At 31.5% G+C, this 116,804-nt stretch overlaps 9 protein-coding genes and 1 long non-coding RNA gene across 13 annotated transcripts; 3 read left to right on the forward strand and 7 right to left on the reverse strand.

Annotated features, from left to right (window-relative positions):
- Positions 1-27,644: 27,644 nt before the first annotated feature.
- LOC109180471 (protein ODORANT1-like) lies at positions 27,645-29,118 on the reverse strand. Its single transcript, XM_019330080.1, has 3 exons — positions 28,831-29,118; positions 28,594-28,723; positions 27,645-28,518 (listed from the first exon to the last, which is right to left on the reverse strand). The coding sequence occupies exons 1-3, from the start codon at positions 28,961-28,963 to the stop codon at positions 27,822-27,824; spliced, it is 960 nt and encodes a 319-aa protein (XP_019185625.1). The 5' UTR covers positions 28,964-29,118; the 3' UTR covers positions 27,645-27,821.
- Positions 29,119-48,618: 19,500 nt separating this feature from the next.
- Positions 48,619-51,293, forward strand: LOC109180473 (ADP-ribosylation factor-like protein 8c). The gene is made up of 6 exons (XM_019330082.1): positions 48,619-48,859; positions 50,110-50,191; positions 50,288-50,320; positions 50,411-50,532; positions 50,833-50,994; positions 51,082-51,293. Exons 1-6 carry the CDS (start codon positions 48,822-48,824, stop codon positions 51,197-51,199), a joined length of 555 nt encoding a protein of 184 aa, XP_019185627.1. The 5' UTR covers positions 48,619-48,821; the 3' UTR covers positions 51,200-51,293.
- LOC109180474 lies at positions 48,871-70,230 on the reverse strand. The gene is made up of 3 exons (XR_002054078.1): positions 70,218-70,230; positions 61,698-61,700; positions 48,871-49,148 (listed from the first exon to the last, which is right to left on the reverse strand). It is a non-coding gene; the product is annotated as an uncharacterized LOC109180474 (long non-coding RNA).
- LOC109180472 (protein TIFY 10A-like) lies at positions 51,747-54,120 on the reverse strand. The gene is made up of 7 exons (XM_019330081.1): positions 54,056-54,120; positions 53,878-54,020; positions 53,655-53,752; positions 52,764-52,895; positions 52,486-52,645; positions 52,290-52,347; positions 51,747-52,152 (listed from the first exon to the last, which is right to left on the reverse strand). The coding sequence occupies exons 2-7, from the start codon at positions 53,972-53,974 to the stop codon at positions 51,975-51,977; spliced, it is 723 nt and encodes a 240-aa protein (XP_019185626.1). The 5' UTR covers positions 53,975-54,020; positions 54,056-54,120; the 3' UTR covers positions 51,747-51,974.
- LOC109180470 (probable inactive receptor kinase At1g48480) lies at positions 63,378-65,998 on the reverse strand. Of its 3 annotated transcripts, none has more exons than XM_019330079.1 (3): positions 65,685-65,998; positions 64,408-65,642; positions 63,378-64,309 (listed from the first exon to the last, which is right to left on the reverse strand). In XM_019330079.1, exons 1-3 carry the CDS (start codon positions 65,714-65,716, stop codon positions 63,705-63,707), a joined length of 1,872 nt encoding a protein of 623 aa, XP_019185624.1. In that variant the 5' UTR covers positions 65,717-65,998; the 3' UTR covers positions 63,378-63,704. The 3 variants fall into 3 exon arrangements, with proteins under 3 accessions (XP_019185624.1, XP_019185623.1, XP_019185622.1); XM_019330078.1 differs by having other exon boundaries at positions 64,408-65,647; positions 65,684-65,998; XM_019330077.1 differs by having other exon boundaries at positions 64,408-65,998.
- A 5,446-nt stretch (positions 70,231-75,676) lies between the features above and the next one.
- Positions 75,677-77,161, forward strand: LOC109180608. Of its 2 annotated transcripts, none has more exons than XM_019330283.1 (3): positions 75,677-76,024; positions 76,847-76,976; positions 77,029-77,161. In XM_019330283.1, exons 1-2 carry the CDS (start codon positions 75,780-75,782, stop codon positions 76,947-76,949), a joined length of 348 nt encoding a protein of 115 aa, XP_019185828.1. In that variant the 5' UTR covers positions 75,677-75,779; the 3' UTR covers positions 76,950-76,976; positions 77,029-77,161. The 2 variants fall into 2 exon arrangements, with proteins under 2 accessions (XP_019185828.1, XP_019185829.1); XM_019330284.1 differs by having other exon boundaries at positions 76,847-76,968; positions 77,021-77,145.
- A 2,040-nt stretch (positions 77,162-79,201) lies between these two features.
- Positions 79,202-79,949, reverse strand: LOC109180607. Its single transcript, XM_019330282.1, has one exon. The coding sequence runs from the start codon at positions 79,844-79,846 to the stop codon at positions 79,451-79,453; it is 396 nt and encodes a 131-aa protein (XP_019185827.1). The 5' UTR covers positions 79,847-79,949; the 3' UTR covers positions 79,202-79,450.
- A 9,827-nt stretch (positions 79,950-89,776) lies between these two features.
- On the reverse strand, positions 89,777-91,341 carry LOC109180274 (cysteine-rich repeat secretory protein 60). The gene is made up of 3 exons (XM_019329765.1): positions 90,569-91,341; positions 90,089-90,199; positions 89,777-89,941 (listed from the first exon to the last, which is right to left on the reverse strand). The coding sequence occupies exons 1-3, from the start codon at positions 91,311-91,313 to the stop codon at positions 89,934-89,936; spliced, it is 864 nt and encodes a 287-aa protein (XP_019185310.1). The 5' UTR covers positions 91,314-91,341; the 3' UTR covers positions 89,777-89,933.
- Positions 91,342-93,918: 2,577 nt separating this feature from the next.
- On the reverse strand, positions 93,919-102,489 carry LOC109180159 (condensin complex subunit 3). The gene is made up of 12 exons (XM_019329633.1): positions 101,979-102,489; positions 100,603-100,806; positions 100,012-100,157; positions 99,209-99,477; positions 97,969-98,057; positions 97,206-97,353; positions 96,684-97,123; positions 96,028-96,542; positions 95,896-95,956; positions 95,514-95,786; positions 94,824-95,085; positions 93,919-94,540 (listed from the first exon to the last, which is right to left on the reverse strand). Exons 1-12 carry the CDS (start codon positions 102,387-102,389, stop codon positions 94,215-94,217), a joined length of 3,144 nt encoding a protein of 1,047 aa, XP_019185178.1. The 5' UTR covers positions 102,390-102,489; the 3' UTR covers positions 93,919-94,214.
- A 9,996-nt stretch (positions 102,490-112,485) lies between these two features.
- On the forward strand, positions 112,486-115,911 carry LOC109180381 (glutamine synthetase cytosolic isozyme 2). The gene is made up of 12 exons (XM_019329908.1): positions 112,486-112,635; positions 113,039-113,078; positions 113,180-113,283; positions 113,894-113,942; positions 114,073-114,179; positions 114,293-114,380; positions 114,492-114,620; positions 114,703-114,777; positions 114,899-114,952; positions 115,044-115,081; positions 115,245-115,404; positions 115,509-115,911. The coding sequence occupies exons 1-12, from the start codon at positions 112,562-112,564 to the stop codon at positions 115,659-115,661; spliced, it is 1,071 nt and encodes a 356-aa protein (XP_019185453.1). The 5' UTR covers positions 112,486-112,561; the 3' UTR covers positions 115,662-115,911.
- The last annotated feature ends 893 nt before the right edge of the window (positions 115,912-116,804 follow it).

The raw sequence follows: 116,804 nt of genomic DNA on the forward strand, positions 1-116,804 counted from the left end.
TATGTGTTTGCAGTTAACATTATTTTGTACATGCAATTAATAATTTATATAAACAAATAACATGATGGTAATTACATACACAAAATGTTAACTGTAAATACAAAATATGTCAACTACAAATACATAATATGTTGGTTAACATGTTATGTGTCTGCTGTTAACAGTCTGTGTCAATTTGTTTATAAGTACAGAAACGATTAATTGCAGGTAATTTTTACACCAATTATACTGTGGACCATGGTTCAAAACGGCAAACACTATAGTCTATCTAAACTGACATTGTCTCACGTATTATTTTTATTATATTATCAAATAAAATTGCAATTATATTGAAATGAAACTGTAGTATATACAAAATGAAACTGAATAACAATTTCACATATTTGAGTGTATATTGTCCAGCGAAATTGTAGTTATATCAAAATGATACTGTAATTGTGTTGAAATGAAACTGCCGTGCATAATTGATATTTGGACCACAATGTATTGTAGACATCGATCCACGGTATAATTTGCCTAATTTTTAGGTTAGAGCTCACAATGCAAGGTAAATTCTGATCTTCTACTAATGGGCCGACCAATACATGTTAATATATGGGCCAAATACATTGGGCCCTGTTTCCTAATCTCAAACCAAAAAATGCATATGCAAGCATACGAGAGCATGACGTTGATTACTATTACTATTTACTATTGTTGTTCCAAAGTAAAAGTGCAATGAAATATACGTAGTTACCTGGCGATTGAGTGCGGTGTGACGTTAAGTTTATATTATCCACGACCACGAATCTTCCTTGGACCAATTCAAGAAACGGTATTACTGTGAATATTCATTAATATTATCTTCAATTCTCTTATGACTTATCTAAAAAGTTCCTGGGCGCCATCATAGGTTTGCATGAAACTTAAAATAAGCAATTAAGCTAAGGTGGCAATCATGGCATAGCGAACTTTCTCGAAATGAGCTGAGGCCTGAGGGGGTTTGTGTATTTAAAAAGTTTTTCAAAGTGTGGAGCAATGAGGTGAAACATAAGTGCGGCCACATTATATATTATTTAAGCACCCCTTAACAAAAATTCGTATTTGTCGGAGCATTTTTCATCATAGCATCACAGAATTATTCTTCTACTCAATCCCCACCAAATCATCCTCACTATCATGCCTCTGCTATCGTCTCACTTTTTCCACCAAGTTTTACTCTAGTGAAATGAAATGATACGGGAAGGTATAATGAAAAAATAATAATTAATAGATAAATAAATCAGATCTCGACAAGACATAACTAATTTGATTATAATTATTTTAAAATATAACCAAGTGAATAATAATAATAATAATAATAATAATAATAATAATAATAATAATAAACATTTAGCAATTCAATTAATAAAAATTTAAATTTAACTTGTTAAAAATGTTAATTGTATTTTTATTTTCGTATTCAATGGTTTATTTGGGGGTTATTTGAGTTTAGTGGTTTATTTGTACTTTATCCCTAAATAAAAATGTCTTACTGTGTGTATATCATTATACATAATATTTTTAAAATAATGTTATTATTAAAATATTGTTAATTTTTATTCTCTTTTTCCAACCACCTTTAACAATGGATGCTCATATTTTGCATAATTATATTATTCTTAGCATATGATTACTGGAAAATTGTCAATTTCTGTTCTGTTCCTTTTTTTTTTTTTTTTTTTTTTTTTTTTTTTTTTTTTTCAACCATGCATCCCAAAAATAGATTCAATTTTAAGATTTTTTCAACTTTTTGACCCCTTAAGCTTTAAACCCTAACCTTAACTAGTGACGAAGAATTTTCCTGATTCCTAACTGTTAGTTGGCGAAGCCATTCCCGACCCAAAAAAAAAAAAAAAAAAAAAAAAAAAAACCTAAACTTTTTGATCACATTTTAATAGTCAAAGATAAAATTTAAGGATTTTCAGCAGTGTGTATATATTGACAAAAACACAAAAACACGGGACACTCACAAAAGTAAAAATAATATATTATACTAAAATTATTCAACTGGTAGCATCATGGTTTTACCCACTTTAGTTACGTACAACTTAACACCAAGAAATCCAAAAAGCTTCCATCCTAACAAACTTCAAAAAGTGCACCAAATAAACCTAAACTGGAATGTGTAGAAAAACGATTGATCCAAGACAAGTAGCCAATTGGTCAGTTTCATGAATTCATCACTACAATGAGTACATTAGATCTGTGATAGATAGTGGTTTGGGACATATGGGTTACATCTGTCTGTGGGCTAATCAACTCAACATTCATGAGTACCCAATATGGGACAAATCATCAAAAGAACATTGCAGAAGCATTTGGATACATGGCTACTTATTATTAGTGATAAGGTTTAGCATTATATTATATTAATATGTTATGTGCACTACTGTACACACAAATTAAGAATAATATAATGTTTTGTGAATCCCCACAAAAAAAGAAAATAAAACCATCGCAATCAATCTATCTATCAGCTCAAAAAAGCTATTATTAACACATGAAAATTGGAAATACATATGCTAATCTGCAGAGTGCCCATGTTTCGTGTGGACCTCCACTATGCACATATATGTTGCCCTAATATATAGTTTCTATCTCATATTGTTTTTCTCTTGATGCGTTGGCAACATCTTTTTGTTACATTTGCTCAACTCTAAGCCAATAATATGGATATGCCACTTTTTTTTTTTTTTTTCCTTTTTATATATAACTCAATTCTTCCCATCTTTTTGTTGTCCTGTTTGGTAAATGACTATTAGCTGATAGCTGGTAGCTGTTAGCTGATTGTATTAATTATAAAGTATAACTAGTTGATAACAATAGCTGATTGTAGAAAAGTGTTTGGTAAATTAGATGTTAGCTGATAGCTGTTTGAAAAAGCTAATTGAAAAAGTTGTTTGGAGTAGCTTTTTGAATTTTAGCATTTTAGAGTTGCAAAAAGCTAATTAATCAAACACTTGTATTTTTAAATTTGACTTTGTGTGTTTAATATTATTTTTGATATGGTATATGTATGTATCTTCTAATACCTATTACTTCGTTTATAATAGCAGCATAGAATATTATAGAAAAATTGAACATGCATGCTTATGAAGTAAGCAAAGTAAGTATGATACAAAGGAATAGTCAATACAATGTAATGGATCATATGAAAATCGATAGCACAATAATTAAACATTGTTTTATATTTTGACCTTAATTACGAAGTGTTTGAAAAAAACAACCTAGAAATTAAAGCTGTCAAATTAATTACCAAACAGCATTATATTGTTAGTAAATCTCCTGTCGTTTTCGGTTTAAGGTCTCGTTTGGCACTTGCTCTCACGTCATGTCACACGCAAATTATATTTCCTTATCACCAATTATATTCACTCATAATAATTGCTTAAATAGTCACAACATTATCCTCAAGGAGTCAAGGTAATATATATACATAAAGAGAATTTTTTTTTTTTTTAAAAGCACAAATTATATCAGAATTCAGAAACATGATTACATATGATATTGTACAATTATTTTATTTTATTTTTTTTTAACAAATGTATAATGCGAACTCAATTGCATAGATACTGACAATACATTATTTATAAAATAAAAAATAAATATTGAACAATATTATATATAACGACAAAAGAAAATGTTTATTAAAATTGGTTTGCCTTCTGGTTCTTAGGTTAGTTGATGGTATATCCCTAGTGCATGTTACGTAATCCCTCAGGTCATCCATACCTAAATAGAAATATTATAAAGCGACATAGCAGGTAAAACATACTAACAAACAACAAACCTTTTCCAACTATAATTATAATTCATGGCAGTATAAAGTATGCCTACATACTTATAATCATTACTTATATATATATATATATATATATATATATATATATATATATATATATATATAGGGATGCACTCAGGTGCGAATAAGTGTTCAGGAGGAAAATGCGAACGAATCAGCGCGCGACACGTGTCCAGATCTAATAACTTAAAAGAAACGCGGTGGCATTTTCGTAAATAATTGAACATCGAAGTGCAAGTAAAATCACTTACAAGTGCACCTACTTAAACCTATAAGTGCATGTAATTTTGCCTTGTTAGCATTCATTTTCCGCAAACATTCATGCACTTGGGTGTACTTATAACTTTATGTGCAACTATTTATAACTATAGGTGCAACTACTTATAACTATAGGTGCACATACTTTCACCTATAAGTGCATGTAATTTTGCCTTGTTAACATTCATTGATCTGAGTTCAGCGGGTAGTAATACCCCTGAAAATCACTCGCAAACATTCATACACCTGGGTGCAACTATTTATAACTATATGTGCAACTACTTAGAACTATAGGTGCAACTACTTAGAACTATAGGTGCAACTAAGTATTGATGTTCAGTGTAAATTTTTACTTGCACCTATAATACATTTTACATGCACTTGTAATACATTTTACTTGCACTTCGATGTTCAATTATTTACAAAAATGCCACTGCATTTTTTTAAAAAATCAGTGTTTCTCATCCATTAGATTAGTACTATCGATTCTATTACAAGGTAGTATCTGTTTAGAGTAAATTTCATTTTTGGTCCTATTGTTATAGGGACTTTTTTAATTTTAGACCACCATAATTATTTTTTTCACATTGTGTCCACTATTATTAAAAGTGTCCAATTTTTGTCCATTTTAAGATTTTTTGAGGACTAAAATTGGAACACTTTTAATAATAGTGGACGCAATGTGACAAAAATAATTATGGTGAACTAAAATTGTAATGACCCATATAACAATAGGACCAAAAATAAAATTTACTATTTAATATGCTTTCTCTATTTGTTGTAGTTTAAAGAGTCAATACCCACCACTAGAGTTTGATCCTATGACTTTCTTTAAGGATAGCCCCAGTGACAACTGAAAGGTGTTTGACATATATGAATGTATAAAGCATGTGTTGTGTGTGTTGGGTATAATAAAGCATATTCATCATATATATTATTAATTTATTAATCAATCGGATTAAAGAACTGTACTCTCTTTTCAAAAAAAAGAACTGTATTCTCAGCCATATATAAATTATCCATGTTAAGGGCAAAAGGGTAGGGGGCCCTAAATACACAAAAGGAAGCCTATTAGATAGGTGCGCGTGGGGCGGCCGGAGCACCGCCCCACTCCGGTGGAGCCACTGCTAACGTTATTTGGTTTTTCAAGCATTATATAAAAATTAACCTCCATTTCTTGAAGAAGAATATATATATATATATATATATATATATATATATATATATATATATATATATATATATATATATATAAAAGACTATAAAAAAATGAAAAGGGGAAGTGAATTAAAGTACTACTGCGATCCCCATTTTTTTAAAACCTTTTTTTTTTCCCTCTTAATCATATGTCAAGATTCGAAACATTAATATATCTACCCGCCCCCACTAGGTATGTGTACATTTTTTGCAATAAAAAACTTGACAAAAAAAGTCATTGGACTAAATTAATTTGTTAAGACGTCAATAATATACTCATATTCGAAGATGTAAGCAAAAATCATTCAAAGGTTATTAATGATTTACATCCTCCCAAATATTCTGTCGGACCGAGGTGTAGGACTCTTATGATTGGGAATTTAGACTTTTGGGAGAAGGTTACTGATGAAGCATAGCTTGGATTGGCAGTTATAGAAGCAGCAGTTGGAAGCTTAGCAGTTAGTTCTCTAACAGTCATTAGGGGCATTTCTGTCTTTTCACCAAGTTAGTTAGCTAAGCTGTTAAGTTTGTTAATTACTGTTGAGGCTTAATACTTAAGCCTTGTTTTTTCCCGTTTCTTGTATCATCTTTTTCCTTCCTTTTCTTCCATAACTCAATGTATTCCAGAAAACAAGAGAGAACACTTTTCCTTCTTTGTGATGAATAGAATCCGATCTTCTTCCTTTCCAGTGTAATTCCAGTGTGTTCATCTTGGTATCAAAGCGGGTTAGGAGCTACGCTGCGGCAGTGGTTATGGAATCTGAGAATAATGGCAGTCCCGGGCAAACAACACACGCCGGAGCCACTTCCAGTCAAAATCCCAGCCAGATTCCTCAGAACCAACGCGTCGATGAATTCGATGACCCTTTTTACCTACATGTCACAGAAAATCCCAACCTCAGTCTTGTATCGCCCCCCCTCACTGAAATCAATTATGCCTCCTGGAGTAGAGCGATGAGAATCGCGTTGGAGGTCAAGAACAAGTTCGTCTTTGTCAATGGGGCAGCCCCAATGCCGGACGAAAGCGATCCCAGAGTTGGGACCTGGAGGAGATGCAATCGAATAGTTTGTTCCTGGATCCTGAGATCCGTAAGCCCTAGCATCGCAGAGAGTATCATGTACTTTGATAAAGCCGCGGATATCTGGGATGCTTTGCGGAAAAGGTATTCACAATCGGACCCTCACAAGATTTCGGAAATACAGAATGAAACTTTTAAGAATGTCCAGGGAAGAATGTCTGTGAACGAGTACTTCACCAAAAGTAATGCCCTATGGCAACAATTGAATGCTCTTAGACCTTTGTTGCTCTGTGAATGTGTCCCTAGTTGTTCTTGCACTCTGATGAATAGGATGCAGAAACAGAGAGATGATGATCAAATAATCAGGTTCTTGGAGGGATTAAATGAAGAGTATGAATCAATCAAATCTGGAGTTCTTGTAATGGACCCCATTCCAGATATGGAAAAAGTCCTAAACATGACCTTGAAGGTTGAGAGGAAAATCAAAGGAGCCATTATCCAAAGATACAATGATTTTATTCAATCTAATGCTATTCAAGGTACTCAAAGTCAGTCAGATGAAGAACAGTCCCAAATGGCAGCAGTGGCCTTTAACAATAAGAAGAAATTCCCTAATAATGGTGGAAGGAATGTCCCTAAATGCACTTATTGTGGGATGAATGGACATACTATAGAGAAATGCTACAAAAAGAATGGTTACCCCCCTGGATGGGTACCAGGTTTTAAGTCTAGGAATAGGCAACCTCAAGACTCCCAGCAAGCATCAAGCTCATCTGTGAATCAAGTTTCTGATACTGGGTTGTCCACTGACCAGTTTCAGAAGTTACTGGCCATATTGCAGAACCAGAATCATGGTTCAACTAATGCAGCTATAGCAGTTGCTCAATCTGGATCCACACCTGCTTTTGAGGAGAATATGGAAGCTCTCACTGAAGGTAATTCTAATCCTAGTGTTTATGTTAATACTGCCATAAACACACACACCATCTGGATTTTAGACTCAGGGGCCACAGACCATATCACATGCTCTTTACAATACTTTGATAAATGCTGCAAGATTGATGGAATTTCAGTTAAATTGCCAAATGGTGAAGTTGTGAGTGTCACACATATGTGGCAGATTAGATTTGATAAGGGACTGATTTTGGAAAATGTTCTGTACATACCCTCTTTTACCTTCAATATCATATCAGTTAGTAGATTGGCCAAACAATCAGGATGTAGGCTTGTGATGGATGCTGATTATTGTGTTATTCAGGGGCCTCTTGGAACCATGGGTGGTTTTGCTAAGGAGAGAAATGGGTTGTACCTGGTTCAGACTCCTCCTGTGAAGAAGCAGTCTCAATCCTTAGATAAGAATAGCTATCAATGTAACAGTTTGACCATACAATTGTGGCACAACAGATTGGGACATTATCCCATTAATAAAATCTCTTTTTTGAATGGCATTGAATTTGATTCTTTACAGTCACAGAAACAGTGCACTTTCATATGTGATGTTTGTCATTTAGCTAAACACAAGGGGTCAACATTTCCTGTTAGCACAACTAGAGCTCAGCAAGTCTTTGAATTAATCCATATGGATGTGTGGGGTCCCTTCCCTGTTGCTACTCTTGAGGGAGAACATTATTTTCTGAGCATTGTTGATGACTACAGTAGGTTCACCTGGTTATACATGCTGAAGAATAAGTCACAAGTCAAATCTGCTTTCCAAAGATTCTATAACTATGTCCTTACACAGTTTTCTGCCAAAATCAAAACAGTTAGGACTGATAATGGGACTGAGTTCATGATGGATGTCTTTTTTGATGAGAAAGGGATGATCCATCAAAAGTCTTGTGTATATACTCCCCAACAGAATGGGGTTGTGGAAAGAAAACACCAACATATTCTGAATATAGCCAGATCCTTGAGGTTCCAATCAGGTCTGCCCCTGGAATTTTGGGGCCATTGTGTATTACATGCCACCTATCTTATAAACAGATTGCCTACAGATGTTTTAGATGGGTGCTATCCCTTGAAATTGTTGACTGGGAAGGATATGGATTACACACAATTAAGAACCTTTGGATGTTTATGTTTTGCTACTTCAATACCTCAGGGAAGAAATAAAATGGAACCTAGAGCAAGAAAGGCCATCTTCTTGGGGTACCCAGCTGATAAGAAAGGGTACATGCTTTATGATCTTGCTGACAAACTTATTTTTGTTTCCAGAGATGTGAAGTTTTATGAGCAGGCTTTTCCCTTCAAAGACCAAGAAGGTCCACATGCAGTCACTCCTGCAAAACAGCTCTGCAATCCTACTTTACCCATTATTCCTGTTTCCATTGAGGAACAAGCAATGCCACCCTCTCTGGAACACACAAGAAGCATAAATGATGGTTTGGTGACAGAAAATGTCCATTCACCTGACTACAGAGGCAGAAATAGCCCTGAGAGAAGCATTGAGAGAGATGCAGACTCAGATGCCTTGCCTCCTAGTGGTGTGGGTGAATCCAATGATAAGGAGGCCTCAGTTTCCACCAACAACACTCAATCCCCAGAAAGCCATGATGATCAACAGCAGCCAAGATCTACAAGGTCCAGGGTTGTGCCTCACAGGCTCAATGATTACTATTGCCAGTTGATGATAGGAGAAAGAACTGGTAAAAGATGTTCCCCACATCCTATAGAGAACTTCATTACTCATGAGAATTTGTCCCCCATGCATAAGACATACATCTTGTCTGTTACATCTATTAGTGAGCCACAGTCTTATCATGAAGCCATCCAAAGTGATGAATGGAAGAAAGCTATGCAGGCAGAAATAGATGCTTTGAATCAGACAAACACTTGGGTTTTGACTGAGCTACCCAAAGGAAAAACAGCTATAGGGTGTAGGTGGGTGTACAAGGTAAAGCTTAGAGCAGATGGGACAGTGGAAAGGTTTAAAGCCAGGTTATTGGCAAAAGGCTATACACAGCAGCTGGGGGTAGACTACATGGAAACATTTTCCCCAGTGGCCAGGATGAATACCATCAAGACCTTTTTGGCCATAGCAGTTGCAAAAGGGTGGGATATTCAGCAGCTTGATATAAACAATGCCTTCTTGCATGGTGACTTGGATGAGGAAGTTTACATGAGTTTGCCTCCAGGACTCAAAGATACTAAGCCTAATCAGGTTTGTAAATTGTTGAAATCTCTGTATGGTTTAAGGCAGGCCAGTAGACAGTGGAACTCCAAACTTACAAAGTCTTTGCTAGCTGATGGTTTCAGACAATCCCTGGCTGATCCTTCACTATTTACTAAGTGCTGCAATAATACCTTCACTGCTCTACTTGTGTATGTAGATGACATACTAGTAGCAGGTACACATTCTGCAGAGATAAGAAGGATTAAGGACATGCTAAATACACTCTACAAGATAAAGGATCTTGGAAATCTTAATTACTTCTTGGGGATTGAGGCTATTAGAACTCACAGTGGGATCAACCTTTGCCAAAGAAAGTACACTTTGGAAATATTAAAAGAGAATGGCTTTCTAGATGCAAAGCCAGCAAAAACTCCATGTACACTAGGATCAAAGCTTACAAGTACTGAAGGGGATTTGATTGACAATCCAGAAACCTATAGAAGGTTAGTTGGAAAGCTGCTATACCTCACAAATACCAGACCTGATATATCTTATTCTGTGCAGCAGCTTAGTCAGTATGTGGATAAACCAAGGAACACTCATTTGATTGCAGCACATAGAGTGCTAAGATACCTGAAAGGTGCTCCTGGAAAGGGACTATATTATTCCTCTAATTCAGAACTAAAATTGCAGAGTTTCAGTGATTCAGATTGGGGCACTTGTGCTGAAACAAGAAAGTCAATTACAGGTTTCTGTGTTTTCCTTGGGGACTCCCTCATTTCTTGGAAGACAAAGAAACAGGCTACCATATCAAGGTCATCTTCAGAAGCTGAATATAGGGCCTTGGCCACAACTGTGTGTGAAATTCAGTGGTTACTCTACCTCTTAGCAGATTTGGGAGTCAAAAAGAACACAGCCATACCCTTATTTTGTGATAATAAATTTGCAGTGGCCATTGGGGAGAATCATGTCTTCCATGAACGCACCAAACATATTGAAATTGATTGCCATGTTGTTAGGCAAAAGGTACAAGAAGGAATGATTAAATTGATGCATATTCCTTCTCATAAACAGATTGCTGATGGCCTCACTAAGGCTCTTCCAGTCACTCTCTTTGAAGTTTTCCATTCTAAGCTGGGACTTCAAGACCTTCACTCTCCAGCTTAAGGGGTGGGGGGGGGGGGGGGGGGTGATGAAGCATAGCTTGGATTGGCAGTTATAGAAGCAGCAGTTGGAAGCTTAGCAGTTAGTTCTCTAACAGTCATTAGGGGCATTTCTGTCTTTTCACCAAGTTAGTTAGCTAAGCTGTTAAGTTTGTTAATTAATGTTGAGGCTTAATACTTAAGCCTTGTTTTTTCCCGTTTCTTGTATAATCTTTTTCCTTCCTTTTCTTCTATAACTCAATGTATTCCAGAAAACAAGAGAGAACACTTTTCCTTCTTTGTGATGAATAGAATCCGATCTTCTTCCTTTCCAGTGTAATTCCAGTGTGTTCATCAGTTACTAATAAGATCAAATAAGAAATATAAACAAATCTATCGGTTTAAACACTAAATATTACCTGATAAAAAAAAGTCTAAATATTATAATACACAATACACAATAGTATCATTAAATGAATTTTAATTTAGAGCAAAAACATAAATACATTTTTAGCGTCTTCATCATCATGCTTTACAATCTCTATCCGCCCATATCAGCATTCCACTATATTGTTGCGTGCGTGATTAAGTCTTTATATCATTTGTCTTTATTTGGCAAAGACATTGGAGCAGTACGTAATATTAAAATCATCAAAATCATAAAGGCATGTTTGCACAAGGAGGATTATGTATGTATATATATATATATATATATATATATATATATATATATATATATATATTGGTTGACGTGCAAATGAAGTCCTAGGTAAAAAATGGGGTGAGATTTTAGCTATAGATTAATTTTGATCGATGGATAAAAAGACGTGTGTTTTTTAATGCTAATAATGACTTTTTATCTTTTTCTTAATATCCATAAACGTTTTTGTTAACCGTCTTCTACTCTCAAGGGCGAAGCTACCCTTGGTGTAGGGGAGGGCCCCACACCCCACACCCCATTTTTAGCAAATATATATATATGTATATATTATTATAATATGGATAAATTACACTTTTGGCCCCCCTTCTCAGATGCATAAGTTTGCTCCTTAAGGTGCATAAGTTTGCTCCTTAAGGTGCATGGATTTAAAGCTTAAGGTGCATTACTTTGAATCTTGATTGCCTTACATTAAAAAGTTAAGAATTACTACTTCCAAGTCGAAGGTGCATAACTTTAAACCTTAAGGAGTACAACTTTAATCTTTAAGGTGCATGAATTTAAAGTGTAAGGTGCATTGCTTTGAATATCTATTGCCTTACATTAAAAAGTTAAGAATTACTACTTCCAAGCCGAAGTTGCATAACTTTAAACCTTAAGATGCACAACATTACTCTTTAAGGTGTATGGATTTAAAGCTTAAGGTGCATTACTTTGAATCTTGATTGCTTTACAGTAAAGTGTTAAGAATTACTACTTCCAAGTTGTAGGTGCATAACTTTAACCGTTAAGGAGCACAACTTTCCTCTTTACGATGCACAGATTTAAAGCATAAAGTGCATTACTTTGAATCTTAATTTCCTTACATTAAAAAATTAAGAATTACGACTTTGAAGCCGTAGATGCATAACTTTAAACCTTAAGGTGCACAACTTTCCTATTTAAGGTGCTTGAATTTATAAATTAAGGTGCATTACTTTGAATCTTGATTGCCTTGCAATAAAAAGTTAGAATTACTACTTCCAAGTTGAAGGTGCATAACTTTAAATCTTAAGGTGCACAACTTTACTCTTTAAGGTGCATTACTTTAAATCTTAATTGCCTTACATTAAAATGTTGAGAATTATCACTTCCAAGTCGTAGGTGCATAACTTTAAACCGTAAGAAACACAACTTTTCTCTTTAAGGTGCATGTATTTAATTGATCTGTTGAAGATGCAAAGACATCAGGAAGTAGTGGAGAAGATGTCGTAACTTTGTTTTGTTTTTTGTTTTTTTATTTTTTGTTTTTGTTTTTGTTTTTTGTTTGTTTTGTTTTGTTTTGTTTTTTTTTTTAAAAAAAAAAATTTATGTTTATACCCCTCAACGCGTGAATTCGAACATAATCAACAACCAAAATTAAGTAATGAGTGTTAGATGGGTGGCTGTAATTAATACGCACATTTCACCTAGAAGAAGTTTCACATGTGATCCTATGTGCGCGTGTGTGTGTGCGCGCGTGCGTGTGCGCGCGCTCGTGTGTGTCTTCCCGTGCAGTTGACGCACCTTAAGTATTAACATGACGTACATTCAGTTTATAACAATTGCGCACCTTAAGTGATACAAAGACACATTAAGTGTTAAAATAGCGCACCTTAAGTTTTGTTCTTAAGTGTCTGAGCTAGGGGTCTGGCAGACCCCTCAGTTCAAAAGTTTTGTTCTTAAGGGTCTGAGCAAGGGTATGGCAGACCCCTCAGTTCAAAAGTTTTGTTCTTGAGGGTCTGAGCTAGGGGTCTAGGAGACCCGCGACTTAGACCCCTTAGTTCAAAAGGGAGAAAGGTGGCGGACAAGGAGTGCCCGTTACCCTCTGCCGCCTTCTGTTCTGTTCCAGATTTGAAGAAGAAACACGACGCACCTTAAGCACAAAATCCACACACCTTAAGCACAAAAACCACGCACTTAAGTTTCAACAACTACTCACATTAAGCACACAACCCACACACCTTAAGCACAAAATTCACGCACCTTAAGAAGGAAAATCATGCACTTTTAATTTGACCTAGATGCAAAAATTACCAAATTGCCACCGCATTTTTTTAAAATTTTTTTGGTAATCTTGAACGTTGATTTAAGAAAGATCAATTGCTCAGATTTAACCGCACAACCGCGCCTGGGCGCACCAACCACATTTGAATATATATATATATATATATATATATATATATATATATATATATATATATGGGGTCAGGTTCCTGTGAGGTCAGGTCTTCCCATGCGGTCAGTGCGGCATACATCATTAGGTATGCATAAGTGCACCACACAATGTTCGTAAATACACCATTCTGTGTGGTGTATTTTTTTTTTTTTTTGTGTGGTGTATTTTTTGGCATTTCATTCTGCTGTATTTTCGAACACTGTATGGTGCATTTATGCATACCTAATGGTATATGCCGCACTGACCGCACTGGAAGACCTGACCTCACAGGAACCAATATATATATATATATATATATATATATATATATATATATATATATATATATATATATAGAAGTTTTACAGTCTCAAGCTATATTTCTTTCTAAAAGGTTGAATCCCCAACCTCAAGGCCCCTTACACACCGGCCTAATAGAGCATCTGCGTAAGTTTACCTGATTGTTCCGTATATAATCGATGTTAGTGCTAACGTAAACTTGGTACAACTTGACACCACGAAACTAATATATGTATATTTAATATTGTTTGGTCTTTTTAGTTTGAACCAGACAATTATGAGTAATTTAAGATAATTTATCTTTTAGTGGTTTCTTTTCGAATATGGTGATAAGATGGACTTCTCGCGAAATACACATTAAAAACTTTTTGAAAATCAAAGATATAATTAATATTAGTATTGACACATACCTGATATAGCTTGACACCAAAAATCCGATATATACACAATAATTAAACAAGAGGTAGTTCAAATGAATAATAATGTGTCAACAGCTGAACACCGCTATCACTTTGAAAGTGCACTCAAATTCCTTCCCATAATTTCTCTTTCCTTTTTCGGTCGTCCAATATTAGTATTCTTTTATTCCCACATCACACTCAGCTATATTGACGCCAACAAGACGTCAGCAGTGCATAATACACTATGCTATATATTAATTCTATTTCATTTTGCCTCTAATTATAAATTGGAATATTTAGAGATGATTGGTATTGCTCCGATTTTTAATTAACTAATGTTGTTCATCACTATATAAAAAATAATGTTATAAAAATCTACCTAGGCAGCTGCGCATTCTGTAACATTATGTGTGTGCATATATATATATAGATATTTTGATGTTTAGACTCTATTACATTGTAGTATCTATTTATTTATACTTTCTCAACCTTTTGAAACACAAAAAGTCAACACCGTCTAGGCTCAATCTCATAACTTTTTATATGGGAGAGTTATTATATGTCATCTGAGCACAAGGTGCTTGACTTATTCCAACAATTTTTTTCCTCAAATAATTAAATTAATATTTTAAGCAAGTTTTTTTCCATGAAATTTAAATTTAATTATTTTTGAATTTGTTTCCTTAAGAGAGTGAGTTACAGGGACAAGTGGGCCCATTAGAAGTCCATCTGGCACATGGTTTAGAAGTCGAAATTCAAAATGGGCCCTCACTAGGAACCACAATGATGGGTTTGGTAGCTCCACTAACAATCACGGTATACGCGCGTCGCATGGATAGACCGACGGAGAGGGCCCACAGGATAATGGACAGTCCAATAGGGAGGAGTGGGCCCGGAAACAGAATCACAAAAAGATCATAGTAACAGAGTATTGAGTTGGTGAGTTGTACTGTACTCAACGCTAAACCATGATTGGCTGTCAAGTTCCCAACTTCCTTGACTTTCTCAAATCTCTTTTGGGCGTTTACTACAAAACGCGTGTCTGTCGCTATGTCAATCCACTTGTCACCTCGTATTTAGCTATCGCACTAGCAACTACCAAATTCTAAGGTTGAAATTGTATATCGAAATGCATAGGACAATATAATTAGATCATTGAACTCAAAAAAGCTATAATTAGGTCTCTAAATTAACTTATTTTAAGCAATTTATTCAATTGATAGAGTTTCCTTATTTCTAACCGGTCATCCAAATTTAAAATTATTTTTAAAAATAATTAATTAAAATAAACTAAATTAAACAAAAACATCATCTCTGCTGGAGACAAAGACGGTTATCTTTCCATTAAAAGTCGCACTTAGGACCTTGTGGTTTCCAAATCAATCATTCAACCAATTTAACTGGTGTTACTCCCGCATCCCAATGATATGGTATATTATTCTTTTCAATGATATGGTATATTATTAGTAATAATATCGACGGTACTCTAAATCACTAAATATAACATATATTTTTTTCATTTTCATTTTATATGTCTAATTCAATTAATGAGTCTTGGTTCAAATGATTTACAATTTATTTTTTCATGATGTTTTGTTTGGTAATATATATCATTTATATAATTAGAAATAATATTAAAAGTTAGACAAAAAAAAAATTAAAAAAGTATATGAAAACATAAAGAATAAAGAGTTGGGTTGATAAGTAAATACTCTGTAATAAACATGACACATAAAATAAGATAGATAATACACGATTGTAAAAAATACTAATAAATCAATACCAATATATATAGATTGGCATTGTATGAAAACTTAATAATTTAATATAAATGAATCATTTTTGTATATTTGTAAATTATATGTTGATTTCATTTAATGATATGAATATAATCAAGTCAATTTTATGTAAAAGTGTATACAAATTAAAGTGTGCAAGTTAATGAAAGATATTATTTTTTGAAGACATTATATTCTCTATTTCTATGCAAGGCACAAAAATATGAGAATATTTTAATTCTAAGGTGTTATATGTCTGTCGTTAATATATTATATACCTTTAGTTAATAATTAATGTGCATGTAGTTATTATGTTAGGTGTCTGTAATTAAACTTGTTATGTATCTTCAATTTGTTTATGAGTATAACAAAAATTGAAGCAGAGATCATAATGCAATATGAACCCTAGTCTATGGTATACCACTTGTATTTTCTCATAAAAAATTGAATCCACAACCCTAAGGGCCCCACACTCCGGTCCGACAGAGCATTTGGGATGATGTAAATCACGGTGACTCAATGACTCAACAGATAGGACCAAATGCTAATGTGCACAGGAATTCTGTCTACTTTGAACCAAATCTCCACATTATCGATGCTCTGATGTTCAAACGATAACTTAGTCTTTTCTTCTAAATATTGTATACTGAATTAATGAGCTAAGCATGTGCGGGCTATAGTACTATACCAATTGTATTTTCTCAGCACTGCAGCGTAGGGCCCATTTGGGACAACTTGACCCACCAAACATTCAAATGTGTAATCCGACAACCAAACCAAAATCCAAAACCTAAGTGGAATATCATTATATCACAATTTTTTTTTTTAAAAGCTTATTTAGTATCCTAAATGATTAGACAGACTGTTTTTCACGTTATTTCATTTTTGACAAGCTTGAGGGTGATATTATTTTTATTAAAAAAATGTTATTTATACACAAAATTCTATACATATACATACACACACACATATATGTGTGGGGCTTATTTATCCACCATACTTTATATTTTATATTTATTAGTTATTTTTAAATTGATGAACATTATAACGAAACAGTTTGCATCTAATGGGTGATGAGCTATGCTGAACATAAGCTTCATGGTGAAAAAGGCATCACCCCTATTTCCTACTCGGGTAGATAAGGAAACTGCTCAAATGAAATTATGAGTAACAATTTCCTTTATTATTATTAGTTAATATATGCTCAAATTGCTCAATGTACTTGCGCATAATAGATATATTAGTTAGATTATATAAAATATATTATGCATCCTAATGTATTGGGAAATTATTTTATGTTATCTTGTAATTTAGTTACTTAATTATATTATCACATGTACTATCGATAGAGATATATGAAACACATACTATACTTTTCGATTATATATGACTCCGGTAGCATGCTTACTGACTTGGTGAGTCGGCGCAGGAAGCGGACCCTACTTGGGCGGGCAAATAACAGATGATTTATCATCTCAAACGTCGCACTCATTCAAGTATCTTCATTCTTCAATCTTAACATGTGGCGTAACCGACCTAACTAGCTTATAGGTGTGCGCCACGTGCAATTAACCAGTGAGAATTACATGTGCTCCCTAGTTTAAGCGCTACAAAAGCTAACTTGACTTGTAGAAGTGGAGGGTTTGGCCGGGAGAATATCCTCAGTATATCTCAACCTCGTCAGTGAATTCCTACCTCAACCTTTGAGAATTTTAACCTCACTTTAACTATATCTTATATACTAATTAAAATGATTATAGTATAGATTATTATATTTTTCTATATCATACAACTAAATAATTAACATTATCAAGAACAAAGGTAATTATAAGGTTAAAAATATAATAACGCTCTATCTTCGTTGTAATAATACAGTAATTACAAGCAATCTTGTGATTGTTTTGTACTTAATAAAAAAATTCATGACACTCATTTTTTCTTGTTTTATATTATTATACAAGTTTTTGTTTTATTTTATTTTACTTTTTTTTTATATATATAGTTATACTTTTTAAGTTATTAATTTATTATTGGATCATATATAAAAATAACTTTATAGTCCATTCACAACCAAAGCAGGTTGTGGATTGTGATAATTTTTCTTTGACATCACATTAACAAGAATTATTGACTATAAAATTTTACCCCCCTTTTAAAACGTAGGTGAGCAACTGACATCAATGCATCAAATTCGTTGAAAAGTAATCACTCTGAACAGTAAAAGTTAAAAATTATTATACAATTAAAAGGTCAAGATATTGCTGATCGAATTTTTTATATTTTGCATGCATGGAAAGCAAAGTAAATTTGTCTTCACGTTTACTGTTCCTCAGTACTAAAATAAGCAGAATGGTTGAAAAAACCCAACTTCTGTGACATTATTAAATTAATTGGTTCGAGACCATAACTTGTATATGATAGTGTGTGTGAACACATTGTTTTTGTCAAATATTGACGGCATTCTTATTTTTGGTACGTTCAAGTGTTCAACCATTCACATTTCACATTCAAAATGAGATTGATTGCCTTGAAATGGGTAACGGTAGAGTATATATAATTTTTGTATTAAAATGCACGAGTTTAATTCTTATCAACACTATTTTTATTTTTTTAGATTGATTTTCTTATTATGTGTAATTTACATGCTATTACACAGAAATTAGGTTTATTAGTATACATGTATTTTCTGATTTTAGATTTCTCTAGATAAAAAATAAAAAGGACTAATTTATCTTTTGATGGTACTAATTTATTATTTTGATAGTCATCAAAAACCACATATATTTTCGATTAATATAATATAATTAATATATTTCAATCTTGACTAATTTGATATTTATATTTTTGGATTGATTAAATTTTTAAGAATAAATGATAACAACATTAGTTAACAATCGTTATACTTGAGTAGTTTATTGGCGCAGTGCTGACTGACATGTCAATATATAAATAAATGTTAAATGGTTTTCAAAAAAAAAAATTAAATCAAATAATAAGTAACACAAACTATTTATTATAAATAAACAACACAAGAGTATTAGAGCAAGCCCATCAGTTGGTTCAATTTTTTAGGAGAGATGTCTGAGGTGGTGGAGAGAATGTGAAGAGAGAGAAGACTTGAGAGAAAGACGTGTGATTTTTCACATAAAAGTAGAGCCCATAAAAAAAAATTGCTACCTTACGCGTGCAAGGCAGTTGTGGAAGGAGAGGTGCCCAGTCGGCGCGTTATAAACAACATTTTATTTTATTTTTATTTTTATTTATATTTATTTATTTATTTTTGCCTCATTGCTCCTCTCCTAGTTGTGTCCTAAAAATATGTGCTAAAAATTTAAGAGATGAGGTAAGAATTCAATATTCAAAGCATATCACATTGAGTAAGAAAACTTATGAAATTGTCAATGTGCAAATCTGAACGACTTATTATTTGTAATTTTTTTATTATACATACCAGGTAACCATTTTAACATATGTGATCTATATATTCTATCTCGATCGCTATATATTGTACGTACTACATGCATGCTAAAACATATGAGAAAAGTTGATGGGCGATTGGAGTTTGATTTGAGAATTAAAGTATGGGGAAAGAAAACGCGGAACAGCGACATTGAATTGAAAGCTTATGAGACCAAATTAAACTGGCTTTTAATTTTCATATACGTACCTAGTTTGGGTTTGACGAACATATGAGAAACGAAAAATATTCCCTTTGACTAAACAAATGTACGCATATAATGTGGTCTCAATCTAAAGCCTAATAAGGTCGTCATTTTACAAGTTGCACAAACTTTCATGCACTCCTACCCTTAGCTTCTTCCTATCGCTTCCATGCATGCAAAGCCTACAATTCCGGTCCTACCCCAATGCGCGTCTAAGTATAAAACTTGGGAAAAGTTTACATTATATTGTAAGTCCAAATAGAAGTCCGCAAGTGCTTAACTCATTAATTTCTGTAGATCGTATTTGAGAGAAGAGATCAATATTCAAATTTTGACAATGACAGTATGTGGATTATGTTTAAAGTCGGCAAATTTCTTGTGCGCAACAGCATTTGGCCATGTCTGCTGAGCCATTGAGTCACCGTGATTTACATCCTCTCAAATGATCTGTCAGACCAGTGTCTGCGGTCCCTTGGGGTTGGAGAGGAGAACATAATATTGAATACAAACATAAGTAGATTTTTTAATAAGTGGTGTCATGTCTGCATGCATGATGTGTTGTGCGTGATATTTTTTTTTTTTTTTGAGTACTACTTTATTATAATATAGTATCTGTCCATATATACTATGATATGAGTTTATGCGCATAAATATAATTAAATACTATCTCTTATTATATAATGCATTTTAATATTACACATGCATTTGATGAATACATAATTAACCAAAGATTGTCAAGCACCTTGTGCTCAAATGACATGTAGTGACCTCTCCAATGCTGGAAGTCATGAAATTGAGCTTCAGTGGAGGCGTTGTGAAAAGTAAATATATATATATATATATATATATATATATATATATATATATATATATATATATATATATATATATATATTATATCCTTTAAATTTTATGAAAATATCATTTTTAGTCTTTTTTTTACATTTATCAGCTTATCGATCAAAAAGTTAATTTTATCAAACACTTTTAAGCATAATCAGCTAGTTAACAACTTTTTAGTTTTTAGCTTCTAGCTTATAGCATTTCAGCTATCTTTTCTACAAGATTTACCAAACATAGCCGAATTGCAAATTTAGTATTATGACAGTAGAGTTTACTTTTGAGAGTGAGAAAAGATTTCATAGGTGTGGGTAGCTTTAGTTACTAGTATCTGGGGCTGAGTTCATGAGATCTGTGATATAATTTAGCAAAATCAAGAAACTTGGGCAAGGCATTTTAATTGGTATTCTGATGGTAGATTGAAGGTGAGGACTTAAATTGACGCAATATGGGAGCTTCACTTAATGTGGTGGGCTTTTTGTAAGCACTAGGTATTAGTCTTCCTACCTAAAAAATCACTAAGTCATTGTAATTTAGATTCATTTATAATCCTATCACGCTAAAGTATGAGGTCCACGAGAAAAGAAGTTTGTATTTTGAGCTTGTGAAAAAAAAAAAAAAATCCCAAGTTGATCATAATCCCAATATAATGATGTGGAATGAGTTTTACTGCACGTACTCTCAAATCTTACTCTCCGATGTTACGGATTCTGATAAAGCTATTTTTTAAAGTTCTAATACAAATATCTACATCAAAATTTTATATATAAAAGTAAAAATTGGAAGTATAAAATAGGAATCCACATCGCATCTTTCATGTGAAATTATCTGCTCCGTACATAAAATCTGCTCTCAAGTCTTATTCTCAGAGTTTTAAAGAAATGGCTAACGTTTACTTTGAATATGATGCGGTAATGTAACAATATTTAAAGCTTTTACTTGGGGAAAGCGGTGCCGGGGTGGTGCAGTACTGCAGTCAATCTTCCATTTTTGTCAGTCAACGTTCTCTCTCATTTAAACTTTAAAGCAAATTTTGACGTTAAAATTTTTACTATTTTTCAATTTTTTTTTCAAACACCTAAATCTTGCTCAATAATATTAAAATATTTTACAAATTTTCATTTTATTGTATTCCCCAACAAAAAAAGGTCATTATTTTTATCATTTTCCTGAAAATATTGGAGAAAATGGATGTTTTCTTTTTATGTGAAAAATTCATAATTATATGATTTTATTTTATTTATAATAAAAAAAATTTTGGGGTGAGGGTGGGTTCAGATATTATAATATAACAGAGCAAAATATATTTTCAATGGAATGAGTCTCTCGTGGCAATTTTTTTACTTTAACAATGTCAAAATCCATTTGGTGTACTGTCATCAATTACATATATTTTTAATTAAGATGAATATAAAAAACTGAGAGTTGCTAAACCAAAACTTTGAAAAAGAAAGAAAAAACCTATGTTAATTTCATTGGTTTTTACCAAAAATAAAATATAAAATGTGAACAGGTTTACATTTCAATAATGGTAGTATGGCATCTACATTCCAGTATTTAATTCATTCACATTTGATTTTTAAGTTTAAAATCAATCATATTTGATTCTCATAGTTGAAATATCGCGCGTCGTTGTTCTCCCTCTGATCTAAAAAACAAAGGACTAAAAGTTACAGCTCAACAGTCCGAAAAGAGTTGATAAACATACTATTATTGCAATTGTAATATTGGAAGTTCGACAAGAATGCGTCATGTTAAAGAGCTTTTGGCATTTCCCTTGATTAAGAGTTATCTTACACTAGTGTTGATACTTAATATTGTATGCAAAACTAAAGACAAAAGAAACCAGTAAAAAGAAAAGAGAAGAAATTTTAGTTCCGAAGTGACGATTCACGGTTCCAGAAAACAACATAATGCACAATTCAATTTGAACTGGTTCATGGTCATCCCTAGTTTTCAATAGTTAGAAATTCATATAATTTTAAACTCAAAGAACTAAAAATAAAAAATTCAATGGGTTGAGATACTTAAACTGTAACAAATTAAATATTTTTTTAAATCAGAAAGAGGGCCAAGCTCGGTGTCAACAAACTCGACACCCTTTGCTAATATCACGGTTCCAAAGTAAACAAATTAAATATTTTGAGTATACAAATTATTTTCCAATCATATTGGATGTTTTATTTAATATAATGATAAATAAATTAAAATTGAAATATAATAATATGATATCTTTCATTCCAATTAAATATACCAATCAAAATGCAACTAGAAAAAAAAAATACTCTCTTTTCCTATTATCTCACGTAATTTTTTTCCATTGGGTACATGTTGTAATCTTCTGTGAATATTCTCTTTTAAATCACAAATAATTTCATATATATTTATATATCAAGATCAGGCCAAAATTAAATAAATTACAAACCGTGCCTGCAGAGAAAAGGAGAATAAATTTCTGTAATAATTAATAACAATGTGCGCATTCATCAACAAATTAAAAACAAGGAATAAACGAGAAGGCGAGATGCCTTGCCAACACGTTTAATATTAATTGTAAACAATATATATATATATATAATTAAGCGGCAACTTAATTATTTATACAAATATAATTTCAATTCGGGAAAAAATATGTTTGTAAAGCAACTTGCAGCCAACTAGATCCCGGACGACAACAAGGAATCTTGGATGTCTTTAGACAAATAAAAATGGAATTTAATCATATAAGATTCTAAAAAGACCCCAAAAATCGATGGCAGTTGAACCTGCAGATTCTAGTGCCCTCCAACCACTATCAAGAGGACAAAATGCAACTTCTCCCAATTAAACACTTCATTATTGAGGAAAGTAAAGTATTGGATCATTTACCATATATGAATTGGTGAGTCCATACGAATAACTAAATAAAATCATGTAATAAGCGTTATTCCAATCGTTATATCGTGGACTCTTATTCAATACACAGAATTCATGTTTATTATATTATGTTTATGTGTATGTGTATTATGAACATAAATTTTGTATATTATGAAGTCAAATTCTGTGTATTGGACTAGGCCACTAGAGTCCATGATATAATTTGCCGTGTTATTCATTATATGTTATGCAAAAACTTGTGTGAGACAGGTCGGATCAAGATGAAATGTAATATTTATATTGACAAATTTAATACTAAATTAGGAATAAAATGTTTATTACTTATATAGAAAATGTAAGACTTTTACATTTTGATGTAAAAAATATTACATTTTTCTTTATAAATAACAAACACTTGTCAACATTATATAATACTTTTGATAAAATAAAAAAAAAAAGTATAACTTTTACATCAAAATATAAAAGTATTCTAGTTATCCTCAAAAGTATTATGTTTTTTTTTTTTCCTTTATAAGTAACAAACACTTATTTATAATTAGTATTACATTTTGTTATTGACTCAGACATGTCTCACGAATAAGAATCCGTGAGAAAGTCTCGGGATACATTGTTTAACATCAGAGTGTAATGAATTAACCGTGATACATTGTTTAAATTTGCCGTCACAATGTAGTGAAAATACTTTGATAACTTGCATAAAGTTTGGCATTAAGGATTTAAGGGTACCCCCAAAAAAAAAAAATTTGACATTAAGGTATTGTAAAATGTTTGGCGGATGCTAGTGAAGGGTCAAGTCCAATACCAAGTGACTTAGAGATTGTTGGGCGGAGGTTTGAAGGGTCAAGTCTAGTACCTTACCTCTTGAAATTGTGGCGGTATATAAAAAAATAAAATTGTGCTTTTGCTACAACCTATAGCTTTTGGTGTACTAAGCCGTTATCGTTGGGTATAGTAGAGGTATAAAAGGCCAACTCCAGCACCCTGCTCCTCGAAAATATGACGAGTTATAAATTTTTTTGACAGTGATAAGTGTTTAATCCTAACAAGGATATCAAACTGTGCAGTTAAGACTGACAGGCCGGTTCAACGCTTAATCTTAACATTAAATAATCATGAAATATGATCTACTATAAGTTTGACTTGGTTTAATTTTGGCTAAAGGTGTCGCTTTAAGGATTCCTTGCACTCATCTATCTATCCATCTTTTTTTTTTTTTTTTTTTTTTTTTTTTTTTTTTTGGCTTATCTATCTATCCATCTATTTCAAAACACAAATATAATTAAATTAATTGACAATTAATAACAATAAGTTTTAAAAAATAGGAAGATTTTTCTTTCAAAAAAAAAGGGAAGATTTCGTTGGTATATATATATATATATATATATATATATATATATATATATATATATATATATTGGTGTAGAGCAAAAAAATTGATGTCGGGGAATTTTATAAGGGGATGATTATGTATGATGGTACGTCACTTTTCATAGTTCATAAAATTATAAGTTCACATTTGATTTTGTCTAATAAGTTCATTGTTTCTTAGGTTGTTAAGATACATTGATAATGCAATTCTAACTAATCCTTATCTACATAATTCATAGTGTGTATATTACTAAACGTAAAAATATCATAATTGGAGCGGAGCATCTCAACTAAAAGTCTAAGTTAATAGTTAGAATACGTGGACTACAATTTCTTCTTCTTTTTTTTTTTTTTTTTAATTATTGGAGGACGAATAGATTTGAACACATGACATTTAGTATGGAGTTGACTCTGCAACCAAATTGGAGCATGTGTTTCATCTGAACTAAAAATATAAATTGATAATTGGATTGCGCATTTATGTTTATATCTTATATACGAAGAATCAGTTACTCAAAACATTTTTTAAAAATAATTACTCTGGACATTTTACTTGGTTTTTAAATTTGGCAAAATTTAGTCTTCTAATTAATGTGCTGACGTGATTAGGTTGTCAAATAATTAACCAATGGAAAATATATATTAAAGAATGATAAACGAGCGGCACACGAATTCGTAGCAGCAAATAAGGTTCAAAAATTAAAGTCAGACCAGTTTAATAAACAATAAAGAATGATGGACGATGAGCAATTGCCATGTTGGTCGGATAGTTAATTAAATAATCATAAAATTTAAAATTTGATTTTTCAAAAGAACATCTTATTGATCGACTTTCTTGATTTGAGCCGATTAATTATAAACAAATAAGATTGAGTCGAGTAAAATCTTGGATCAAGATAATTTACCAAGCCTACAACCTAAACTTTATAGTTATAATAAATGTGTCATAAAAAAATGTACTTCGTAAGAATTATTAATGTATATATTTTGATTCAACTAAAAGTTAAGTGATTGGTAAAGATACACATTATGTATATTGTTGATATGTTTTAATATTTATTTTATATTATTTCCAATCAAAATAAACACTATACTATTGCTAAGTCTCTGGGAGAAACCCTTACCCCTTTAAAGATCAAAGTATGTGGTCATAAATGGACAAATTATGTACAAAAACCAACAAAAAAAAATTCTTTATTATCATATATTGAGAAACATAATTGATTAAAAGAAAAAACAGAATAAGATTTTATTTAAATTTTTTTAAAAAAGCATACTAGTTTAGTCAATGGATTTGAGTCTAATTTAACATTGTTAATTAAGGGCATTGTCAATTATTAGGTTACATCAGGTATGAGCTACTCTTATGATGATGTTAATGTGTTATCCTAATTAATTGTCAATTCTCCAATTCTTTAGGGTAAATGACCAATATTATTGCATATAGGTCATTGACTCCATTAATCCAATCACTCTTAACATTAATAATTTAATTGCCAGCACCTTAATAGACTACTCAATTATAAAATTCCACCTACCATACATTAAGTAAAAGAATTAATTTGAATATATATATAATATATATATATATATATATATATATATATATATATGTATATATATATAGTCTAGTTTTTGTGTAGACAGGCCTTCGCGTGAGGACGTGAAGTCATGCACCACCAGCACCACCAGTATGCAAGAATGCACCACTAAGTGTTTAGAAATGCACCAGGGTGTGGGCAAGGGGAGGCAGCCATGGTTGATCCATCCTTCATTCAAATCGGACGAAGGAGGAGGCAATCATGGCTGCCTCCACCATCTTCTGAAATTTAAAAAAAAAATATTTTTTTTCTTTTAATTTTTAAAATAATTGTTAAAATAATTTTTTTTATATAATTTGACATTATGACATCATATTTAATGAAAACTTGTAAGTAACATGTAAAAAATGTTATTTGCACAATTTTTAAATTTTTAATGATCTAATTACAAACTTTTTTGTTCGATGATTCAATTGCACAATGTGTAAAAATTCAATAGTCTATTTGACACTTGTTCTAAAAGAAAACTAAAATACCACGTTTATAGTTTGTTATGAAGTGAGAATCTATCAAAATTTTGGCAATGTACCTCGAGCCTTTAAGATGCTCTCAAGGGTGTACAACACATAATGAATTTAAAATATTTACATCTTTATCAGTTAGGTAGGGGATTTTAAATATACTCAACTTGTCTTCACGCAAGTTATTTACTAGTGAGCAATGGCAAGTGACCCATACAAAACAACAAAAAGATATGAGATTTCTTAGGTCATGACTTTATTTTGAACATATATATCATAAAAAGATCAATGTGATAAAACGAAAAAGTCTGCACATTTTATTTGAATATGCGTCATGGGTAAGATCTGCCTTGTGACTCTAGTCAGTAAAGGACCATAAGAAGGTAAATAGCTTATATTGTCCATAGCTGATTTGCTCAAACCAACGAGATCAATAAGCAACTCCTACTTGTATTCAAACTTGTATACTACCAGTTTTATACAATACAGTATTTTGTTTTTTGTCTTTGTATAATGATTATTATTTATATATACTTAAGCATCTTTGCTTCTCAATAATAATTGATGCTAAATGAAGGTATTGTGACCTGACATTTCTGTAGTCATAAACAATATTATAATATACTATATCCCATTATCAAGCTGAAAATGACTTCCTGATTCCCTTACAACAAACTTCTTTGTTGGCGTACATATATACAATCACACACATAATATAATATAAGAGAATTTTTACTCTATAAAATTCTTGACCAAAAAAACATATATATTGGATTGTTTATTGTTCTAAAACTTTATCACTGTGACCAATTGAGTTGTTCAAGCGGCAAAAAAAAAAAAAAAAAATTATATTGTAACCAAGAAGTTTGACTGAGTTTGTAATGATAGAATATGAAATAATGACTTTCATTGATTTCTGAAAATTATACAAAAAATAAATAAAAAAAGAAAAAGGTAAAAGAACATTTGAGTTTCATGGGAAATGTCCCGGGCAATTATTGTGATTCATTGGAGGTGTAATAGTTTTAGTGGCTAGAGAAGTAGTATTAACAAAACAGAAGAAAATTCTATTCTAAACTGGAAAATTAAAAAAAAGTGAAGAGCCAAACAAGAACATAGCTTAATTTTCTTCAAACTTCATTGCCAAATCACAAGAGTTGATCCAGCTTCCAAGATTCTTCATCTGATACCATTAAGGGCACCTGATTGAGATTGTTGTTGTTATTGATAATAATATTATTATTACTGTCACTGTTAAAAAGCGAGTCCAAAGTAGTGGTGATGAAGTCATCTCCCCAGAACCCCATGTCACCGATGCTGTCACATTGCCAGTCAAGGCTGGGCAGGAACATCTCCATGTCTTCAAGAACCCCATTAACGTTGTTGTTAACGTTGTTTGATGAGACAAAATCGCCGCCGCCGCCGGCCGTGTAATTGTCGGAGTCGGAGGAGGAGCAAGTGGGGGTGGACGAGACAGGGACGAGGATTTCGTGGGGCTCAATCAGGGGGACTTCGTCTGTGCAGAACCCATTACTGACCTCCATTATTGAGGACTCAAAAACTGGGCTTTGGGTGCTGGTTTCCATACTCTTGTTGTCTTCTTCCATTGACTGATCATTTGAAGTACCTGGTACTGGAGATTCTTGATCTGCCGAGGTTCCATTCTCTGTCTGGGATTTTGTTTTATTTGTTTTCTGATCATCATCATCATCAGTAGCAGAGAGCGGCTTGTGGGTCACTGGATCAAACCCCATTTTCCTCAGCTTCTTCTTGATATGTGTATTCCAATGATTCTTGATTTCATTATCAGTTCTCCCAGGCAAATGAGAGGCAATCTTTGACCACCTGCAGATCAAAATTATTATTATTCACCAAATTATGGCACTTGAGCAAGAAAACAGAAAAGAATTGAAGAAAGACCTGTTGCCAAGCTGGGCATGAAGATCAATAACCATCTTCTCTTCAAAATCCGACAAAAGTCCCCTCTTCAAATCTGGTCGGAGGTAATTTATCCATCTCAATCTGCAGCTCTTCCCACACCTCAACAGCCCTGAAATTCAGATTCACAACAACGTAACTCATCTAATTAACAAATGCTGTATGTCTGGTCTTTTTTTTTTTTTTTGTAGTTTTCAAGATTGATGAGGAAATGGAAACCTGCGAGTTTGGGGACAGCTCTCCAGCAACATTGACCATTGTTGAGGATGAAGGTTATGAGCTTCTTGTCCTCCTCGGCAGTCCAAGGTCCTTTCTTTAACCCAACCTTGTCGCAGCATGGTTGTCTCCCCATTTCACCTCTGATCTCTTTCTATACTATGAATTCCCAAAATCTATATCTTCTCTATTATATATAGAGAGAGAGAGAGAGAAAGAGAGAGGATGGATGGTGGATATATAACTGGATATGATATTAGGCAATAAGGTATTTAGGCATATAGCAGAGGCTTTAGATTGTAAGGCCTTGGACTCCAGGCTCACCTGCATATATATATAAATTACAAATCAACCGTGCACCCCTCTCCCGGTCCCACCGCTACCATGCCTACACCAAAACACGGCATTACTACTTTTACATTATTTTTTATTATTATTAAAATTTTGAGTTTTTCCCTTATACTTTTCATGGAAATCAATAATGTAACGTTTGGTACGTGAAAACAGCACAGGACTAGCCCGTTCGAAATTGCTATCACTACCCGGCTACTCGCCGCTAGAGTGCGCACAAAGGTTCAAACTCTAGCTGCAGAAACCCCCCACCTTGCTATTAAAATGCTAACAAGGTGATGTTGAGAAGATATCTCAACTGAAGCATGTGCTCCATCTCAACTAAAAATTGATTTGAACTCATAACTTTTGACATGACTCTGATATCGAATTGAAACATGTGCTCGATCTCAGCTGATAGTTAGATTGCACATTTATGTTTATATATATTATATGCTCGACAAATCAACCACTTAAGCTAAAACTTTTACCAAAATAAGTTATCAAATGTTTGTAATTGCAAAAAAAATGACCCTAAAATGTTCTTAGGACCTTTTAAGAAGTATAAAAAATGTGTTTTAAAGGGACGATTGCATCTGGATTTGTTAAACAGTTGACTTAGTAATTAAATGATTTTAAATTCGATTACCAGCCTTTTTAATTTAAGTCAATCAACTATAAATAATTTGAATTAATTTACACCATTGTAATATTTTACTAACTAATATCACATAGTAAACTTCACTCTTTTGTGCATCATCATTTTTATGTGCGGGTATAAAAAGATTTGAAAAGGAAAAAAATAGTGCAGCGCGTCCATGCACGTGCTATTGTCACAGTCTGACAGCGCCACATCACCACTCTTGCTTGAGTTGGAAGCATAAAATAATGGGAAAAATATAAATTCCAAAAAAAAAAAAAAAAAAAAAAACACAGTAGAATCAATGTCATTATACACGAGTATATAGCGTACATAATATTGTTGGTATACGATTATAGTACAAAGGGACAGGTGGTCCCTACAATCGTATGTGCAAAGCAAAAACTTTTGTCGCGGCAGGCCACACTTTTATCCAAAAGGAAGACGAGCTTGAAGACGAGAAAATTTCAGCTGCCAGCTGGCGCCCAAGATTTTATAATTCCCATTTTCTCTTTGACAAAATTTTGATTGGCCTGGGTCTCCACTATATATAATTATATTTATTATGTAAGTAAATTCAATTTGTTCCTCAACTTGATGCATTAATCTTGATTATCATTGTAGCTCAATTGTTATTTAAAATTTATAAGAAACTAAGGTGGTGTTTAGTTCACGGAATATTTTGAGATAGATAATGGTCCTGTTTGGTAACATAGTTAACTTATCAGTTAATTTTGACATATAAAACTACTATATTTTAGCTATTTGACTTACTAAACAATCAATATGAGTGTTTAATTTGATTAATTATTATTTGTTGTATCAACTTATTGTTCTAAAATATTAAAATTCAAAAAGCTGCTCAAAGCAGTTTTTTCTATCAGTTTTTTGAGAAAAATCATTTTGCATGTAATCAACTATTAGCTAACAACTAATTTATCAAACATTTTTCTACAATTAGCTAATGTTATCAACTAGTCAAACCTATTAACCCAATCAGCTAACACTTATTTACCAAACACCCAAAATATAACATTCTCGAAAATCTTACATAACCTAAGAATGGGGAGGGGATGAGATTCCATGAAAACTACAAAAAATTAATTAAAAACAAAATTTGTGAACCTCACATTTCTTGGACTCAAATAGTGAAATATGATAGTATTACATTTACATTCCTAAGGTTATGTATGGTAACTTGAATCAAACATCCTCTAAATAAAATAAGTGAAGTAAAAATTTTGTTTCACTAGTGAGTAATAAACAAGACATGTAAAATATAATGGATGAAATATCATATACTATTCACATCAATAACAATAATTAATAACAATAATATGCAATATAACAAAAAAAACAATATATATAATTGTACTTGTTGTTCAAGGCCGGATTTTAGGTTTTTGTGACCCTGTTATGGTAAATAACTGAGACCCTCCAAAATCATAATTTTTAAAACTAACATATGCGAGTTTCGAACCTTTGACCTCCAAGTAAAAATACAATAAATACATATTACTACCAACTCTTCATAGAATCATTTTAATTTAATTGAAAACTTTTAATTTTTATTTCTAAACTAGTTAGGTAAATATTAAATATTTGGCCTCTAAAATTGGGGACCTTGTGCGGTAGCCCAACTTGTACAGCCTAAAATCCGGCCCTATTGTTGTTATTAGCATCATAAAAAAGTCTTGTATTTATAATATATTATTTAATCCGAATAATAATTGAACTTAATTATGGCACTCCTATGTCCATAACTGATTAAACGCTATCAATTTGGATATATATATATATATATATATATATATATATATATATATATATATGCAAAAACATATATATATATATATATATATATATATATATATATATGCAAAAACAAATGGTTCATGGTTGGGCCTTTGGGGTGCGGGGGGGGGGGGGGAGGTGGTTAGGGGGGCTTAAAAATGGTTTTAAAAAAAATTGTTCATGTCCTTTTTTTACTTTTAGTTTTTTTTAATCATCAATTTTAGTAAAATGTACGTTTTAGTATAAGTCGATTTATTATGTCTATGACAAAATTTTCTCTATTTAAGAATTTAAATGCAAAATTTTTATTATCTAATAAATCTTATAGAAAAAAATTAGTATCTGAAAATATTAATAAGAGTTTGTAAGATGAATAGTTCACATTTAAAGGCCCTGTTTGGTAAATGGCGGTTAGCTGTTAGTTGTTAGCTGATTAGATTATGGCCCTATTTGATAAATAGTTGTTAGCTGATAGCTGATAGTTGTTAGTTGTTAGCTAATTGGAAGAATTAGAGGGTATAACTAGTTGATAACATTAGCTGATTGTAGAAAGGTGTTTAGTAAATTAACTGTTAGCTGATAGCTGTTTAGTATAATTTCTTTTCTCAAAAAGCTAATTGAAAAAGTTGCTTACCAAACACTTATATTGATTTTTAAACTAAGTCAAACAACTAATAGTGGTCAAATAAACCAAAATTGGCCTATAGGCTAACTATTTACCAAACAGGGCCATAACTAGGAAATGTGTTTGGTAAATTAGTTGTTAGCTAATAGCTATTTGATATAATTTCTTTTCTAAAAAAGCTATTTGAAAAAGTTATTTTGAGTAGATTTTTGAATTTTAGATTTTAGACTTACAAAAAAACTAATTAACCAAACACTTATATTGATTTGTTAACCTAGTCAAACAGTTAATAGTAGTCAAATAAGCCAAAATTGATTGATAAGCTAACTATTTTGCCAAATAGGGCCAAAGACAATTTAAGTCTCAATCATATACACAAGAAAATGTACTCAAATACATACACAAATGGAAGGAAATAAAACCTATGAATTTGTATGTTATAACTTCATTGCATGCATAACACTTCAATTATTTTACAACATCATCAATAAGTCAATAAGTCAATTATAATCATGTCACTTTTAACCAAAAAAAATAAATAAAAAATAAAAACAACTTAAAATTTACTGACTTATCATTATAATTAATTTATTTTAATATAAAAATTGTTAGAACATAATTTTTATTTTCAATCATAACTATCTTAAACAATATTTATCTTTGCTACTACTTTTATCATAAGTTAAAAACTACCCATTTTTATTATATTGCAAATAATCAATTTTATTTTATATTAATTAACTTTCATATTTAAATGTTAAAAATTAATTAATTATTTATTTTAATTTCATATTTGATATTAGCTTAGTCACGCAATGCGCGAATTCTAACTAATTATGAATATTTGTGTGAGAATGTTAAACTAGGAATTAGTCACTATCTACCTTTCGTATTAGTCTAATTTTAATACCAAATTGAATGTTATCTTTCATGTCAACTAAATAAATAGTTGAACTACATTATATATATATATATATATATATATATATATATATATATATATATATATAATTGTTCTATACATTTATCCATTTTATGTATTACATGTTTAACGTTTCCATGGCGAGAATAGAATATTGTCAATAATACTAGGAATGTTATTTGTCTAAATGTGACACCCTTTTAAATTTTATTTCTCCTTTTATTTCAATTATGTTTTATCAAAGTTGTGGCTGCCATGCATATTTAATTCAAATTTTTATGTAACCAACAAATTTGGTTCATAAAGCTTTTAACATCATAACTTGAAGCAGCTAATTTGCAACTTTACTAAAAACTTATGAATAAATATAAACTATGAAAAAATATAAACTATAAATAACCAATTGACTAAATCTTCATTAAATTCACAATTAAGATACTAAATCACTACCACAAGTCACAAGCCATAGAACGTGATGTTGTCTGCAACAGTGTTCTTCGCAGCCTATCCATGTGGCTCAACAAATTGTCTAAAATACCGTCGCAAAATTATTATTCTATTACAGGATTCATTCATGGATGTGCAATATTTATACACATATTGATTGACTAGTATTTTGTATGCGCGATGCGCAAAAAATAGGTGCCCAATATTAATACATTATATTAAAATTTTAAATTTATTTAGATTTTAGATATTTAAATTATTCTAAATAATAATAATAATAATAATAATAATGTAAATAATTTTTATAAATTTGATATTTATATTTTATGTAATAATTAACATATAACTCAAATATATAATCAGTGTATATATTATTGTTAATGAAGAAGATAAGAAAATATATGGTGGATACATGTGCATGGTAACACTAGTGGAAAAGATAATGAAAGTTATAATAGTAGGGGTATGTTTGTCCAAAATATTTTAATGTACAACCTTTATAGCATAATGTACAAAAAAAAAAACTTAACGGAAAAAACGGACATAAATCAGGGGTATAACTTTCATTCGCACTTATTATGTTTTTAGATTTATATTAGATATATTCACAATATTATCCATAATGTTCGTGATATTAGCCTATACTGAACTCATTATTCATATAATATTATTTTTTGGATCAATCAAGTGGAGCTACCCAAATCGCAAACTCAACTTGAACAACAGACCCACCATCTTTACGTGAGATCATATCAACGTTTTTTTTTTTTTTTTCCAAAGAATTCTCCATAAAATCATACCATCGGAGGGCAATCAACAAATAACAATCGATCATTCAATTCCTATGTCGCACCACAATGATGCCTTGATCAGGTAATCTGCTACCTTGTTTTGTTCTTATAATATTATTAATTTAGAGTAAATGTCAATTAAGGTCCTCCGAGTTTGGTGATTTCACCACCTATAATTAATTCTAAACTTTCAAATTGATCATTCGTGGTCCTCAGAGTTTCGAATTCGATCTGTAGTCCTTTCGTTAACATATGTCGTTTGCGCCGTGAAAAGTAAGGGCAAAATAGTCTTTTTTTTCAACCCCAGCCAAAACAATTCATTTCCCTCAAATATTTAAATTAGCACTAATTAATCTCCTCCCGTCAAACTTCTTCTCCAATAAGTTCCAATTACACAAACACTGCTCTTTGGCGAGCCAAACCCGCAATTTCAATTCAAAGATTATTTCACAATTGTGGAATCGTTCCTGGCAAAGAAAGGCTTTACAGTTCTACAATTTTTAAGGGAAATGATTTGTTTTGGTTGGGGTTGAAATAAAATGACTGTTTTGCCTTTAATTTTTACGGTGCAAACGACATCAGTTAACGGAAGGACTACGGCAGGTTAATTCGAAACTCGATCGGGAAACAACGTAATCGATTGAAAAGTTTAGGACTAAAGATGACGTAACCACCAAATTGAACTTGGAGGACCTTGACTAACATTTACTCAATTAATTTAATATATTCACACAATTGACACAAATCCATATCCCCTCCCACACCCTAGATCAACCTCGTACCTCTTAAATAGCCCGAATCGTGTCAAATATAATGCAGCTTAATCCGTTGCTAACATAGAATTAAAACCAGTATATTATTGTATTGTATATATCCAAATAGCTGAAGTTAGGTAATCATAATTTAAAAACAAAAAATTAGAATGAATTAATTAAACTTATTATCATTTTGTTTATTATATGGCATGTTATGGAAAAGCTTGAGTGGTCCAAATGCTAAGTTTGTAATTTGCAAATTGATTGTCAGCGCATAGTGTATGCACATACATTGGCTGTACGTTTTCGATCTAATAAACAAAAACCAAACTCATTAATTTTAATTTCAACCTCATCCATGCTTCCATATATATATATATATATATATATATATATATATATATATATATATATATATATATATATATATATATATATATATATATAGGGAAGGGATCAGGTGCATTTGTGGCTTCCCATGCGGTTGTGCGGTGGATTAATGTGCGTGAGTGTTGTGCTTAATGTGCCTGAGATTTGTACTTAATGTGCGTAATGTTAATATGCGTGAGCTTTGTACTTAATGTGCCAGAGTATTGTGCTTAATGTGCGTGAGATTTGTGCTTAATGTGCGTGAGTAGTTCAGAATTACAAGCTCAGAAGGAAGCAGAACAGAAAACTTACGCACATTAACGCCCAAGCTTCTTGTTACTTCTTCCTTTAATTTGGCCATGGATTCTGGATTATCAGCTACCTTCAGTGCAGTTGAATGTTTATATAGATGACGCACGCACAACAAAATTTGCACACCAACTAAGTGTAAATTTCTGTTGTATTATTCCCATAATTCTTAACCACCATAGCCGCCTCCGCATCATCATCATCAGGGAGGGGGCAATGGCTACTAGGGATGGAGAAGAAGCTGACATCCATATTTTCTGCTGCATTTTACACATTCACGCACATTAAGTACAAATCTCAGGCACATTAAACACAACACTCACGCACATTGGGTACAAATCTCATGCACATTAATTATCCGCACAACCGCACGGGAACCTTTCACTCTCTCTCTATATATATATATATATATATATATATATATATATATATATATATATATATATATATATATATAGGGTCAGGTTCCTGTGAGATCAGGTCTTCCCGTGCGGTCAGTGCGGCATACACCATTAGGTATGCATAAATGCACCACATAGTGTTTGTAAATACACCATTATGTGTGGTGTATTTTTTTTTTTTTTGTGTGGTGTATTTTTTGGCATTTCATTTTGGTGTACTTTTGAACACTGTATGGTGTATTTATGTATACCTAATAGTGTATGCCGCACTAACTGCACGGGAAGACCTGACCTCACAGGAACCAAAATCTATATATATATATATATATATATATATATATATATATATATATATATATATATTAAACTTTAAGAATTGTGCTACATTGACTAATAAAAACTTTTCGTATGGACTATACTATACATGCACGATTTATTATCAGTCTATGAATCAATTAATTTATAAATAGTTACTCCGTATATAAATATTCACTCTCAACTGGTAAATTTTAAAATTGCTATGATTTTAATTTCTTTAATAAAATACTTATTCTCCCCTTATACTTTCCCTAATATTTTTATTAATGGTGGTGTTGGCCCACCATCGACTACTTACCTGTTAGTTGTAAAACCAACAATATGAATGCTTTTAAAATTGTACATTATTCGTTGTTTAGGCCAGGAGTCTCATGGAGCTTTTGATGATAATATAATGTTGGTGGACAGGTGGAGTTATTCTCCCTAAGTTATGTTGCTACAAGTCCTTATTTTCAGATTAGTCGGAAAAAGAAGAAAGGATTAGACAAAGTAGTGATCTCTTATTTGTAAGTGGTGCTTTTAGTTGGAGCAGATTTGTCGATATTTATATAAAAGGAATAGTTAAAATAGGGATGAGTTAGAGAACTTTGTCACATGTTTGGACAATATGTAACAAATGGATGCATATACTAATCACTTGATCAATCTAGAACAAATCAACATTTGAAGTAGGACCGTGCATGTTTAACCATCAACTCAGAAAAATGGATACATATACTAATCACTTAATCAATCTAGAGCAAATCAACATTTAAAGTAGGACCGTGTTTAACCACCAACTAAGAAAAAAAAAAGTGTTTGACATATTTTGAACATGAATACTATAGGGTTAAGTTATAGTTGTCATTGGCTGCTACTCTGCTAGGCATGCGCACTGTTTAATTTACCTTTTGTTATGGTTCTTGCTTATTCAATTCTTTTTTTTTTTTTTTTTTTTTTTTTTTTTTTTGAAGGGGCTTATTCAATTCTATGTACAAGGAAAACAAATATATTCATTTATTAACATTTCCCCATATCATATATCAATCACCAATCACCAACTAAATGGACTACTTTAATTAATTGAAATTATGAAATTTAATTGATTTACTTTAATAAATTATACAACAACGATTAAGTATGCTATCTATTCATAAAATTTTGAATCTCAATTAACAAAGAAACTAACCTTGGCAGCCATAAAATATTAAAAATACTAGCTCAACGTATAACAATGTCGTCCAAATTGAACTCATACAACATATCATATAGCTAGTATATATGTGCATGATTTAAATCTAAAGTTTTAAATTGTGCAGACAAAAAAAAAAGTCAAAATGATTGGTCATTTCATGACATAAAAATTAGAACATACTAAATTACAAGTACCTCAGCAATTTATGCATGGTTTTGCGTCGGCGTACAAGGTGGTCAAGAATGACTTATATTATTGTTGCCCACAGGATTATGAAGGGCTGCGCTATTTGTTTTAGAAATTAAACGAGGAAAATGGTGTATTCATTTCTAACGGGAGTGTTTCATGCATCATAAAAATATATGTGGTCATAGAGCATTATCCCATTACTGGGGTTGAAATGAAAACATGATAAAAGGCTAATCATATATATATATATATATATATATATATATATATATATATATATATATATATATATATATATATATATACATATAGTTCTTTTCCTATTATTTTTTAGGAGCCCTCAACTCGTTGATCTATCCAAATGAATGAATCATATCAATTTTTATTACTTTTTATCTGAAAGCATGTTCCTAATTGAACCAATTTTCATATCATATATGGAAGGGAGTTTAAATGTAAACATGGTCCTCTTGTAATGTGAGAACTGATCACAACTAACCATCAATGATTGAAGATTTTAGTAAAAAAAATATAGAATTAAATTTATAAATATTACAAACTTTCAAATTTAAAATATTTATAAAACTTATCATACCCTTTCCCCCCTTATTTTTCAACAACCTCAAATGTTTATATACCTAAATGGATTGATCGATTAGCTCTCCATTTTTACATGGGATCAGAATCGATCTGTTATCACCTGAACCGTCATATGGGATTGGGATCAAATAAGAACAACTCCTAGGTGAAAACTGTGAACAAATATGATCCGTTCATCTAAGATGATCAAAGTCAAAAAATTAATAAAAATGATAAAAACATAATGATATTTCTGTAATTTTTTTGTAATTACGATTATGCATTTGAAAATGTTTGACAATGCATTTGCGGATAACAATGAAAAGTTCATTTAGAAACTCTTGTGTTTATAATTTGACATAGAGGAGAAAGGTTATGAGAATTAGGTAGTGCCTTTCATGCATTGAAAACATTTCCAAATGCACTATCATGTATTACATAAAATTACTGATAGTTAATTTGAAAGACTCTCCGCTATATTTATTTTTAAAAATGCAACTTGTTAATTTAGGGCTTGAAATATGATTGTATGACCCCTGTATTCGGATAAGGCCGGATTGAAAGTTTAGCATCAACATTATATTAGAATTATATGTTACATAATTAATTTTAATTTGGTTGATCAGAATTATGAATTGCGAATTATATATAAGTTACGCTAATTATAAATAATATAAATAATTTATAAATACAATAAATTAATTTATTAATTTTTATATAAAATCTTGTAGATATAATTAAATTGTAATCAGAAAGCTTACAAAACTAACGCATGATGCTTTGAAGCAAAATTTTCTTAGAGCTGATTTAAGCTTATCCTATCCAAAAATTTAGTTTGACCTTTGTTGTTGTTTGATAAGACAGAATGGTAGTAAAATATGGTTAATTTCAAATTAAACGTACGTACTTACGTACTTAATTTGGTGAATATGGATGTTAATTATTCATCTCATGTGAATATGTGTCATGCCCGTCAAAAATGACCTATTACCAATTTGACAACTGTGCATATAAAAATATATGTAGTTTCTGTTTTTTTTTTTTTTTCTTTTTCCTTATCGAGTGATGAGGAAAATTCGCAGCTAACTTAAGATGTGCACTGGTACCTTGTGACTTTAGGTGATAGAAGTAAGTTAGTTTAAGGCTTTACTTGGCAGAACTTATTTAGGAGCTTATAACTTATTTTAAACTACTAATAAGCTATAAGCTCTGTTTGGTAATGTTTCTAAAATAAGCTCCTAGCTTAAAATAAGAGCTTATTTTAGAACACTACTTTAGGTAACGTTTCAAAATAAGCTCCTAGCTTCTTAACTTTTTTTTTTTTTTTTCATCTTTATCCTTATTATTTTAAAGAAATGACATAATTTATCCTTCCCAATTAAAACTCTTTTCTCTTCTCCTTTACCCGCAACTTTCACCGCAAATATTATTATTATTATTATTATTATTATTATTATTATTATTATTATTATTATTATTATTATTATTATTATTATATTTGCAACAATATAATATTGCTACTTCATTATGAGATGCTAGATCATGATTATGCTAATAGTTTTATTTCAAAATGTTAATTTTTTTTAAAGACAAGATGTTAAATTTTAATATGTAAACAAAGTAATTTAAATTTTATAAAGATGTCCTTTTTAGTCTTTTTACATTTATCAGCTTATCAAAAAGTTAATTTTACCAAACACTTTCAATCATAACAGCTAGCTTAACAGCTCTTCAGTTTTCAGCTCCGAGCTTATAGCTTTTCAGCTTTCAGCTCCTAGCTTATAGCTTTTCAGCTAGGTTTGCCAAACAGAGCCTAAGTTGTTCATAGTTGATCAGCTCAAACCAAGAAGGTCAATGGATCGCTCTCACATAGGATCGAATTTGTAACATTGTGATTACTAAGCTAACTTGGTTGAATTGCCCCATAATTATAATCATCCACTTTTTTTAGTAACTGTGGAAACTCGCAGCTAATATTCGAAAGTGTACACTAAGTAAACTTTATCAATTCAGACAAAAAATACTAATAAGATGTTCTCATTAAAAGTCAAACTTGTAATCTTGTAATTATTAAAGTCAAACTTATAATCTTGTAATTATTAAATTTGCAATCTGACAAGCTTGGTTGGTTTCATCCATCTCTCTTCTAGTCTCCACTGCCTGTTGGGTCTTGTTTTGTTTGGTTTCTTTGCTTTGTTTTCTTCTTTCAATTCTTAGTGGGTAAATAAACCATCTAATAAAATAATTTACTCTACCAATTAATGCTATTGAATTTTTTTTTTTTATTACAAAGGAAGAGGGATATCCATACAAACTACGCCTACACTAAGGCTCAAAACTTAGATCTCCCACATAGGGGAGTAATTCTATATCAGTGGACCACAAGCCAGGGAATTAATGTTATTGAATTTGATATTACAATATTCCTTTTAATCCTAAAAATAACAAAAAAAAATAGAAATTAAAATTGCAATATCCGTCCCTCAATTGTTACACATTATTATATATGATAATATCGCTATTTCATTTTTTTTTATGTTGTCATTCAACTATTTAGTGAACAGACAATTTAGTCCCTCTAGTAACGGAGTTTTTGAACAATATTCATTATTATTTGTATTTGTATTTGTAAAATGCTTTTTACCCCTACAAAAACTATTCAAATGTTCCAATAATAAATTCTAAACATAATCAGTCTAGCAACTCTATTACCAAATGGACTAAGTTGCCATTCATTTTTTTTTAATGCACATGTCCCGAGTTTGCCTAATGTACATTCTAGAATTGTAGCTTTTCATGTTTTTTTTTTTTGTCATTTAAAATTGTACATTCTAGAATTGCATGACATGAAATGATTAAAATTAAGTATGATTATACATTAGTTACTTTCCTATATAGGAAGTCATTGGATCGAGTCTCAGTAAAATGATGTTAACTCTTTGTGCGTCAACATATTAAGAAAATATAGATGAACAAATACTACAATGTAATAGAGTCAGTAGTCTTCAAAAAATACATTATTTAAAAAATAAAACTATTTGTAAACCTCAAAACTAAATTATAAAAACCACACACTCGAATTAAAAACATTATCTTAACTGAGATTCACAAATGTTAAAGCAACAAAATAGGCGTCGGGCACCATCCATAAATCCTAATAAATCTTAGGGAAAATGAAATTTTAGTCCCTCATCAATTGTTCTTTGTTAGCGATTTTAGTTTTTAATTTTTTTACTGTTGCAATATAAACTCCTAAATCTTAATAAACGTTACAATTTTAACCCTTGAAGCAATAAAATTATTAACTATAATTTTTTTTTTTTACTTAGTACATACGTATTTTAGTACTTTTTAATGTTTCTTCTTTAATTACAATCTTGTTTAGTCTCGATGTTGTATATGTAAAATAAAAAAATATGATTTTAACTGAGTCATGTAGGGAAAATAGGGACAATGTTTCACAATTAAAAAGAGAAAATTTAGTAAAGTGTTGCCAAATCTCTATTTTGCATATGAAATACCAAAACTGACAATGTTATAAAGAACAAATATAATAAAATTTTAAAATATTCATATACTAAGTAAAATTTTGATAGAGTTTAATAATTTTGTTGCCAACTATCATGTAGTGTAATGGCATCTCGGTTACCATTCCAAATGAGTGGTCATATGCTTGAACCTTGGTGATGGGGGCTTAGATTCTTTGGGCTGAAAATGTTTGAGAAAGTATATAACAAATATTACCTTTTAAAGAATCATGAATATTTCAAAAAACAAATAGTTTTGTTCTTCTAGGGTTAAAAATGCAACATTTGTTTTAAGAATTAGGGATGTATATTGTCACGGTAAAAAATTAGGGACTAAAATCGCTAGTATTCAACAATTTAGATACTAAAATTACATTTTTCTCTAAATCTTAGTAATTTGGCTAGTCAACATCAACAATAGCCACAATTCCTTTTAATTTGCTACCTTCCTCAAAGCTACTGAAATTAATAATGTAATTAAAGGACCATTTAAGGAACTAAAAAATTTGTGTGCACTACATTATAAGCAAGAATCTTGACTTCCTAGCACCAATAAGTGAAGGAATATAAGCAATAATATATACTCCGTAGTACATTGAAGTAATTTAAGTACAAAATTTAGTTCACATGACAATAACTTTTCCCACTTGTGTTGTGTTAAACACGCGTTTGGAAACCCGAAAATTATTTCTGGAAATCGTTTATCGAGTTTTCAGTGTTTAGTTAGATGGAAAAAATGGAAGTCAATGAAAAATAGGAGTGTGGTCAATGAAAAATAAGGGTGATTTTTTAAAAAATGACTTCTCCTTTTTTTGGGAAAGTCATTTTTCGTTTGTAACAGTGGAGCAGTCAATCATCCACCGCTACCGCTACCGCCACCACCACCACCTACCATCACCACCACCCACCACCACCACCTTCATTGTATATTTTAAATATTTAAAATTAAAAATAATTATGCTCATTTTTCATAAAATGAACCAAACACATCAAGACACTATTCTAGAATGCAACCAAACACTGGGAAAAAAATATTTTCTAAAAAAAGACTCATTTTCCAGAAAACATATTTCAAAAAATGTTTTTCAGAAGTCATTTTCATGCTTTCTAAACACACTCTTATACTGCTTTGGCGAATGAGATATGAATCCCAGATTAATACTAAGAACAACCTAGGATTTGGTGAAAGAGATTAGGTTTTGAATGAATTGCCATTTTTAGTGGAATATTCATTCAAGAAACTTCATGCCTCACTTCCATTTATTGATGTGTGTGGCTTTTGGTTTGGAATATATAATTGCACCATCTTGAGCAGTAGAGTGTAGATTAGATTGGGATAAGATGTTATTAATTGAGTAAAATTCTATCAAGGCAGTGAATAAATAATGCATTATTTTTGTCCCATTTATGATTAATTTGATTATATATGATTTGTATTAGGAAGTATCATATATCAAGTGATTTTGATTGTATTTTCTTACTAATCTTAATTATAATAAAGTCATATGGTCTTGTGAAAATTAAATGTTAATATTAATGGTTAAATGTTGGTATTAACAACATTTAATTTTCACAAGACCATATATATATATATATATATATATATATATATATATATATATATATATGAATTGCTACTTATGTTGATATGATATTAGGTTATGTATTTTTTAATAAATAATATTATTATAATGTTGTTCAATATTCATTCCGTACATCGCATGGGTAGCATATTAGGAGTAGACATACTCAAGATCAAATATGTATACCGCTAGCTACGATTAATAATAGTAACTTTTTGTATCATACTATTTTCAATTATTAAATTAAATATTGTAAATACAATATCATAATTATTTTTTCATATACTTAATAAAAATGTAATTTTAAACAATTAAATTGTGGTTCATGTTTTCTTCTTTTGTACTTCAAATACCATTATTAAAAACATTTTTTTACCTATTCTAACATTACAAACAAATCTTTAATATTTAGTCCGTGCATCACACGAGACAATACTAGTATTTCTATTAAGTGACTAGTGAAATCCGCAACAAACTAAAAATGTTAATATTAAGCAATACTAAAAATTAAAATGACAATAGCATTTTAAATTGAATTGATTATTCCTTTCAAAAAAAATTAATTGATTATTTAAAAATTGTAAATTTTATTATTTTTAATGTAAGGTAAATTATTTAACATTAATACACGAAAACTATCAATTCATTACTTTTATTATTGAACGCATAATTAATTATAACCGAAAAAAAAAATAAAAATATAATTAACTATTTAAAAGCATTCAAATAACCATATTAAATAACAAATTCTTAAAGTCTTCTTTGTACACAGCATTTATGGTGAACGCACTACTTTGTCCATACTCCACAGTCGCCAGTAGCTAATATCTTAATAACATTACTACAAATAACACTTTTAACATTAATTTTTTTTTTTTTTTACATATTTAACGTTGGTTTTCTTTCGACGTCGATCTGGTAGATGTAATAAATAAAAGATACGACATCGATTACATAAAAACCGATGTTATATATATTTTTAAAATTTTTAAAATTCAACATATGACGTCGGTTTTTAGTAAAAACCAGCGTCGTATATTTTTACAATTTTTAAAATTCACCATACGACATCTATTTTTTTTTTTTTTTTACTAAAAATTGATGTCTTATTTTTTAAATAAATAAATAGATTAATTAATTAATATACGACGTTGGTTGCTGAATTTTAAAAATTTTTTAAAAAATCGACCTCGTATATTAATTTAATTTTTTTTAAAAAAAATAAACGATTTAAAAAACCAACGTCGTTTATTTTTTTTTTTTAAATTATAATACGACGTCGGTTTGGTTAAAAACCGGCGTCGTTTAATTTATTGTATTTTTTAATTATTAAATTTATTTTATGATTTTCAACCAAAATTTGTATAATTTTCACAATTCACATTAATTTTCAGAATCTATGCAGCAATTTGACATTCAAAATCTCACAATTGAATAATCTAATAAATTTCTCAATTAATCAAACTCACAAATATTATCACAATTAGTCAAGCTAATAAATTCTACAATTGATAGTAATTAATAATATAATAATTTGAAACTTAAATGATCAACATCAACTAAAGAAGCATTTTATTAACTCATTCATCAGTAAGCAACTTAGACCATGTATCTCTCACTTTATCAATCTCTTGTTGAATGTAAGGCAATCTTCCTTGTCTCTCATAAATCTACAATGTTGAAAAGAGATAAATAATAAATAAGCTAGTATTTTCAAAAATTTGAAGGAGAAAGATATTTTATTAAACTACTTGAGATAAATAATAAATAAGCTAGTATATATTTATTTATTTATTTACAGTAATTCAAAATATATTAAACTATAATCTTTAAATTTCCAATAATTCCTAAAATTCAAACTATATTAACATTAATTCCTAAAATTAAAAATAATTCAAAATATAATAACAATAATTCCTAATATACCCAATATTTCTTAAAATTTGAAATATAATAACAATAATTCCTAAATTTCAAAGTGTATTAACATTAATTCCTAAAATTCAAAATAAATTAATAATAATTCTTAAAATACACAATAGTTCTTAAGATTCGAAATATATTAATCTCTAAAATACAAAATAATTCTTAAAATTAGAAATATATTAAAAATAATTCCTAAAATACGCAATAACTCTTAAAATTCAAAATATATACACAAATAATTGAAAATATATTTAAAATGATTTTTAACTCATAAAAATTTAAAAATTAACACAAAAATTTAAAAATATATAAATCTTACAATGTGGTGGCGATGGTGGGGCGACAGCGAGTGGGAGAAAGATGGGTGGTGGCGACGACGACCGAAGACAACCAATTCAGAGGCAGCCGTGACGACGTGGCGGGGAGGTGGTGGTTCGAAGACGGTGGCAAGGAGGCGGTTGGGAAGAAGAATGAAGAGGAGTGGTGGCGCAACGGAGGTTTTTCGTGTATAGAAGAACACTACTACTTTAGATATAAGCGAATGATTTTTTTTTTAATAGCTATACGACATCGGTTCGATGAAGAACCGGCGTCGTATAGTATTAATTTTTTTTTTTAATAATAAGTTACAACGTCGGTTCAATGATTGAACCAACGTCATATCGTGAATTTTTAAAAAAATGTGAATACTATACAACGTCAATTATATTAAAATCGACGTCATATAGGTTAGTATATCAAAGAACCGATCAACGATATTCGCAGAATAAGAATTTTTTTTGAACATGGCTACTCGACATAATTCGTGCCTCCAAAATATAATTTTTCGGTCAATTAATAATCAACCGAGTACTATCACACAGCTTAAGTGAGTGATCTATATTCCTCAATCTCTACTTATCCTATCACCACCCAATATTTACTTGTTATCTCATCACAACTGTTATTCATACTATATCTACATATCCACTAATATGACTACATATAATATTATTTTTTATTTTTTACTCTACATATATTATTAGGGATGACAGTAGGTAAATACTCATCTAATAGTCCCTTTCAATTGTGAATCCAAATACACTTAGAACTACTTGAATATGATTGAATATTACATGTACTCATTCTAAGCTCAATTGACACAACCCTATAGCATACACACAACCGAATATGGGGATTCACAACTACCTCAATCCATTTCAACTTGACTATCAACTATTCAAACTTGTCCTATTAGGATTATGAAGGCCAATCACCCAATATTATTTTATCTATTATCATCCATTGATAATATTCCTATCATTCAAATTGAATATAACAAATTAACACTTAAAATTTTAAATATTCGGAATAAAATTTAGATATAACTTACTCAATTCAATGCACATACATGACCATCCAATATTTATTATTTCAATCACACATCTTAAACTCAAAGAGGCAATTTTTTTTACTCGTATTAGTGTTAAATTATATAATATATAAAATGTAATTGTATAGGCCGATTATCACTTTAGATTTTTAATTGAGAAAAAATACAGCATTCAATTTAATATAAAAATATAAATGTATAATTAACTATTAATTTATTTGTTTAGTTAATGTGAAACACATCCTTGGTTGGTACTTTGTGCAAAATAATTCCACTATGAGTACTTTGCTCACTAGAGATTTTATTATTCAGCCCAACTTTCTTTGGGCCTGTGGCAGCGCCGAGTTCGGTCCAAAAATAATATTTTTATTGTATTCCATTAGTCCGAATTTTCACAGCCCGAATGAGCTAAATAGCATGAGCTTGGGTTTGTACTTGAACTAGAGTATGCATATGCATAGACAGGCCCAAATTCTGTTTGTAGGCAAATTATGTTGTGGTCACGGTTTCAAAACGGTGTCGTTTTGGTGGAAAACAATGCCGTGTCAATTTTAAAAATAATAATAATTTCTTTCGCTGTTAATGGCGTTTGTCTTCATATTCGGCAGTTTTCTTCCCAAACTCTATGTTTACAATTATAGAAGTCTATGTTCATAATTACTGAACTCTATGTTAATTATAGAACTCTATGTTCATAATTTTTGAATTCTATTTTCATAATTTTAGAATTTCATATTCACAATTATTGAACTCTATATTCACAATTACAGAACTTTATGTTCATAATTATAGAACTCTATGTCCATAATTTTTGAACTCTAGAAGTCTATGTTCATAATTACTAAACTCTATGTTCATAATTTTTGAACTCCATATTCACAATTATTGAACTCTATATTCACAATTACGTAACAGTATATTCACAATTTTTTATGTTGTTGAATACTTTTGACAAAATTTTTTTTAAAAAAAAAAACTAATTAGTGGAGGAAAAACGGCGCCACTAACATTCAAATTTGAAATAAAATTAGATTCAATATGGATAATTAAATTCAATATTATCATTCATTCAAGCACCGTTACTCCCGAATTGTAGAACGGCGTCGTATTGAACCCGTGTCCATGACATAACAGTCCCATAGCAGTGAATTGGGCTGTAGTGCATCTCTTTACATGGGCCTCACTTCGCATAATTGGTCCAGTGGATCCTAAATCTTAATGCTTGCGAATTGCAATATACCAATTTTACAATCTTTGGAGTTGTGTCGCTAACTACTGAACTACATCATTATTGTGGATTATAATAATCCACCTGAAAGGTGGATTGTGATCTATATTGTGAGGTTGATAACTAACATACATATTTAATTTTATTATATTAAAGATTGATTTTTTGAAATATGTATTTTTAGTGTATTATTATCTAAAAATTAATTTATAATACATAAAAAATAAATATTTAATATATTAAAAGTGAACGTGTATAAGTAATTTATTTTATAATGTAAAGGCCAGATGGATAATGATAGATGTTTAAACATCAACTTTTTTTTTTTTAACATCAACCTTTTTAAAATTAACATAATTAAAAATAAAAAATTAGAAGTATAATATATAATATTTATTATCAATAATTTTGTGGTTTAGTGGTACGGAGCCGAAATGGAAATTCAGTAATACTTATGAGAAAAGAACACGTTTTGTGCGAAATCCTTAAACCTGTTTCACCTGTTTGCTAAGCCTCTCAAGTCTCAACCTTATGTTGTGTCGGATTCTCCACGGGTTTCCTTGTTTGAGTCGGCGAAGCTTCCTAAGCTTTCTTTTTACTTCTCTTCATACAATTGTTATTCTCATCTCACTCTCTCTCTCATTTCTACGCTTATTTTTTTCACACAATTTTTATTAATTTCATTAAAGATTCAAAGCTCTCATCTTTCTGTGTAATGGGTATCTGGGACTCTTTTCTCAACTGGCTTCGCAGGTATATATATTTTTTCCTTCTGTTTCATATATTTGTTTTCAAGAATTTCCAGATTAATTGATTTCTCATTAATTACGGTGTTTTCGGCCCAGCAATAGCAGAAAGCCAAATAGTTTTTTTTTTCCCCCCAATTTGTGGCTTTATCAGAAGGAGAATTAAATAGAAAAAAGAAAAACTTTTGTTTTCTTTAAATTTCTTGGCGTTAGCTATGGTGATTTATAGTTTCTTAGCTCACAGCTCTGCTCTAATGTTGTCGGCCGCTAATTTGTTTGGACTAATTTTGGTTAAACTTAACCTCTGTGGTTGATGCTTTATCGCTCAAATATATGAATGTTGTATTTGTCAAAACTTCAAAGAGGGAACTATGATTGTAGTTTAATGAACTATGATTGATGCTTGGTGGGATGTTTGTTTGATTTCATCTTCTGGTTTAGCTTAGCTTGAGGATCTTTAATGAGTTTATTAGTGACAACATTCTCTGTTTAGGAATTAGGATGATGATGATGATGGACATTATAAACAGTTGGTGAAGCCAACAATGTTGTCTATGAAACCTTAAATCTTGCTCGATTCTGTTGTTTATGCACTCTGCTTGAGCCATTTCGGGATTAGCATTAAAAGAGGCTGTTAGGTAAAAAGAAGGGACTATAATCATCATTTTGCAAGATGTGTTCGTTTGATTCTTTTATAGGTTTGAGTGACAGCTAAACGCTTCTTGCCTGAGTATCATATGCGAGGCGTGATCCGTAATGTGTTTACAGAATCCTTAATTGAAACAACACCTAATTAACTTTTATTTTTGTAGTGTATATATGTGTTCAAACTTCAAAGTGTTGTTGGTGCAAAAGAAAATAATGGTGGATGTTTGGTAAATAGTTGATAGCTGATAGCTGATTGGGTTAGTGGGTTTACCTAGTTGATAACATTAGCTGATTATAGAAAAATGTTTGGTAAATTAGCTGTTAGTTGATAATTGATTACATATAATTGACTTTCTCAAAAAACTGATTGAAAAAGCTGCTTTGAATTTTAGTGTTTTGGAGCAATAAGCTGTGAGAAAAAGATAATTAATCAAACACTCGTATTGGTTGTCTAACCAAGTCAAACAGCTAATAGTGGTCAAACAAGCCAAATTGACTGACAGGCTAACTATTTTACCAAACAGTGCAATATCTTTTGTCTCCTACATTTATGTTAACAAGAATGACAACATTAATCTGTGTTTTTTGAATTCCTTGTCTCCGTGTCAGTCTATTCTTCAAACAGGAGATGGAACTATCTCTTGTCGGACTTCAAAATGCAGGGAAGACATCTCTCGTTAATTCCATTGCCGTAAGTGCATTTCATCTTTCTCCAAATCCACATCCTGTTCTTTCCTTTATATCCTAATCGATTTTTTAACATATTTTTCGGTGTTGTATCCATCAGACTGGGGCCTACAGTGAGGACATGATTCCAACCGTAAGTATATTGTTCTAATTATACAACTCAAATAACACATCTTTAGTTTTAGGAATCGGGTTTTCTTAGTACAATTCTTTTCAAAGCCAGGTTGGATTTAACATGCGTAAAGTGACTAAGGGAAATGTAACCATCAAACTTTGGGACCTTGGAGGGCAACGAAGATTTCGCACCATGTGGGAGCGCTACTGTCGCGGTGTCTCCGCAATAGTGTAATTCCTTCATCTCTACTTCTCTTATTTATTTCGTCACGTGAACATCTTCAAATCAATACCCTTTTTACCTATAAAATCTAGGGCAGGTATATTAATTAATAATGATGATTAAGCCCACAGGATTCACTTATTGCTTCTTCTGATACTAAATTGAAGGATGTGCTTTGATAGCGAGACTATACATTTGTTATTTTATATATATAAATGTGCAGTTTTGCTATCAGGTTAAATTTTTAGTTGAAACGGAACACATTGTACAACTAAGTTGAACTTATTTCATCTCTTGGCGCAAAACAGGTATGTGGTTGACGCTGCTGATCGCGATAGTGTCCCTATATCTCGAACTGAGCTTCACGACCTCTTGACGAAACCTTCATTGACCGGAATCCCCTTGCTTGTACTCGGGAACAAAATCGACAAATCGGAAGCTCTTTCCAAGCAGGCACTGGTTGATCAATTGTAAGCATTTGAGCATTTACTTACGTATTCTGCCTTTTTAATCTCCCTCGCTCTTCTAGCCATTATTGTTTGATGCCATTGTTTCAGGGATCTTGATTCAATCAAGGATAGAGAGGTTTGCTGCTACATGATCTCCTGTAAAGAATCTGTAAATATAGATGCGGTTATTGATTGGCTTATTAAGCACTCCAAGACGGTCAAATGAAGCCCCTATTGTATGTGGAACTATTTTAGCCAAAAATCTACATTACCTTGGGAGTGCAGTGATTGCAGTAAAGACATTTTTATTTATTTATTTATTTTTATTTTTACCATAGTTAGAGACACCACCATATTTTTATTTTTTTTTATTTGTTCCATGCAAGTTTTTTTTTTTTTTAAATGACAAGAAATATAAAAGCCCTGTTTGATAATTAATATAGTTAGTTATTAGTTAATTTTGGCTTATTTGATCATTATTAGCTGTTTGACTTGATTAAACAATCAATATGAGTGTTTGATTAATTAGTTTTTTATAATCGCTTATTGCTTCAAAATGTTAAAATTTAAAATGTTGTTCAAAAGGATTTTTTCGATTAGCTTTTTGATACAGTAATTTGACATGTAATCAATTATCAGCTAATAATTAATTTATTAAATATTTTTTTTATAATAAGTAATTTATTAAATATTTTTTATAATAAGTTAATATTATTAACTAGTCAAATTCACTAATTCAATCAGCTAACAGTTGTTTGTTAGCTGTTTACTAAACACTCCAAAGTAAAATCTTTAATTATATATCCCCGTTGGATGATTAAATGGTTCTATAATTTATACAATACACAATACAAAATTATGAAAACTAAGAACAAATGCAGAGTATTGTAATACCAAAATAGGAGTAGTACGAGTACCATTTAGGGTCAATATAATGATCTCCACTAATATAATAATATTGTATTATATTATCCTAGGATTATAAATATTAAGAAAAGAAATTACAAAATACTTGTACTACATCTGCTTTCCAAATCGACAGCTGATGAAGAAGTTTCCTCTTCCTCTGGAAGCATAAAATTGAACTCCAATAATGCATTATTCTTGGGTGGTTGTGGGGAGATAATGTTGGATGATTTGCCTACAGGGTGGCTATATGGACTCCCAGCATAGATCAATCTGCATTTTTAATCATGGAAAAATAAGTTTAAGGAAAAAGGAAAAATCATTAGATTTGATAATATATAACATCTAAACCTTATTAGTACACTCAACATTAAAGATTAATGTTTTCCAGCATCTATATATGATGATACCTGTGTTTGCGCTTCTCCAAGAATCTGGCCAAGGTTGCTTTGCGAGCCATAGCCAATGCTGCATTATATTCATCACAATAATAATAATAATAATTATTATTATTCTTCTTGTTAAATATAATTGAATGTGAAGAAAAGCATTGTACTCAGATCATTTTATATAAAACAAACTTTAACAAGGATCGCGGGATTGTACCTCCTTTACCATAAAATTCGAAAAAATTGTCAGGAGGAGGAGGAGGAGCGAGAGTTTGTATATTTTGACTTAGAATTTCTGTTTCAGTTAGAGCGTTTATAGTTTCAATATTCATGGCCTCAGTCTTGGATTGATTAACCATCTTCATGATCAACTCAGCCTAATTATTTTAAAAAAAAATCAATCAAATTATGTTAAGGGTGAACCAACGGTCCAGATCAGAGAAAAATAGTTAAGAATATAATGTGTGTACAGCAATGGATAAAGATGTGTGTTACCTTTTGTGGGGAGATATGGTTAAAAAAATGAACCCCACCGGAGTAGAAGATGGTCATTGGGGCTGTAGCCTGTTGGTTTGAGCTGCTAGGAGTATCATGCTCATATCTAGGGAGTGTTCCCCCTAAAAAGTCCTGTCATGTTCAACATAGTCCAACAATTAAAAATTGAAACATGTTTTAATTCTTTTCTTCCTATCAACCAAATATATATTTATATGCGATTGTTCCCAGATTAACGGTCAGCATGAGTTCATAATTTTTATCTAAGCGTCTATTCTTATTTAATCCAATGAATACATACAGACATATACATATATATATATATGTGTGTGTGGGTAAAAAATTTCATAGTTTAACATCATTTTAAGTATTCTTTAAAAAAAAAAAAAAAAAAAAAAACCAGGACTATATGGTCTAATGGTACCCAGGTTGGAATGAGTTCGAGCCTCAGTGGAGGTGTTATTGATTCTTTGTGTGTTAGTAGGTTGAGAAAGTATATGAACAGATACTACAATGTAATAGAACCAGTAGCTTTCAAAAAAAAAAGTATTCTTAAAAAAAAAAAAACATCATTTTAAGAAGAAACAAAAAAATCCCTTCAAAGGAACAACAATAATTCTTTAAAAAGGAGGTCAAAGTATTATTGACTAAAATAGAAAACGTCTAACTGGATTCATCCAGTAAATTTTTTAAAAAATACTCCGTAGCAATTTGCAGATTTTCCAAACCTCTGACTTTTTTTTTTTTTATCGAATCATTAATTTTATAAAATTTTATCCAAAAGTAAATATATACTCCGTATTAATTAATATTCACGCATAACAAAGTTAAACTAAATTTAGTCAAATTAATTATTATTAAAAAAAAAAAAAAAAAAAAAAAAAAAAAAACCTGAAAGACAAGATTCTGTGGCGGAGGGGCTGTGGAAAGCGATAATTCCGGTGGCGGAGAAACAAAATACGAAAACGGCCACTGCATCGCTGAGCCGCCTGTCATTAAAAAAATTAGTAAAAAAAAAAGAAATTAATATATTTGGAGTATATATTTTTCCTTTCAGAATTTAAGGTTAGTAAAATATAATTTCCTTAGTTAAAAAAATAAAATAAAATAAAACCTGGACTAGTGTTGGACTGTTGTTTCACCATTTCTGGGGAGCTCTTCTGGTTCAACTTCACCTTCAAATTTTTCTCCTTTTTAGCTCCCTTTTTCATCTTCGATCTTCGATTCCCAGAAAATAATTTTAAAAGAAAGAAAATAAAAATATTATATATATCTTGAAATCATCGAGATTACTTATATGTATATATATTCTTATACGAGAATAAATAGATGCATTTTTGTGAAGGAAAGCATTGCTTTGTAAGTTTATCAGTCATATACTAATTATTTCTTTTTTGTGATTTTTTTTTTCTTTTAACAAAATGAAAAACACGTGCTTAGACACAGAACGGGGGCCCCACCCCCGAGACGCCCAAGTCAGAAATGCTTTCAAGGCGAAACCAACTGCACGTACGGGCATTGTGTTTTGCATGTGCGAATGTTTAAAAATAAGAAAATTAAATTATATATTTGCCAAACACCTTGTGCTCAGATGACATGTTGTGACTTTTTCATATGGGAGGTTATGAGATCAAATTTTAGTGGAGGTAGTGTTGATTCTTTATGTTTTAACAGATTGAAAAAGTATAAATGAATAGATATTACAATGTAATAGAGTCAATAACTTTCAAAAAAATTATATATTTGTACTCCGTATAAAATATTGAGATAATGATGAAATAAATTCTCAATTTTTTAAAAATATAATTAGATCTATCAGGCTCAAAATCTATTAAAACTCACAAAAATAAAATTAACTCTTTATTTAAGTAATTATTTAGTAGTGTCTTAATTTTATAAAATGCGTCATCCTATGTGAAAATATTTTTTGACATAGACAATTATATGCTAATAATATAGTAAAAATTTGAATAGACATTTTATAATATTCAATATACATATCTAGGGTTGATGCATCAATGGTTTAATAATAATAATAATAATAATAATAATAATAATAATAATAATAATAATAATAATAACAACAACAACAACAACAACAACAACGATAACAATTACAACAACAACTCTTAGCTAATTAAGTAGCTTGTAGCTCAATGACACTTCTGTGACTCTTTCAAATGGGAGATCACATGTTAAAGGTATTATAGATTAAAACCTTCACTATGAAGAATTTCCCTCCGTGTTAGAAGGGCATTATATTGTTACACATACTAGGTCAATGACAATGATGAGGTAAGATCTACTAGTGGATATGTTTAAACTATGGGCTTAGATGGTATTACATAGAAATTAACCAAGAAATCGTGCATAGCTAGGTTAAGTATGAAGGTGGAATTCATATATAGCTCTGAATCGGACCTAGTAGGATATGAGGTTGAGTGGTTAACTAAATTTATTAGCAAATGTACCTTTATGGGGTATCTAGCACCTTTTGTACCTATGCATTATGATTCACAAGCTACCATTTGCATTGCGAAAAACATAGTCTATAATGGGAAAAGAGACATATACGAGTGAGATATGAGTCTGTAAAACAATTAATTGTGAATGGGGTGATCAGAATGGAAAATGTAAAATCTGAAAGGAATGTTGTTGATCATTTCACAAAAGGTCTAAATAGTCAATATCTGATATGTCAAGGGAAATGGGTTTGAAACCCTTTGAGGTGAGGAATTCATAATAGATACATACCACTTTTGTGGTCAAATGAAGTCATGGAAAAACTCAAACAAGTACTAAATTTACTCGTATTTGTAAAACTGAACCAACGGTGAGGGTGAACATAATGTTCTTAATGACTTGATAACCGCTAGAGGTGGTATGTGTTGAGACAAACTTGATCTAGTCACCTATAATACTTGGGTGTGAAGGCAACATTGATCTTCTATGGAGGACATAGAGTACGTCTTTCTAGAGCATATATGAGTAATTTAAAGTTAAAAAAAAAAAAGTCAAAAGAGGTATTGACTTTCACAAAACCTACAACTTTCAGAGGTGCATGGCACGTCAAGTTCAAAACTTATATGTCGGATAGTTCAAGAGATATCTCACTCTCTAAGAGATAGTTACACAATGTCACTATGTGTTAGTTCAAATTTTTCAACAGTAACATTAAAAGTATCATTTCTAGTGAACAAGTGAATCAAACTTTCAAATTTCAATTAATAATTTGTGGGAGATTATATTATTAGAGAAATTATAGTCGAAATTTACCTTTGATTTTTGTTGTTGTTGCATTTGAAATGAGAGAAGCAACATGACTTGTGGATTAATGTGGTTGGAGAATTCCATCCATAGATGCTAGCTTTAGAATATAAAGGAGTGTTTTGTTCATCCATAGCATATCTCTTAAGCCCATTCTAACACAATCTTCCTCACATCCTCTTCTTTGTGAGCCAATGTTTTCTTGTCTGAGCAAAAACAAGTTTGATTCTACCTACGTTAGCTAGGGCGGCTCGTTCGCATACTGATCCGCGTTGTTGAATTTCTACTTTTCCTTCTTGTATTGCTTCGTTATTATAATAAATTTTTTGGAGGTTTTTGTCAAAAAAAAAAAAAAAAAAAGTTTGATTCTACCTACGTTTACGTAATCGTAGCACTATATTAACCTTGTGGAGTGGGAAATTGCTATTGCTCTTAGGGGCCGTTTGGTTCACGGAATGTTAGATTACCTTAGGGAATGTTAGATTGCTGGGAATGTTAGATTCATGTGTTTGGTTAAAATTGAGGTATGTAATATAATCATGTTTGGTTTAGGGTTATCTTATATATATATATATATATATATATATATATATATATATATATATATATATATATATATATGTAAATATGTTAAGGATATTATACTATATAGAATTAAAATGACAAAATTTATAAATATCCAAGGTTATCTTACATAACCTTAGAAAATGAAGGGAATCACATTCCCTTCAAAATCCTATGTGGAGGGAATGTTTCATTCCCTGGGAATGTTATATTCCCTCCGAGAATATGAACCAAACACAAGAATGTAAGCTCGGGAATGTCACATTCCCTTGGTTATGTAATATAACCTGAACCAAACGCCCCCTTAACGTAATGTTCCTAAACACTGCTCTTAACGTAATGTTCCTGAATATGTACCATGTTTTTTTTTTTGTGTCAAGGTCCCAAGAGGCACAATTACTCCATTGTTATAGAATATATACCATGTTTTTTTTTTTTTTTGTCAAGATCCCAAGAGGTACTTTTAAGCTCGAACCATACTTAGATTGGGGTCAAATTAATTTTTTCATACGAGAGGAGGTTCGAACTTCCAACCTTTCTTAAGAGACAAAAGTGTACAGCCATTCATGCCAATCAAGCTTGTTTATGCGGTGTTAGCGGAGATTAATGTTAGCTATTTGGGCTGAGGTAAAAGCAAAAGTGTAGACCCAAAGATGAGCGCACATGTTTAATGTTTTCCGTGTTCAAACGACGCATAGTCGCATAGGATTGGGGACAATAACGTTTCATCCTTAGCATCATTTAATTGGATAAGCATGTGGCCAACATCTTTGCAAAATTTGAAGCCACGTGGTCCTCTAATAACCCCTCTCACCCTATCCTCGAGCAGGCGGTGTATAATCCAATTAACCCCACGAAATTCAATTCATTCCATTAATTAGTTTGATTCCACATTTAATATAATATTTACATTTTTTAAAAACTCTGATTTCTTATTCGTTCAATTTAAAAATCAGTCCACTCGAATGCATATCATATCATCTCAACTCTCAACTTATGTCGGGGCCTGGTTGAATTTTAAATGTAGACTCTAATATATATTTATTTTTAATATATTGTAGACTCTGATATATATTTATTTTTAATATATTGTAAATTTATTTTTAATAAATTTATTATATTTTAATATATAATTATTTTTAGTGTATTATACGTCAAAATATATCACTAAATATGAGTCCATACAAAAAATTAATATCTATTAAAATTTTATATTACGATATAAATCAAGAATCACAGTATGACTGATTATTTCTAAAATTATCTAATTTAAATAATCCAAACAAAAAACCAGCCAAACAGCAATAGTTATGCTGTGGAGCTGTGTTCACCATGTGTATGGTGAACACGACATAAATCCATCTTTGGGTCTGGAGGGACTATCTTCCTTCCTTTGTTTCGTCTACAGTTTAATGCAATCTGATTTATTTAGCTTTCAAAAAAAATATTGTAGATTCATAATTTCTGTACTGTAGATTCATAATATCTGTACTGCGAAGACGAAATAATGTAATTGCGAAGAGAGAAACGTCGTTAACAATAAATGAGAAACAAAATTATGAATCTACAGTATAGAAATTATGAATCTACCCTTATATTTAGTATGCGCATAGTGAACATGTTTAATTTGCGGCCAAACAGGCACATGACCATATCCAGGCCCACAAACCAAATTTGGTCCAAAACTAACGTTTCAAAGATTATCTTCACACCAAACTCCATCAGCCATTGGCCACCACCGTCGGCCTAACAAGACCCCCACCGCCACTTCATCCTTGCCAAATATAAATACTGTATAATTTTATCTAATTTTAAGAAAAATATTTTTTAAAATCACGAATTGTCTTGAGTAAGTTAGTATTATATTTAGACTAATTTATATTTGTACTGGATCACTCCAATTAATGAATAAAGTGTTGGTCATATTATTCATTCCATATAGAAAGGATGGTTTGAACACTCAACCTCTCTTAAGTGATGAGAGTGTATGACTATTCACACTAACCTAGCTGATTAATTTCAAGAAAATTGTTAAACACATTTACCAATTACCATTGACAATAATTTATAATCTTATATGATAGGGAGTGATTGTTTGTAATAACGTAACTGATAAAAATAAACGTGCATAGCATGGCTTAATTTAAAAGGTAAAAATTTGTGTGAGACCTGTTTCACGGATTTTTATCTGTGAGATGGTTTAGGTCAAATGTTACCATTTATCAATCCACCAATCAGACACAAAAAAAGCGGAGAAATACATTGAACGGGCAATTGTACGCGGAAGATGGGATGGGTCAAAATGGAACATTGGATACCCAACTGGCATACGGGTAAGGGATACATTATTTCATATTTAGCCCAAACTATAATCAATCAATAGTTATGCTGTGCAACCGAATGCACCATGCGCATGGTGCATACGATGCAAAACGACGTTGTTTTGATTAAAAACGCGCGTCCCACTTAAAAAAAAATCAGGTTTGATTCTCGACAATAGCATTATTGTGGATATATAGTTATGAATTTCTGGATATATAGTTATGAATTTATTGATATTTAGTTCATTCATTGTGGATATTTAGTTCATTCATTGTAAATATCTACTTCATCCATTCACTGTGGATATATAGTTATGAATTTATGGATATATAGTTATGAATTTCTGGATATATATATAGTTATGAATTTATGGATATTTAGTTCATTCATTGTGGATATTTAGTTTAATCATTGTGGATATTTAGTTCATTCATTGGGGATATTTAGTTCATTCATTGTGGATTTTTACTTCATTCATTCACTGTGGATATATAGTTATGAATTTGTGGATATATAGTTATAAATTTATGGATATATAAAATGCTATTGCCGGGAATCGAACCTGATTTCTTTTTTTAAGTGGGACGCGCGTTTTTTAACCAAAACGACGTCGTTTTGCATCGTATGCACCATGCGCATGGTGCATTCGATTGCACAGCATAATTCACTATTTTAGAAGTAATCCACAATTCAACGTAGAAAGAAGGGATGAATGTGTAATGTGTTGATCTATTACTAAACTTAGACCAAATCAATAACTAAAAGAGAGTTGTACGTGTTAGAACACCTACTATACAATAAAATATGAGGTTATTGTCGAATTCTTTCAATATTTTATTTTACGGGAATCTCTGTAGTTGCTATTTAAATATATACTTTAGGTGAAGAGCGAGCGTTTTGTAACCATATCAGGCAAATGACCTAAACAAAGTCACATTTGGAACGACACATAGTAAGTCAATTGTCCAACTAAATTGATTAGGATTGGTCTTTTAATTAGACTTGTCAAAATAAGTTAGCATTTGGCTGGGCTGTCCCGTCATGATTTGAGAAAGCTCGACCTGTTTAGAAATCGAGTTGAGAATTTCAGCGCAACCTAACTAGGCATAGGCTGACGGGCTAAATTCCACTTCTTATATATATATATATATATATATATATATATATATATAATAGGATATATACCAACATCAGGAAAGAAAGAACTACACAAGGAAATAAAGAAAAATATAAAAATTATTCGAGACATGATAAACCAAATATTTTGACAATAATTTCAGTTAATAATAAAAGTACCCGTTATCACTTTCCATTCTGTTGGATTCCCATCATCAGTTCACCAATAAAACCCACAAATAACATACAAAGCAACTAATTATGATGCTTCAGTTAAAACATCTACCAAAAGTTTAGTGCATCAAATCCCACTTTTGGAAGCCGCCATCATATCATACCCAAATTAATATCATGGCATTTGTTCAAACTTTTACTATCACACGTTATAACAACAATGTTGTAGTGTCGCCTAACTCGGAATAATGTAATTCTGCATGGACTCCCAATTTTTACTCTCTATGACATGACATACTTCGATTGCTTAATTTAATAGGGGATCATGATGTTTATCAATTCCTTTTTTTCTTCTTCCAATCAAATGTGAACACAAATGAGAGTAAAAATTGAAAATAAGATTTTAGGAGTCCATGAAGTATTTTTCCCCTGAATATTTACCTAATTCCAGAAACAGAGCCAGAAAACTCGAGTAAACTCGTTTTTGGGCTCATATTGTGAAAGAAAATTTATCATATTAGTCGACATTTAAACTAACTGTACAATATCATTATATATAGCGTACATTATTGTGATTATTATTGATAAAGATTTCTAATTATACTCTATGTAATAAAGTATGAAATACATATTATATGAGTGCGATTGACACGGGTGTCGATCATTAATTTAATATTTTTCACATAATAGTAATAATAATAATAATAATAATAATAATAATAATAATAATAATAACAACAACAACAACATTTATTTAAATATAGATTGTCACTTTTATCAAATAAAAAGTTTTGTCACCAATTTTTTTCATAATTAACTGATATCCGATCCATTTTACTAATTAACTAAATACATTTCAACTCTTCAAAAAAGAGAGACGAAGGCGAAAAAAAAGATCACAAATGAAAGAATTAATATTAATTTTTATCAATTTCAAAACTAATCATTTAAATTAGAAAATGTACATCTTAAAAGTGTAAATAAATCATTAAAACACACAATAAATCACTGATTAATTAATCGACGTAAATAATAAAACTAAAGCGTATATCTCAAATTTAGAGATTTTTGAAATTAAAATGGATAATCGATGGCCTCCATTATTAAAATCTTGATAAAAGAAATAAGATAATAAAAAAATGATGACTTTAATTATTTGATTTATTTAATAAATTTGAACTTTAATATATATTTTGAGTTCATTTAATATAAATATAATGGCTTTTAAAAAAATTGGAGGGGAGCCAATATAAAATTGTATTTTATTTCTATTATATTAATATATACATACATATTTAATAAAAAAAAAAAAAATTGATGGTGGAGGTAAGGGTGGGGGTCATGCCCCCCTACCCGTAACGTACCTCCACCCCTGCCTAACTCGTTAAATATTAAAATGTTTGTCTAACTTTGTACATACTAAAAATAAGAAAGAAAAAAAAAAAGTGTAAAATAAGCTTTTAAGTTGAGCAAGTAATTGAGTACAAATACTACCTATTCTGTATACACATTTTTCAAATGTGACAGTAATTTAGCTTGACGTATAAATTGAACTAGACAACCATTACATTGACTAAGTTTTCACATTTCATTCATTCTTTCTATTTTTTTTCAAGACAAATGTAATTGCTCGAAAAAGTATAGAAGATAGTCATAATTGTCACAAAAGTAAGAGGATCTTATCTTTTCAAAAATAAAGAAATAAAAGATAGTCATTATCGTTTTTAAATAAAAGAGAGTCTGTAAAGAAAATCAAAATCACAAATACAAAGTATGAAGTATCACTCCAATTTTGCTACGACAAACAAGTCATACTGACACGTCTGCACACCGCCGTGACTTATGGTAGTACTATCGTAGCTAGCTTGCTTCAATTATCGGACAAAACCTGGAACAGAAAGCGATGTTGGAACTGCTTCTGTTGTTTTTTTTTTCTTGACAAGGAAACTGCTTGCTTTCAAGATGGTTAATTAATTTCACTTCACATTCATCATTATCATCATCATTCCAATTCCATCTTTAATTAAGTTGTTATAATCATATTCCAGAAGCTAGCAGGTAATGATGATTATCATCATCATATATCATTGTATCCGACATTATTCGATGTTGACAAATGCAAACTAAACTCATCAATCTTACAACACCCTCCATATAAACAACCAAGAAGAATTTAATACTAATTAACTTTCATCCGAATCAACATTTCACTAACTCTCTGGTGTTGATATTCTGAAACTAGGTTGAAGGAATTTTTGCATTTTACAGTTTGACGAATTTTATGTGTTGTCTGAGTACAACAATTTAGCATTACTTACGGTAAATAAGGTTAGCAAATATATCGAGAAAGAAATAGAGTTGTATTGCTATAATGCTATGTGTGAGTACAAGAATCAAAATGCATCCATGTTTATTACAGGGTCCACTATTTATACTACAGGTGCAACAGCTCCTTTGATGAGTGTAACGGACTTCTAGTAATGGCAAGCCTACATTAAGTGTTGCGTATAGTGGCAGTTGCCTCCTCTTAAGTGTGTTGCAGTCGTTACGTGTCCCTTGGTGTCCTCGAGTCAGCTCTCCGGATCGAGTAATACGCCTTGCCCAATTATCCTGTCACCCGTTTTAGTATGTTTTAACAATCCCTTTTTTCTGCATTTGGCCCTTTACTGGCCTCTACCCGTCCAACAATTTCTCCTCTCAATTGGGACTCGAACAGGTCACTACGCCAAAAGTTATAGCTCACAACGAAAGTACACTTATTTTCAGGAGGCAGAATGCTAGAATTAATCCTTCACCGGCCTCCGCTCAACAATCTCTTTAACCGTCAATTACTGGACTTGCCCCTCTATCAGATTCCGCCCAACACAGTAAACAAATGAGAGAGGTTAAAAGGCAAGAAATGTAGGTAAAGATCATTCTTTTAAGGAAAAGATGAGAAAATTAGGTTAGAATGAAGGAGACGTGAGTGGGATAGTCAAAGCCACTGCAATTGCAAACCACGTTGAGCCGTATATATGTATTTGCAGACAACTTGAATTGCTATAAATGAGTTGCTTAAATCTGGGATCATAAGAACACATACCAACCAATCAGATTTAACATCTTTTAATGATTCATCAACTGTAAATCGCAAGATTCATGAACATTAAAAAACGTTGACAGCAAAGATCACAGAATAAACTCACATGGCACAGCTGTACGTGATTAAATCAATTACGAAAGAAAGAATATGTAATTACAAGGCCGCCATGTGCCCAACAAGAACAGCTCGATCGACGACAATACTATATTTTACATTCCACACATACACCAAAAACTAAAAACTACAGATCTCCAAGAACCTTAATTTGTTGATCAATAGCCGCGGAAAAAAAAAAAGAGAAAGATGATGCTTATAAAATTGACAAATGATCGAAGAATTCAAACCAGAAAACAAAAGGAAATGTTTTTTTTAAAAAAAAGTGGAACTTGAATCATACGTTTTAATTTCGCAACCTTTTACTCTTCTGGGTTGTCAACTATGTTGTTGTCCTGGAAACCAGGACGACATAGGTCTTCAATTCTGGCGGTAATTTCCGCCATTGAAGGGCGCTTGTCGGGGTACTGGGCAGTACAGTTGACAGCAAGCTGCAACAGCTGAACCATATCCTCTTCAACAACATTCTGGTACCTCAGCAGTTCCAGATCGAAAACCTCCGACGTCCACTCCTCCCGGACCACCGACTGCACCCACCTCGGCAGGTCCACGCCCTCCTCGTTAGATAGGGCGTGGGTGGGTGCTTTCCCGGTCAGCAATTCCAACAGCAGAACTCCGAAACTATAAACATCCGCTTTCTGGGACACCTTCCGAGGATCGGTTACCTCGGGTGCCCGGTAACCGTCCACCCGCGTTGGAGTCGAGGACGGGCCAACAAGCTGGGCAAGACCGAAATCGGAGACACGGGCATCATAGGATTTGGTTAGGAGAATGTTTGATGATTTAATGTTGCCGTGGGAAATGGATTGGCCTTGTGAGTGGAGGTGGGAGATCCCCCGGGCAGCCCCTAGGGCTATTGAGGTTCTTGTTTCCCAGTTCAATGGCGTCCTGCTTGCTCCTTTATTACCTATACAATAAAAATGGCAGAATAATATATTAATTGAAATGTGTTAAAAAACTTAGTCTGTTAGTAGTTTGTATTGGTCTAGTCTGGTAGAATTATACCATGTAAAAGTGCGGATAAGCTTCCCATTGTGATGTAATCATATACAAGGAGCTTTTCGTCGCGGCTATAGTAGTAAGCTCTGAGAGGAACCAGATTGGCATGGTTCATCTTCCCCACCTCTTCAATCTTCTCTCTGAACTCCTTTTCCGGCACGGTGACATCCCGGAGGCGCTTCACCACCAGGGTGATTCCGGCGTCAAGAACGGCCTTATAGGCAGTTCCGAAAGTGCCCTTTCCCAATACTTCAGCAGAGGCTTTCAAAAGGTCATCTAAGTCATAGTTCCTCCCTGGGGCTTTTGCAAAGAACACCAAGCTCTTCCCTCCGGCGCCTCCGCTGCCGTTGACCTCCGCCTTGACCACCTCCTTCTCTTTCGCGCCCAATGCGGCGGCGGCTCCGCCGCCGGCCATTACATCCTTTTCCGGCGGAATCTCGATCTCCGTCTGCTTAATTCCCGCTGCATCATTACTCGATCTGACTTCTTTTTCACCCCTTTTGCGGCACAAACAGAACAATAAAAGAAGAATCAAAAGCAACCCAATGACGCTGCCGACTACAATTCCGGCGATAGCCCCACCGGAAAGCTTCTTTTTACTCTTTGTTTGCTGCCCATCGCAAAGATCAAGTGGCGCTCCGCACAGAGAATTCCCCTGAAACGCACTCCTGGGCTGAGTCGAGAGCTTTTGCGGAATCTGTCCAGTCAGAAGATTGCCGGAAACATTGAACTGGATCAATCCGGGCACTTTCACGTCCGGAATTTCCCCGGAAAACTGATTCTCCTCCAAGTACAGCGTGGCCAAGCGCGTCAGATTGTTGACGGAAGGGGAAATCGAACCGGAGAAGTTATTGTGGGCAAGATTGAGGCGAACAAGGTTGGGCAATGAGAAGACACCGTCGGGAATATCGCCGGAGAAGAAGTTGTGCTGGAGGTACACGTTCCGGAGATCCCGGAGAGAGGAGAAGAGGTCGGAAGGAAGCAGACCCGACAGAGCATTGTAACGCAGACTCAAAGTCTGGAGGCGCGTGAGGTTAGAAATGGTTCCGGGCGGAATAGCCCCGGAGAGACCCATCCCCGGAAGGTGAAGCTCGGCGACATATTTCTTGTCGGAGGAGCACTGGACTCCCGGCCACAAACATATGTTCGGTTCCGTAAGGTTCCAAAGGAGAGAGCGGCCGCCCACGGCTGATCGGAGCGCCAAGAGGGCGGCGCGGTCGGAGGCGAGATCAGAGGCGGCGGGGGACGGTAGAATGAAGAGGAAGATGGAAATGCAGGTGGCGAAGTAGAAGAAGAAGAAGAAGCGAGATCTCATTGTAGTTTTTGGTGAAAACGATGAGAAGAAAACAGAAAAGATTGTAACTTTGTCAGTTTTCCAGAAATCTATAGCAGTCCAAACTCCTCGGCCACTAATCTTTCTGGAATTATGGACTGCTACAAAGTGGGATTCATGTTCTTGTTCTTCTTCTTCTTGTCAGTATTGATATTCATTTCAGTCAGAGATAAAAGAGAGAGAGAGAGAGAGTTGCGAGTTGCCAAATGCCAAGGACGGTAAAGGACTTCTAAATTGGGATAGAAAAGTGAAGTGTTTATCGACCAAATCATAACAAATGGGGATTAAAAAATCTCAATTTTAAACAATAATTCTCCGTATATGTATATGAATTATTTGGAAAAAACTTTAACCATTTTAAAAATTTAATCTAATTTTTTTTTTTGTTAAGTACCCAAAGAAATCCACCGCTACTAACCCACTACTCCAATTCTGTGACTATTCGGGTTTAACTCAATGGTTTAATAGACCGTATTTGGAAGAAAAGATCAAGATTTAAACTTCGACGATTGCAGTGTGAGAATTATGTCCAAAGTAGACAGATCCTTGTGCGCACCGACATTTGACCATGTGTGATGAGTCATTGAGTCACGTAATTTACATACATCTTCCCAAATGTTCTATCGAGTCGAGGTGTGGGCCCTTGGTTTAGATATTTTATCCAAATTTTCAGTTTTAATATAGTATTGCTTAGATGAATTTAAAAAAAAAAAAAAAAAAAAAAAAAAAAAAAAACATGATTAAAAAGTATTAATACAAATGAGAAAGAGTAATATGATATGATACAGGCTGGCAGGGAGATATGGTGACGCATTAAAGGCGTTTGATTCCATTTGGACAAATAATATTTGTTGGATGTAAACTCATTCCTGTTCAATCATTGTGCCGGTTAACCAACCAATCATCTGTTATAGTGTATGTTAATCCCTGCAAAATTATACTTTCCAATTTATTTACTATGACAAATAATTATGGAACAAATATAGCATTTAAAATGGTTTTTTAAAGAGGGGAATGCATGTATATGATTTATTCTGAATTGTAGTGTGTAATAAATGGAATTATGCTGAACAGCCGTAGTTACATGCTTCCATCGATGGAGCCAACGACTTTACATAGAAAATGTCGGCAAGCCGTGACAATAATATTGTGAGTACAATTTTTCCTTTTGTTAAGAATTATTTCCTATGCTGTCGGTTATGGTTTTCTCTTCTATATGAGAGTGATGAGTGTTGTTGTTATTGTTATTGTTATTGTTATACATGCGATGCAGGAGAATCTATGTTTTATCTAAAAATATTACTAAATAAAAATAATTTAAATTATATTTCACAATTCTTTAAAGTGATAAATTTTGATTATCATATTTGAATAATATAGAGAGAGAGAGAAAGAGAGGGGGATTTATTTTTTGTTTAATATGCTAACACCCATATATTAGTACTAATTTTTTTTACGCGCATTGTGCGATTGAGATAATATCGAATGTTTTTTTTTAAATAAGTACTTTAAAGTATATTAAGACAAGATTATATTAGAATTGTTCATGCATAGATAATTGAATGTTAAATTTGCGTATTTAAATAGGCAATTCTAAGTTTACAAATGCTAGATAATATAGTCAAGATTGATTATAATTGTCAATAAAATAATTGTATAGGTATGATTGAAACCAAATACGGGCCGGGACATAAGGGAGGGTAAATAAAAATTAGGACATAAAATATTAAAAATATACTAATATTGAAGAGTTAACTGCTGATTGTCAAACAAGGACATTGCGAGAAAGTTTCCCACTTCAAATTGTTGTGTGATTTGAATACTGTTTTTGTCAATAAATCTCCCAAGTAGTTAATATGATTGGTTTAATTATATTTTGTATTTTTTAAAAACGATTATTATTATTATTATTATTATTATTATTATTATTATTATTATTATTATTATTATTATTATTATTATTATTATTATTATTATTATTATTATTATTATTATGTATACCCTTATGTCATTTTACATGTTAATATAAACAGTTAATTTTTTTCAAATATCATTTTACCAACCGTTGATATAATTCGTTGGTCAAATGTGCTAATATAATCCGCAAACGCTAATCGCTAACTGCTGATTGTCAAACAAGGACATTGCGAGGTAGTTCTCACTTCAATTTGTTGTATGATTTGAATATTCTCTTTGTCAACAAATCCCTCAAGTAGTTAATAATAATTGACTTTATTAATTATATATTTTTTAAATTTTTTCATGGTATTAATAAAATACTTGGTAAATAAATATATAGCATTATTTTGTATTATAACTTTGATATTTAATTAAAAAATAGTGCACAAAAAATATAATAGACAATGTAATGAATACAATCAATTGATAAATTTGAATGTAAAGAATTTTTACGAGAAATATAAAGACAATATAACTAATAAAATTATTTCTCTTAATTAATTTATTGATAATGAATAATTTTATTGGAGAAAAACAAATACAATATAACTAATGAAATTATTTTTCTTATTTAATTTATTGATAATGAATAATTTTTTTTTTTGAATAAAGCATTGTAGACACATAATTCTAAATTACAGAAATGCATATGTATTATTTTTTGTTATAGCTACTAAGTTATTATTTATTTAATTTAATAAGAGTAAAATAGAGTACTAATTATGCCAACTTTGATTGGGATGAAGTTCGAACCTAAGACCTTTCTTATTGAAATCAATGGATAAGTTAACGGTGAACTAACAGAAATTAACGGAAAAGATAATATTTAACGGAAAAGTTAACGGATAATCATATTCATTAAGGATAAATTAAGAAATCTTAAGGAAAAATTAAAATCTAATCAATCTGAGCCATTCATTTGATTAAAAAATTTGACCACCATTTTTTCTATCCATTATAGGCCTAACTTTCTTGGGCTCTTATTAGTATAGTAGATAGTAGATATATACATAAATACTATATTTATTATATACATATATGATTTAACAGTCATATATATTTAATTAAAATATAATTTATAATTAAATTAAGGGATCGGAAAACAACACCTTTAATCTCTGAATTGTTTCACTGTTGCACTTTTAGTCTTTAATGTTATATATATAATTATCAAATTCTGTTAACATCATTATTCACGATTAAAAATGGCGTTCACATGAAGAGAATGAAACTTTGACAATGGATATTGATTATAAATGACAAAAATAACCTCATAAAAAGAGTTTGCTCACGGTGTTTGATCATTATATGACATCAGAGAAGTGCAACATGATGAATAATTAAGGGACTAAATCTGATTAAATTAATTAACATATAGCAAATTTTTAAAAGTTAAATAATTTAGGGGGCGAAAATATTATTTTCTCAAGAATTGTTATATGATAGTTTTAATAAAATGATAATTAAAAATAGAAAAAAAATAATAAATATATGCATGTGATAATACCGTAACAGTGATGGAGTTATTAAATAATAACGAAGTTATAACGCCGTAATAGTTGTTTTATTTAACAAAAATGTAATAAAGATAATTTTGTCAAATAAAATGAAATGTTTAACATTTAAAGTAAATTAGCACACAAAAAAAGTGACAAAATTAGGGACATAACATGGATGGCATATATTACATTTTTAGATTATTATTATTATTATTATTATTATTATTATTATTGGGAAAATGGCACTTTTTTCCCCCTGAGTTATATACCTATAGCATTTTTTCCCCCTAAATTATTGAAGTGATTGTTTTTCTCCCTGAAATGTTAAATGGACATATTTACCCTTAAATTAAATATTTAATTTATTTTTTTCTCCAACAAATTATGACCATAGTTTGGTTCAAACTAAACAAACACTATAGCAACCAAACCGAAATATTCCAATTACAATTTAGAATCGAAATTCGATATTTAGAGTTTATTAAAATCGTGAACGGAAATGGACGGTTCATGTTCCGAACTGAAAAAATATAATACATTTATTGTTGAATTTAGACTATTTTAAAATAAAAAATAAAATTTTAAAATAAAGACAGTTCAAAACCGCGAATCAGATTCGGAACCGCCGGTTCACGGTTTAAGATTCAATTTTTTTGATACATAATTTTAATAAATTGACATTTAAATATTGGGTTCTAGATCTGAATTATAACCGTAAACTATTAATTCGATTGCTTTAGTATCTGGTTCAATTCAAATCGAACCGTGGTCATCCCTACGTATATGCAATAATTTGTTGTTGTAAAATAAATAAAATGTTTACTTTAAGGGTATAAATGTCAATTTAATATATCAGGGGGAAAAAAACACCACTTTTAGAATAATTAAGGGGGCTAATGCGCTTACCTAAATAATTGAGGGGGAAAAAGTGCTATAAGTATATAACTCAGGGGTAAAAAGTGTCATTTTCCCTATTATTATTATTACTGAATTTGTAGGAATAACATAAAAATACTGAGTAGAACTCGATAAATTCTGGCTAGCCGTTTTAAGAAACCAGCCGAAAAAAAAAACCAATAACGGCTAGTTTTTGCTGAACAACAAATCATGTCTAATGTTGTCCATTTATTACATCTTCTTTTACGTTGTTGAGTCCACATGTGATGTTCTTCATTTGTTTGTTTGTTAAAATAATACGGGTCCTTCAATTGTAATAATAGTGTGAATTTAATAAATAATAATAATAATAATAATAATAATAATAATAATAATAATTTTATTCCTCAATTATATTCGTTGCTACTTCATTCCAAAAAATAAAATATATATATATATATATATTCGTTGCTATTTTCGTGTATCAATTGTTTGCAACATGATTTTTGTATTCATAAGTTTTATTAAGATTAATTAAAATAGCTACAATATAATTGAAAGACAAAAAATATTACTTCCCTATAATTTAAAAACAGAATGTATTTCCAAGACCTTGTAGTCTTGTGACACCAAGTTACTTCTTTATGTGGGAGGTTGTACTAAAATAAAAAAAAATGTATTAATTTTCATAATAAATGTTTTCTGTTATAAAATTTTGCTCTTAAAATTGAAACATGTGCTTCATCCCAACTAAAAGTCAAAACTAATAATTAAATTGCACATTAATAATTATATGTTTATCACTCAAATTGAAAATTGTCAGTATCGATCCATAGGTAGACAATTAAAAAACTTTAAAACTTGTCAGAAAGTAGGAGCAACTTTGAAAAAGTACTGGTCATATCCCAGCAACTGTGGGATCATTTAATTTAATTTGATGAATTAAAAATCTTTAAAAATTGTAATAAAATGTAGAAAATTATGGAGCTGGAATTAATGAATTTTAAAATAGGGATGGGTGAGTATTGATTACTATTGGCACCGTGTTGCATTATTTTATATACATATATATTCTCCGATCCGTAATTTGTTTTGTGAAAACGTAGGACATAGGAAAGCCATCCAGCATATGACAGCTTGGGAAACCAAGATATCAGATTTCTTCTTTCCCACTACTCATTCCTCACGGTTTCTTCGCTGTTCTTAGCTTGCATGTGTACGTTAGACCAAATTCATTACTTATATAATTGTTTGGGACTTATTTTTTTAAAGATATTAAGGCTCCCGAGATGTACACTAGTGGAGTAGGATCTGAATGTTACACGTAATTGCCGTCTCCGATTTAAAGGAGTCTATTACTCAAGTTAGGGCTTGAACTCTTGCTCGTAATTCTGCCAGGTAGTGTTCCAATTCGTCATCTTTTTACCAATACATAGTCTATACCTCGGTGGCAATTGTTTCAGAATTTAATTTATAATTTAAAATTAAAGACATTATATGTGTACATTTATGTTATATTCATGGTTTTTGTTTGTATTTTTAGTACTATAATAATAGATAGCACATGAAGTTTAAAATATATTGTACATTACATTTTAATGTGACAAAATTGCATTCATTATATTATAACTTGTTAGTCTCCTGTTAATACAAATTAAAGAACATTTATTGATAATTTTATTAAGAAAATTAAAACTAATTAAAGTAAATATTACAGCAATCTAACTAATAATATAATAAAATATGTATTCGTCATTATATGTTAATTTTATTTCAAATTATTGACTCACATACTTGAATCACTATCCTCTTTCCACAATAAACAATAATATGAAAATAATTAATTTATGATATTCACCCAATTGTATTTTTTTTTTCAAAGAAAAATGATTCTCACTCTTACAATAACCACACGCTATTAGCTATTCTTAGATTTTAAAATGAACACTATTTATTTTCGTAGATTACAGGTGAATTGACTAATACCAAATGATTTAATACGAAATCTACGTTTTCAATAGAAATAAAATAAAATAAAATAAAAAGACCCGAGTGACTAATAGCTTGGAAGTGATAATAATTATAAAGATCTCTAGCTTCTCAAAATATAGAATTTTCACATTTATAACACTATAACTTTGATAGGCTAAAAATGATTTTTAAAATTTATTTTTATTAATAAATATGTTTATTTCACTTTAATAATTTTAATAGGAGTTAATTCCAGAAGTCTCTTGTGTTTGATGACAATTTCAAATTTAGTCACATACTATTATTTTTATCATTTAACACTACATATTATCATATTTTGGACACTTTTGGTCCTTTTGATAACTTTCTCAGTGAAACTCTATTTTAGGTAAAGGTATTTTCGTCTCTTCAATTTTGTTAATTATTTTCCCTATGAGTTAATTCCATCGGAGGTCTCTAGTCTTTGATGGTATTTCTAAATTTAGTCCTAGATAATCGTTTTTGTCATATATATAATAATCCAAACTATTATATTTTGGACATTTTTGGTCCTTCCGATGATTTTTTTTTTTTTTTTTTTTTTGAGTAGTGAAATCATATTTTAGAAAAAGGGTATTTTCCGATGACAAAGAAGAGGCTTCTTTCTTTTATTCCTTTTTTTTTTTTTTTCGGCTCTACAACTATAGTCCATGATTCACATAATCATGAATTAAAACCATATCGGTTAGACTAAAGTCGACCAAATGGCGACATTCAGAGCTTTCCAACTGCGTTGCAAAATGACATTCGCTAGAACTAACTCATTGGAAAAATAAAAATTAAAGAGACTAAATTACTCTTACCTTAAATAGAGTTTCACTGGAAAAAAAAATCATCGGAATAATCAAAAGTGTCCAAAATATGATAATCTAAGATGTTAAATGATAAAAATGATAATTTACAATTAAACTTAGAATTGCTACCAAAGACATCTGTTGGAATTAACTCTTTTTAACAAATTTTAGTATTGGGCTCAACTTTCGCACATTGTACATAAAAATATCTAGTATAAAATAAAGATATATAGTCAAGTTATCAGGTATTTGGTAAAAATGTAATATAATTATTAGATTGACGTGTTTATAAAATAAAGAGAATTAGCAAATATTTAGGGTGTGTTTGGTTACGTTCAAACATTGAAATCGGAATGATAATATGAATTAAATATTTAATAACGGTAATAGGTTCAAGTAAAAAGAATCAATTTGTTTGGTAGCAAAATAGGAATTGAAATCTAAATAAATAAATAAATAATTTATATATACTCACACACACACACATATATATATAAAGATTTCGTATTTAATATATATATGGATAACGACCTTTTTAATTTTTTTATTTTTTCATTTTTTTCTCTCTAATTTTTTATTTCATTGTTCAAAAGTATAGTCGTATAGGGGTAAAAGTTAAGGGAAATGAATTTTGTAATTAGTAAATGATTTGATTTCAATAATAAAATAATAAAAATAGGTAAACAGACATAATAATAAGTATCAAAAATAAAAACTCATAATAAGATACAAAAATTCCAACCAAACACACCACCTTATTGTGGCCTGCATTGTATTATGACGTTACAGGGGAATATGGAAGTGAATTTGAATTTTGGAGGGTTATAATGATAATTTATATATTTTAGAAGCGCAAGTAGTAAGTGCCGACATAACGTATTAACAGCATGTTAGTAAGTGCCCATCTTTCATATCATCCCCAAACACCTCTCCTACACCAAACTCGATCAATTTAAATTAGTTTTAATTTGCCTAGGAATGATTATATTTTGATTCGGATTGAACGATTCAAACTGAACCGTCCACAGTTAGAACTGAATCAAAATTAGAATCGTTCATACGGTTCTGATTTTAGATAATATATACAAATTCTATAAAATAAAATAAAATTTTTTATACAAACTCTATAAAACAAAAATTTTAAAAATGTATTCCCTAAAAAAAAAAAAAAAAAACTAATACACAATTAATATAAAAAACCGTGGTCATGTTTTGCCCGCGCCGCCATGAATCCCCCCTCTTTGCCTCTTTGGTGCTCACCGCCTTTACTCTTTCATATGTAGTCCCCTCTACTCATTTGCCCATTTCTTAGGAATTTTCATATTTAAAAAATCTTTATTTGTAATATGATATTAGCGAAAAAGAATATTGTTTAGTCTTTTATAAAGGCTTGGAAATTGATATTATTGGACGACAATAATCGGTTGTTAAGTATATTGTATATGTATATTAAGAATGTACTTTTTGTTATGGTTCACTCAGTATCCATATAATAATTTACCAATCGGTTAATTATAACAATTTACATAATGAAATAATTATCAAGTCAAATAATTAAAGTTAAATTAGTTTATAAAAAAATTGTCGAATCTATCATATTCAAATTATACCAATATACTATGGGTCAGGTCAAAGGGGTCTACCTGATTATACCTTGCATTGTAGATCTCGATTCAAAATAACTTTCAAATTATGTATTTGTTGACATATTCTGTATATTCAATCAATCCTTAAATAAATTAAAGACATCATAACATGGTATATATAAACACATGATATTTTAATAACATATTAAGTATTTGTACCTATTATGTGTGTAGTTAACTTTTATGTTATATGCTTTCAATTTATTTACAAGCACGTGAATCGACAATGCAAGATGGATTATAATCCATGGTATAACAATTGTCTATCAAATACTAAACACCTCCATTTGGTGTCCATGGTAAGGCTTGGGCTCAAGGAATATAATAGGATTAATAATGTGATTAGATGAAAATTTTACGATATTATCCTTACCATATCTGTTGGAGTGTCTTACATCAAAAGATTAGAAAGAGAGAAATGAATTTACAATGTTATCATTTCAACTAAAATTGTTTAGATTCAATTTGTAAAACTTGAATTGGTTTGGCCCAAATGTGTTTCAATTTATATAAACAAATTTGGTGCATTGGTCCATTATTTTTTTTTGTTTTATTTTGTTTTGTTAGTACTACTGACTTTGTTACAATGTTGTATTTTTGTTTAAATTATGTAATCTTTTATTTGTTGTAGTTATTCCTAATTCTTTTAATTAGGTTGAAAGTTATAAACTTTTATTTATTAATGACGAAGAAAATGCTTAATTATTATTCACATATGATAAGTAAACCACACTAAACAAATCATATGCAATGTGCTATGAAAATCATACTTCGATCCTCCCACTCAGTCACCCTTTTCGGGACTTAGAAACTTAATTTTAAAATACCACAAGCATGTCAAAATAAGTTATTCTTTAAAACTTCTATTAATTTTAAACTTAAAAATAAGTTATAAACTCTATTAAATACAATTTTTTATCTTGAAAATCTTCTCCCCTTTTATGTGTGGGTGTGATGGTAAATAATGCATAGTTTTATAAGATGTTTTGAAAATAAAGAGGCTAATTCATTAACTCATAAGCTAAAACGTTTACAATAAATAAAGATTGATGGAATGGTAAAACATTTCTTACAGTCAGACACAGAAACAAATTCCCTTACAATATTACAAAAAACTTAATTCAGACTATTTCACAAATAGGAAACTGAAGTCGTTTGGAAGAACTTAAAGCTGAAGACATAAGGGATGTTTTAATTGTGAAAATAGAGAAGTAAGAACCACAAACACATCATCCTCACATCTTACATTGCCAGAATTGTGATGGCACTCTCTCCCCCATCTTCTTCTATAATTTCTATGCCCAAACGAATATACCCATCAAAGTTGCAGAAGAGCTTGGTAATCACCAAGTCTGAGTTGAAAGACAAAGACCCATCAAAAAGCATAAAGCTTGAAATTGGGTCTCCAATAATCGTAGTTGAGGCTCCCAAGTACTTGAAAACTGCAGATTCTGTGCCTTGCCTCAGGGCTAATCCTGGCTTAGTCAAGCCTGGAGATGTGGGCAGGTCAGCTCAGCTTATCCTCTTATCCCATTTTCTGTATTTTCTCATATACATATGATTAAGCTTAATTATATGGATATTTCATTCTTTTCTAATTGAATTATATGGGATGGTTTTCAATTTCTCCAACCCAACCTGAAAGAAGTCAATTTAGCACCTGAATTTGATAGTTGTTAGCTGATTGTGTTAATTAGAGGGTATAACTAGTTGATAACATTAGCTGTGGTAAATTAACTGTTAGTTATAACTATTTGGTATAATTTCTTTTCTGAAAAAGTTAATTGAAAAAGTTATTTGAAGTAACTTTTTAAATTTTAGCATTTTGAAGTTACAAAAAGTTAATTAACCAAACACTTATATTGATATTTTAACTAAATCAAACAATTAATAGTGGTCAAATAAGTTAAAATTGGCCTTAGACCATTTTTTTACCAAATGGGGCCAAAATTTGTAATTAAGCTTGTCAATATGTTACTCGTATTTTTTTGCCAACAATGTTCTGACGACTGTTCGCCAAAACCTAAGTGACCTACAATAATTAATTTCTAAGCTTTGATACAATCATACAAGAAAATAAACTAGCTTCTCGTATAAAGTTTAAGAGCTTATTTGACCATTTTTTTTTCTAAATAAAAATGATAACCAAGAACTAAAATTTAGATAAAGAACCTGAATCAAACGGTGGTCACCCCTTACCTCTTATTTTTAATTTTTTTTGAAATAGTAAAACGAGTGTCAAACTCTCAAATTAAATTTCATTCTACATAATATAACTTTATTTATTATGTACTTTTAATACTTATATAAGCACATAAATACTTGCAGGATAGTATCAAGAAAGCCAAAAGATGTATGGGCAGTTCGTCTCAACATTGGCACTTACCTAATAGATGGAAAATACTTTAAGCCCTTGCAGGTTGATGAGTGAATCATAATGTGCCATGAAGATATATATATATATATATATATATATATATATATATATATATATATATATATATATATATGCCATCAACACTGTTTCCCCTATTTCAACATCAATAAAAAGTACTTGCTATTTCTTCACAAAACAGAGTCATGAATAAATATAAGAATATTGTACAGATCAGAGTAAGATATTTGCAAAATTTTGTGCATAAATTTGTATGGTATGTACATAAGCGATGCATGGATACATCAGCCAAGGATGAAGTATGTTGTGTGAATCGGAAGCTAGGTGCAAATGCAAGATATTCTGCTACTGAAATACTAGCAATATGATTATCGAGCACAATCTGGGCATTTACACGCAAAATCCTACCTTCAAATTAGGTCTAGCACCCCAACATAGACTTACCCTGTCTGGACATGGATGAACTTTGCCAGTGTCTTAGTACTGGCTCCCATTTCGGGAGGTGGTGAGATTAGAACGGTTAGAACTGTTGCTTCAAAAGCATGACTATATTGGCTGTCATAAATACCGAGAACAGCAGATAAGAAGAGTATGCTTAGACGTGACATAAGAACCGTAAAACTGAGACTTGTATATATCACCAAATGAGAATAGATGAGGCAGCCTTTCAAGGATTAACTTGGTAATAGGTAAGACGCATTTCAAATGAACACAAACATGACAGGAAAGGCAAACAAATGAAATCAAACTCAGAGTTGAGCAATACTTTGTGACAATTATTCATCAAACCAATATGTAAACAGGGGAACTAGATATGCAAAAGAAACTACACAGATACAGTAAATGCTTCCACTACTCTTAACAAATTAAGAAACTTTTCTAGAGTTCTTCACAGAACATACAAAGATTTATCTTCAAAAAGATACTTTTACTGCATTAGGAGCAAAGAAAATTATAGAATACAGACATACAGTCATCAACATTACCAAACCACATTTTTCAAAATCTCATAACCTATCACCTTTTATCATCACATGACAAAGGCACCAATGGACACTACCAAATCTCTTTTCAAATCAGCATATACTATCAAAATTTAAACCTGCCTAATATTAACAACTATGTAAACTCAAAACAGAACAGTACACGAGACTTAAGGACCATTGATCGCTGTAAGGAAAAGAATCATGTAAAAAGCACTTATGGAGTTCCACAAGATTACAAGAACTAGAACCCAGAATCAAAATTAAAAAATGAAAGTAGTAACAACATGTTGGCTCCATTCTCAAATAAGATGTACAATACGTAGACAAGAACTTTTGCCTAAGAAACTAACAAGTAAACTTCAGTATTGAGAGAAATGATTTGAAGAGTAAAAAGGACATCAGAAATGTTTACCACTTGCACTGATCATAGGTTACTATCATAGACAAAACAGATTATGCCACTCTTGATTGCAATATCTCTACACAAATTAAAAACCTTTTAAGTCATCAAGAATCTTGTTAGGATCAAGCTCTTACAACTTACGTCAAAAGCTATAGCTAGTGCGGCACAACTTTATTTCCTTACTAGACTTGACTCTTTACCAGCCTCCGCCCAACAATCCCCCAGCCACCGAGTGCTAGACCGTGACCTGGCTCTGATACCAGTTGTTAGGATCAAGTGCTTGCCAACTAGTAGTGAAGGCGCGACTTTATTACCTTACTCATAAACCACCATCACATTTTCGAGACGCTGGGTGCAGGACTTTACCCTTTCCCGGTCTCCATCCAACAATCCCCCACCCTTTCCCGGTCTCATCCAACAATCCCCCACCCACCAATGCTAGACTTGGCCCTTACCAGCCTCCGCCCAACAAATCTCAACGAGACATTTGAATATAGCTGAATAAACAACCATGCTATAGTGACCAGTTTTGACTCCTATAACAGAGTAGCCTAAGATATTAAAGTTCTAGGCATGCATAAAGGCCAAGCCACCAAATATGCATAAATAATGCAAGCATCTGGGAGCTCTCATTGCATCATTAACTCAAACACACAATCTAACAAGAAGATTTAGTAGTATTAGTAACATCTGCTGGCATGAACATGTCCCATGATCCACAACCTATTTTTTCATGCCTTAAAGAACCTCGGAAGCAAGATGATTCAGCTCTGAATTCCCAGATACCATGAACACTATGATATAGCTAATTGCAATAAGCTTCAAAGCAAGCATTCCGAATTTCTCAAGCTGAATGCAAATCAAAGAGTCGAACAGAAATTTATGTTTAAATAACAGCATTAAGAGAGACAAAAATCCAAAATATGCATAAGATACCAAAATCAAATACACTGTCGTAATATATCAGTACAACATCGTAATAATCGAGAGAACAGATAGTACAAAAATACGAAAGTGAAGCAATGCGAAAAACGCAGACGACAATGGACAGTCCATATAGAAATAGCAGCAACAAAAGGGGGGCTTATCTGATCCGGAAACTAAAAATGGGTGCATGTTGACCCGACCCGACCTGATGGAGCAGTTAATCAGTCCTGATTCTTAATCTTCTCGATCCGATTGTTGAGTTCATCGGTGCGGACGAGGAGATTGGTGACGGAGTATAGTATCCAGTAGAAGAAGAGGGCGGAGGCGATGAGGAGGGCATTGCGCTCGGACTTGATGATAGACTTGTGGAAGCGGAGGTGCTCGGCGGGAGAGCAGGCTTCGGGGGATTCACAGGTGGGTCGGGTCTCGTACTTGTAGTAGATGTCCATCATCAGGAACAAGCAGAAGGGGACGACGGATGATAGAGGCTTGAGGAGGCTCTGGGCGACGCTGACGAGGCCCTTGCGGAGCGGGTTAAGACCCGGGAGGGTGAGGAGGAGCACCATGATGGCCTCTGCTCCGGCGGTGTAGCCTAGCACAACCCACTCCAACGCCATTTTTGATGGTTAGGTGAAGAAGGCAAGACGGTCGGAGATTTCTCTGCAAATCTTAGGTGAAGAAGATGGAGGCCAATTCCTCTTATGCAACTACCCAAGTTCGATTTGGACCCTTTTCCCAAAAAAAAAAAAGTTCGATTTGGACCCACTTAATAACATGTGACACACGCGTCCATATAAAATAAAATTTATAAAAGATTGATTTTATTGTGAGACCGTCTTATGTATCAATAGACCAATCGTTATGTTATGGACCTGTGTCCAGCATGTATTGTAGACATGATAACGACATCGTTAGTGGCACCGTTATCTTCTTTTTTTTTTTTTTTCAGACCGCCTCATTGTAGAACTATATGTTCATAATTTTATCACTATATGTTCATAATGCCAGAGCTCTGTGTTCATAATTCCATAACTGTACATTCATACTTCCATAACTGTACATTCATAATTCTATAATTGTACATTCATAATTCTATAACTTACATTCATAATCCCCTAACTGTACATTCATAATTCCATAACTGTACATTCATAATTTTCGAAACTCTATGTTCACAATTTTAGAGCTTTATGTTCATAATTTTATCACTATATGTTCATAATTGTAAGTTCATAATGTCAGAGCTCTATGTTCATAATTACATAACTTACATTCATAATTCCATAACTGTACATTCATAATGCCACAAACGAATAACGTCGTTAACGGCGAGACAAAATCTTTTTTTTTTTTAAACTAGAATGCCGCGTTTTCCCTGAAAATGACGTCGTTTTGGACTCGTGTCCATAATGCATTATGTAGATTATAAAAAGGAATTAATATTAATAATTGACTTAAAAGAGGTTTCAATAATGTGTAAATATAATCGTTAATATTATGTTTTTCGGATATTAAATTCAAATATTCTACATAATCTAAACAATGTCATTTTCCAATAACTATTATGGCAATTAACAAATTAATTGTATAGATATTAAAGTTCGTTTGGAAGTATGAAAATGATTTCTGGAAAATGAGTTATTTTTCAGAAAATATTTTTTTCAATGTTTGGCTGCTCATCAAAAAATTGTTTTTGTGTATTTGATTCGTTTTCAGAAAATGAACAAGAAAATGATTATAATTGTATACTTAAACATTTTAATTGTTATATATCAAAAAAAAAACATTTTTATTGTTATGTTTAGAATATAACAACTTTTATTTTAAATTTCATGCAACATAAGTTATGGCTGTATTTAGTGGTTGTGGGTGGCGGTGGGTGATTGGCTGCTCTACTGCTGCAAACGGAAAATGACTTCCTCAAAAAGAAAAAAAAAATAGTGATTTGCCAGAAAATTTCCCTCTCAAGCCTTATACTGAACACCCAAAAAATGATTTTGAAATCATTTTTCGGGTTTCAAACGCACCTTTAGTATAACTGACTAATAATTATTATGATAACTAAGCTAATAATCTATCTATACTTATTATTAAAAACAAAATTCTTCTTTCATTTTTGCCCAAACACTTCTTCCACAATAAAAAGAAAAAAAGGAAAAAGGAAATAGAATTAACTTCTTAATAATAATAATAATAAGAAGGGAAAATGACACTTTTTCCCCCCTGAGTTATATACATAGCATTTTTTCCCCCTGAATTATTTAAGTGGCTCTTTTCCCCCAGAAATGTTAAATGGACATATTTACCCTTAAAATAAATATTTCATTTATTTTTTTCTGCAACAAATTATTACTATAATTTGGTTCAAACCAAACAGATACTATAGCAACCAAACCAAAATATTCCAATTACAATTTATAATCAAAACGTGATATTTATAGTTTATTAAAATTGCGAACCAGAATGACCGGTTCATGTTCCGAACTGAAAAAATAAAATACATTTATTGTTGAATTTAGATTATTTTAAAATAAAGACGGTTCAAAATCGCGAACCGGATCCGGGACCGCCGAACCGTTCATGATCCAGTTTTTTTATTCTTAAATATAATAAATTGAAATCCAAATATTGGATTCTAGATCTGAATCATAACCGAAAATTTTTAATTCGATTGCTATAGTGTCTGGTTTAGTTCGAACCGAATCGTGGTAATCTTGGAGAAGTAAAATAATTAAAATGTTTACTTTAAGGGTAGAAATGTCAATTTAATATATTAGGGGGGGGGAGGGGGGGGGGGAAACCACCACTTTTAAAATAATTGAGGGGCTAATGTGCTTACATAAATAATTGAGGGGGAAAAAGTGCTATAAATATATAACTTGGAGGGAAAAAGTGCCATTTTCTCTAATAATAATAATAACAATAATAATAATAATAATAATCTATATCTATGCTATAATTAAAAACAAAATTCTATTTACTTGATTTTTTGCCCAAATAATAGTAAATAGTAAAAGTAATTTTAAAAAGGAACATAAACTAAAAAAGAAATAGAAATATCCCACAATAATATTCTACATCATCAGTAAAAAATAGAACGAGAATTATGTAGAATAGAAAAGGAAATGAATATTAATAATTGACTAAAAAGAGGTTTCAATAATGTGAAAATATAATCGGCGATATTATTTTTTTTAAATGGAAAAATTGTTATATATGTAGACAAAAAATATATATTCCATACAAATAAATTAGGATAACAATTCATTCTTATAATTAAATTGTTAGAGAACGATGACATTTGCCTAATTTATAAAATACTAAACAATGATAAATAAAATCTTCAAAGTTATAGCACCGTGTGCGTACATTTAGACATTAGCACTATTATATTTGATGTTCTAATTTAAATAATTATATATCGATTCAAATATTTTTAATATATTACAACAAATGCATTATGTGAATCGCACGAATGAAAATACTAGTAAAAATATAAAAAAGAATATAATATTTTAGAAAATGTAATACTAATTAGAATAATTGTTTGTTTTTTTTTTTTTTTTTGAAAGCTACTGGTTCTATTACATTGTAGTATCTGTTCATATACTTTCTCAACCTACTGAAACACAAAGAACCAATAACGCCTCCACTGAGGCTTGAACTCATAATCTTCCAAATGGAAGTCCAACCCGGATACCATTAGACCACATAGTCCTGGTAGAATAATTGTTTGTTATTTATAAGAAAAATGTAATACTTTTAAATCAAAATGTAATATTTATGCTTGAATACTTATTTATGAAAAGGAAAATGTAATACTAATGATGAATAAATTATTTAATTGTTTTTTTTACTTACTTATGAAAAGGAAAATGTAATACTAATGATGAATAAATTATTTAATTGTTTTTTTTTTTTGAATGCTACTGGCCCTATTACATTATAGTATGTGTTCATATACTTTCTCAACCTACTGAAACACAAAGGAGCTAATAACGCCTCCATTAAAGCTCGAACTCACAACCTTCCAAATAGAAGTCCAACCCGGGTACCATTAAACCACATAGTCCTGGTAAATTATTTAATTGTTATTTATTAGAGAAAGTGTAATATTTATGAAAAATATGATACGTTTAAAATATAATACTTTTAAATCAAAATATAATATTAAAAGTTAAAAAATTATTTATGATGAAAATTGTAATACTTATCAAAAATCTGACTCACCATGTCATATAGAATAATTTGTCAAAATAAAATTATATTCTTTGGTCGGAGACGAATGGACGGTTTCGTCTTGGGCCGTCTCAAGCCATCTCCATGTTCGGGAAGACGGCCTATGACGAAGCCGTCACTTTGTCCCCGACCGAAACTAAAGGAGGTTTTTTTTTTAAATTATTTTATTTAAAATTATTTTAAAAAATAAAATTTAATTCGGTAACCACCAATGTCATCATTTTTACAGGTAAACAGGTAATTCTGGATTGAATTGTATGAGTTTTTGTTGTCCAAGGTCGCAATTACATTTTTTTAGTTTGATAGTCCAATTGCAATTTAGTGTGCATTTGAGTAGGTTATTTGAACCTTATTCTTATTAAAATTAATATTTATTTATGGTCTATGGTATAATTTGCCAATCGTTATACCGTGCACCACGGCGCACATAGCAATGTGCGTTCCGCGCCTCTCAAAATGACGTCGTTTTGTTAAGTAGTGTGGGGAATTGACGTGACGGAGTGTATGTGCATTCTGGTATAAAATTCTATACATTCTGTTATCAATTCTGTACATTGGAAACAGCGAATTTTTATCCTTTCAAAAAAGATTATGTGTATTCTATTATAAAATTCTGTATATTCTATTATATAATTCTGTACATTCTATTATATAATTTTGTACATTCGAAACATGAGAATTTTTTTTAAAGAGTTGAGAGTTTATGTGTATTATGTATTATGTTAGATTATGTGTATTATCCTTTCAAAAAAGAATATGTGTATTCAGTTATAAAATTTTGTATATTCTATTATACAATTCTGTACATTCAAAACATGAGAATCTTTTTATAAAACAAATTAACAGCAGACACTGAAAAAAATACAAAACAACCTCGTTTTGGGCTAGGACACACAACGCACAATGCATTGTGCGCCCTGGTGCCACCTACCACAATCTAAGCTCAGGCCCACTGGAGATATAAGATTACATGAATAAAGGTTCATGGACTCTTGAAAGGAAAGTCCAAGCCCAAGCCCATTTTATCGTTTAGACTTTAGAAAAAGCCTTGAAGTGATTTAGTGGCAAATTATGTCCTGGACCCGTGTCCATATTGAATTGTGGACACTGGCCCAAAACGACGTCGTTTTTTAAAAAAACGCGTCATTTAGTTTTAAAAAAAAAAATCGCGCGCGTTTTGCCGTTAACGACGTTATTTTTTTTTGGATTATGAATGTACAGTTATGTCGTTATAAATGTACAGTTATGCCGTTATGAATATACAGTTATGCAATTATGAAATTATGAACACAGAGCTCTAACATTATGAACTTACAATTATGAACATATATAGTGATAAAATTATGAACATAGAGCTCTAAAATTGTGAACATAGAGCTTCGAAAATTATGAATGTACAATTATGGAGTTATGAATGTACAGTTATGGAGTTATGAATGTACAGTTATGGAGTTATGAATGTACAGTTATAGAGTTATGAACGTACAGTTATGGAGTTATGAATGTATAGTTATTAACATATAGTAATAAAATTATGAACATATACTCTTACAATGAAGCGGTCTGAAATTAAAAAAAAAAAAAAAAAAAAAAAAAAAGAGAGAGAGAGATAACAGTGCCTAACGGCACTGTTACCCGTGTCCAGCAAGCATGCTGGACACGGATCCAACGCATAACGATTGTGATTTAGTCTATATTAATGTTATCATAATTAATACTCCTTCTATGGCAATTTATATCCTGCACCACGGCACGTGTTGCATTATGCACTCAGATGCAAAACGACGCCATTTCAATTTTATTCTTTTTTTGAAATTTTGCTACCCAGTGTTTGACAGTTAATTTTTCTTAAAAAAAAAAAATCTCATGTTAAAAAATGTACATAATGTTATACTAGAATACACATAATTGTATACATGAATGTACATAATTATATAACAAAATACACTTATACTTTTTTAAAAGATAATACACATAGTCTAACATAATACATAATAAACATAAACTTTTAACATAATACACATCAACTCTTAACATAATACACAAAAATTTCCTGATTCGAATGTACATAATTGTATTAAAAAAAATGTACATACATGTATAAAAAATGTACATAATAAAAAATATACATAATTGTATAAACAAATATACATAATCATGTCAACTTCCTACCGCGCCTCCCAAAACGACGTCGTTCGCGGGGCGCACAGTGCACTGTGCGCCGTGGTGCAGGGTATAACGATGGCCTTCTATCTCATTTTGCATGTCTTGTTTACTATTGAGTATTTATTAGTCAAACTAATTATTTCTTCATTGCTTATTTTATTTAGTAATTTTAATTATTTTTAAATTTATTTTTTTGTGTTTAATAGTATTTTTTAATGTAGTTTCTAAATATATAAATTTTAATATACTAATAATAAACTTAATATTATAAAAAAAAATTGAATTAAAAATAACTTCAATCAAACATCATTAACTAAATCCGACAAATAAAATGGGACGGAGGGACTAATTATATTATGACAAGCAAGGAAAAACAAACAAAGATCAAATTATACCATGAATTAGGGTCTATCTTGCATTATAAACCTTGGTCAAAAATGATTTCCTGATTGTGTCTTCAGTTAACAATTTATGTGCTTGTAAATAAATGAAGGCACATAATGTGTTGTGAACATATTATGTGTCTGCAATTAACATATTATGTGTCTGTAGTTATCGTGTTATGTGTCTGTAGTTAATTGTAGGTACAAAATATGACAACTGCAGAAATATAATTGTTGGATCATGATCTATAATACAAGATACACCATAGTTCATGGTATAACAATTGTGTTTGGCAAATTATGTTGTGGAACCAAGGTGGACACGGTTCTAAAACTGTTCATAATTATGAATATATAATTCAAAAATTATGAACATATAGTTCTATAATTATAAACATAGAGTTATGAACATAATTATGAACATATAATTATGTAATTATGAATATAGAGATTCAATAATTGTGAATATGAAATTCAAAAATTATGAATACATAGCTTTATAATTAAGAACATATAATTCAGTAATTATGAACATATAGTTCTGTAATTGTGAATATAGAGTTCAATAATTATGAATATGAAGTTAAAAAATTATGAATATATAACTTTATAATTATAAACATATATTTCAGTAATTATAAATATAGAAACGTTTTCACTTTACAAAGTGGACATGGTTTCACAACATAACGATTGATATTGTTTAGTTTGCAGTTTTGCACCAGCCATCTATAGTACAAGTGAAAATAGTTTCCCTTAAATAAGGTTTAGAGTCCAATCAAAATTCGAGTTCGAAAGCCGCTATAGTACATATATTAGAAAATGGTTTAGGCCATACTTGGTAAAATAATTAAATTATATGTCAATTTTGACTATTTAATTATTATTAGCTCTTTAACTTGGTTAAAAAATTAATATAAGTATTTGGTTAATTAGTTTTTTATAACTCCAAAATGCTAAAAATTCAAAATGCTACTCAAAGCAACTTTTTCAATTAGCCTTTTGAGAAAAAAAATTATACCAAACAGCTATCAGGTAACAGCCATTTTATCAAATATCGTTCTACAATCACCTAATGTTATCAACTAGTTATACCATTTAATTAACCAAATCAACTAACAGCTAACAGCTAACAACTATCAAGTAATAGCTATTTACCAAACTGGACGTAGTTTGGTTGTATTTGCTTAACGTAGAACCAAACAAATATGCTTCTCATAATAATACTATACTATGATAGTGGTATGCAGCGTAACAAGTTAATTGACTAAGTAACAATACAATTGTCATGCGAAATAAGTTCAGTTGGTTTAACTGATTATCTTTAAAGTTTGGCTCAAATGACCGTGTGGGAGTTTAAATCCTACTAAGAATTTGAGGGTCATTGGAAAACTAACCTTAAGTGATAAGAGACCAGTATAAATTGAAAAACTTAATGTAAAAAAACAAAAACAAAAACAAAAACAAAAATTCAAAAACAAAACAAAACAAACAATACAATACAATTATATACTCCGTATTTTTTTAGTACTGTTAACCCTATCACAATTGTTGAAATCATAATAAAAAGGAGCTATCTCAAAGGTAACTCCATTTGGATTCCTTTATGTATATAAATAATTAAATGCGCATAAATTCAGAAAGGCATAAAAGGCTATACATACACAAATTAATAAAGGTCTAAAGATGTTAAAGTGGGAAAATCCCTTTCCACTTTTTTCATCAAAAATTTTCATAATATACATAATTGGGCTAAGCTAGGGCTTTACATTCTCTCTCTCTCTCTCTCTCTCTCTCCATACTACTTTCACTTTTAAGTAAATAAATAGCAGTAAGGCAGTAAAGCCAATCTTCTCTGTTAGTGTATGTGTAGGCATATGTATATACACATGCCACGCACATTGAGCTTTACAACTCTCCTTGATGTTGCCATGCATCTTTTATGCTGTCCAATGTAGTATATGTACCACAAACTAAACTGGCAAATTATACGATGGACCAGGATTCACATTGTATTATGATTTATGAATTCTGATGACATTTAAATTATGTATTTGCAAGTTAATTAATATGTCTGTAAATAAATTAAAGACATATAATATGTTAACTACGTGCACATAACATGCAATTAACATATTACAAGGCAAGGTGAACCCTAGTCCACAGGATAACAATTGAACTAAACTATGTTGTTGTCTTTTTTTTTTTTTTTTTTTTTTTTTTTATGAAATAATACTAAAGAGTAGAAGCTTGCAAGCATATATATACTGGTTTGTTCTATCTTGGGCCATAAGCATGGCTTTAAAGGATATGCATGTTAATATATGTAAATGAAAGGAAGGATATACAGAATGATTCAGTCTGATCTGCTTTATCTATCTTTATCCAAATTAAAGGTTCTAACATGTAATCCACCACCACATTATATTAAGCTTTTGCAACACTACCTTAGCTTGTTATATATTCATGGGGGTATGTATATCATACATTTTCCACCGACATTATTCATAGGACTTTACTATAAAAGTCGAGCCAATAGAATCGGTATGCCTCTCGGAGCGAATTGGGATTAATCGGGTGGACTTAGAACACCTCGTGATTTACACCAAAAAACATTAGAGTGGACAAATAGCCATAGAAACAATTACCTAGATCTTAAGAAACTCGTTAGTTACAAGGGTGTGCACTAGATAAACTTTGCTCTAGTGTAATAACTTGCAAATTATAAAAGCGAGGTAAATTACACTATGAATATTTTGTGTAACAGGTTCAACTGAGAGAATGTTAGCTTCTTTTCTTGTGTTTATATATGGGAGTTAGGTCACATACACGAATCAATAAACTCATGTGATTTATAGATAGTAATTATTTCTTTAAAATATAATTATCGAGTATCTTGAATATAAATGTATCAATGAATGAGATTTATATTAAATAAAGTTTTAAATCAATCAAGTAAATAAAAATAAGATACATGTATTAAGTAACCATAGAATTATAAAAATATATACTTAATTAACTTGCAAATGGATCTTATATATAGTTTTGAATAAATAACATTATTCTGATCTGCAACTCGATCTAATTTCGGTTTCCAAGCGGTGCAATCTGCAGCCTTGACACATCTGGCAAAGTGAGATTTCCTCTTTATAGGTGAGTCCAAATTGTTCATCATCTCTTGCACTGTGAATCTTGTTGTGGTCCCAAATTCTTGTTTCAGAGATAGTTTTTTTTTTTTTTTTGGAAGGTTTCAGAGATAGTTGTTTGCAGTCCATTTTAGTTCATTCAATAATGTTCTTACTACAAATATGGATAATCTTAATTCTTAAGGTTTCAAGTTGAATTCCCTTTGAGAACGAGCAATATATTGACTTTCTTGGTTTGAGATGGTAAGTTATAGACAGTCTATGCTAGGTTGATTATCATGTTGTGTTCTTTTACCTGTTAAGATTACAAAAGTGACTTCGATCACCCATAATACAATTTTAGATAGTGATTGCGGACTTCAATTCCCATAATTCAAAAAGAAATAATTGGAGATAAATCTTACATATATATGGTAGCTAGAAAACAAAACACTAATTAATAATGTAAAAGAACATGAAATGGTGAATGATAACTAACATTAATGAAATGGTGAATGAATAAAATCCAATAATATCATCACATGAAACCGTACATAACCATCTGCATCTGTGTAAGTAATGAGGGAATCTTGACCTCTTTTCCTCCCTTTCCAGTTTTCCTTTCTTTTTTTTTTTTTTTTCTAAATAAGAAATTAAAGAAAATTAAACAATAAAGAGAGAAGGGCAAGTCGACGTTGATGAATAAAATGGGAAGAAAAAGCAGCCATAAAAAGCAAATGAAGTAGTTGCACTGTGGCCTCAAGATTGCCAATGTCAGAAATGTTGTATACTTATTTACCTGCAAAAAAAGTTTAAAGCTAGTAAAATAAGGAAAAAAAAAAAAAAAAAAAAAAAAAAAGAATCACGTAACATATTCTTATAGAATGATAGAAAGATGCAAAATTAAAGTATCATATTACGTAATAATAATAATTAGTTTAATTACCATTTCCGGTGAATATCCGTCTCATGAAAGTCAAGAAAACGATGAGCAGAGCAACTCCGGCTAACAATCCGATGATAAGGGCAAATGTCTTCTCACTCTCATTATGGGATTCTGCATTACATTATTCCACCCAAAAAAAAAAAATTAGTTAATTTGCATTAACTACCAAATACCAATTTATTAGGTAATTAAACTAGTTTAAGTTGTTGATAGCTGACTGATTCAAACTAAAATAATCAATATGTTAATACTACTGACTTTATTACAATGTAATATCTGTTCATAACTACTAAGACTCAAACCCACAACCTCCCTTATGACAAAGGAACTTAGTGTCATTAGACCACAAGGTCTTTGACTGTAACCTATTTTTTTTTTAGTATCCCTGACTCTGTTAAAGTTAAAGTGTAGTATCTGTACATAATTACTTCAAATATATTAACTAATTGTTTAGTTAAGGGGGTGGATTAGCATTATTACCATGGTTAGATTTGGCGGCATAAGCATGAGCTCCATTAGTGGTGTACCTAGCATAACATTTCCCCAAGAACATGTCCCCAAACAACGCGCCGCCGCACTCCGTCTTGAGGCGGTTGATCGCCTCCGCTATACAACTCTGGCACTTCCCGTTGCTGAGATCACCGACGCACTGCGCCACGCCGTTCACCTCCTGGGACCCACCCACTCTGTACAGCCCTCCGGCCCCACTCATCAGCCCCGCCAGAACGGCGTCGCGGCGGCTCATCATCTCCGCGTCGAACCCGTTCGACGGCCCGCACTTCTTGTACACCACCGTCTTATCCTCCGCCCCGACGAAGCTCGTGTTGTCGTACTTCACGAAACACCCGTTGAGCTGCAGCTCGCCGCCGCAGGTCTGGCGGCAGAGGTCGCCGAGCTGGCTCACCGACCGGGCCACGCAGGTGGCGCAGTCCGGCATGGACAGGTCGCCGCGGCATTGGTAGAGGCCGTTCACCACGTCCGCCTGGCTCGACCCCATCACGCTGTACTTGTTGTAGGACGAGTAGGTGGCCGAGTTGACCAGGGAAGTGAGTAGCGAGTTGAGGTTGGACTCGTAGGGCGAGTCGGAGGAGTACTTTATCCGGGAGCAGCCGCCGTAGAGGAAGCCGTCGACGGAGGAGTCCGAGAGTGTGAGAAGAAGAGAGGAGTGTGAAAAGACAAGAACGCCCATGAAAGAAACAAGAAAATGCAAACTTGATGTGGCCATGATTGAGGTTTTCTTGGGATGTTTGAATGATCGGCAGTCATGCATATATATACAATCACATGTATATATAATAATAATATAATTACATATTCTACTCGACTACTCCAAAGAAAATAATTTGTTAGCATTCTTAATTTGAGTCAATTAGACAAACTAAACTTATTTAATTACTTCTTTATAATCTTTTATGACTATAATTACAACATAAGATTTACTCAGTGCACAACTTTCAGGTTGCAGGTTTTCTTTCATCAATTAATAATCAATAATATAATTATAAATTTATAATACTAACATGCAAATTAAAGCTTTTATGTGAAGAAAGCAAAAGAAAAAGAGAAAAATATAGAAGGGAGTAAGGGACCATTGCATGAGTTATGAGTATGTACCATCCCAATCCTACGTAGTTTATTTTGTTTTGTTTGCGTAGATAAAGCTAGCTGTTGAAATTAATATATTATCTACATATATATATATATATATATATATATATATATATATATATACACATATTATTATGCATGCTTTTTGATAAGTTAGTTGATGGGGTGAGGACCCCGGCCCAAGAAGAGGGGTCCACGAGAGAGGGGCCCAAGAGAAAAAAAGCACAAGATAGAAGATAAGGGTCAGTAAAAGAAGAAGCCCGATGAGGGTCTGGGCCGAGTCCAGGAGTCGGTCCGGACCAAGCAAGGAAGAAGACTCGGCTCAGAGGCCAGAAAGAAGCATTCAAGTCGGTCTAAGAGCCGTTGAAGGAACACTCAATGCGGCATTCAAGAGGACTCGGTCAAAAAGATCGTTAAGAGGCCAAAGAGCCGTTGGTCGACTCGGTAACAGCGACCGAACGGTCTAGTAGTGTAAATAGCCTTGAAAGCAATGATTAATGTACTTCAACTCGGATGGAGGGGAGCCTGCTATATAAAGGCCCCCTCCACACTTGTAAGAGAGGCGAGTTCATGCCCAGACACACACACTTAGAGACTTGATTATCCGTCTTTGCGATCACTTTTTAAGAAAGGTGAATCCACCAACCAAAGGTTGTGTTGGACCTCCTTGGACGGAAAACCCAAAAACCAACATTTATAATAAAGTTTTCTAATTATGGGGCATGGCCCATAATTTGGAACGCACTTAGGTTATTACCTCAGCTAAAATACTTAAACACCAATAATTTTATTATTGTAATATATAACGCACGAAAATTTTTTAACGATAAATATTTCACATTTTGAATATATATTTACATTAAAAATTTGAAACATTTCAGAATCATTTATGTAATTAAAAAAATCTAATAACATTTAGGGGCTCAACTGCTCAAGGCACGTTCCAAAGGATATACAATTAAAAAAAATTAAATGTTAATTCTTATTTCTTGATTGGCCCAGTTACTGTATGCAAAGGTTACGATTACTTTTACATTATAGCTTTATTGGAAATTATGTCTTGTTATTATCACAATCAATGGCAAACCCACAATATGTTAAGTGAATTTAATTTGACGTTGTTAAAATTTTGCTTAGTTATTATATAAATATATTATATGTCGATAAGATTAATTGGTACGGGTGCAAGTCAAAACTCAAATTGGATGTGTGCAACTAGCGATGGCAATTGGGGTAAGGGACATAGAGTATACTCATGTTCCTATTTCAAAAAATTTCTTATATTATCCCTAGTCAAAGTGTATAATTAGTACTATTTTCACGAGCAACTTGATACCAGTGGACTACAAGATTTTTTATTAACAATAATATAGAGTAAATACCGGCGGAGGTCCTCTGACTTTGGTGGCACTGTCACTTTTAGTCCTCAACTTTTAAATCAACCACTTTTAGTCCTCTTACTTTTTGTTTCTAGCCATTTATGGTCCTTTCGTTAAACTTGACCATCTAATACCGTTTTCTAAAGGATAATTCAGTCATTTCATAATTAAATTATTAATTATTATGTTTAATTTCCTCGTCAGAATAATCAAACAATGGTTTCCCAGCTATGAACGTGTACAAAACCAGCTCGTGAATCAAAATGGCGTACAAAAGCTGGTACGAAGGTTGTGCCAAAACGACATCGGGATATCTCAGTATGACTCGGCAAACATAATAATTAATAAATTAATTATGAAAGGACTGAATTATCCTTGAGAAAACGGCATTAGATGGTCAAGTTTAACGGAAGGACCATAGATGGCTAGAAACAAAAAGTAAGAGGACTAAGAGTGGTTGATTTAAAAATTGAGGACTAAAAGTGGCAGTACCACCAAAGTCAGAGAACCTCCGTTGATATTTACTCCAAAATTATATTATATATCATGGATGGGGTACCCGTCGTGGAAGGAAAAATTATCATTTGAAAGTGCAACTAAAGTCAATTTTGTTACATAATCTATTTAAATATTTAATAAATGACATTATTTTATTTTTTTGAAGGAAAAATGACATTATTTTTTGTAAAGCTAAAAAGACCAAAGAAGTCAAGGAGGCCAAAGTGAATAAAAAGAATCCAAAGTTCTCAAAGCCACAACATAACTTCACTGATCTTTTGAAATCTTAACCAAATCATCTAATGTCCACTCAAGGTAAAAGAAAAGCATGATACAATTTATACAAAGTTGAAAGGCATTACATTATCACAAATCAAGTTCTCTACATTCAGAGCAAGAATAAGGCAGTAATTAAGTGCACTTTAAAAGGTTTCTGCATGCTTACAGAGATCTCAAATTCTCAATGCTTAACAAATTTACGTTTCAACCTTACAAAATTTACATCTACTCACTGAGAAAGTAAGTCCTCATAAGAAATATCATCTTGAACTTGCCAGCTTAGTGGGTATTTATACTAAATTGAAAGCAAACAGCATTTGCCTAAACTATATCCCTAGTCGGATGAATCCTGTAACATATGACTAATCAAACGCATCAGAATCATCATCGTTGGATGTCACCTCTGAACCTTCATCTTCATCTTCACCTTCCTCATCGATCTTAAGTGTTCTATTGGCAGTCATCTTGGACAATGCCACTGTCTTACTAGCCCTCTGTGACCGAGTGCTCATTGCACCAGGGTTAGCAGGAACGGCAGACGAGGGTGAGAACTCCTCGTCTGAGGAAGATTCTTCCACGTTCCTCACTCTTCTCCTGCCACGGCTTGGTCTAGTTGATTTTGGTGCTGGAGTAGGTGGCACTTCCATGGAGATGTCCTCATCAAATGTTACTTCAACCTCTAGCTTCCCTGTGTTATCAACATTTTACAGATTTAAGAATTGTGTTGAGCATAAAATGTATAAATAATAAATGTGAAATTTCACTATAAATTAAAAGATTTAGTTTCTTTTAGTTGAGACTGAACACATTCTTTAAGAATACAACAGCCATCAAGATTGTACCCACAACAGAGAAAGAGCATATAGCAGCAAAGAACTCAAATACAAGACTTTCCAACATCTAAACTGACAGACCATTGCATACAATTTACACCCTGAAAAGATTTGTCACTAATAAAAGAATGTTATTACCTAAAATAAGATTAGCCTGATCAGAAGACAATTTCTGATCTGGATGTCTGTCTAAAGCCTGTAGCCTTTCAGCCATCTGTTTCAAATCCTTCAAGGGCTCCTTCTCAGCTGCTACAGATTCAAAGATAAGGTTTAATAGCTGCCGCATTAACTTAACAGCCTCTTGTTCTGATGACCTAAAATGGAGCAAGACTAGCGTCTTGCAGAGTGCAGATGTATATGATTTCTCAGCAGCTGTCTTCTTGCCACGGAAGCTAGTTACCTTAGAACCAAAAAATAATAAATATTATAGACAAAAATTACAATAGCATTTCAACATGATTGCAATATATCATATAAAAGTTCATCTGCAAGCTAGTGAGCCATCTCTGTAATTGTCAGGCCAATTCAACAGACTTAAGTAACCAGGCCAGGTTCCAACAGAGAATAATTTTGTTGAAACTTCTTTTTAGACTTGAAGGCAATTCTCATATCACGAGTTCTAAAACACTAAACCATTTCACATTATAGCATTTGATGAACCAAACATGTAATAAGCCTCTTCTTAAGCCATTATAGATAATTAGATATAAAGAACCTTTCATATAACTATTAGCAACATTCATGTGTTGGAAGAGAGTAATGATGCAATATGAATTGAGCAGCATCGAAACAAAAATAGAACATGATAACTCATTTAATACTATTCACCTCAGCACCAATTCGTATTGCAAGCCCTTCTTCTCCACTCTCATACTCTGAGGAAGGATCCACTGAATCATCTAGGTTTTTCGTGCCATCTTCATTGGAAGGTGCAGTCCCCTTTTTGTAAATGGGAGCTTGCATCATCTGCACCATGAAAAGTGATGCTTGCACAGCACGTTTGCGCATGTTAGATACTATTACTGGAGACCCTGCAGCATTTCCATTGATGCCTGGCCACATAGAGCGCATAACTGGCACAAAAGCCTTGGATAAGCACATCTGCATTTACAAAGTAAGAATCCCCATTAATCACAGAATTATAATCACTCAAAAGCATTTCTACAATTATTTGAAATCATTTATTTACTTAGAAGTAAATGATGCACACCTTGTGATTCACTGAGAGGGATGGATAGTGCTCAAAGAATACAGATAAACACTGTTTCAACCTATCAAGTAAACCTGTAATTAGATGAATTTGAACTATTAAACTAGTAAAATTAGTTGTGAAGCACTTTACCTCTGAAATTCTTTGCACTCACTAAAAAAGTACAAGCCAATTAGTTTGGCAAATAGTACAGGATGTGACAAAGCAGGTAGGCCTGAATACTTCTCACTAAGAAGAAGAATCTTTGCAAATCCCTCTCCAAGAATGGACTTAACTGACTCATTGTCATTACTCTCTACACAATCATCCCAGTCATTCTTTTGAAGTCCATTATATAAAAGATCAAGCAATTCTATCTCAAAATCCTCTCTTCCATCACAGAGTTCAATTGGTGTAAAAACCATGGAATGATCACGGAGTTGTGAAGACAAAGGTTCATTCATGGCTTTATCTACTTCATTAGGACCATGCCACATTGCAAGATCAATCAAAGCCTTAGAAGCCATAATAGTAACTGGAGAAGGGCCTTTAACAAAAGAGCGCCTTAAATGTTTTACTAAATCATCACTAAGCCTCCTTTCCAAAAGACCAAAAAGACCTAGACACCTCGTGGCAGCCCTCTGAACATCCAAATGGACATGTTTTACCTGTATTTCAGAATAATACCACATGTCACAATTTGTCACTTAAACAGTTAAACAGAAGATAAAACAAGAACAGGGATGAAAGAATGAAAAATGATGGTGAAAAACAAACTAAACTCAGTATCACTTTGCCCATATACATACCCCAGGAAGCAAAACAGAATGCAAAATCTCTAGAGGTTCTATGGCCTTCCCCTGCATCCAACGAAATGACTGTGCGTTTTCCAAGAGAAGGCTAATCACAGCAAGACAGTGAAGCCATTGCATACAATTTGCTGTCCTTTCCCTGCAAGGTCGAGCAAGTTCTTCTATAACCCCTACAACCACTTCTTCAAATTCTCCTGGTGTAGCATGCACTTTCCTTGCCAGTTCTGACACAGCAACAGCCCAATCCTTGTCCCCACCTAAATTGATACCATCTCCTATAACCACCTCATTTTCATGCTCATCCAGTTCATAATCAAGGGGTTTGTGCAGCAACTCCTGCAAAAATTCACCAGCAACCCTTCTGTTTGAAGCATCAGAATAGTCAAGCATTGCACCAAGCAATAGTAATTGCCGAGATGCAAAGCGATAATTTGGGCCTGTAAAACCAGATGGCATTAGATAATGTCAAAATGGAATAACATGAAAGAATGAAGAAAGGCAGGAACAGGCAAAACACACCAGCATCTATATGAGCTTTAACCAATTCCACATAATCACTGACAGTAGCAGGTAGAACTTGGTCAAGAAGATCATTACTGTCTGAAGCTTCTGCTGCATAGACAGCAGATTCAGTGCCTGTTTTCATTGCAGCATCAGAGCCCTTCACCTATTTGGTCATATTGAAAATTCCTTACTTTACTGGAATATTGAACAAGTTTTTGAAAAATCATTTAAATACAACAGATGAAGCTCTAGATCTCTTTCAGAACATAAAACTACAAAGAGGTAATCCTCCTTATCTAAATGACATTTTACTAACCTCAAGTTAGTATGCTCTAATCACAGTTATTTTATATAATTATTTCGCAAAATAATAATCACTTGCAAGTGATTCAGTTCAATTTGAACAAGAAGCATGCAACAAAGACATAGTACCATCTGCAACATGATACATATTATGTATGCTCTAATCACAGTTATTTTATATAATTATTTCGCAAAATAATAATCATTTGCAAGTGATTCAGTTCAATTTGAACAAGAAGCATGCAACAAAGATTTAGAAATTCATTAGTAGGTGTTTGTTATGGAAGGGAGAGAATAATTATGTGGATTGTGGAACACAGTTTGTAGGTATCTAAAGAAATTGTAGCAAATACTAATACTCACAAAGAACTCTAGCTAAAAAGTATAGTTATAGTCGAGCAATGTATTTTTTTCAAGTAGGGCTCTAACTTTCAAACAAAATGAAGGGAAGTAATGCAATGATCAAGATACCCACTTGTGCTTCCACCTGCAGGTTCTTACAGAAGGTTCTCCAAAAAAATGCAACCTCTGCTTCCATTACTTGGACAGTGCAGTTGCATTGTCCTGTGTACAAGAAAGAATTGAATATATTATTGATTGTATTCTCAAATAACATGCAGAGCATATATATATATACACACATAGAGGTCAAATGGGCTCAACCCGTTCTTGTAGGGTTACATTATACACTTAAACTCTCTGTAAAGTTGGAGCATAGATATTAATCATGCCAAACATGTTATGTGAAAGAATAGAATATATGATTGATTGTATTCGCAAATAACATGTATAGTGTATATACACACATAGAGGTAGATGTGGGCTCCGCCCATTCTCATATTGCTACACTATACACTTAACATCCTGGTACGAAGATACAAAACCAATCAATATGACAATATGTTCTATGCCACAAGGACAAAGTTTTGGCTAATGAGAAACAACAACAGAAGAGATGAAACACGACCACAAAATCTTAACTTTCATACTTGATAAACTTGTCTTTCTCTAGTAATTTGCTATTGATAGTTCCACGTTGAGCACATATACAACTAACAAAAATGATATCAAGTTATCAACAACAGGAAACACAACAAAGATGTAGCACACAGCTGAAAGGACAGTATACGAAGTGTCAAAGTGTGTCAGGAGACATTTAAATATATATATATATATATATATATATATATATATATATATAGTTGTAGAGATTTTAATGCACCTTCTCTACGTTTTACATTCACTAACTAGCCATAAAAATTTTCAAATAGAATGGCCTTTTAGATAACAACTTGGGTTTTTTTTATTCTGCAGACATGCAAGTAGTGAGCTACTAATTGAACTAGTCATTCTCAATCTTACATCAACAGCTTAACAAATATTACATCAGAAGGAGGTGGAATTTAAAAAGGTAAAGTTAGTTAGTGCATATAGGGGTTTTTTGTTAACATACATATGGAATTGATCTCAAGACCTCATAATGAGAATTTAAAACCTATGCCACCGAACTGCAAGGTCCTTAATCATATAGGGGCTTTCACTAAAGTATTCTGAATGCTAGATGTCCAGATGTAGTCTATAATTCCCTCTGAAAGCAGTAATAAAACTCATATCCCGAGAAATTATGGTACAGTCTCACGATAATGCAAAGGCATAACATACTAGTCAAAGTGCAAATGTGCAATAAAAAAAATCCATCTGAACATAACTCTAACCTTCAGCAGAGTCACTAGTTGATGTAAAGAACTGCCTAATACTTTGACCATCTTGCAATTTCACCAGTCCTGCTTTTAACAAAGTGCTCATTACTGACTCTCCAACTGACTCATAGGTTTCAACATCAAGAAATTTTAAAAGTTTTATTGGGTCATCATTGCAACATTTGGCAAGCCATTCATCTTTCATCAATTTAATGCACTCCTTCATGACAGACGAGGAGCGATCTGCCAACCCCCTCTGCAAGATAGTTGTCCTAAGTTTGATGCTGCAGAATTTATTGCACAGAAAAACACATCAGGTTCCGAATGAATAGAAAGAACACATTGCCTTTTACTTATCCACAACTGCAGACGGCTAGATATGTATACTTCCAGGCTTAGGTAGTCATTTTATGAGATGAAGAATAAGTAGAGTGGGTAATCAAGAAAGGAAATTAACTATTTGGAGAAAATCTCAACACATTTACATCACATGCAAAGAGGATCAACTAATTCTTGCACAGGGTATAAACAGTGATGCATGATAGTTTAAATTATATGTCTAGCAGGCAGCTTTCTTATTTTTCTAGATATGTATATTCTTTTGGTTCAATATATCATGAACTAAAGGCACTAACCACAGTTGTTTTATATTCTACATAGTTGGTTAGAAATCAAGGTTTTGGAATCTTAGTGATCAATCTAATGTGATGTTCCATGTTCATGAAATGTCAGCAGTTACCTGATGCTCCACAGGCAATTACCAAGTGCACACATGACAATAAGAAGAATGAGAAAAGAGACAAAAAGTCAAAAGTTACCTGAGGCTCTGTAGGGGAAACTTACTAGCAAGCACACAATAAGCTGCTTTACGTACAGATTCACTCACATCCAAGGTGCAGTCAATTACTGTAGTAGCAGTGGAGTGCGAAGGCGGAAGAGAAAGCACAATTGTCTTACGAACATCCTGCATAAATTCCCCAAACTCAGGAACTACAACAGGAGGTTCACTTCCTTTAAAATAAAGAATAACATAATAAGCAAAAGGATACTAGATTCCCCTATTGCATTTACCCTTTTCTTACAGGAACTAAAAGTGTTAATATATTTAACCGGTATTGCAAACATGTTTGCTAAATATCATGAAAATATTTTAAATTTGTTAGTAACGTACAATGGAGAAAAATAATCAAGCTGAATGTATTATATTTTCACCTATGTTAAGAGTCCCCACATTGATAAAATAAGAGAGAACATATGGGTTTATAGGCCATGGGTTAGATTAGCTAATTGATTGGATCAATTATTTAGTGTGGTTTGGGCGTTTGGCCCATTAACATTATAGCCTTGAGGAACCTTGATCGAATAAAAGCACAGAAAACAAATACACCATAATTATATAATAAACTGACCACATTCTGCTCAAGGGGTAATGTCTGCATGAATAACTCTAGAACATCACTATTTTCTGAATCATTCACAAAGCGTGAAAGAGCCCTGATAGCAAATGTTCGCACAGCAGGGACCTTATCACCAACACGCAACTTCATTCCATCTATCGCCTCATCCCAAAGTTCATTGCTAACTTCAGTGTCATCCGGCAGCCGCATTATGATCTAGAAAAGTAAACAACACATACAGATAAATAAAATGAAGAAGAAAGAGAAGTACATTCATTTCAAGAATTCAAGCAGCAACAGAGGGAAGGGATAAAGAGTGTGCATGTAAGGTCAATATTGTCAGAATTTAATTGGAACCTACTGAAGACTAAAACTAAAACAACTTGCAAGTCCAGTAAATCCACCTATGATACCAGCAATGCTCAAAATCTACAATTCAAGTGTCTACTTACAATACAGCAGGAGTAAGCAAGAATAATATATTAAGTTATTTGCCTTGCCATCTCCAATGAAGGCACCAAAACACCATTTTGGTGTAAAAATTTGGTGCAACCTTGCTCCAAGGAAGACACCAAATTTTACACCAAAATGGTGTAAGTGAATAGTGTTACACCAAATATGGTGTAATACTATTCCTTTACACCATTTTGGTGTGGAACTTTTTAAATTCTTTTTGCTAATTGTTTCCTTTTAAAATTTTATATTATTAGAAATAAATTATAAAGATTTAAAGATCTCATTGAGACATTTAAAACAAGATCAATATCAACTATGAAATAATTAAAAATTGAAATACATAAAAACATAAATTTCATTTTAAAATATTATTATTTAATTATTTATTATTATTTATATTAAAATAATTAAAATAAGCGAAATTAAAAGTTTTAAATTATAAGAATACAAATTATTTTAGTGTATGAATAGAATTTGGTGTAAATGGATTGAAGATGAAATAAAATTTGGTGTAAATGGGTTGGAGATGAAAAAATTTGGTGTAAAAATATGCTAAGAATATTTCTTTTGGTGTAAAATTTAGTGCAGAATTTGATATTTTGGGTTGGGGATGGTCTTAGCTGATTATGAGCAAAAATAGTAGCATACTCATTAGACACTAAAAGCATGAAGTGATGAAGATTAACTAATGCACAGGTATAGTGCACAGTAAAATTCAGAAAAAGATAGAGAACTTTTTTATTTCTTCCTGTAACTCATTTCTCTAATTCAACTACTCAAAGCCAGGTACTCTGGTTATAGTTTTATCCAATTCTGAACGAAAACAATACAAAATGCATGTCAAATAAATGATCGCATTCATAAAATTGCATAAAAGAGTTATAAATCTTCATAATGTCAAAGACTATTTTCGTGCCATTTTCTCATATTACCTCAGAAATGATCTGACAAGCTCTGATTCTCGCCGTCCTGTTGGCTGCCACCGCAGCCACGAGCAAAAACCTAAGGAACTGCTCGAGAAACGCATCACTGTGGGAGGCATTCTTCGAGTCCCGTTCACCCGCAAAGATCGCGACGAATCGGATAATTCTCTCCGCGGAGGAAGTACGGCGTTGGAAGTCAAAAAGTGGAGTCAACGCTGTGCAGAAAGCCGCAAAGAACTTCTCCGAGGATACAGATGAGCGGGAACGGAGAGCGGAGAGCTCCTTGAGCTTCCGGAGGTGGGTAGCATGGGACGACCTGACCTCATCCAAAACCCTAGCTATTTTTTGAGTTAATTCAAGCTGCTGCTCGACTTCTTCTACTCCTCCTCCGCCGCCGCCGTTGTTGAGGAGGGCCGGCATCGTGGATTGATCTTTGAAGTATTTTTACGGCTAGTTTCAGTGTTGGTTTGTGATGGAGATGAGGACAGAAGGTGATTGTTGTTTGAATTTGGGAAATTTTGCTAAAATTCTATTTTCCCCGATTTTGAAATGAAAATTGATTTTTGAATTTCGAGCGGGAAAACATTAAATGATGATGGGCCATTTTCCATTTGGGCTTCATATCTGGTAGACTCTTCTGGACGGCCAAATTATGGCCTCATTTGATTATCAATTGATCTAATTCCGTCAATTTTTGGAGAGTTTTATCATCTTTAACAATTTGGTTGAGTCAAACTACTAAATAAGTGGATGTTTGGTAAATAGTTGTTAGTTGATTGAGTTAGTGGATTTAAGTATTTGACTAGTTGATAGTATTAGCTGATTATAGAAAAGTATTTAGCAAATTAGTTGATAATTAATTACATACAAAATGATTTTCTCAAAAAATTGATCGAAAAAAACTACTTTGAATAGTTTTTTGAATTTTAGTGTTTTGAAATAATAAGATGTTACAAAAAGTTAATTAATCAAACAATTATATTGATTGTTTAACTAAGTTAAATAGTCAATAATGAACAAACAAATTAAAATTGGTTGATATGCTAACTATTTTACCAAGTAGAGCCAATATAAATATAGTAATTAGATATTAAAAAACAACTATTTGTCAAACACCCCCTTAACCAAATTTTAGTATGTAACGTTATATATTTTTTTTATTGCAAAGGAGGCTCATACCCTTCACCTCTAACATAGGAAAGCAACCGGTACTATTGAACCACAAAGACTTTCGTGTTGACAACGTTATCTATAGTATGCCTTTTCACTAACTTTGTCAAATATTAACAAAAAAAGGGAAAAATACAAGGAAAACAAATTGGGGACCATACGTCCAAAATAGGCATTTATTGTACATATTCTTTCTCACAATGCTTTTTTTTTTTTTTCTTTGCATCATCAAAAGGTTTTTGCTTTTGCCATTTCTTGGCCGCCTTCCGATAACATTAACATTTATGATTGGGGACCAAAAGTCTAAAATAGGCATTTTTTGTTTTATTCATCCTTTATATAATAAAGTTATATGATTTGGGAAATAATTAATGTTACAATTAATGCCCCAACATCCTTTATTATATAAAAAAAAAACACAACATTTAAAAAATAAAATAGCTATATATTATATAATCATATAAAAAATACTTTTGAAAAATAAAATAGCTACATATTATATAATCATATAAAAAATATGTTCAATTAGAGTTTAAATTTACACATACAAAATTTGAAATTTGCTTTCCAAATGGAATTATCTTAGTTATTATTTGTATTGTGAAAATTATAATATAGATGAAATACAATTAAGAATAAATCAATGTAATTATGTAAATTATCTCTATAAGTTTATTTGAATATGCACATAATTAGAGATTATATTAACCATACAAAATTTTAATTTTAATTTTAATTTTAATTGTAATTTTGTATTCTATAAAAATAATAAATACTTGACCAATGGAAGCTCAAAAATATTATTATATTAAATAATTTAAAATATTTTAATTTTTTTATTTTTTATTTATATTTATAATAACATAATTTTTTTCCGTGCATCGCGCGGGTGAATTACTAGTTTTTTAAACAGAGGGAGGGGAAACTATTTTACTCATTTGATTATTGTCAAAGTACTTTTAGGTTTACATATATATAAACTTCAATAATAAATTAATTTTAAGAATTATTGTTGTGGTTGTTGTTGTTCATATATTTGAAAAATAAAAGACCCCACCTTCATGTTTTTATTATTTGTTGAAAATGAAAATGAAACATGTAGCAATTAGAGGATGATCATCTCATCTGTCTTTAAATATTGTTAAAATTTATATCTTTATACTTTGACCACTACTTACATCACTCTCGCGAACTTTATCCCTAACCATGACCGCATGACATTGAATTACTAAAGGACTAAAGGAGACGCCAAGCACCTTGTTCTCATATGATATGTAATAACATCTTTTATGTATAAGGTTATGAGATCGAGCATCAATGAGGCATAAAGTCAGTAGCATTAAAAAAGAAAAAAAAGAAAAAAAAAAACTAAAAGAGACGATATGATAATTTTATTTACCCTCCAATATCATATAAGTGTCGTCAAAAATTACATCAATCTCTTACTTCTCATATGAGAAATAATGTGAAATGTTATTAGAATTCAAATGTCTCGAACTAATAATAATATTCATATATATATATATATATATATATATATATATATATACTTTGATCAATCACCACTTGTAGCACTCACACCAACCTATAACAATAGCCATTAGATTATTAAGGCAGAATTTAAAGTAACATTTGAATTTGTAGCGTTTAGTCAAACGATAATTTATTAAACATTTATTTTAGAGATTTAGTTTGGTTAATTTGCTAAAATTCTACTCAATTATTTTTACTCCATAATATAACAAACAATAATATGATATTTTCATTATGTGAAATTCAGAAAAAGTGTATACATAAAAAAAAAATGTTAGTCAAAATAAAAAATAAAATTCCATATAATATTTTTTTTTATAAAATTAATTCAATAATTACTTAGTTAAGTTATGGCCTTACAGAATACTAGAAGTACAAACAAATCAAACCAAGAATATTTTAAATTTTCAACTGTAAAATTCTTGGTCAGTTTCAACATGACCTGCATGTTGAGTATATAATATATAAACTTTGCAATTCAATTATCAATTTAGACTTTTAGTTGAGATGGAGCACATGCTTCAATTTGATATTAAAACTAACTCCATGACATTTAGACTACGGTTCATGTGTTGTTTGAGGCCCATAAAAAAGTAATCCATCTATACAATGAGAGGATTGTGACTTTTGAGTGGATAAACTTGAAAGTGCATCACATGTACATTATTCCCATTTTCTATCTGAATGTGTAAATCATACTAAAGTTGTATAACACGAATTTCCCATATCATACTTTACTTCCTTTTAGTCATAATTTACGCTATAAGTATGATTTATCAAATACCCGTAAATTAATCTCTAACTTATATTATTAATACTCTTGTGTAATAATTTGTAAATTAAAAAATTATGTTAAAATAATCTATGAAATGAACTTGATAAAAAAACATTAATAAAAATTAAAGTTGTGATTTTTTAAGAGGAAACTTATGTTCTACTTCCTTTTAGTTGCAATCCACTTATTTTGTCCCTATAACAAGTAACACCATCTTACTCTATGCAGATGCAGTGTATGTAGGTGTCAGATATTCGATACTGGAATAATTGTTGAGCAACACTAATCCGGTGCAGTGCAGATAGCAGAAGATCGAATAATAATTTTTTATCTAGAAAATAATTACTTCTGCTTTTTGAAATAATATTTTAAAATCATAGCCTAATTTCACGACATAATATTTAAAAATGAAAAGGCACATATCGATCACTCTATGAACAATTTTTTATTTTTATGTACTTTTACCACCAGACACAATGAGTAATCTTCTTGTTGAATTGTATGCATCTCTAATAAATGGAATAGAGGGTTTGGAGATCAAAGTATATTATCAATAATCTAAAAATAAAAATTGTGAGATTAACAATGGAGTATTTAATTATAGCAACGGGAATCAAGCTTCTAATATTTTGAACCAAATCAACAGTTTTTACTAACTCAATTAGCGTAAATAGCTCCATATATACTTCTCTATGAATATGTACCGAGTAAATGGAGTATGATTCTCATACTTTAAAAGTCATAAGTTCAATTCTTACCAAAGTACATCTTTTTAGTCCAACTCGTCATACATGATTTTTATAGTGTAGTTTCCCGTCACCCCAAAAAACATGCACAATACATACCAAGTTGAAAACTAAAGAATGAGCTTATTTAGAAATGATATTCATATTAACTCTTTGTATAGTATTTGTGTTTGTTGTTGGGCGGAGGATTGGTGCTTGGGAAGATTTTTGGGCAGAGGCCGGTGAAGTGTCAAATCGAGCAATTTCTCTCTCGAAAATGTGATGACTTATATCATGTATATATATAAAGAAATAAAGTGTGCATTCACTACGAGTTATAACTTTTGATATATATTGATACTTAATCAATTGATCTGAACATTTATTGGCATGACTAGAAATCGAATTATATATGTTAATATTGTTGAGAACCATGTTATCCGCAACAAAATGTAGAAGCTAGCTAAGAAGCATATGTTCCAAATGATGCTCAACCAATCAAGCATTACAGTACACCCAATTTGATTGATGGCATTATTGTTATCATCAAAGTTTGGGGACGATATGATTATGGTTTGTTGGCTGAGAAATAATATAACAAAAGCTAGGCTGCTATTTCTGGGTACATAATAAGGCATCAGATGCCGTCTCGATATGAAATGGAATTGGCAATATAATCTCCAATGGAGTAGTGGACTGACAGATTTAGCACCACCCGACGTGGCCATGTGAAACTTTTGACGTTGGAGATAACAAAACAGTTTTGGTTCTCTAGTTTTGCACTGTCGTCCGTCCTATAAATTTGTAAAAAGCAAAAGTATGTAGGACTACATGCGATGGTTATATGTGTTTAACTTTTTTTTTTTTTTTTAGGTAACTCTGTTACAATGTAGTATCTGTCCACACATACTTTCTTAATTTAATAATGAAGCACAAAGAGTTACTTTCTTTAGTCCTTAGTGTTCGAACCTAGAAAAAGGTTATGCCGCTTGATCATGAAGTTTTTTTATTTGTTCTGTGTAGTCACAGTGAAAATACGCAATCATTATTCGAGTATATGTAATGGGTAAATCATACCATGTGATCCTAGCTAGTTAGTCGGCAAAGGGCCACCAACCTAACTAGCAGGTAATTCATAATTTATCGATTCAAATCAATAAAAACCAATAGGTAATTCATTCATAAGAGTTGACTTATAACACTGTGATTACCAAGTCAACTTGGTTGAGTTGCCCTTTTATTCTTACTTTTATACTTGGTCATCACTTGGTGTTTAAGATTTGTGGTCCAACATAATTACATAGTTACGTTGCTGAAATGTTGAACGAATATATGGAAGGTGTGCAGTGGTGTAATAATTCAGGCATCTTAAGAATGTTCATTATTGTGGATTGAATGGTTGAAGATTATATTAGTATAGAAATGAAAGGTTGATAAATTTGACTACGGAATTGATGATATTATATATATATATATATATAGGTAATCAAATTTAAGAAAAAAGTATATCTCAAAATGTAAGTTCAATAGATAGGAGAATTCATCAAGTCTAAAGTATCATTTAAAATTTTACCATCTATATCAATATCAATATATAATTATAATTATATCGATTGATTAATTATCCATCTCTCGAGAAGTTGAAACTTTTAGTGACGAACTCCAAACTGATCATATTATGATCGACTCTTATTTGCCCTTTGTGGACCTTATCAAGCACATGCCATGTAATCATTTTCTAAGTTGCTCTCTCTCTCTCTATTGCACTATCAATGTATAAATAGCTGACTTTTTTTTTTCTAGACATTTTTCACTCCGAATCATTTCTTAGTATTGAATAGTCGTATTGTAGGTAATTCTCGTCTTAATGAGAAGACCAATTATAGATATATACTTGAACCAATGTGAATAGCTCATTTCAAAAGATTAGCTCAAATAAGTCAAATTGTCTTAGATAGAATTTCTCAACTCTTATGTACCGCACAACAATTTTTTTACAAAGCTAACGAGTGATTTTACTCGTCAATCCCACGAAACTAACAGGCTGTTTGGTTGAGTTTAGTTTCCTTGTAATTGAATTGCAATTCGTTGAAGCCACAAATTACAGTGTTTGGTTGAAAGGAATTGCAATTCCACCGAATTGCAATTCATACACCCACCGACCCACGTATGAATTGCAATTCAATGGGGAAAGGAAAGGGAAAAGGGAAGAAAATGATTTGTTTACCCTTTATTATTATTAGCATTATTATTACACGATGATATTTTAGTCTTTATACCACTTATTCTCTTCTCATTCCAAATAATTCTATTCATCCCTACTAAACAATGTAATTTGAATTCCTACCATATTCCCACCGAATTACAATTTGTTTTTCCCATAATTTCTTCTTTCCAACCAAACGCCCTCTAAATTATCAGATCGAGAGATATAGACATATAGTATAATTTATTTAGTAAATGCTTCATTTTTTATTTTTAAAAAGAAATGGTAATCTAGTTCAAAATTGTGTTTCTTTCCAACCTAACCGTCTTTATCACTGCATTGACGATATTAGTTTATTGGGAATCTTTTAAAATATTCCGCAACCTCAACTATCCAATGAAAATTAAAACAACCTCAAAAAAGTCATTAATCCTTAAAGACAACTAAATACGTCCATCGAACTTGTGTCTATGTGCGTCTCTACGGGCAGTTTCGAAAGATTGGCTAAAAGGTAGTCTTGACCGGTAACCTCGCTGCTGTCATGTGTTTTAAGTCAATAATTAGAAATAATAATTAATTATAATTTTAAATAATGAACGGCGCAGATCGAAGAGATTTGGTCACTCTTCCCTAATTAGTTAACGTGCCTAACAGCGTCATCATCGCCTTCAATTCAACACCACACAACACTACCTAAATACGCAGGGAATAAGTTAATCAAATTAATACTTGATTAATTAACCAACTTGGATTGCGAAATATAATACAAATTAAGTAATTTTATGCGAAGATTAGAAGCCGCAACTTGTACTTCTCTGACGTTTGCAAATTGAATTATTAGGCTGCCGGAATCACCGAATCTGGCTAATTAATAATGGGAAATTAATGTCAACTCTATTAGCCAATTAATCAATGATAATTTACGTACTATAATAATTATATACATACCATTAATTTGATTAATCTCTACAAAATTACGGACGTATGTAGTTACAGAATTGTTCAATAACAATACGATAAACTTTTAAGTTTGAATAACGATGTAAATTAAACAACATGCACTTCTAAGAGGTGCTTAGTAGGTAACATGTAATAGTCCCGCAGTAATAATGTAACATAGAAATTAAATTAATATTTAGAAGAAGAAGAAGAAAATAAAAGACTAGTATATAGTTATATCTCATTGTTATTCAAGACCTCAACCACTGAAAAGTAGTCAAAGCTTAAAATTTTCAAATATAAATGACCTTTTCAACCATCTTTCCAAACACTTTTGGCATTTGAAAAGTATTCCATCGTCACTACTACTAAGTAGCTACTAGTTCTAGGTGGCGGATAATATCGACCACCGATAAATGATCGTTAGAAAACTTGTATGATTAGCTCTGATCCTTAGCATGCTTCTCTATCGTTCAAACATGAGTGGTTGAAAATCTTTATTAAAAAAAAAAAACATAATCATTTAACAACCATGGCAATGTTGAACATATAATATATAGAGTAATATATAAACATAAATATGCATGCAATTCGACTATCAATTTAAATTTTTAGTTGAGAATTTGATATGGAGATATGTTTCAATTCGCAACAACTTATGTCATAAGGTAAAAATTCATATTCCTTATGCCAGTAAGGTGTTGCCAGATAAGATTTAAAAAAAAAAAAAAAAAAAAGAAAAAAAAATCCCTTTGGTTCCTCGATTACGTAGCTCCTTTACTTCTTTCTCTCATCCTCTCTTCTTTATTTCAATTTTTTTTGCCTTTTTCTTTTCTGCTCTCTCTTTTGTTTTGTTTTCTTTTTCTTCTTATTATTTTTTTCTAAAATATTTTAAAATTTTTACATTTTGAATCAACCAAAAATTTTCAACTATCAAAAAAGTGATCGAAAATCTTTTTATTGTTTTCAAGACAATAATAAAATTTTCTGACCACCTTAGACATTAATTGGAAAAACAAACAATTATATAATTGCCATTTTTTTTGTTGGTTGGCAATTAGGAATCTTTCAGAAATATATGATATCTTAACAACATAAAATTTCAATGACATGTAATTACATAGTTACTTACAGATAAGTCAAATGTTTTATTAACATGTTATATATTGTCAATAAAAAAATTGTATTTAAAATTATTTATACAAAAATTTAATAAAGAATTAACGAAAATAAACATGCACGTGTGTACGTACACAACATGTGAAATGAACAAAATGAGTATATATTTATTTTGTACATTGAAAAAGAAAAAGTAAATACTGGTCCGTTCGGAAAGCAATCGGAGGAAAATGACTTAGCTCCTAGAAAATATTTTTTGGAAAATGAGTCATTTTCCATTAAACATTTTTCTTTCTAACGTTTGGCTGCACTACAGCTGAAAACTGTATTTGTGTGTTTGATTCATTTTCCATAAAACATACTGGTGTAGCAAGAAGAAGACGTGGGTGTCTGGTATAGTCGTATAGATGATGCCAAGAAGATGAAGAACAAGATGATGGTGTAGCAAGAAGAATTGCTCGTGGATGTGTTGCTGTAGAGAACGTCTCTGGTGTTGGAAAACAAAGCAGATGAGAAGTAGTGTGAAAAATTACTTCCCCTAAAAAAGTAAAGTCATTTTCCAAAAAATCACCTATATTTTTTATTGACCACACCTCTATTTTTCATTAACTTTCATTTTCCTCCTCTAGCCAAACACAAAAAACTCAAAAATAATTTACATAAATCATTTTCTGAATTTTCAAACACATCCTAAAGTGACACAAAAATGGATTGGATCAAATGACCACTACATCACATGTCACCAATAAACATTTAAGTGTTGGTTAGAAATGAAAAATCAAAATAGATATTTGAACATTAATTACTTAAATGAGTTAATAGAATACGACATATATATATATATATATATATATATATATATATATATTTCTGCATAACTTGCACGAATCAATAAAAAGCATGCAAGTTATGCTAATTGGATTGCACATTGTATTAATCAAGTTATACATCACAAGTTTTATTTTCTCCAAATACATTTAGGATAATCATAATATTAAAATGGTTAGAGTAATAACAATTATATCCCCTTCACCATACCTGGACTATGTGGTCTAATGGTACCCGGGTTGGACTTGCATTTGGAAGGTTGTAAGTTCGAGCCTTAGTGGATGCGTTATTAGCTCTTTGTGTCTCTTTGTGTTTCACTAGGTTGAGAAAGTATTAGTATGAACAGATACTACAATCTAACTAATAGAGCTAGTAGCATTCAAAAAAAAAATATCCCCTTCACCATTTGCGTGCTTGAAACAATAGATTATTTCTCTAATCATAATTCATGAAATATTGGATGTAACACTACAAGCCTACAACCACTATAAGGGTGTGTTTGGTTCAGATTGATAACATATTAAGTTTAAATTAGTACTATTAAATTTTTGGTTTGATTTATTTTTGTTCAATTTGATGTTTTGAATGTCATGGGTTTTAATACATACGTAATAATTATTATAGTTGTCAAACTATGTAAGAAAAATAAATCATTACTCATGTTGAAAAATCACTAGACGTCTTTTATATATATATATATATATATATATATATATATATATATATATAAAATTTAAGACTTGATAATTATAAAGTATTTAATACTAAAATATTAAATATTAACTTAAAAATATCTAAAATTCTTAATTGTATAAAAAATTAAAGAATCAAAACACAATTCTACAAAAGTCATAACTAACAAAGTATCAAACTTGTTTTCAAAAAAACAAAGTATCAACTTAGTTTTAAACTTTCAAATCAATTCATAGAATCATAGAGAAATTACGTCTTTTGAGTAATTTAAACGATTTATGATTATTTATCTAAAAACAACGTCATTTTAAGCAAAATAACACACTAATTGACGAATTAAACAGCCGGTCACTTAAGATATCGTCTCCATTAATACTATAGTCGGTCGGTTAGTGCCTAGCGTAATTTTTATAATCACCACCATTACGTAATAAAAAAACTCATATGCCACGCGGGTCATCCTAGTAGGAACACCGAACATGTTTCCTTGTACTGACAAAAAATTGCCTATAAAAGGAAGTCACTCTCTCTGCAAGTTTGCATACTAATCTCTTCTCTTTCATACACAGACAAGCAGGTTTCTCAGCTCCTAGAGCCGTCTAAAATGTCTCTTCTCTCAGATCTCATCAACCTCAACCTCTCCGAATGCACCGATAAGATAATCGCTGAATATATATGGTGACTCTCTCCTCTTCACTTATCTATCATCTTCCCCCCTGTTTCTCGCCACCTTTTTCTCTCTGTGTTTCTATATTGCATGAACAATAGGCTTTTTCTTCTTCTTCAATTCTTCTCCTATTTTTCGGAAATATTTATGTTGTTTCTGTGAAGTTGTTGAATTTGTATTTCTTAACTCTCACCCTTTCTGCTATTCTTGATTTAATCAACCAAATGTCAAAATACTTGGTTGCTATTCTGGGCTTGTCTTGTTCTTGCACAGCTCTCTAGGAAATGTTGACAGCAATTATTGACTATGTAGCTTATCAATTTGTCGTTTACTGGATATTACTTTTGTAACGGAGAATTAAAAGTAAATTTTGATGTTGTATTTACTATTGATGTTTTGTGGTGTTTGAAACAGGGTTGGTGGATCGGGCATGGATCTCAGGAGCAAAGCCAGGGTATTTGATTCTTCCGAGATTGTTGTTTTGGCAGTGACATTGATTTTAGGTTTTATTAAGGTTGCTAATAACTGAATTGATGTTTGGTTTTAAATATGTAGACTATATCTGGACCTGTCACTGATCCCTCAAAGCTTCCCAAGTGGAACTATGATGGGTCTAGCACAGGCCAAGCTCCTGGAAAGGACAGTGAAGTAATCCTATAGTGAGTTACCTTTCCATTTCTAGAGTTAATTAATTGCAACCATTTTAACTGAGTTAACACGTTTGGTTCGCGAAATAGGCCAGAAATTGAATAGTATTATCATAAATAAGTTTATTCCTTTGTTTGGTAATGAGTTTCGTTCATGAGAATGACTTATTCTCTTTATGTCTCCCGATATGGCGGTATTAAGTTATTCATGAGAACTCATGAATAGCCTATATTTTTTATTTTCTATTTTGTTTGATAATTTTCCCATATTTTTTTAAAAAAATATTATAGTTTGCTATAAAATAATATTATTTTGAAATCTTATATATATAATAATAATATAGTATTATTATTATTATTATTATTATATAGTTTGTATAAGAATACTTATGTCTTTAAACATATATATACTCATTTCTAATCTTTAAACTAACTTAACACTAGAATAACATTTTTATACTATATTCTTTCAGTGAACCAAACAATGGAATACAAATGTTATTCTATTCCTGGTCTATTCAATTTCCTATGGAATAGTATTCCTACTCCCTTAACATTTATTTCGTGAACCAAACATAGAGAAATTAATTGCATTTATTTGACCATGGTTAAATTGATGTAGCCCTCAAGCGATCTTCAGGGACCCGTTTAGGAGGGGCAACAATATCTTGGTGAGTGAGTTCATTTATTGCTAAACTAAGTGGTCATTAATATTGTCTGCATTTGATCAAGTCTTGTAATATACTTTTGTAGGATCAGTGTGAACTTTAATGTTGTGTTTTTTTTTTTTTTTTTGCCTAGGTCATGTGTGACTGTTACACTCCAGCTGGTGAGGCTATCCCCACAAACAAGAGGTACACTGCATCCAAGATTTTCAGTCACCCTGATGTTGCTAAAGAGGAGCCCTGGTAATACTTTCGTTTACTTCAATTCCCCTGGCATATATGTAATATCGTGATTGCTTATGTTTTATTGTGAACAGATGAACATTTGAACTTGAGATTTTTTCTCGTTGAATCAGGTATGGAATTGAGCAAGAATACACCCTTCTGCAAAAGGATGTCAATTGGCCCCTTGGTTGGCCACTCGGAGGTTATCCCGGACCTCAGGTATAAAACATTACATTGGTGTTTTATGGGAATCAATAGAATCATTAGATTCAAATGTTTGAGAATTTCCCAGTTTCTTTGCTTATTAGTATTGTCTTATGTTGTGTACAGGGACCATACTACTGTGGAGTTGGTGCTGATAAGGCTTGGGGGCGCGATATTGTCGACTCACATTATAAGGCCTGCCTTTATGCAGGGATCAACATCAGTGGCATTAACGGAGAAGTGATGCCCGGACAGGTAAAAACAACCTTATTTCATTTTTCCCGGGCTCTCGATTGTTGTTCTTTTCCTAGTATTCTGAAGTTGATATGCTTTGCAGTGGGAGTTCCAAGTTGGACCTTCTGTTGGCATCTCTGCTGCTGATGAACTGTGGGTGGCTCGGTATATTCTCGAGGTATTGTAACTCGTTATTCATGACTCACCCGCCATTTTTACGTTCTGTTGTTAGTGAAAATATGTTCCCAAAGTGAAGAACTAACACCTTTCTTGTTGTGTATGATTTGGTGTTTTTGCAGAGGATTACTGAGATTGCTGGGGTTGTTCTGTCATTCGACCCCAAACCCATCCAGGTAAGGTTTTAGTTTTTTCTGGTTCATGATTTGTACTATGTTTTGTTGATCCTAAATTGTTTGTTTTCTTTGACTTTACCATTAAATCTAGGGTGATTGGAATGGTGCTGGTGCTCACACAAACTACAGGTAATGTATACATATTATTCGTATTAAGTCAATTAGTTTTTGGTTAGTTTCCCATAGGTCAGGTCAAAATAGAATTGTAATACTTGTGCTGTAAAATATAATACTGATCAGGAAAAATTGATTAATTGTTACTTATGAAAAATTCGACAAAAATGGTTTGCAGCACAAAATCAATGAGGAATGAAGGTGGATATGAAGTGATTAAGACAGCCATTGAAAAGCTTAAACTAAGGCACAAAGACCACATCGCCGCCTATGGTACCGGCAACGAGCGTCGCCTGACCGGGAGACACGAGACGGCCGACATGAACACTTTCTCATGGGTTTGTTTTCACTTTTTTGTCTTAGGACTAGCAATTTCTGACACAGTTTGTCGAATATCGATCATTATGTCTGATGATGAAGTGGTTATATGTGTTTATTGCAGGGAGTTGCTAACCGAGGAGCGTCTGTTCGCGTGGGTCGGGACACTGAGAAAGAAGGCAAAGGCTACTTCGAGGACAGGAGGCCGGCGTCGAATATGGATCCGTACACTGTTACCTCCATGATTGCCGAGACCACCCTCCTCTGGAAACCTTAAACAATGATTATTGAGTGTACGAGAAGTGTAATGTTTTTTATTTGAGGGAAATTTATGAGTGTAGCTTAGAAAACGCCTTCCGGGTTGTGTTTAATTTATAGTTTTAAATGTTGTTGTTTTCCGGTTTCCCTTTGTGCTTGTAACTGAGAGGGCGTGAAGTTTCACTTCATTAATTTCTACTTTCCTGTAACAGAATAATGATTAATAACATATATAATGAAAAGGTTGATTGGTGTTTCATGTTGGCAATTGTATTAATTATTACCTCAACAAATTTTGTGGTCCGAACAGGTTGAGGTTAACATTGTTTTTACACATCATTTTTATAGATTTATTTGCAGTTGAAAAATCAATTAAGTAATAATATTGTATATTTGTACTTTATATGGTGAGGGTAAATTAACTTGACAAAATGAGAGACATTGAGGGGTAGAATTGATAAAAAAAAAAAAAAAAAAGTTATAAATATACATTACAAAATGCACCAAAAATGCACGGTCATTTAATCATTAACAATTTTTTAAAATTTTAATTTAAGGACTATGTTAAAAGGAAAAATGTGGCACAATAAATAATGCTTGATTTAAGCAAACATATGAGTATATGACAATATATATCATTATAATAATTATAGTATGATATTTATATTTTTTTTATGATGACAAAAAAATAGCTTTCATTTTTTTTTTTTTTTGCTGAAAGAAGTAAATTAAATTAAGTAAATATTATTATATTTTTATTATTACCACAAAAGATAAAATAGTTGCAAAAAGAATAGGAAATACAAAATTTTTAAAATGACAAGCGTTTCATGTACACTAATTTATTTGTTATAATAATAATATAAAAATAAAATAGTCATCATCTTTTGCATTGTTGTTATTATTATTATTAAAAGATTAAAAAAAAATACTTTGGAATGAGTAAATTAATAATATAAAAAGATTAACAAAATATTTTATTACATATAAAGTTTGTACATAAATGAAAATGTAAGGATTAAAATATAGTAATTCTATAATTATCTTCTTATCATCATTATACCATGAATAAAACATTTACTAATGCATTTTTATATTTAGTAGGTTATAAATTTAGGGTGTTGCTATTTGTATCACCCTTTAACCAAAAGTGGGTATAAAG

This window comes from Ipomoea nil, unplaced genomic scaffold (genome assembly GCF_001879475.1).
Source record: "Ipomoea nil cultivar Tokyo-kokei standard unplaced genomic scaffold, Asagao_1.1 scaffold1026, whole genome shotgun sequence".
NCBI classification, from domain to species: Eukaryota; Viridiplantae; Streptophyta; class Magnoliopsida; order Solanales; family Convolvulaceae; genus Ipomoea; species Ipomoea nil.

Excerpts from the sequence above, each read along its gene's own strand:
- LOC109180471 (XM_019330080.1), bottom strand. The coding sequence starts at position 28,963 with ATGGGGAGACAACCATGCTGCGACAAGGTTGGGTTAAAGAAAGGACCT. Across the intron at positions 28,724-28,830 it reads AGCTGTCCCCAAACTCGCAG|GGCTGTTGAGGTGTGGGAAG; the intron begins GTTTCCATTTCC and ends TCTGAATTTCAG. Across the intron at positions 28,519-28,593 it reads CATGCCCAGCTTGGCAACAG|GTGGTCAAAGATTGCCTCTC; the intron begins GTCTTTCTTCAA and ends TTTGATCTGCAG.
- LOC109180473 (XM_019330082.1), top strand. The coding sequence starts at position 48,822 with ATGGGTATCTGGGACTCTTTTCTCAACTGGCTTCGCAG. Across the intron at positions 50,533-50,832 it reads CGCGGTGTCTCCGCAATAGT|GTATGTGGTTGACGCTGCTG; the intron begins GTAATTCCTTCA and ends GGCGCAAAACAG. Across the intron at positions 50,995-51,081 it reads CAGGCACTGGTTGATCAATT|GGATCTTGATTCAATCAAGG; the intron begins GTAAGCATTTGA and ends CCATTGTTTCAG.
- LOC109180472 (XM_019330081.1), bottom strand. The coding sequence starts at position 53,974 with ATGAAAAAGGGAGCTAAAAAGGAGAAAAATTTGAAGGTGAAGTTGAAC. Across the intron at positions 52,348-52,485 it reads CGAATTTTATGGTAAAGGAG|CATTGGCTATGGCTCGCAAA; the intron begins GTACAATCCCGC and ends AATATAATGCAG. Across the intron at positions 52,153-52,289 it reads TTGGAGAAGCGCAAACACAG|ATTGATCTATGCTGGGAGTC; the intron begins GTATCATCATAT and ends TTAAAAATGCAG.
- LOC109180470 (XM_019330077.1), bottom strand. The coding sequence starts at position 65,716 with ATGAGATCTCGCTTCTTCTTCTTCTTCTACTTCGCCACCTGCATTTCC. Across the intron at positions 64,310-64,407 it reads CTTATCCGCACTTTTACATG|GTAATAAAGGAGCAAGCAGG; the intron begins GTATAATTCTAC and ends TTTATTGTATAG.
- LOC109180608 (XM_019330283.1), top strand. The coding sequence starts at position 75,780 with ATGGCACTCTCTCCCCCATCTTCTTCTATAATTTCTATGCCCAAACGA. Across the intron at positions 76,025-76,846 it reads AAGCCTGGAGATGTGGGCAG|GATAGTATCAAGAAAGCCAA; the intron begins GTCAGCTCAGCT and ends AAATACTTGCAG.
- LOC109180607 (XM_019330282.1), bottom strand. The coding sequence starts at position 79,846 with ATGGCGTTGGAGTGGGTTGTGCTAGGCTACACCGCCGGAGCAGAGGCC.
- LOC109180274 (XM_019329765.1), bottom strand. The coding sequence starts at position 91,313 with ATGGCCACATCAAGTTTGCATTTTCTTGTTTCTTTCATGGGCGTTCTT. Across the intron at positions 90,200-90,568 it reads TGCCGCCAAATCTAACCATG|AATCCCATAATGAGAGTGAG; the intron begins GTAATAATGCTA and ends AATGTAATGCAG.
- LOC109180159 (XM_019329633.1), bottom strand. The coding sequence starts at position 102,389 with ATGCCGGCCCTCCTCAACAACGGCGGCGGCGGAGGAGGAGTAGAAGAA. Across the intron at positions 98,058-99,208 it reads AACTAGTGACTCTGCTGAAG|GACAATGCAACTGCACTGTC; the intron begins GTTAGAGTTATG and ends TCTTGTACACAG. Across the intron at positions 97,354-97,968 it reads ACCTGCAGGTGGAAGCACAA|GTGAAGGGCTCTGATGCTGC; the intron begins GTGGGTATCTTG and ends ATGACCAAATAG.
- LOC109180381 (XM_019329908.1), top strand. The coding sequence starts at position 112,562 with ATGTCTCTTCTCTCAGATCTCATCAACCTCAACCTCTCCGAATGCACC. Across the intron at positions 114,180-114,292 it reads GTTGCTAAAGAGGAGCCCTG|GTATGGAATTGAGCAAGAAT; the intron begins GTAATACTTTCG and ends TCGTTGAATCAG. Across the intron at positions 114,953-115,043 it reads TCGACCCCAAACCCATCCAG|GGTGATTGGAATGGTGCTGG; the intron begins GTAAGGTTTTAG and ends CATTAAATCTAG.